Raw genomic sequence first — 137,253 nt, 5'->3', positions numbered from 1 at the left:
TGAATGGAACTCATACCCCAGAGATTTCGTGTCCATCCGTCTGAAGAAAAAGGTTTTGCTTTATTATCCTCTAAAAACCCTCATGTTGTGTACAAACTGTCAGTGTTTGTGTACAAAGCTTTCAAATGTTGTGACGACTTTATTAAGGAAGTTGAAACATAATTTGCTGATCTGTATCTTTTCTCCTTTCTCTTTTTCATTATTGTATTAGTTTTTTGTTGTTATGCTCTTATCTCTGAATACTTGTACTTCTATTTTTATGTCATGGGCTAAGACCTAAACACTTGCAATAAACCATATTATTATTATAGTCTACAAAAGAAAATTAAGAAGTAGATTGTAAAAAAACAAGATATGGGTTAATTAAAACTTTCATCCTTTTTAGGAACCGCCATTCACTGTAGATGTACCACTGGGTGTTATTTATAGAATTGAGAAAGTTGGTGGCTCAACAAGTCGAGGTGAAAACTCTTATGGGTTAGAGTTATATTGCAAGGTAAGTTTTGATTATTAAGACAAAAGAGTTTGTATTATATCCTTCAAGACATAGTGAAGCAATAGTATCCAAATGAAACCAATACACTGTATTCTACATATTGGAAGGTTAAACAAATCAAACTATCTAACCTTGACAGTTATGTAATTTTACTATGCTGATAGAGACATGCACTGATGCAAACACTGACACAAACATAGAGACATGCACTGACACAAACATAGAGACATGCACTGACACAAACAAGTACTACCTCTCACCTTCCTCCATCCCAGATTTTCTGTCAAAAGTCCCTCACATAAGAGATCTGGAACATTTTCCCAAGAAGTCGTGTAATATGTACCATGTTATTATTGTGTTTGATAGGACTTCCGTAATTTAAGGTTTGCCCACAAGCAAGAAAACCACTCCAGAAGACTTGTTTATGAGAAGCTCCAGACACATGCATTTCCTTTCTCCAACAAACTGGTAAGGTATCATGTGACTTGTCACATGACTAATGTGTCCAACTCTGACCTGTATGTAAATATGACGGATCACTGAATTGTGTTTACAAAATGACCCATTCTGTAGGATAGCAACAGCAGTAAATCTTCTTAATGGTGAAACACCTCCATAACCAGAATGTTGCTATGGAAACCCTTTAGCAACCAGATTGTTGCTTTTAGAGCTCTGTAATGACCAGCATTTTCACAATGAAACTCCACGGTAACCATATTTGTTACTCTTTAGCAACCAGAATGTTAACATGAGATCTCCTTAAAGTCACCGTAATGTTTTTATATTCCTTAGAAACCAAGTGATGATAGGAAAAACTCCCCAGTAACAAAAATGTGGATGTTACATGTAATACTCTTTACAAACCGTATTGTTGCCATCATAAGTCTTCTGTAACCAGAATGTTTCATCAAAACTCCTTAGTGATGAGAGTGTTGCCTTGAAAACTCCTTAGTAACCACACTGTTTTCTTCACAGCCACTATTTGCATTTGAATTCAAAGAAGACTTTGGTGAGAATGGTTGGTTAGTGTATGACCCAATGACAGAATACAAACGACAGGTAATAAAAGTACTATTTTGTTGTGACATGTGTCTGCTTGTATAAAATGTACATGTATGTACATGTGTATTGTATGTATTTTACATATTCACTACTCCTTATATTCTTAAGACACTGCCACAATGGAATACATGGCCTACCAAAGCTCCCTGTGCACCTGTTAGACAAACCTTCAAAACTGCACTGAATGCTATCAGTACCAGGGCTCCCTAACTCTTTGTTTAAGTGTTGCACCACACGTGACTTGATGTTTTTACATCAACAATACAGATATGGGTACGGCTATGGGTACAGGTACGGGTACAGGTATAGATACAGATACAGATACAAATACAGATACAGATAAAGGTACAGATATAGGTACAGATACAGATACAGATATAGGTACAGATATAGATACAGATACAGATATAGATATAGATATAGATACAGATATAGATATAGATACAGATATAGATACAGATACAGATACAGATATAGATATAGATATAGATACAGATACAGGTACATGTACAGATATAGATACAGATATAGATATAGATACAGATACAGATACAGATATAGATATAGATACAGATAAAGATACAGATACAGATATAGGTACAGATATAGATACAGATATAGATATAGATACAGATACAGATACAGATATAGGTACAGATATAGATACAGATATAGATACAGATACAGATATAGATACAGATATAGATACAGATATAGGTACAGATATAGATACAGATACAAGTACAGATACAGGTACAGATATAGATACAGATATAGATACAGATACAGATACAGATACAGATATAGATACAGATATAGATATAGATATAGATACAGGTATAGATACAGATACAGATATAGATACAGATACAGATATAGATATAGGTACAGATATAGATATAGATATAGATACAGATATAGATACAGATACAGATATAGATACAGATACAGATATAGATACAGATACAGATATAGATACAGATACAGATATAGGTACAGATACAGGTACAGATATAGATACAGATATAGATATAGATATAGATACAGATACAGATATAGATACAGATACAGATATAGGTACAGATACAGGTACAGATATAGATACAGATATAGATATAGATATAGATACAGATACAAATACAGATACAGATACAGATACAGGTACAGATATAGATACAGATACAGATATAGATACAGATACAGATATAGATATAGATACAGATATAGATACAGATACAGATACAGATACAGATATAGATACAGATACAGATACAGGTACAGATATAGATACAGATACAGATACAGATACAGGTACAGATACAGATACAGATACAGGTACAGATATAGATACAGATACAGATACAGATATAGATATAGATATAGATACAGATACAGATACAAATACAGATACAGATACAGGTACAGATATAGATACAGATACAGATACAGGTACAGATATAGATATAGATATAGATATAGATACAGGTACAGATACAGATACAGATACAGGTACAGATATAGATACAGATACAGATATAGATATAGATACAGGTACAGATACAGATACAGATACAGGTACAGATATAGATACAGATACAGATACAGATATAGATATAGATATAGATATAGATACAGATATAGATATAGATATAGATATAGATACAGGTACAGGTACAGATACAGATACCTAATATAGATACAGACACAGATACAGATACAGGTACAGGTACAGATACAGATGCAGGTATTATTGACAAGATGTGCCTTCAAACCAAAGGGTAATTATTCATTGGATATGTTGCCAACTTCAATAAAATCTCATGTCTGTAAAATGTCCATTAGATATTGTACCCCAATATTTTTTGTCCTTCAGCAGAGGAAAATATTAAACGAGTAACCTAAGGGAACCTTGTTATTACTGGTGCAGCAACTCGTAGTGACAAACCCTTGGGTCATGAGTATTTTCTGGGTGAATGAAATGAAATATTGGGAATTATATAAGTATACCTCCTCAAGTATAAATTATGAAAAATCAGGAAAAATTGATTTGGAGCGTTGGCTAATATTTCAACACAGGTTATCATGAGATAGAACAATCAGGGTATATAATCCATATTTTCTGTTCAAAGGCAATAACTTGGCTTGGATGTGGTATAATGAAAAGTATACCATTTTGGTTCACATAGCATGTCAACTAATGTTGAGTCAGGATAAATATGGCTTACTTTAGTAAGTCGAATAAAATATATCTTATTTCATATTTCATGTTTCATAAAAATGCCTCGGCAGATAACCAAAAGAAGAAAATGATTAATTCTACTGTTATTTTACAGGGTCTGCCTACAGAAAGTTGGAGAATAAGTAAAATAAATGAGAATTATGAATTCTGTGATACCTATCCAGCTCTGGTAAGTTGGTTATGGATTTTGAAAAGCTGTTCATTGCTTAGGAGAGTGTGGGGTGTCTCATCAGCTTTGAGGAGAGTGTGGGGTGTCTCATCAGCTTTGGGGAGAGTGTGGGGTGTCTCATCAGCTTTGTGGAGAGTGTGGGGTGTCTCATCAGCTTTGTGGAGAGTGTGGGGTGTCTCATCAGCTTTGAGGAGAGTGTAAACAGTATCAGTTTTATGGAGAGTATGAGGGATGTCATCTTTAAGGAGAGTGGAGGGTGACAACTTTGAGGAGAGAGTGAGGGGTCTTAGGTTTGAGGAGAGAGTGAGGGGTCTTAGCTTTGAGGAGAGAGTGAGGGGTCTCGGGTTTGAGGAGAGAGTGAGGGTCTCAGGTTTGAGGAGAGTGTGAGGGGTCTTAGCTTTGAGGAGACAGTGAGGGGTCTCCGGTTTGAGGAGAGTCTGTGGGTCTCAGCTTTGTGGAGAGAATGGGGAAATAAGTAAGGGAATGAATGGATGTTGTTTTCCTTGAAAGTAGACATCAATGTTAAATAAACTTTTGCCATAATAATTTAAAATAAATGAAATGAAATATACATTATTTCTGCATACAGCTTGCTGTACCTGCTGCCGCCGATGATGATGAACTAAGACGTGTTGCTGCATTCAGAAGCAGAAACAGAATTCCTGTAAGTATGTCATGTACATCGTACAAACATAAATTTAGATTTGTACATTGCAGTGTAATAGTGAGTTACTCACGTTTTGTATTAGTCTAGCAGCTAGACCTCAGGCTTTCTTCTCAACACTCTGAAAGGTGGCATACAATCGAGGGCATATGCTATCTCCCTCACTAGCAACCTTCAATCGCTTTCATAGTGAGCAGAATAGCCTGAGGGCAAGACTAGTTTTGTATATGTTGTTATTTCAAAATACAAAACTGTACAGGTGTGAGTAGCCCAATTGTTCTCTCATCCTATCTCCAAGATATTCACAGGTTTAGGTAGTCAAGTGTATTCAGTATGTAGTCTAGCTGCTAGACTGTTAGACTTTCTTCTGATATTAGATGACCAAAGGTGCGCATCCAGGGTGTTTATGCAGTACACCAAATGTACTGTCATCCTCAGCTTTTGTTTAGCAACCTTCCAAGCACAGATCTGAGGTCTTGTTATAAGAGTAGTTGAAATGATAATTAACAGGATTGTCGGTGGCCAGGTGGTTAAACCACTTGCCTCTTACCACTGCAGTCGGGGTTCAAACCCATTCAGGGTTGTCGGTGGCCGAGTGGTTAAACCACTTGCCTCTTACCACTGCGGTCGGGGTTCGAACCCCATTCAGGGTTTGATTAAGTTTACCACGCTGTAAGTAAGAAGAATGTTGTTCAGTTTGACTACTGAACAATGCAGGTTTTCCATGGGTACTCAGGTTTCCTCCTGCATTAACACTGAACCCATGAGGGATGGCACTCACTGGGCTTCTTGGGAGACAAGTGTTTATATACTTAAAGAACTATCCAGTATAAATAAAGATTTAAAAAAAATGTCTTTTGTATGTCAGGTGTTATCATGGATTCACCCTGAGAGTCAGGCTACTATTACACGATGCAGTCAACCTATGGTGGGTGTTGGTGGTAAGAGAAGTAAGGATGATGAGAAGTATATTCAGCATATCTTAGATGCCAATGCACAGTCACACAAGTTAGTTATTATGGATGCTAGACCCAGTGTCAATGCCATGGCAAATAAGGTAAGTTTATGTACAACACTTGACAAACCAACAATAATCCCTGGTGTTTTCAGTTATGCACTTGTGCACATAACACACAAACAGTAGCAATTCATAGTTTCTATTAACTATCACAAGACACATATTGGTAGGGAACCCTGGAAGAATGACAGGGGAACTTAGGTAGACTTTACCTACTTGCTGTTGTTAACAAAATCACTGGTAGAGGACCCTGGTAAACGACAGGGAACTCAGGTAGATTTTACCTACTTATCGCTGTTAACAGAATCACTGGTAGAGGACCCTGATAAAATGATAGGGGAACTCAGGTAGATTTTACCTACTTGCTGTCGTTAACAGAAACACTGTACACTCAAGTAGACTGTAATAAATCCTGAAACACGTTACTTGTTTTCTTTATCAGGCAAAAGGTGGTGGTTATGAGAGTGAAGAAACTTATCAAAATGCAGAAGTTGTCTTCTTAGACATCCATAATATACACGTAATGAGAGAAAGGTTTGTAGAAGAATTTCTTATTACTGTGATATGATACCGGTCTTGAAAAGTATGGATATCATATAAGTGTTTCACCCCCCACCCCCACCCCATCACCCCACTCCTCATCCTTTGCTCATTTGCCAACCCCCATCCCTGGCTTATTTGCCGGCTCCTCAACCAGTGGCTTATTAACCAACCTTCTACCCATGAATTATTCACTGTCGCCCCCCTCCCCACCCATCTATCATTTATGTTGTTTTGTCTGGCCCCTTCAACCATGGCTTATTTACAGAGTACCAGCTACTTTGGGGCAGGAATACAATGTCCATTACTTATATAACATTGATTTGTACTCATGGTATGCATGTCATCATGAGTTTCATCAACTTTCACACCTTTGTACCCTGAGATGATATCATTTCACTTTCACTCAGTGTATGATGTTTTAATGTTTTACAGTTTACGTAAACTGAAAGATATCTGTTATCCACAAATTGATGATAATCACTGGTTATCTAACATAGAGGCTACACATTGGTTGGAGCATATTAAGGTTAGTATTCAATCTTGTTTTCTTTACTTTAGTGTTTCCTATCCGAATGTCAACCCAGAATCAGTGAGTACGAACCATTTCCCGTCCAGTGTCCCTCCATTTAAGACTTATCATCAAAGGGAAAAAATAATTTTTTGCTTTGCAACATGCTCTTCTGTTCATATTGTGTTTGTTCACAACTCACTGGTTTGTCTATTGTTTTGTTGTAGTTGATATTAGCTGGAGCTGTACGGATAGCAGACAAGATAGAGAGTCAGAAGACATCAGTTGTACTGCATTGTAGTGATGGATGGGATAGAACAGCCCAGTTATCCTCCCTTGCAATGATTATGTTAGACCCTTTTTTCAGAACAATCAAGGGTTTTGAAATTCTTATAGAGAAGGAATGGATCGCGCATGGTCATAAATTCTCACAGGTGAGTCTGAATGGAATTCAGTATTTGTCAGTTAGTCTCACACTCATGGTCATAAATTCTCACAGGTGAGTCTGAATGGAATTCAGTATTTGTCAGTTAGTCTCACACTCATGGTCATAAATTCTCACAGGTGAGTCTGAATGGAATTCAGTATTTGTCAGTTAGTCTCACACCCATGGTCATAAATTCTCACAGGTGAATCTGAATGGAATTCAGTATTTGTCAGTTAGTCTCACACTCATGGTCATAAATTCTCACAGGTGAGGCTGAATGGAATTCAGTATTTGTCAGTTAGTCTCACACCCATGGTCATAAATTCTCACAGGTGAATCTGAATGGAATTCAGTATTTGTCAGTTAGTCTCACACCCATGGTCATAAATTCTCACAGGTGAATCTGAATGGAATTCAGTATTTGTCAGTTAGTCTCACACTCGTGGTCATAAATTCTCACAGGTGAGGCTGAATGGAATTCAGTATTTGTCAGTTAGTCTCACACCCATGGTCATAAATTCTCACAGGTGAATCTGAATGGAATTCAGTATTTGTCAGTTAGTCTCACACCCATGGTCATAAATTCTCACAGGTGAATCTGAATGGAATTCAGTATTTGTCAGTTAGTCTCACACTCATGGTCATAAATTCTCACAGGTGAATCTGAATGGAATTCAATATTTGTCAGTTGCTCTCACACTCATGGTCATAAATTCTCACAGGTGAGTCTGAATGGAATTCAGTATTTGTCAGTTAGTCTCACACTCATGGTCATAAATTCTCACAGGTGAATCTGAATGGAATTCAATATTTGTCAGTTGCTCTCACACTCATGGTCATAAATTCTCACAGGTGAGTCTGAATGGAATTCAGTATTTGTCAGTTAGTCTCACACTCATGGTCATAAATTCTCACAGGTGAGTCTGAATGGAATTCAGTATTTGTCAGTTAGTCTCACACTCATGGTCATAAATTCTCACAGGTGAATCTGAATGGAATTCAGTATTTGTCAGTTAGTCTCACACTCATGGTCATAAATTCTCACAGGTGAGGCTGAATGGAATTCAGTATTTGTCAGTTAGTCTCACACCCATGGTCATAAATTCTCACAGGTGAGTCTGAATGGAATTCAGTATTTGTCAGTAGTCTTACACTCATGGTCATAAATTCTCACAGGTGAGTCTGAATGGAATTCAGTATTTGTCAGTTAGTCTCACACTCATGGTTATAAATTCTCACAGGTGAATCTGAATGGAATTCAGTATTTGTCAGTTAGTCTTACACTCATGGTCATAAATTCTGACAGGTGAGTCTGAATGGAATTCAGTATTTGTCAGTTAGTCTCACACCCATGGTCATAAATTCTCACAGGTGAATCTGAATGGAATTCAGTATTTGTCAGTTAGTCTCACACTCATGGTCATAAATTCTCACAGGTGAGGCTGAATGGAATTCAGTATTTGTCAGTTAGTCTCACACTCATGGTCATAAATTCTCACAGGTGAGTCTGAATGGAATTCAGTATTTGTCAGTAGTCTTACACTCATGGTCATAAATTCTCACAGGTGAGTCTGAATGGAATTCAGTATTTGTCAGTTAGTCTCACACCCATGGTCATAAATTCTCACAGGTGAATCTGAATGGAATTCAGTATTTGTCAGTTAGTCTCACTCATGGTCATAAATTCTCACAGGTGAGTCTGAATGGAATTCAGTATTTGTCAGTTAGTCTCACACTCAGTTTTAATGCCATGCTTGAGTAAATTCTGATAAATAAAGAACATTCTCTTTGAATTTGTAGAGAGTTGGACATGGAGATAAAAATCATGCTGATGCCGATAGATCACCTATCTTTCCACAGTTTATGGATGCAGTATGGCAAATGACGAGACAGGTGAGGTTTATATAAATTAGGTAATTTTACTATTCTGTATAAAACTATAATCTGGTTGCTTTTCAAGATGATAAACTACCAGAATCATCATCACATTCTACTAGGGGAAGTCTGCCTGGTTCTTCATTCATCCCAATCATTTGCCAAGAAAAACTATGATAAATATTCACTTATTCGTCACCCTTACCAGTCTCAACATAACTGATCTGAGATTGATAGATCATGCTCTGCAGTATACTATTACAATGTATTACTATATGTAAATAAAGTCAGAAAAAGGGGATTTTGAGTATTTGATCAAAAAAAAAAAAAAGATAGAAATAATTATGATATTTTGTGTGTAGGTTGCTTATACATTCATAGACATTGCAGAATAAGGGAAAGGGAACTTAACTGGAATGTGTTACCGAGTAATCCCATTGAATTACAGGATAAGATGTGCATATGAACCAAGAATAACATGTATCTATGTGTTTAATTCCATAATACTTATCCCAAGAATAACATGTATCTCTGTGTTTTTAGTTCCCCAGTGCTTTTGAATTCAATGAGAATTTCGTGATCACTGTTCTGGACCATCTCTACAGTTGTTTGTTTGGTACTTTCCTCTTTAATTGTGAAAGAGAGAAGGCTAAGGAGGTAAGAATCAGCTTAAAAATTGTAGATAGCAATCTGTCTAGAATGCATTTGAAGTTAGAATGGTGACTGTTCATTACATTTTGGAACACTGCAAGCAAACTATGTAGTTTAAAGGGCAATGTTTCAATCCCTGGTCATCGCATTAGTGGTATCTAAAAAAAGGATTACATAGGATCATTTTTTGCTCTGGACCAACTTTTTCTATAGTTCTGTCAAACAACCCCTTTTCACATGTAGATTTTAATCGTAATCCCAAGTGGGCCTTTAACAGATATACTCCCTAGAATCCAATTTGTTGACAAACTTACTAAATCTTTGTTGACTGTTACTGATAAAGTTCTTACTGTACAGTACATGTATGACAGTAGCAAGAATAGTTGTGACAAGCAGCAGCTAAAACAGACTATTGACAGTTTTTATTGTGTCATGTGGTAGATTACTTGGTGATAGTGGTTTCTATGGTGATGTATTGTATATAATCACACTCTGATTGGGAGAATATAAACACTGGAACGCTACAAAATAGAATGCTGCCGGGATCTCCTATAGACTTACCATTCTTTTATGGCTGGTAGTTAGAGGGATTTTGAATTTGATGAGAGTTTACAGGTCTAAATACATGTAATAAGCTATTCATGACATGTCTTACCGTGATTGTAAATTCATTACAATTACATTGTAAGTGGTCATATCACCGTACATTGCATCAAGTCCATGATATTGAATAGTCTTTCAACTGTGGCAAAACTTCACATTGTACAATGGTTAACTTTGACTAACATGAAAACTGATTTCTTTGTCTCATATTAGGATGTGAAGGGCAAGACAATGTCTTTATGGTCATACATCAATAGTCAGATAGAAGATTTTACCAACCCACTGTATGCTGCCTACCTCAATCAACATGTACTCTTCCCTGTAGCTAGTATGAGAAGGATTGAATTGTGGACAAATTACTATGTCAGATGGAACCCAAAAATGAGACCACAGGTAAATCTTTTGCTGTACTTGTCTTCAGATTGGGGTCTGCTATCATTGACATACATTTATTCAAAATGGAAAATATCACAAAGAAATCAGTAATATGTTTATGTGTTTCATGATCATGTTCTAAATACATACAAGTTTCAGTCCAAGAGTATGTGCATATACGGATGCAAGTAATCATGGGTACATAATTATGTATTAATAAGAAGTAGAGGACAGTCGAACTGATATGGATGATCACAATTTTGTTTCCATAGGAACCTATTCATCAAAGGAACAGAGAATTGATAGAATTGAGAGCACAGTTACAGAGGAAAGTAGAAGAGCTGCAGAGAGAGATTGATGCAAGGGAAGCTAGGGAGTTAGGACTACAGACACCACCCACTGGTGCCAGTTCACCGACTAGAGTTGCTAGTCCTGTTAATGCTAGTTAGATCAAAGTGTACCTACTGATATGTATATAAAATTATTGACTGTTTTTGTTTCCCCATAGAATCATGATGGGATTGGTTTATTTAGACTTTATCACATTTATTGTGTCTTGTCAGGTGCACACAACAATCCATTACAACATCTATTTGAAGGATTTGTATTATCTTTTAAGTATTCAGCAACCAATCACAAAGTCTGTGACAAGTATGTGTGTCTTTAAAGTATTCAGCAATCAATCACAAAGTCTGTCACAAGAGTGTGTGTCTTTAAAGTATTCAACAACCAATCACAAAGTCTGTCACAAGAATGTGTGTCTTTAAAGTATTCAACAACCAATCACAAAGTCTGTCACAAGTGTAGCTCATTTAAAGGCCAGTAGCAATATATGTTGCAGATACTGTCTTGCCAAGTATTCAAGAACCAATCACAAAATTTGTAACAAGTACTGTGTCTGCATCTGGCCAAGTCAATATATCTGGGACAAGTAACCCATCACAATATTCTACTCCAGTGTCTAACCCTGTCTCAAAATCACCACAATGTCTGTCACACCACCACAATGCTCAACTAACACACAGTGAGGCTGTCACAAGTGTGCATTACTATGTCAACTTTGTTTACTGATAAAACCATCATAATGTCTATCACAAAAGCTCAACCAATCAGAGTCTGCCACAAACAGAACCTATTACATTGTCTGTCACAAATGTACAACCACTCACAGAGTCTGTCACAGATACACTGTGTATGACCTTGTCTTAAACCAGAATGTCAATCACAAATGGCCAATATTATATATAAGTAGAAGAGAGTGCAGTCTGACCAAATAGACACCATCAATGACTATTCTGTACTAGAACACAATAATATATATGAAATTCATGTAATAAAATAAGGAAGAATAGAATTAAATTATTGCAGCACTTTTGAAGTAATTGTCACTTAGGTTTAGAGTATGTAGAGAGAGTGAAAATATAACCAATGGATAGATAAAGACAGTCGGGGACAAAGTCATCTATCACATAAAGGACCATGTATGGATAAAGACAGTCGGGGACAAAGTCATCTATCACATGTATGGATAAAGACAGTCGGGGACAAAGTCATCTATCACATAAAGGACCATGTATGGATAAAGACAGTCGGGGACAAAGTCATCTATCACATATTAACCATGTATGGATAAAGACAGTCGGGGACAAAGTCATCTATCACATGTATGGATAAAGACAGTCGGGGACAAAGTCATCTATCACATATGGACCATGTATAGATAAAGACAGTCGGGGACAAAGTCATCTATCACATATGGACCATGTATAGATAAAGACAGTCGGGGACAAAGTCATCTATCACATATGGACCATGTATGGATAAAGACAGTCGGGGACAAAGTCATCTATCATATATTGACCCCATGTATGGATAAAGACAGTCGGGGACAAAGTCGTCTATCACATATTGACCATGCATGGATAAAGGCAGTCAGGGACAAAGTCATCTATCACATATGGACCATGTATGGATAAAGACAGTCGGGGACAAAGTCATCTATCACATATGGACCATGCATGGATAAAGACAGTCGGGGACAAAGTCATCTATCACATATTGACCATGCATGGATAAAGGCAGTCGGGGACAAAGTCATCTATCACATATGGACCATGTATGGATAAAGACAGTCGGGGACAAAGTCATCTATCACATATGGACCATGCATGGATAAAGACAGTCGGGGACAAAGTCATCTATCACATATGGACCATGCATGGATAAAGACAGTCAGGGACAAAGTCATCTATCACATATGGACCATGCATGGATAAAGACAGTCGGGGACAAAATCATCTATCACATAAAGGACCATGCATGGATAAAGACAGTCGGGGACAAAATCATCTATCACATAAAGGACCATGCATGGATAAAGACAGTCGGGGACAAAATCATCTATCACATAAAGGACCATGGATGGATGAAGACAGTCGGGGACAAAGTCATCTATCACATAAAGGACCATATATGGTCAACTATTATGAATGTAGACATCTACCAATAAGGCTCATACATGTATATGGTCAAATGTAGTGAACATAGACATCCATCAAGTAAAGCCCATATATGGTCAGCTATTACATGATCTAATAATTTATACAGGGGTATATTATATATATATTAACTTTGTACTACTAGTACTACGCTGCTGGGTAATATTGTTTTTACTCAGTACATGAATTTTTTGACATCTTTTTTATGTATCATAAGTTTGAATTTTAAAATTAACTTTGTTAGGGACCGTTATATTCTCTACTTTTAAGCTTTTGGCATTTATCGCATTATGTTACAAATATTTGATTGCCAAATGAAAGGTACCCTAAAAATATTAGCATGGTGATAATGGTAGAGTAAGACCGAGTGTTGTCAGATAGCAGGAAAATCATGCAACTCGTGTATAAAATGTTTGATGATAAACAAAAAATTCACAACTACAAATGTAATACTGATAAACAAAGATAAAACAAATAAAGATTTTTAAAAAGTTGCAATGTTTGTGTTCTTTTTTCATTTCTGATAGAAAGTAATTTCAGAATGTTTGGAAGACAGAATGGTGTTATTAGTGTATTTAGAGGATTAAAGGCTTGGGTCACTATTGCTCAGTTTCTTCTCCTTTCTTCCAACGTTTTCTTTGTAAGCCATTTCGTGAACACTGACACTTCATAGGCTTGTTTGGTATCACATGATCTGATGCAGCAAAACTTTGAATTGATACCCACAATTCACAAGTAAGATTGTAACCCCCCCCCCCACACACACAACCACACGCACAACCACACATACACACACACACACACACACACACACACACGCACAGACACACATACATACACATCCACAACTACAACCACGAAAACAGTTACATCCATCCTTTATACTTGCCCCATCCTTACTAGAAGAGATGAGAGAGAAAACAGTACTATATTTTCATTCACAACTTGCATGAAATCCTATAGTACATACTTTTGATGTTAGCTGAGGTAAAAAATATATGTAGGGGCTGTTTGTGTTAGATGAAATTCTAAAGGAAAAATAGTCTGTAAGGTACGCTGAGGGCGTAACAACACTCCATATCTTACAGTCTAAACATCTGGAGGTTTAGAATATCTCAACTGTAGGTAGGGAAAACAGAGAGCCAAATCCCAATGTGACTGGCTTCCAGACTATCATAGTGGTTTTGATGAAAAGTAGAGAAGGAAAGACAAAGTCAAAATATGTTGAAAGACAGCATGCAAACTGTAAGAATTCCATTGCCAGTCTAGTGTATCAATGTCAATTAAATTTCTTGTTTATATTCAAATCCAAACAAAATAAGTCCTGATTATCACTTTCGTTTGTCTGGATGCCAACGCGGTCTCCAAACCCGAGTGGATGTGTAAATCGTAACGATACCGTATATGAACTAGGCTACATTTTCGTTAGACAATACCACAATATGAACATGAAACTGCAAACTGATGTGAAATAACCTTTTTCTTCTTCATCTGTTTTCTTTTTTTTTTCTTTTTTCTTCTATTTTTCTTCATTTTTAAAAATCAAAATGGATTTGTGATATCATGAGCCGTACTACGGGTATCCTCTTGCCATAAACAAATCTGGATCGACCACTACCTAGGCTTAATTAGGCATACCGCAGAACAAACATGAATTTCCAGAAAAGAACAACAAATATTAGTTTGACCGAAATTTAAAAAAAATATCACAAATAGATATCTCATGAAGATATATGCATTGGTACATACATTTCTTATCAAAGAAAACTGACAATAGGCAGTTTAAAAAGAAAATATATCACTTATCAAACTATCACTGTTGACCAAAAATACTTAAGCTTATACATCATGTAAAAGTAGAAAATGGCACATATCATCTCCCCCTTGAACCGATCTGAATGTACTCAACATTAGTATACGCACTAAATGGGTATCAAGCAAACGTGTGTTTTGGTTGTTGTATTTTTACACCCCCCCCCCCCATCAAATGTGCTTCCCTTTTAATACCTGCATGGGTATATTGAAGTAAATTGACGAATTTATAGATATATTATTTTTAGCGGTGGGAGACCTCTTCTGCCTCCACCTGATGAAAAATTATTTCTAGATGAGTTCACACACCGAGTTCCCACAGTTTGTTTGTCGCCCTGTAGCTGCAATAATTGTAGCGTCTTGTTGCGGTTTTGTGGGTTTTTTCGTCTGTTTTTGTGACTTTTTAAGTTTTTGTGTTTAACCCGCACCTAACGCTTTAGGTGCGGGTTAAACACAAAAACTTAAAAAGTCACAAAAACAGACGAAAAAACCCACAAAACCGCAACAAGACGCTACAATTATTGCAGCTAGTCGCCCTGTAGCTGCGACGAACCCAATTTCGAATATTGTCCGGATCCCTTTCGATTCTGATTCCGAGGCTGTGAATCCGTTTACTTCCTATCTCGGGATGAGCAAGGAGATTCAAATGAATGGTGAAGTGTTTCCTGCGTAAGTTGAACTATCTGTGTCTTCACAACTCAGAAGCTACTACCAAAGAAACGTAAGTTGCTGTCATAGTCATGTTTAATCCACCACCATTGACGTAGTCATTGCTGATTTCAAGTTACATAGATACGTCGTTAAACGACAACGTACGTTACGTGACCGCGAAGTTCAAATCACAGTTTGAATGTTTGGCTGGATTTTTTTTCAATGTTGACATTTAAAATCAAGTTGTACACTTGCAATGGTATCAAGATGGCAGTACGTTATCTTTTTTCCATAAATTTCGTTACTGCAAGACGACGTAAATTTTTTACCGCCATTGGATATGGTTCTAAGTTGACATGTTGCTACACGATCCAAGTGTTATAATTATGTTGTTGTTATCATGTTATTGTAACGTTTGCCCTCAAATAGATTATCCTGTAGCATCTGTCACAGTGTGTGTAGAATGTGTCTGTGTACGATGTGATGTGTTCATTGTCGACAGAATTCAAACAAGATTTGTTTTGCGATATATAATTTTGACAGGCGTATAGATCGATCTAGGATTCCCAAGCCCAGCTGCTGTTTATTTTTGAGTTTACGACCGTTCGGCCAGGTAACACACCTCATACACAGATACATTACATGTACATTGTAAAACAGTATTTACGTTGCAACTAGTTTACAGGCCACGGAAATTTATGTTTCATATTTAGAAATTGAAGAGCCGTGTGTACATTTTCTGTATTTTATTTGAACCTGAATATGAGGAACACCTTGTGTATAATGATAATGATAATATTGTTATTATATTTCAGATCATAAATAAATTAGTTTGTAACAGAGTTGTATGTATCTAATATAATTATGTTCTACTACGTCATGCTTCTTATATCTTTTCTACAATAAATCTACTAAAATATTTGTTTATTTTGAGGCTTTGATGATTTGAAGGAGTAAGAATGATTTTTTCTGTTAATGAATCAGAAGAAATCAATATACACAAAACACATAATTTCTTACAGACAGTCAGTAAATATGACGTCTTCTGTGCACGAACCGATGGAAGTCAATTCTGATGATTTGAAAAAAAGACTGTTCCATTCTTTCAGAGAACAAGGCCATTTAGATTCTTTAAAGGTAAGTCACTCATCCATTTACTATCAAGAATAGAAATTATCATCTCTGTTACATTTCTCCAAGAATCTTAGTTTTAGCGATCGTTCAGTCTCCGCTGTCTGTGAGGTCACATGTTCTGAATAATGGGTCAATCAGTAGAAAAAGACTGAATTTTTCAGGCTTTGTCACCAGATTGACCCATTATTATGCAGAACATACTGTCTCATAAACATGTGTTTAGTACTATTAAAGTCTACAGATACTTGGTTTACAAAAATGCACAAAGTACATGAATACATTTGGTTTCACATCAATAACGTAACTTTATAATGTCTATAACTATAAGAAACAAACTACTTGTCATCACTTCATCAAGTGTTTTCATTTGTGTTTATTCTTTGTTTTGTTTGTTCTCTTGTGAAAGTCACAACTCAGGAAGAGGCTTGTCACAGAACTGTCACACACAAGGTTGATAGAGAAGTTTCCAGGACCTGTGAGCAAACTATCTGACAAAGAATCATTGACACTGAGAGCGTGTAATAGTCTGGTTGCTGATCACCTCAGAACATGTTGTTATGACTATTCCCTGTCAGTCTTTCTCCCTGAAAGTGGCATAGCAGAGGATAAGGTTAGTCTTGCTGCTAGACGTTCGGGCTTTCTTTCGATGCTATAACTATAAGCGAACGAAGTTCGCATGTGAGGGCCTGCCCGAACAGTCTAGCGAATGTCATTTTCAGACCGGACATTCCATTGAGATTACATTGAGCGGTGGGTTGGGCCATCTATGCATATATATACTTTAATATATTCAATAACCTATGACCTCGGGGAATCTCTGCATGCAAGTGTTGACAAACACATTTACGTCATTACTATGGCTTATCGGTTTATGGTAATTGTGAGTTTGATGAGTGTGTAGACGTTGTCATTCACACATTTCAGTTAACGCATTGGTGGTTATTTATACAAGCCCCTCCTTAAGATGAATATGCATGAAAATTTAGCTATTGTCCTCTGTTTGTGCTTGTCGCTAATACGGTTCTCTGATTGGCAGTTATTTATATCCTGATGACATTCGCTAGACCTCGGATGTTCCATCCTCGATAGCGTTGTTCGGCTGTGTGTCGTATTTTATCGGAAGAACATCCGAGGGCTAGCTGATAGACTAAGGATAAGGTATGATACATCTCACTATTCATTGTCACATATGCAAATTTATCAATATGCAAATTGATACTGTGAATTTACACATTGATGCTGGCATATATTTCTTATAAGTTATACAAATTGTTACCAAAGCTAGCAACAAATTCAAATTCAAATTCAAAACCTTTATTGTCTGCATATAAAAACACTGAATATTGTCTTCAGACTCGCCAGCAAATGTTACAAAGATACACATAAATCACAGCAATGAAAACAGAAATAGTATATTTACATAATGACATAAACGTTCACTTGAAGCTGTCACATTGTGTTCAAAATGGCCACTGCTGATGGTAAGAATGATTTTTTAAACAAGTTCTTTTTTTGCAAATGGAACCCTGTAACGACAGGTACAACCTTTGGCATTATTTCACCAACCAACATTTGTGGTTTGTTTGCTATAAAATTGTATACAAAACCAAAAAGGATATATCAATAATTTCACACAATCAAAACATTTTCTTAGAAGCAAATCTAAATTTTTGTTGACATCTCATCAGCATTGTTGATACTATGTACCCAGAGTCCATGAACATTCATTCTCATAAAACAGATATGCTTTACCTATAAGGAATATCTTTTTAGCAATTACTTGTCAAATATCCATCAATTTGAAGTCTCCTTTCCAATAAAAATACCTCACTTTGCTTTTGACAGTTATTTACAGTAAGAGACATAATGCAGCTACTACGTATCCACCCACAGTCCAATCTGTTCAAAGAAGTGGTAAGTATACGATCTCAGACACGTTTTCATTCTAAATAGGGTATTAGACCAAAGACGTGGTAAGTATACAATCTCAGACACGTTTTCATTCTAAGTAGGGTATTAGACCAAAGAAGTGGTAAGTATACAATCTCAGACATGTTTTCATTCTAAGTAGGGTATTAGACCAAAGAAGTGGTAAGTATACGATTTCAGACACGTTTTCATTCTAAGTAGGGTATTAGACCACCCAAAACTGGGGCAATCTTTCAAAGAATGACAGAGCATTGTCATTGTCACTATCAGTCTTAACATACTATGTACAAGGTGATGGTGGTATATACACTTTTCAACACTTGTATTGATAACTGAGTGATAGCAACGTCAGCTAACTGAGGCTATGTGTTGGTACGTGTGTGTGTGCATGCGTGCATATAGCCTTGAATGTGTACATTTTTTACACATTCAAAATTCCCAAATTTCTTCTTTCCTACTGACACATAAGAGAATGGATTTCAAGCTCCTGATTTTATCTTTATATCATTATCACTGATGTAAGATAATTTAAGCATTCTTGCATACCAGACTGATCAGGCTGATCAGGCTGATTCTTCCAAAGGAAGTTTACTCCAAGAGTCCAAGGCTGAAACCACTGTCAGCGAATGAAGTCTAGACTGTCGACAGTCATTTGTGCCTTTTTGCTACGTTTTACCTAAAACTAAAGTCGTTGCCTCGCTCCGATCCGGAGCAATACTATAACCACATACTGAGCAGTTCCTATCAGTACGCATTATCCAGTGCTACGGAGCGAGGTGACGACTTTGATTTCGAGGAAACATAGCAAAAAGGCATGAACAACTGTCAACAGTCTAAATGAAGTCATTCATCATCAATGGCATTGAGGGCACCTAATTTCATCAGAAGCAGCCCAAGGTCTGGTATGCAAGACTAAATCAATAATTATAAGTAACATTTCAATTGATTGTATGTCATGTACAAATAGTTTGTTTGTTTGTCTAACCTTCATTTTCCTTTCATAACTCCAAACTACAAGACTACCAGTTCGGGTCCAGGTTTTTTATGGCAGTTCCTGTCAGACTTATCATTAGAACACCACAGTGGAACAGAAGAGAAGTCCTGTCAGACAGAAGGATGTCCAGTCAAACTCACATTCTTAGGTATGGACATTATCTGTCTATATTACCAGTCACTATCAAAATAAGAAAGTACTACGGTAGTATGTATGGTGATGCAGCTATGAAAATAATAATAAACTACAAACTTTTGATGCCAGATCTAAAGAAAGGAAACAAAGGGCTAATCATAATATCTTATAAGTTATGTGCCCAATCTTTTTTTTTTGATAAATTTTTGTGCCGGAAATTGCTCCCAGTGATTTTCTGTTATGCAGACATTTCCACACAATCACAAATAATGCTACAGAGATCCATTCAGGTTTGGGACTACATGACAGGGCTATGTTGCACGCTCTGTATCACGCTGCTGTGGAACTGTCGGGGATTTCCCAGTCAGTCCACAGGCTATCACAGCACCTGCAGGCTCCGTGTGAGTAATAGTCCCCGACATTTCAAGACATTACTCCAGGAGTCCCCCCAAATTCACACTCATCTTGTGAGTGAGACACAGCTGAGTGATACAGCCTACCCATCGAGTCTGTAGAACACTCACCCTGGGTTTGGTTCAGTCACAGAAAAATCCTGTTTCCAGTGGGATTCAAACCCATGACCTCCTGACTGCTAATCCTGTGCACTAACCACTACACCACAAGGAGCCAGTATGTGCCCTGTCTGCACTGTCTGACCACAGCCTGTATTAGGAGATGATAACAACTGTGAAGTTACAAGTTATTGTATCTTGATGTATTACTAATATTTTACTGGGAGAATGTATGTAAATATGACTTGTAGACCACAGAATATAATATATGTAAACATGATAATGAATGAATTGACTATCGTATTATCATACAGGTGATAAGTTAGATTCAGTGGAGAAGGCCTACAATGCCAAGACAGAGGATCCCAAGTGGACAGAATCAATTGAAGACAGATTGTTGGTTCATGAGAGAACAATTGCAAGTAAAGCCAAATCTAGCCTGAATAATGAGGTGAGATTTACTCATTTTATTAAACTGTAAATGAAGAACTGTAATTGTGTCTGACTTTGTAACTTTGTCTTCAGTATGACAGTGGTCAGATATATTTGTATTACTTATAACCTTATTTCAGGGACAAGATCAAGTTATTTCTGTCTTTCATGGAGTTTGGTTGAATTTGATAGGAGGAATAGCTTTTAGTTTTGATAGCTTTCCTAAACAGTTTACATGACAATATGTGTGACCCTTTCTTTGTGTTTCTATTTTCAGATAGCAAGATTTAAAGCAAGTGAAATTGAAAAAGTGAGGTTACAAGAAAGGGAAAATTTGAGAAAAGAAATGAATATATTAAGAAAACAGGTAAGCTCATGGAGAACACCTCACATTCAACTATTACAAAGATCCCGACACCCTGACACAGTGTCAACTGACCTTTGAACCCTGACACATTTTGTAAACATGACCTTTGAACTCAGAAAAGCACACGACAGGTTTACATGTAAAACTTGTATACAAAACAAATATAATATTATATTATATTATATTAATCTCCAAGCACTTACATTGTCACAAAACTGAAAATTAATCAGTTTAAGTGATTATAAAGAGGATCCTTGTCCATTACTATGGCAACACAGAAGCAAACATTGATTAAAAATTTATCAAAAAATTCTTGAATTGTATTTTCCTTTTAGTTGGAGAGCCAATATCAAATTAAGATAGAGGCATTAGCAGAGAAGGAAAGACAGACTTCAGAGGGATTAGAGAAAGAAAGAGAGGTGAGTGGTGTATCATTACAGTCCAGATGTAGGTTTTACAACTTGTAACATTCAGCTAAAATGTTTGTGTGTTTTGAAACAGTCGACATCATTTACAACCATAACACCAAAGTAAAGTGTTTTGGGTAGGTACTACAATAGTTTATAGCATCCATATCAAGTACAACCCATAACACCAAAGTAAAGCGTTTTGGGTAGGTACTACAATCATTTATAAATTATAGCATCCATATCAAGTACAACCCATAACACCAAAGTAAAGCGTTTTGGGTAGGTACCACAATCGTTTATAGCATCCATATCAAGTGTAAAAGTAAACTGTTTCATTTACCAATTTGACCACATCAGAAAGGCCACATGCTCATATACTTTTACACTTGATATGAATGCTATAAATGAGTGTAGCACATAGAGAAAGTGCTTTACTTCAGTGTTACTCGCTGTATGGCATCCATACCAAGTCTGAAAGTATACTTTTAATCAACAACCCAGTATGTGGTGTCACTCAATGTAATCAATCTCTAAACAGTGTTAGAATTCAATGACTAGGGTGTAAACATAGATATTATAAGATACTGTCTGGATCTCACTTAGAGCTGTGACTGTTATCATTCACTGTGACCAATAGTTAGCAGAAAACACTCTTCACAAATTGACTACATTAGAAAGTCTGAAGCCATTGAAAGAGTATTCTGTTATGGAATGCTATAAATGAGTGTGATAAGTACAGAAAGTGCTTCACTTCAGTGTTAAGGGTTGTACATATCTGGATATCTTGCATCTTATAATACATTTCTCCCTTTCATATTGGTTTTAATATTTGTCAACAGATAACAAAAAAAGAAACTTTCCTTCAAAGACAAAAACTGCTGGAAGAATTGGATTCTTTGAGAATAAGAGAAGCTGAAGTCAGAAGAGAACGTGATCTCTATGCAAAGTATATTTTCCATTTTTTTAAAAATGTTTTATACATATTGCTATTGAAGTTTGATTCATAAATTGTTCAAATCATATGAGTGAACAAATAAATATGCCATAGCAACAGTAATCATGACTCCACCAACATATCAAAGTCAAATCTTAATTCCAAGCTGTGTCTGTAATTTTGTTAGGTTAACACGAAGCTTGCATACACAGCATATGTTCATGTTGCTTATTGGATGATGTAATCAAATCAAATTTAACATGTTACTGTGTGACAGTGACACCACACCTGTCATCCTGTGACAGTGACACCACATCTGTTGTCCTGTGACAGTGACACCTCACCTGTCATCTTGTCACAGTGACACCACACCTGTCGTCCTGTGACAGTGACACCTCACCTGTCGTTCTGTGACAGTGACACCACACCTGTCGTCCTGTGACAGTGACATCTCACCTGTTGTCCTGTGACAGTGACACCACTCCTGTCATCTTGTCACAGTGACACCACACCTGTCGTCCTGTGACAGTGACACCTCACCTGTCATCTTGTCACAGTGACACCACACCTGTCGTCCTGTGACAGTGACACCACACCTGTCATCCTGTGACAGTGACACCTCACCTGTTGTCCTGTAACAGTGACACCACTCCTGTCATCTTGTCACAGTGACACCACACCTGTCGTCCTGTGACAGTGACACCACTCCTGTCATCTTGTCACAGTGACACCACACCTGTCGTCCTGTGACAGTGACACCTCAACTGTCGTCCTGTGACAGTGACACCACTCCTGTCATTCTGTGACAGTGACATCTCACCTGTCATCCTGTGACAATGACACCTCACCTGTTGTCCTGTGACAGTGACACCACTCCTGTCATTCTGTGACAGTGACACCACTCCTGTCATTCTGTGACAATGACACATCACCTGTTCTGTTACAATGACACATCACCTGTCATTCTGTGACAGTTGTTAACAGCTCCAAGTATTTACACGAAGAAACTTTAAACCACAAATAGTCAAAATAAGTAAACATTTGTATCCATGGAAAAAAGACAGATGAAATAATTTGATGTAAACAAGAATGACTTAATAATATGACACTTTTTCTTTTGATTTGTGTATTTAGGACAGCCAAGGAAGAAGAAGAAAGACAACGAACCATTGGGGAAACTTTACGGAAAAGAGAAGCAGCCGTTGCTAGGGTAGAACAAACCTTAGAGATCAAACTGCAAGAACAAATGACATCGTAAGAACACAATTATATAAAAGTAGAATAACAATATGAATGAATATAAAATACTTTATTGATCACTGAGGGAAGTGTTATAGGTCTGGTCTAAAAGTACTCAGTAATAATAAATGAAAAGACACAACGCAGAAAGAAGAAACTATAAACCAGTGTCATACTACATGACCTTATACTCAATTCAATGTTTTATTGTAGATCTAAATTGCCACATAGACTAAGATACGTCATATCACTTTGCCCTCACTGGCCTCCTCTCTCTCTCTGTGTGAGAGGAGTTGATCGATGTGTGAGGGCGCCCTGTCACCTTGCAGACTATTCAACATCTTGACTGACTCTAGTATCATGCTCCTCACTGGCCTTCTCGCTCTCTCTCTGAGAGGGGTTGACTGATGTATGAGGGCGCCCTATCACAGCGTACCATACAGACTATTCTATATTGCTGATGGTAAATTTATGGTAATATCTGCTCTATGTCAAAGATTCATTGCATTCTAAAATGTCTTTCCCCTCAGTATATAGTATAAATGACATCAGGGTGTGTTTCCTTTTCATTATGTGAAACCCAATCTGTTATCTATTTGGTCAGTTATGACTATATTTTCTTATATTATTTTATGAATATTTTTCTTGAAATTAAAGTAATATTTTGTTTTGTTAATTTCTTGTAGATATGATATTGAACAGAAATCTAAATATATGTCAAGAATGCAAAATCTAGAAGTCCGTGAAGTAAGGAATCGAGGTAATTACTACTAGTAATATATCATGTTTTATTACATACATTGTAATACCAGTGATTACTTGTATTGGTGTAAACTGTCAACAATCGTCTTGACTTTTTTGTACTTAATCTTTAATACTATTTTTGTTGATGAAATGATAGACACTCCACCAGAGGAGGGTCTATGATGAAATAGAATTAAAACATGGTGTGCGATGTATGTTCGATGAAGTCAAGATGACTGTTGGTACAGACGTTAGATTATATTAATGTTCAAATGCTCAATGAATAGCATGCTGCCAGCTTTCTGTATAGAATGTGCACTGATTATATATCACATGTTATAGGTTATGTATGTGCTCACAATTAGTAATAAATAAACAATTATTTCAAAAGGTTTTTTAGGAATATGACAAAATATAATCCGTGTCTGAATACAGACTAGTATTGGTGTTGTGGACACTAATAATATTTGCACTGCTGTGCAATGCTGAGAACATTAATATACAGCTGAGTGTATGCAAATGATATGCAAATGAGTATGCCATTGTTGCTTGTACAGGAAATCATGTGATCACACAGTATAATTTTTACAAAACTTTGCTGTTTTAGACAAAATCATTATTGCATACCTATGTGTGTAAAAGTGCATTCCATGTACATGAAAATACTCAGTTCTTGATGATTAAAGGGTCTGTGTGTACATTGAAAATGATCAAAATGAAAAGAAGCAGACAGTCCACGAACGAACTCATGTATTATTCTTTGTATGTTCAGATTCATATTTTTGTAATGCATGTTTGTTTTCATTTTGTGTGTTAAATTTTCTGTTTTAGAAGAGACAAGACTTCTGCAAGAGGACAAAGCTAGAGTGGCACAAATGAAAAAAGAAATACACAATAAAACAGTAAAGGCTGCTGAAGTAGAAGTAAGTATGAATCAGATTGGTTGTATACCACTAATGCAAATCATATGATAGATGGTTGTTATAATGGCTTATGTTCACTGAGGTGTATATGGGCAGTTGTAATAGTGTTGCGTATTCACATGTGTGTGAACTCTGTAATAGACAGTGTACATGTGTGTGTGTGTGTGTGTGTGTGTGTGTGTGTGTGTGTGTGTGTGTGTGTGTGTGTGTGTGTGTGTGTGTGTGTGTGACCATCAGTAATTGTGTTACAAATTAATGTGTTTGTGATCTCTGTTATAATGTTACACTTTCAAGTGTGTGTGGGAATGTTCAATAGTATTACCTATTCATGTATAGGCATTTGTGATAGTATTACACATTCATGTGTTTGTGGGCTATCTGTGTTTGTGTTACACATTCATGTATTCGTGGGTTTGAATCCAAACTACAGTGGTAAGAGGCATACAGACTTGTCCATAAACACCCCCCCCCACCCTATGAAAGCACAAAATGTGTCATGAAGGTCCATGCCATCCACCATCAAGCACTCAAAGTTACAAACAATTACTGTAACATTACTCTTTCACTACTCTATTGCCAGCAAGAGTTAGACGATCTTAAAAAGACAATGTTGTCCATGACAAAAGAGAATGAAATCATGACAGAAAAGTTACAAGAAATGACTGACTACAGAGATATCAAAGAAGAAGTGGCAGTGCTGAGGAGAGAATTAGAAAACACGAAATTGTGAGTTTAACTGTAACGTAAATATTGGTTTTCCATTTATTTAGATTTGAAAGTTAAGATATTTGATAAAAACATTCATCTTTCATATAAATATGAGTCATAATATATATATATATATATGTATATAGGTGACACTACTACGCAACCACGACTCCATTCCATGTAACTGTGTGTGTGTATATATGTATATACTACTACACAATAACGACTCCATTCCATGTAACAACTGTATGTGTGTGCATGTGTATATATATATATATATATATATATATATATATATATATATATATATATATATACACACACACACACACACACACACACACACACACACACACACACACACACACATGTATATACTACTACACAATCACAACTCCATTCCATGTAACTGTTCAGCACTACCCTGTATCCCACTTTTAATGAACACTACTTCAGTGTGTACTTATTTTGTTAATTTGAATGATTTTACTTCTTCAGTGTGTACTAATTTTGCTAAGTAGTAACCATCATTACTGTATCTTACTTTGGCAGAGTTTTAGAAGAAGTCAAGTATGAGCAGAAAATAGAAAGAGCAAGTAAGTGATGTTTACTAACCCTTTCTTATTCATCTCATTTTGCCATCTTTTACTTGGTATGTTTTATCACCATTCTTATACCAGAAAAAAGTATGTGTCTTGTTATATGCCTGGAATTTCAACTTTTTTTTTTTAAAGTAACAGGCATGGAGTATTCCACCAGTGTATCTGTTTATGACGACTTGAAATTGCATTCATATTATCATTTATTTTAGTCACTAAATTGCCAGTAAGTGGTTCCCTTCACAAGAATGACATTCTTTGTAATTAGCATCAGTTTTATATAAGACATTTTTAGCAAAAGGATTTTGAGGCAGTAAGAGTAAACTTTAAGCTATATATATATTCAACCTTGGCACCAGAATACACTCAAGTACATCTACTTGTTTGGCTCCACTGTCTGCAACAGCTGAGTGGAGTTTACGGGTTAGGTTATTCCCTGCTTTCAGTTGTCAACCTTTTCTATTTTCATCTTCTTTTCTAAAAACAGCAGTTGAGGAATGCTTTGATATTTGCAGTGCAGTGCATGTGCCTTGGGGAAAGTCTATTCAGATTTGTGCATGTCAAGTAACTACTTGATACAAATCATTGTCTATTTTTATCAAATCTTTTGCATATTTTTTAGTCAAAATAAAACCATACCCATAGCAATAGTCAAATGACACATCTTTCTGAAATGACTGCAAAGTAGATAACTGAAATATGGCATATTGCAGAATATGAAGACCAGATAAAAGGACTGCAGGATAGATTAACAAAACCTACTCCTGAGATGGTAGCCTTACAGCTTGAATTAGCCAGAACAAAAGATCAAATGAAAGATGAAGAAAGTTTATTGAAGCAGAAAGAAGTTCACCTCAGAACAAAGCTCCATCAAGAGGTAACATGTCAATGTTTGTTATTTCTGCTCATATCTCATAGTGCAACTTGCCATTCAATAATAGCTCTCTTTCATCCAACAATATTATATAGGTATGTGAGAACGAATGTTCATGGACTTTGGTTTCTTAATTACCAATGAAAATTGTACTCATAGAGTCAAAAAATTTATTGGAAGCAAGTCCCAAGTTTTCACTGACATCTCATCATCCTCATCAGGGGTGTACTACAATGGGCTATTGTCATGTGTCTTCAAAGAGACATGTGATATGAGCTTGGAGCTTGAGAGAGACAGCTGGTATCTCAGTTTTTAGGCTCTGTGAGGAGAAGTTTTCATGAGTAAGTATTTATATATAAACCTGATACACCAAGGGATGGTCATAGCCCAGATCCCACAGCAAATTTTCTTAAAAAGACCAAAAGTTGATTAAGATGAACATGTCTTATTTGTTTATAACCATGTTGTCTTTTTTTTTTCTCAGCTTGATAAGAACAGAGATTTACAAAGACAGACAGATGAGCAAACACGGGAGATAAAACTTCTGAGTGATGAGTGCAGTAATTTAAGGACTACATTGAGTGACACCCAGAAAGCTCTCAGTAATGAAGTATATAGGAATCCTGCACAGTCAGTCACTGTCAAGTAAGTTGTCCACTTTCCAATTCTTCACAGTCAGTCACTGTCAAGTATGTTTTCCACTTTCCAATCTTTCACAGTCAGGCCCTGTGAAAAAAAGGGTAGCATTATGTATATAGTTCTGAATCAATATCTTTCAACCAGCCATGAGTTTGAGTTTCGAATATTTGGAATAAAATCCACAAGCTTAATGTACTACACCACGCCCACCCCCACTTCCACCCCCACCCCTGTAACTTCATATACTTATTTTCATATGTTGGATGTGTTTAGAATGTTACAGACAGTCAGTGAAGATGAGTCATCCTCAGAGATGGATCTGCTATACAATGAGACACCCACTATGATGAATATCAACCCCAGTATCCAAACAGATCCATTCAAATTTGACAATAGTGCTATACCGCAGAGAAGTACCTCACCAAATCTTGCTTTAGACAAGTTTCTTGCAGACACCAGAAGTAGATTTACAAATCTGGAAAAAGAAGCTGAGGTAGGTATCCTAAAATATGCTAGGAACAGTTTGATTTCTTAACCATACACTGCCTATGCATTCTCAAACTCACTCATTCATTACTGAATGTTATGTCATTGGAAAGAACATGGGCAGTCAAAACAAATGACAGGTAGGCAGAGAAGTAGGCAGACAGACAGACAGACAGACAGACAGACAGACAGACAGACAGACAGACAGACAGACAGACAGACAGATAGACAGACAATCATGAACTGCTAGCCAAATAAATGACTAGACCATAATATGGTGTGTTAAAGTATTCCATGATATACATGATGTGCCTAGTGGGAGAAAGGCATACAGAAATCACTACCTCTCAAAAAAACTATTTCATGTACTATCATAAGAAGTCCTTAGAATTAGTGATATCCTAAATATTGCTTCATCTAGAAATGAATTCTCGCAGTGAAGATTCACTTGAATGATGAATGATGAATGTACTTCAGCAATACCCTTATGAAAATGTCCTATAGGAATCCTTTAACATTCCTATGAGAATCCTATAGTAATTATTAAGTATTCCTAAAAGATGTCCCATAGGAATCCTAAAAGAAAGGGCCAAAATCTTTCTTATATAGGAATACTTTAAGAATCTTATAGGATTCCTATAAAGACTTTTTCCTATATGATCCTATAGGGATACTAGACCTGTACCGTGTCTTGGCCTGAAATATCTACCAAAGGACAATGTATTTACCAAGAATTTGATGTTTGTATTTTTCAGAGTTTAGATTACAATTTTTCAAACTATCACGAAAGACTTACAAACATAGATACATCACCAAAGGATAAACCACCATTATTAAAGCAGACATCATGGAGTAATTTTATCAATGCACCTCCAAGTTCAACATCATTCAAGCCACTACATCCACCCACAATTGACCTAATGAAATCACCCACAGTGGAACCAATGAAATCACCCACAGTGGAACCAATAAAATCACCCACAGTGGAACGAATGAAATCACCAACAGTGGACCTTACAGCAGATGTTCAAGGTGAGTAGTGAATAGAAATGATTTGAGCTGTGTATGTACATCATCGCAAACCATGGCCTCTTTTACGGCACCATCCAAAATGCACCGTCCAGAGGTTATTTCTCGGTATGGTGGAAGAAATAACAGTTATGGTTTGCGAGAATGTGTAAACTATGTATTAATAGTTCACATAAAGTCAAAGTTTATATCCCAGTGCTATCTCATTATTAGAACCATAAGGATTCCATAGAATCAGTCTTGTGTTCAGGACTAACAATTTCTCTAGCTCTGTCAGTCAAATCTAAATTTTAATCTGAATCCAAACTGGGCCTTTAAAAGCAAAGCTCTTGTCAATCTCACCAGAGCAGGTTTATCTATTATCTTGCTGATAGACCCCTTGGGTTATTCTGCTCACTGTGAAGCCAACTGAATGTTTGTCAGTGAGGTATAGCAGCTAGACTAGTTTATCTATTAGCCACCTAGGTTTTTTACAATTATAGCAATAATACATAGAATGCTGGATTTACTAGTACTTGGATACACACAATCACATACAGATCACACTTTGTGATAAATCTTTGTGATCTGTTCATTGATATGTGTTGTTGTTTTGACAATGAGATACAATCTCCTCTACATATTTTGATGATATACAATCTGTTGTGATTGGTAGCAGCAATGGAAAGTCAGTGATTTGTGTACATGTAGACTGTAAGATAAGTTGTGTCTTTCTGCCCAAGTGGTGAAATGGGTTGGCTGATGCATGGGGTACTCCAACATGGCATATCTTATGTGTTCATGTTGTTCTATACACAGAAATTTATACATATTGTAATGTTGTTACTTATTGACAGATTCTACACGTGATGATGGAGTACTATCTCCTGTGATTGGTAGCAGCAAAGTAAAATCAGTGAACATCAAACCCAGCATATCTATAATTTCACCAAGAAGACCACCTCCAAAGTCAACTAACAAATATGGTGTATCACCAAAGAAAGAGACACAAGATCCATTGTTAGTTGGTGACACATGGAAGTCTGCGTCCCTTAGTGAGAGTGATCAACCAACTCAAGACAGCTACACAGATGACAATTTTAGTGAAGAAGTTTCCCAATCTAAAGATGACTACAACTTTGAACAGGATATGCAGCCATCACCAGATACCAACTTTGAACCTAAACCTGCCAAGGAAGAGAGCATACCCATATCACTGGATTCAGCTTGGAAACCTGAAGTTGGCACAGAAAAAATTGCACCAGTATCACTGGATTCAGCTTGGAAACAAGATACAGTCACTGCAGCTGTTGATCAAGAGCCAGAAACACAGAAAATGTCTGAAGGTAGTTATCTAAGTTTAAGCAAGACAAATAAACAAATACCATGACAACACATGAACAAACAAACACCATGACAACACATGAACAAACAAACAAACATTGCAACAACACATGAACAAACAAACACCATGACAACATATGAACAAACAAACACCATGACAACATATGAACAAACAAACACCATGACAACACATGAACAAACAAACACCATGACAACACATGAACAAACAAACAAACATTGCAACAACACATGAACAAACAAACACCATGACAACATATGAACAAACAAACACCATGACAACATATGAACAAACAAACACCATGACAACACATGAACAAACAAACACCATGGCAACACATGAACAAACAAACAAACATTGCAACAACACATGAACAAACAAACACCATGACAACATATGAACAAACAAACACCATGACAACACATGAACAAACAAACACCATGACAACACATGAACAAACAAACATTGTGACAAGACATACATGTATGTATGTACACCATTTTGATTTATAAGGGATGTTATAAGGAATGTATTGACTTTTTGTGTAATTTCAGAACAAGATGAAGAAGAGGAAGAAAGATGGAAGGAGGAAAGAAAGAGACGAGAAGCTGAGAGGAGAAGACTTGAACAAGAAGCGTGGGAAAAAGAACAAAGAGAGTTACAAGGTCTTCTAGATCAACAGGTGTGTACAATTATTGTGGTTACCATTTTCTCTTTTTGTCAGCTGTCAACATGCACTTTTTAAAATTACACTGTGTTGGCAACAAAACCATGGTGTGATGTATGTTCAGTTCAAACTTCTTGAAAAAGCCCATGATGTGGGAAACGTTTCAAAGATTCAAGATGCTTTTGTACTCATTTACAGCTGAATTATTTCACATATGAAATTAAACCCATTATATTGGTGCACTGTATCTTTATATTGTAAAGTTATAATTTGGAGAATACTATAAACCATTAACCAAACAATTATCCACATTTCTTGTGAAGTTTAAATTTTTCAATTTCAAACACAACCCACTCTTGGAAAGCTGTACCCGAAGCTTTCGTCCTCTCACTAAGGACTTCATCAGCAAACTGAAGTAATTAATATGAACTAGGAACACAGGTGTTAATTACTATGTTGAGAATCAACACCACTTACTGGCTTAGTGAGTGGTGTTAACACCTGGTCCCATGTATATGAAAGATTAAAACGGCTCCCCATGAGAAGACGAAAGCTTCAGGTACAGCTTTCCAAGAGTTGGTTGTGTTGGAAATTTAAAAGTGTAAACTTCACAAGAAATGGCTAATACCAGTTTAACCTACATAGAATTCTCCACATTGTTTAAGGTGTGTTCTGACTGTGTTGTATTTTGTTGTATTTTGTACACAGTATGAAGAAGTCAAAGGATTGAAAGCAGACAGTAGTGAAAGCAAAGCAGAGAGTGACAAACAGGAAGTTGCAACGACAGTGGAAGAAGAAAAACCTAAGGATGAAGAGGATGCTAAAATAGATCCAGTTATGCAAAAATACATGCAAATGGTACAACAGAAGAAAGAGGAGGAAAAGGTAAGATGAAATTGTAAAATGATTGTAATAAAATCTGACAACAAAGATGATAGTACAAATGGTAAGTCTACTTTATCAAAGCAGTTTAGATAATTATCATTGGTTATTTCTGTCACTGCTGGCCAATCACCAGTGGCTATTTTTGTCACTGCTGTTCTATCACTATTGCTCATTTCTGTCAATGCTGACCAATCACTATTGGTTATTTCTGTTACTGCTGGCCAATCAACATCGTTTTTTTCTGTCAATGACAAGTACAGGTAGACAGCTTGAAGTGTTAAGATTGTGTCATCCCTAATGCTATGACCCATGAAAGCATTTCTTAGGCTGATCTAAATATCAGTAACTCCTTGTAATCTGAATGTTTGCTCTATTATAGAAACAAGATACCACAAAATCAGAGGAACACCATATATCCATTGAAGAAGAACTTGCCAGGTTGGTTTCTGTTTAATTCATTGTGTTGTTTTACTACCAATGTATGTATGTATGTATGTATGTATGTATGTGTGTGTGTGTGTGTGTGTGTATGTATGTTTGTATATATGTATGTATGTATGTATGTATGTATGTATGTATGTATGTATGTTTGTATATATGTATGTATGTATGTATGTATGTATGTGTGTGTGTGTGTGTGTGTGTGTGCGTGCGTGCGTGCGTGCGTGCATGCGTGTGTGCGTGCTTGCATGCATGCATGCATGCATGCGTGCATGTGTGTGTGTGCGTGCGTGCATGCATGCGAGCACGTGTGCGTGCATGTATGTATGTATGTATGTATGTATGTATGTATGTGTCTGTATGTATGTATGTATGTATGTTTGTCTGTCTGTCTGTCTGTCTGTCTGTCTGTATGTATGTATGTATGTATGTATGTGTATGTATGTATGTATGTATGTGTGTCTGTATGTATGTATGTATGTATGTATGTATGTATGTATGTATGTATGTATGTGTGTCTGTACGTACGTACGTACGTACGTATGTATGTATGTTTGTCTGTCTGTCTGTATGTATGTATGTATGTATGTATGTATGTATGTATGTATGTATGTATGTATGTATGTGTTTGTGTATGTATGTATATATGTATGTATGTATGTATGTATGTATGTATGTATGTATGTATGTATGTATGTATGTATGTATGGCTGTCTGTCTGACTGGCTGTCTGATTGCTAAGACAACTTTACATGTGGGTGTATACCTCTTCAGTCAAAATACACCTATTTTCTTCTCCTTCATTAGTTCATTATTTTACTATTCATATTTTTCAGTTTTGAAGGTGCATCAGATGATAATTTTGATGACTGGTGATTAAGTTGAATCTATCATCTGATTGGTGGAAAACATCTATAGTGATATGAATCTATCATCTGATTGGTGGAAAACATCTACAGTGATATGAATCTATCATCTGATTGGAGGAAAACATCTACAGTGATATGAATCTATCATCTGATTGGTGGAAAACATCTATAGTGATATGAATCTATCATCATCTTGTATATTGGATTCTACTTTGGTGTACTGTACAGTAGTAGAATGGTATGGATTTTAGACCAGGTACATGTATTAAAGCTGGACTAGATGTAATTGGATCAGATGATCAGACAACCAACAATATATTCACTAAAGATTGCTACAATACCAATAAGGACACATTGTACATGTTAATTAAACATTGATTTTATCCATAGGTAGTGTAGAAACAAGTTGAAAGCACTGATTTAAAAGTGGCAAGTCCCAAATCAATTGATTCGATTTTAATTGTACCATATTATAGGATAGAGCTGTACAAATTACCCACAATACTGTTCAGGATGTATGACATTATGAAATCATTCATCTCGAATTTGAAGAATACAGCTAGTCCAAATCTAGAAAAAAATAACCTCTTTATATCTTAGGAAACAGATTTTAAAAAAAAGTTGTAGTTTCAGCTACAGCAGCCTTAACAGATTTCTGGAATGTATATTTTACTTTTTGTTGGTATATTATAATAGTAAGGTAAATTGATAAAGTTATAAAGATTTCAAACAGAATTTGTAAACATTTCATTTCCATGGAGATTTAGCAAAGAACTTGTAATTTGAGGTTTTATTTATTTATTAACAATATGAAAAGTACTACTGTAATTACTTATCTACATTTTGATTTTGCCATTAAAGTTGATTTTTACAAAATAATAATCTGTATAAATTGTATTGTGAAAACTGTAAAAATGAATATAAAGACTGAGACTTTCAATTTTTAATATAAATGAAGAAGTTCTGTGCTGTTACCAAAATTAGTAATAAAAGCAATTTTTGATAAGTACAATATTGTGTGTGCTCTCTCTCTCTCTCTCTCTCTCTCTCTCTCTCTCTCTCTCTCTCTCTCTCTCACACACACACACACACACACACATACATACATACACATATTTGCACTTCTACAATGCATGCATGGAAAGAAAGGAAAAACATTTCAAGTGTAATACAGCATAAATCATCAATTAAATCTTCATTTGCTACATTGTTGATAAAAGTGTGCAGTGGACAGTCAAATAAAGGGAATGATTAATGAAGTTTGAGATCTGGACAAACAAATATCTGAAAAGTTTGTGAACTTTGTTTAAATAGTAATCTTTGAACTTTGGTTAAATAGCAATCTGATTAAAATCCGATGTAGATGTCGTCTAATCGTTCATTGCTATTTTACCTTCGTTATTTTGCCTGAATTGACCTTCGTGGTACATGTTTATGTTTTTATCCGATCCAATCCATTTTAATCAGATTGGTTAAATAGTAATCTTTGAACTTTGGTAAACAGAATGCTTGGATGATACAGTAGTTAATGGTAACCTGAGTATACCACCTGATCTTAACTGCCCTTACCAGGTATTTGTACTTACTGCCCTTACCAGGTATTTGTACTTACTGCCCTTACCAGGTATTTGTTCTTACTGCCCTTACCAGGTATTTGTACTTACTGCCCTTACCAGGTATTTGTACTTACTGCCCTTGCCAGGTATTTGTACTTACTGCCCTTACCAGGTATTTGTACTTACTGCCCTTACCAGGTATTTATAAGTCCACACACAGCAGCTACTGCTGACTGGTCCAGATTGATTGATATGAGTGATGTCGATGTATCACTGTAATTATTTATTATGCTTCCTCACAGGCAAATCCTAATTACACAATTAATAATTAAAGTAACATGTATGTAAGAATCGCAATGTGTCATGGGCTACCACTAGTCTATTCAGATGCAGATTATATTTTATTGTATACCTAAAAAACCTGAAATATGTGATGATGATGATGATGATGATGATGATGATGATGATGATGATGATGATGATGATGATGATGATGATGATGATGATGATGATGATGATGATGATGATGATGACGACGACGACGACGACGACGACGACGACGACGACGACGAGATGATGATATCAGGAAACTTTTACAAGTGACCAGATCAGGCAGAGTATACACAACATGGAAAGCACGTTTTAGATACTAACTAAATTGTGTATGATTATAAGAGAAAGGTAACTAGGCAGTCTTTTACTGTTTGTCACTTTATATGTAGAAATATTGCTTTCTAATACAGAGTCAAAATCATTTTAATTTGTATGTATACATGATTTCCTCCGCCCCCCGCCCCTTGTAAATGCTGAAGGCTCCCTTTACCAACCATTCAACTCATGCGTTGTTCATGTAATGACAGGGATTTCCTCAGATTTGTTGATACACACCAACAACTATCGTCCCTAATCTGTTTATGTATGCCGAGCGGCACAGCCGCGAGAAGAGAGGGACTTCTCGCGGCTTTCTCGCGGCTGCGAGACTACGAATGAGTGTGCTTCATAAATAGAGTAAATAGAATACAATATGTAACACTTCGTAGGAAACAAAAATTGCGTCCAAAAACCGTCTATTAAAACTCGGCCTGTGCCCCTCGTCAACTCCATCCTCCACCTCAAAGTTCCGTATACTTTACAACATCACTCCAGAAATGTATTCGAAATCTGTGTTTTGTTATTAGTGACTAGGTTTTTGTAGTGTATTTTAATTGTTTCATTTGTTCTTTGTTTCATCCTACTGGGATATACATGAATTACAATCAATTGTATCATGTATATGTGTGCCAGACATCGTAAATAAATACAGGTGTTGTGCATAGTGCTACAAATGTCACGTGATTAATATCACCTGATTATCACATGGTCTTAGCTGGCGTTTCCGGAAATCTGTACGTCTATTCAGTCACAGAGATACTCTGAGACTCAGTGAGAGATACTAACTATTAATTTGCGTCTTACACCGATAGCAGGTATGTATTAGCACAGATAGTGAAGAAGCATACTATGTAAATGGTCACGTTATGCAATGTACCTTTATATTTAATGTGGCAGTCCTGCAGACGGAGTACAACTTACAAGTCGGGACTCGACTCATGCTCATTATTAATATTGCAGACAATGTTCGTCTGCAACGCATGAGTCCCTCTGCAAGTATGCAGAACTTTCCGATAACCCGCGATGTATAACCTTGTATATTATGTGCCTGTGGTACTTGCATTTTGTTAGTTGTACACATTAGTTTGTGAGCTATTCGTAAGAATGATAAGATTCCAGGGTGCACGGTGTTCGTATGTAGCGCTGGAAGGGGTGGGGGTCCAGCTGAGTACAAACCAATCACATCAATAGGCATTTAGAAGCACAGGGACAAGTATATGTAGTATTGCTGAGATTTTTGTTTTCCTAAGTAAAATACAAACACAAATCCTGCTACTACAAATGTGTTGGGAAAATATATTTAAGTCAAACTGTTATTGTAGCGTATAGCCAAGGAAATTTTAAACAACAATCTAAGAAATACTATGTGTCCCTATGTCAGAAAGTACTGTCGCAGGTAACCATCAACATATTACTTATTAGTAATGTATGATGGTGATATCTGAATATTTGAAATAAATGACGTGAATGTTTTGAACTAGGACCATCCTTGAATCGAACCTTAGCTCACAAACGACTGTGCTTTACTAGTCCAGCTTACTACAGACAGAGTAAGTCGGGACCTTGGATTCTGAGATTGTCCTTGCTAGAGAGCCCTGACTTACTCCCAAGGTTTACTCCTTGGCAAGCAGGACTATGGACTCTGGTGATTGTGGTCATGAAACAAAGTATGAGAGTTGACACTGATTTATTCTAAATATGTATTTACCTTGCTTATCTTGTGCCACATAGCATGCTGAGTCTCTCTGTGATATTTCACCCTAGCTACAATATAGCTTGTGCAAGAATGTCAAATAGTTGGGTATTCATCACATGAGTTCTTTGCAACTTTGTGAGTTGAACTATCTGAACCCGAAGAAAGTGGATTCGTTTATTGCCGATTGTCTTCTTTTCTTTAAAAAAAAAAAAAAAAAATCAGTTTCATCCATCTGTATTTGTATCAGCCTTGTCAATATATTTCATCTTTTCTGTGTTATATTCCATCATTCTTTAGTATGTCTACATGATTGAATCTTAGTGACTAAACATGATCTCATCAACTGATAGCTATTATAGTACAGGTCCTAGCACATTTAGTGGTTTTAATAGGACACTTTTGTGTAACCATCTGTTATTTTGTCCACAGCAACATAACTGATGGTTACAAAAAATTGTACTACTATATAACAAAGTTATACTTCAAATTCCAGTTTTTAGGTTTTTCCCCAGAATTTCAACTCATAGACCCTACATGTGTCAACTTTATTATCTACAGCCTTGTTAAGTAACCATGCACTTCACCCATTATCATATTAATGAGCAAATTCACTCTAGAAAACCCATCCCACATATCTCGGCCAAAATCTCAGTGTCAAATCATTAACCTGGCAAGAACTCATACTTTAACAAAAGTTATAGTTCCAATTCGTACAGTTATTTCCATTTGACCTGCCAAGAATGTCAACATTATCTCCTGCAGCCCTGTTACATACCCTTTGGGCACATATGAGTTAAGTCACATGGACATTAATGATGAACAAATGGTCTTTAAAAAATAAAACTTTCTGCGCAAATCACATTGCAGAGAAGTGGTCACAGAGTGCATCGCTTTGCATACCTCACTCTGTGCTAGTGTAAGTTGAGTATATGAAAACTGATTAATTGATTGATTGGTTGGTTGATTGATTGATTGATTGATTGATTGATTGATTGATTGATTGATTGATTGATTGATTGATTGATTGATTGATTGATTGATTGATTGATTGATTGATTGATTGATTGATTGATTGATTGATTGGTTGGTTGGTTGGTTGATTGGCTGGTTGGTTGGTTGGTTGGTTGGTTGGTTGGTTGGTTGGTTGGTTGGTTGGTTGGTTGGTTGGTTGGTTGGTTGGTTGGTTGGTTGATTGATTGATTGATTGATTGATTGATTGATTGATTGATTGATTGATTGATTGATTGATTGATTGATTGATTGATTGATTGATTGATTGATTGATTGATTGATTGATTGATTGATTGATTGATTGATTGATTGGTTGGTTGGTTGGTTGATTGGTTGATTGGCTGGTTGGTTGGTTGGTTGATTGATTGATTGATTGATTGATTGATTGATTGATTGGTTGGTTGATTGGCTGGTTGGTTGGTTGGTTGGTTGGTTGATTGATTGATTGATTGATTGATTGATTGATTGAGAATGCCAGATGGTAATTTCATATACTAGCAGTCAAATTTGTGTCTTCAAGAGAGTACTTTATGTGTTTTTGTCTGTAGATGATCCAGACCATGAAGATACAACTGTTATCACTGCTACTATGTGCACATTGTGTTGTGTGCATGGATAATGGTCTTGCTAGGACACCACCTATGGGATGGATGGATTGGGAGAGATTTAGATGTAATACTGACTGTGCAAATGACCCAAACAATTGCATTGGGTAAGATCTTAACACTGTCATGTTACATTTAGAAGATGCCACTCAGAGATAGAATATGTCTGTCATTAGCCTAGAATGTAGTCGTAAATTGTAATCTAATTTTAGGTGACAGTTAGAGCAAAATACCAACTTAAAGGCAAGAGCCAAAATCTCCACATGACTGAATTCTAGTTTACTGAGTCTATCGTCAGTGCAGGGATAACAATGAACATGACATTCAAAGCACAATCATGACTATTAAAACAAAAGTCTGTAGCTTATAAATACTTCTCTGTTATTTAATGATTTAGTATCAATGTATGTCATTGATGTCAAATATTTAAAATTTTGAATTTTTTCTGGTTTAGAGAGAAATTATTCCGAGATATGGCTGATGAAATGGCAATAAATGGGTACAAAGATGTTGGATACGAGTATGTCTGTATTGATGACTGTTGGATGTCAATGCAAAGAGATTCCCATGGCAACCTTTATGCTAACACTACAAGATTTCCAAGTGGAATCAAAGCGTTAGCTGATTATGTAAGTATCTCCAATCCTACACTTTCTATTTGTACTGCTTCTCAAGGGCATCAAAGACCAAAGGAAATTCACTATGAAAACAGCTGACACATTACAATGTATGATTGGAATCTGGTCCGCAAAAGTTGCAGTTCTTCCTTTACTTTTTGAAGTGCGAAATGAACATGTATGACATCATCAGAGCACCATCACTTTGCCAGGTTTTTGTTACTGAAAGTACCATTGTACAGTTGTACAGTTGCCATGGCTACATTACATCTTTTTGATGACATGTTGGCAATTGCTGCTGAAAGAACGAGAGGAAACAACATTATTATTTTAAAAAATGGAAGGAAAACTAATGCAGAACAAGTTTCTCCTAAACTGAGATACTGAGATATTATTGACATCATCTTGTGTTTGTTTATTTGTTTGTAGATACACTCCAAAGGTCTGAAATTGGGTATATATGAAGATTATGGAACACATACATGTGGTGGATATCCTGGTAGTATTGATTATTTGCAACAAGATGCACAAACTTTTGCTGACTGGGGTGTAGACTACTTGAAATTCGATGGCTGCTATGCTCAACCCTCTAGCATGGATAAAGGTTATCCACAGATGACTCAAGCTTTGAACAGTACTGGCAGACCTATGGTCTTTTCATGCAGTTGGCCTGATTATCAAAGAGCACAGGGTATGAAGGTAAGTTGTCTGTCAAAACTCTTGATTTTCTCATAGAGCCATTCCAAATGGTTTTTTTTTGACACACAATCTTGTTAAAATCTGATGTAGGCGTACGGCTTCAAAGGGTGATCAACATTCTGAATGACAAAAATCAAAATCAAAGAACAATATGATAAAGCTGAATGAAGTAAATCTAGCCGTTATTACTACATCATAGTTTAATCAGATTGGCAAAGTCACACACAGATTTTGTCTTAATTCTCAAACCTACAATTAGAGGATTCTGAGACTATTAAAGACATCAGTGAAATACTACTACTTAGCTTTTTCAGCATAAATATAAAAGTGTCAAACTTGTCTGTTAATTGTCCACAGATATGTATCTCAAAAAATAGACATCCTTATAGATGGGGGTTATATAAACAGGGTGAATGAACTTTGTCAATGCAATGTGCAGTATGAGAATCATAGTGTGTTTGTTTGGTTTGGGTTAACCTCATTGTTATACTAACATACTGTGAAAACAAGGTCACTTAAAAAGGTCAGATATTGAAAAATCAATACATATGTTTTATTAGTTATCTTGACCAAATAAAACGATTGAAATGAATCTGACATATTTTGGACAAAGTATAACAAATGTAATAAAAACTCAAATGAAATACGGGTATTTTGATTGAAAAACACCAAAGTTTGGGCCAGTTTGTTTCCATAGCAATAAGCTCTCAAATTTGAACTAGAACAGATGTCATATATCCACTCACATACTTTGTACTTCAGAATATGTGTTAATTAAATTTACTTCTTTCTCCACTCAGTGCCAACTGTGTTTCTTCAGTCATGCAGACTTCTTTATTCTTTGTTTTTTATGCTTTAGTTCCTCAGAACCATTGTTTAGTATACTGTACATGTGTGTGTATGCGTGTGTGTGTGTGTGTGTGCGTGTGCGTGTGTGTGTGTGTGTGTGTGTGTGTGTGTGTGTGTGTGTGTGTGTGTGTGTCTGTGTGTCCATGTACATCTACACCATATCATGTACATCTACACCATATTCTGATGTGGCAATCAATGGAAAATATGATAATATTTGTCATTGTTTAAACCTTAACACTAGAGGGCGCAGTCATTGGGAAGTACGTAAACTACAAATTGGTCTATTTTCTTCAAATGACTGACTCTTATTGTGGCATGGAGGTTCAAAATTACCAAAATGAGACTTAGCGTACTGGTCATATAGTGACTAGATACTACAAACCCTATAATGCATTGCTAAGGTGATACAACGTGTCATGATTTGTGTTGCAGCCAAACTACACTCTGATTGGTGATAATTGTAATCTTTGGAGAAATTACGCAGATGTCCAGGATTCGTGGGATAGTGTCAGTGGTATTATCGATTATTACAAGAAAGAACAAAAAACTCTAGCAGCAGCACAAGGTCCAGGCAAATGGAATGATCCAGATATGGTAGGTGTTTAGCAAAAGTTGACCAACAAAATGGAGATTTAATTTTTATAAATCCATTAATTCAACTTCATATGATTTGAAAATCTAGTCAAATTATTACAGTATAAAACTGACTGGGTATTCATGTGGCTGACTGTTAGGTTTCAACGTATACCAACCTTGACTGGCTGGCTGTTAGGTTTCAACGTATACCAAACTTGACTGGCTGGCTGTTATGATGTTTTAACGTGTACCAGCCTTGACCACAATTTTGTAAATGTTTGTTCTTCATTTTAGCTTATCATTGGTGACTATGGGTTAAGTTATGATCAATCCAAAGTACAGATGGCAATGTGGGCCATGTTTTCAGCACCATTGATGATGTCAACTGATTTAAGAACAATAAGCAATGAATCCAGCGACATTCTACTTAACAAGGAAGTTATAGCAGTAAACCAGGATGCACTTGGTAAAATGGGAACACCAGTGACAGAGGTCAGTAACTGTTTTCGTACACATTGTAGTATTCCAGCACTTTACATGCCAAACAGTATTGGGACTTCTGTGCAATCAATCATCCAATCAAAAACACTCTTAGCACCTGAATCCAATAAACAGTAATGTTCAAAGGTGCCAAAGTAGGGGTATTTAAAATGGTCTTGCAAAAAGAGGAGTCTTAATATCTTCCCTGAATTTATCAAGAGTGGGTGGTGACTGACTAGATATGTAGTTCCATATTAAATGGGCACACATGAAATACAGTAATTCAATATTACTGGGGCAGCACATGAAAAATACATGTCCATCGTACAATTTAATTAAGTTTACATTGAGGGATGTGTAATCCTTCATCACTGGAATGCAGTGGAGATTTATCTGCTTGATATTCACTAATTGCTATCACTAAATTCTGCTGTATTATCTGTATTTCAATCACTTAGTCTATTCAAATGGACTAATACTGGTATGCCACATTGACTAAATAGCGCAACTTTTTCTACATTGTAAATTTTTTCAACAAGTATCACAAGAAATATATTCCTTTTCTATTCCGTCTTCATATGATAAGTATATACTAGTAGTTAAATAATGCTTGCTGACAATGAAAATACATTGTGAAAACTAGTAATATTTCTCTTTTTGCTCTTTCTTTGAGGAAAGAGATGGATGATTTTTCTAATTTATTTTTGTTCTATATGGATGTAGTAATGTAATAATATACTTTAGGAGCAATAGCCATGGATTACAGCAAAGAACATACCACACAAATTTATGAATATGACATTTGTCTAAAATTGCTGATATACAAAATGATTTCAGATCTTGCCTGACTTTGTTATTTACAGATCGATGGAGTTGAGGTCTGGGTTAAGGAAATGATGTATGATGGGAGAGCAGTGGTGTTTATGAATCGACACACTGACGGTACTCCACGCCACATCACTGTTAAGTTGAAAGACTTAGGGTTTGATTATATGATGGGATATGAAGTAAGAGATATCTTTGACCACATAGAGATGGGTCATATTGATGTATGGGATGTACTGAAATTCACCATCAATCCTACTGGAGTTGTCATGATCTATGCATATCCAAGTGAATAACAAGAACAGCTTCAAAGGAAACATTTTCATACAGTTTTTACAAATTTTTTACTCTGTTCAAGGCATATAATGTTTTGGACTTTTCAAAGAGATTATAATTACTTTCATCACTCAAGTGGTACAGTTTCACATTACAATGTAAATCATTCTATTATGCATTACTTTCAGCAAAATAATTAGATATTTTATACCCCCAACATTTTTCTTTATTCAGCCAAGAAAATATGAGTGACTTAGGGGGCCTTGTCACTGTGATTCATAGTTTGAGCACTACAGAACCGTATAATCACACATTGCCACGAAGAAAAATGAGCAGGGTATATAAATTCCATATTTTTTGTTCAAGCACATTCAATACTTGGCTTGTGTGAGGTGTAATAATTAAAATGATATACTAGTAGTAGTGAATAGGCCAAGCTTGCCCATCTCCACTGAACTAGGGTGACCATCTCATCTAAAGTGCCCATCTCAACTGAGCTAGGGTGACAATTTAAAGTAATATTTTTTTAATCATATACTGGGCTGAACTGTCGAATCTGGCACCATTTATGGGAGACATAAAATCACAATTTGTAAGGTAAAAAATATTCACATTGTGTTTATCATTCAGTTGTGTTTCTATTTTGTTCACAATGGATGGATGGATGGATGGATGGATGGAATGGAATGGATGGTTGGGTGAATGTTTGGTTGGTTGGAATGGATGAGTGGATGGTTGGGTGGATGGTTGGATGAATTGAAGTAAATAATTCTAAATTTGTGCTGATGTGTAGTACATCCCTGAAAATGTTGACAGGATGTCAGCAAAAATTTGGATTTGCTTCCAAATTTGTTTTGACTCTGTGAGTAGAATTTTTCATTTGAAATTATTATCATGTATTATAAATGATATGAAATTCTTTGAGGTAACAAAGAGAAAACACAACACTGACTGTAAGATGAAGAGACATTTTTATTAGCATCAATAATTTGACATAGTTGACCTGACATAGTGTACCTGACAATACTGGAATAAGTTAATATCGGATGATATAAGAAATAAATCAATCAAAATATACAAATAAATAGCATCACCAAATGGTGCAATAAATAGATCGTAAAATACATGAAGAATGTAAGACATAGATCAGATTATATCATTACAATGTAATGTGATAGTAGATATACAGTGGCAGCTAGTACAGCACTAACATACGACTCTATAGGGATTCATACACCATTCTAATCTAATCTAATCTAATCTAATCTAATCATCTAAAAGATCTAATATGTTGTTACAACCATTTGTTTCCTATGTGCAAGAATTGTCACAGTTTTAGTATGGCAATGTGACAACCAATGAAATGGCAGTGTTTTGTGAAAATACAGAATTGATCACTGCAAAGTAACTTCTAAATGTACTTGTGTAGAGATGTCAATATACAATTCAAGTATGTGATATAACATCTAACGTTACAGGATTTCTATCACTTTTAATATAGCAGCTCAACAACCAATTGCATAAAATGTTTTGTGAAAATACATATTGTTCACTGCAAAGTAACTTACCAGTGTACCTCTATGGAGGTGTCAGTACATAGTAAAGCATGTAACATTGAATCTTTAAGAATTACTGTCTTATAGTATATTGTGAAGGTAAGATTATGTACATGCACTTACATAGCAGTACCTTGTAATGCTATGAAATGACCATGCTCCGGCCATTATACGGTTATATAAGAATTTGGAATTTGCTGAAAATTTGTACAGTAAAACTTGAAAACAACCTCTTTGTAAAATCATGAAAATAATATTTTTGGTTATACTCCACGCCTATAGTAGGTATTGACAATGGGGTTTGCTGAGATCGGTTTCTTCAATATATTTCAAATGTTGGCCAATCAAGAAAATAAAGTTCTTTCGGTCACACTGGCCTATGTTAGGTATTGACATTGGGTTTGATGAAATTACACTTTCCTGAAAATATTCCAGATGTTGACCCATTTTCCACAGTGTACCACTGGGATATTGAGTGACTTGTAAAACAATCACCATAGTTCAATAACAGCCATTTTGAATTTACACACACTGCATTTGTCTATGGTTTATTTCAGTATGTGTTTGGTGTGCATGTGTTATATGTGTATGCATGTGTGTGCATCTCAACACGTGTGTGTATACAGATGTGTGTGCATGCATTTCCCCCATGTGTGTTGTATATACATTTCCCCATGTAATGTGTATGTGCATGTCACCGTGTGTATAGTGATGTGTGTGCACCAGTGCATGTATACTTGTACTGTATCGATGTTTGTATAAGTGTTTGGGTCTTTTATTCCAACTTAGTAACAATTCCCCTGATATAGATCTGAGTCCTTGTAGAATGTAAAGTATTACACCAACAATAAAACAGCACACTCCATGAAATTACTTAATTGTAGTAACCAGAGTACTTGTTACCAAACTACAACAATTCACATAGCTCAATAGTTTGGCTAGGAGTTAGCACTATCATTAGAATCTGCATTAACTTTACTGATAATTTATGTAAAAAACTCATCTGATTTTAATAAAGTGGCCATATGGATGAGGATTGGGTATTTAATTTGGATTTTTAATTCATTATTTTATTTTCAAAGTAATGAGTTACAAACAAGGACTTGGCATATGTTGTTTCAGATTGATTTTACAAGAAGGAAGCCATGATAAATTTGTTTTATAAATTAAAAATCCAAAATAAATACCCAATCCTCATCCATAATGTTAAATACTCTGGTTTATTAGCCTAATGAAAAAGTTTAAAATTGAAAGAATTCATGTAATTTGAAGACAGAACTTTTAGTGCAGTATATATGAAATAACACATACTTATAATGTACTATTTACTCAAACATGGCATTGAATACACAGTGCAGATGATATGTTTAAGAATGCATCAGAATGAAGTCAAAGAGTCGATCACCTCTTATCTTGTCCTGTCTTGTTTTATCTAAAATTTTGATAAAATAAAATATTAATCAAATATTTGATTCTTTAACAAAAAAACAATGAATACATTTTGCTAGCCAGATGCATTCACCTACTAGGAACATTTCATTGCATTGTAACCAGACTCCCTAAGTTGGTGAGATTGGTTATATATCTTGTATTCCTGAAGCTGATTGTTGATTTGGTTGTCGAGTGGCTTCAACTACCATATCTTTTGGCAAGATATCTGGACATAAATACTTTGATAGCTGTGTCTCGTCATTGATGAATATTACTTTACTTGCAGTGTAGTCATGTAACCTGAAAAAACAGATTATACAATAGTAGTAGTTTAACAAAATTATTTGAGGCACAACTGCTTGGGTACGATTGGGAGCATCCTTTATCATACCTCTTTCTGCTCCTGTTACTATTGACTTTTAATGTTCACCATTTTGTATAAGTGAAGTAGTCTCATTAGTGATTCGGAATGATTTCCTTTGAAAATCTCTGCAAGTATCTAACAATGTCTGCAGATACATCAACCTCATCATCATCGGTAGATGACTTCACACCCTCTCCACTGTTGCACCGGAACAGAAGCCTATAAATGTACTTAATTGTATGTGTTCATACTGCAAAATGCCAGTGAGGGGACAATTTCACTGTTTCGATGTTAGTGATCTCCGTAGAATTGGATCAATTAGAAAATACATTACAAACAAAGCCTGTCAAACACTTATCCATGCTATCTTGTCAGCCAAGCTGGATTATGGAAATGCACTCCTTTATGGTCTCCCTGACGACTGAAACATCACATGTTTATGCGAGCATTGTGTAAATTGAACACCATCTAGCGCCTTTGAACAATTTAACTTTTTGGAATTTGGCGCTATATAAATTTTTATAATGATGATATGATGATGATGATGATGATCACTTTTACTTATTTCCACCACAAAAAATTCAATTTCGTCCTGCGCTTGTATTGTCCAATTTTTTTTTGTGTGAAACAAGCAAAGCGTAACTTGTCAAACTGCTAAATTTTGATAAGTTATTACACTTACCATGGTCGTATGACTTGCCAACATCCCCAGAACATCATAGGGGCATTGATTATTAGACACACTCCTAGACGTTCTGGATAGTATTTAGTTAACAACCAGATGAGGTTTTTCACATACTGATAGTCCATGTTAGACATACTAAAATCCTTCAAATCAAATATCACACATAAATTATCTATCACGTCTTCATTGCATTTTTTAGATGCAGTTTCCTACAAGAGATAAATGTAGCCATTATACATCTTTGTATTATCAAGTATACTACAATAACATCTACAATATTTTGTCAAATTATTCAAACCACAGTTATAAAGTTTTCTCTTCACTCATCCTCACAAGTCAGAGTATTTTCTAATGACGCAACAAGAAATAATATCTGCAAGGGGCATCTACATTCTCACAAGCCAGCTGCACTGCTAGCTACTGCATATGATTTCTGCTGAAGCAACGAAATATGAAGACCTCAGTCTGGCAGGTAGGTTTTGGACAGTGCCATAATGAGGCCTGTGATTTAGGATGGTGAAGTGTCAATGTAAAGAGTCGATTAGCTTTATGACCACTGTGATTACCATAATATTATATTACTCACTGTTGCAGGGGAAGAGGAGAGGGTGATCAAGATTTAAACAATTAGCTTTAAACTACTACATAGGGCAGATTGGTCTGAAATTTAGTGGACATGTTTCTAGGAATGTGTAATGTAGATGAAGATATATTGATGACATGACGACCTCTGATTGTTGATACGTGCAATTGGATTTAAAATGGGATTTTCTGTCAGAACATAGAATCAGAAAGAACTGGGTCAAGTAGATATAAATTTTGTAGGGATGGGATGCTAGGTGGCTAGAATATCAAGTTTTTAAATTATATATGTACAATCCCTGCTGTCTCTATATATGTAACCACATAGGTTTAAAATCCTTCACACTGCAGCCTCTGACCTACCTGGTCCCCATTTGTACATCTTAGATGACAGAAATCCCTTAAAAGTACAGTATTCAGATGAGTTTGTTCGTTTTTTGTTAATTCATTCATTCATTCATCTATAATTTTATGGTTTGGTAACCATGGAAACGGGTGATATAAGAAGCCACAGTGTATGTGACACTTACCAATAGGTAGACCGTATATTTTGTTATAGCATCTATCTCTCTGTCGTATGCATTATGTAATTTAGCTGTTATCAATATTATTGGTCTGCAAAGAAATAAGTACAGGACTTTAATTATTTAATAAAACCAATTAACCCAAATGCCTTTTCAAAGATTGATACAAATGTACTTCTAAATGAATAAATGGAAAAGATACAGAATATTCTATGTTCAATGAATTGTTTGACTTTTTATGCTCAGTACAGAAACAATAGTTTGGTAGAATGCAAGTTGCTAGGCTCAATTGAGTGAGTTACAAAAAAAAAACTTCAACGTTTCTGTCTTACACACATTCGCCTAACTTCAAACATTGGAGCAATCAACAACAACAAAGTGCAATTTATGTAACTGTGGCCAAACAGAAGCAATATTTAGAAATTAAGAATACATAGTACAATCTTTGATGTAGAATAAAAACAAAGATCTTTATTGACCTCCTTCTGTCATATGTTATATATGACAGCATTCAGAATGCTTTCTTCTAAATCAACAAGTTATCATTGAAGACAAACAAGATGGCAGGTAAGAGTACGCTCACTAATCTTACACTTTGATTGATGCTAAAATTCAAAGTATAGGTCAAATGAATCCATCGTAGCTTAAATCTGTATTTTGACCTACCGTCCTTCTATATCTCTGTGTGGTAGTATCTTACACGTTCCTAAGGCAGTCTGGGCTTTGATTTCTTCATTGTCGTCTTTTAGATTCTCAACTCCATATTCCCGTCTCCATTTGTTACATTTGAGAACAGCATTAAAGGTGTCATTGATAGTGAGGAAGGCTCTGAGAAATCTCCTGAGAGAGGCATCTGTATGATACTGAGATGAAGAGGATAATATAATACAATGTAATTAGAATTAAATAGTTTAAATATCAATATTATCTGTATTCAAGAACAAGCTAAACTAGAGGGAAATGTGCCAAATACTGTTTTAAAATATTAGCAAATACCACTGAATTTAAACTAAACATAGAATACACTACTACAAAATATTAAAGTACCATACACCAGACTTCTAGTTCACACACATAGACATATACAATACTGACCAGGGGCTATAGAGATGGGCATTGTTTGATGACATTTCATCTGTTCTGGTCACATAGAAAATCCTATTCTAACCCACTTTAGATAGAAAGAGATAACATTTCATTTAGTCTCCATGGTAACCCTCCCATTCATAAGATTGGAGATTTATGACAGAATGAAAAGCGTTGCCATATTTGATATGAGCATATAAAACAAATTGTGCCTTTGTGTGTTAGGTTATTCATCATCATTTTTTTTCTCATAACCAAAAGACTAGCCTTAGAACCTTGATATTAAAATTATACAACATGTAATTGGGGAAAATAATAGAATGAAATCACATTAGTCTGAACAGAAAGTAGTTTATTCTGTAATAATATTGGTATAGGCAATTGAATCAAGTAATGTAAATGAAGCAGTTTTAATGGCTGCCATCATGCCATGTCTGATAACATTACACCAAAATGTATATGGCATATATATATACATGTAACATGTATGTCACCTTTATACAATGTATGAAAACAAATTGGTCATTTCTTTAGTTTTTAAGTATGGTTAATTTTTGACCTTGAAAGTCAAGGTCAAGGTCGATTTTTGGGCCTTGACAGTCAAGGTCATGGTCAGTTTGCATTCTAAGTTTCAACAATGTGTCCAGTAATATAAGATAATTGGATTGGTGGAGTCATGCGTTCCATATACAAAATGTAGTGTCTATGACATTTGTGAAAATTATGGATTGGATTTTAATTATGAAAAGTAGTTCTACTCTCATCAGGTCAATGAAAAAGAGATGTGCCCAGCTGACTATCTCATATCTAAAACATAATGCTATAAAGCCATAGCAACAGTTATTAATATTACACGTCAGCTGTGAACACACATGCTGGCAGGGCTGCATGCTGGCATAGAATGGTACATGCTGCAGTGACTATTTAACTCAATTCAATTTATCTGTTAGTATTTCTATTCACTACATGCACTAAATTTTATTGTTTTGAGGTTATGACAAAGTACACAGCTGTGGCTCTAATCTAATCAATCTAAAAAACAAAACACATGCACACACATACACTGCCAACTCAATTATGTACACTAGTTTTCTTTCATTTATATGACTCATTAAGCAATTATTGCATAAATAACTAGGAACATGTCTTTATAAGACACTCAGATTCTGTTAGGTAAAATGCATAGTACAAGAGGACTAGACACTTGAATGAACTGTTAACATTATAGAATATTATGAAAAAAAAATGGTCACCCTTGACCAGCTGGGTTATAGAACAAATTGACAGGAATGTGTAAAAATAAGTGTCCCAAAAGTTTGCTAGAAACAAGACTATTACCATGTATATATTATAGTGTTATCAGCCAGAAATGGCCTCTAATAAAGCTTAGACTTTGAAAACCAAGTTCAATCATATTTACAAAAGAATGCTTAATTACATTTACAAAGACTAGATTTGATTATTTAATTTATGCATAACTCTTATGAATTTTAATATTTTTAAATTTATTACATAATTAATGGAGTAAATATAAATTGTGTGCAAATAAAATTGAATACATTACCTGAGCTGGATCAGCATCAAAGATAAGCTACAAAAAATTGAAAGAAAAAAAAGAAGAAAAAAATGTATGTCAGTAAGGAATTAATCTATTTAGAGTTGTTGTGTTCTGAAATGTCCATTGAATGTTCCAGGCCATGACAGCAGTACCAAATTATTATTATTACTAATGTTATCTACTATTAAGTGTACAGAAATTTGGGTAGTGTTCTGAAAACTGAAAACATAGCACTATAGGTAACACATGGAGAATTCAGGTTTTGCCATCACTACAGCCTACAGGTAAGTTTTGTCCAATGACTGTATGTAACATATACATTTACATTCAGAGTTGATCATTTTGCAAGTTTAGGTGTTTTATTTCACATTTACTACAAAACACATCATAATCATTATTGAGGAAAGTTTCAAACCGTGAATAAACATAAATGAAAATTGCTATTCATTCACAATCCTACTATTGGCATTGATTATTTAATGTCTATGTTATACAGTCTTCTGACCAATTCTTACTGTTTTAGCTGTAAATAGAGATTCATTCTTACTGCAATATTATCTACTTATATCAACATTTGTTATATATTTGGTATGTTTGTTTGTTTGTGTATTTGTTTGTTTGTTTGTTTGTTTTACAACACACACTGGGTTATTATCCTATCAATGCCAAAGTATTTTATTGGCATTCTTACAGTACAATTTATTTATCAATGTTTGTACATATTTGGTATTATTACATTTATTCACCAATTTTGTATATTTCTGGCATTATTATTATTAAACTTATTTATATATTTTTGTAGACTTTTCGGCATTTAATATTATTCTTCAAATTATTGTATACTTTTGATATCATTATATCTCACACTATTTATCATTTTTTGTACATTTTTGCCAGAAGGCCATTAGTATGGAATAAACAAATGTAATGTATTTCTTGTCTGTAAAACTAAGTCAATAGAAATGTTCATTATTATAATGCTTTGAATAATTAAGCCATTTTATATAATTATATACATTGTTAGTATAATGACAACAACATATCTGTACAATAGAGCATTTAGGACATGCATATACACGTCTCATTTTATCTATTGATTGTGGCCGTATTGTCATTATTTCTATGGACCTTGCATACATTTTTGTACCTCACAAAGATCTGTTTGTCATTTGGATATTGTAGATGGTAAAAATGACGATTCGTCATTGGAACCAACACTGGAATGTTCTCAGTATTCACTATGGATTGGTTTACTGAAAATAATTTCTAAGTAAAGTAAGAATATGTTAAAAAATAATATATATAAAAAAAGCTAGCAGGGATATTTATAGTCAAACTTGGTTTTATTTAGCATCCATAATTCTAGTCATAATGTCAGTAAAACTGAACATCAATTAGTTTTCATTATTTTAAAAAAAAAATAAGCAGGTTCTTATACAGTTGTAATAACTTCATCATCTGTTTTCATTTTGGGTTGGTTTTGTTCTAATTTTTTTTAAACTATTTTTCATTTCCGGTTTAAATGCAACCCTGAACGAAAACAAAACAAAACAAAAAACAATAAACAAACAAACTAAAAATCAAAACTAATCCTACAATTACTGCAGCTAGCTCTAGCAACTGGCTAGCTATATATACTATATCTCATATCAAGTATAGTAATATTAATACACACTATCATACAGACACACGCTCATACATACATACATACATACATACATACACACACACATACATACACACATACATATATACATACATACATACACACACACACACACACACGCACGCACACATACACACCTACACACACATACACACATACACACGCACGCATACCTACACCTACAACATTGTCAAATTACATTGTTCAGTTATAACATAAAAATAGCAGTTGTTTACTCTGTCTTTTTGGAAATATGATGGTTGTAGAAAATCTATAAATAAATATGACTGTTATCACAATAAATTTACAATTCTGATCAAAAAGCACATGATGGTCCTCATTTCGTTGTTTCTACATTCTATCAATTAGATTCTGATCTCCCAGCATTATACAAACTTTGAAGTTGTGAATATCCCACAAGAATGGCAATTCAGTTGTCATGTGATATTGATCTCACTCTGACAAGTTAACGATCCAATGAGATTCTCCAACAAATTCAACATGGTGAAATTCTCCTGAAAATGACCATAAGGCTACACATACTATATTTTATGTGATCACAGAATATCACATGTTTTTAAAACAAAAAGCATTTTTAATTTCATGATACGAATTTAATATCAAATGATGGTTTTCATTGGTAGTTTAAAGAAGTCTTCATAATAATATAAGCTTAGTTTTCATTTTTTCTCAACATTTCTAGATATTTACGAATCATAAAATGTATTGTTATAAAAACAAAAACCATTATTGCTATGTTTTCAGTCATGTGCAGAATTAGTAGATTCAAAACTTAAAGAGAATGCTTCCAATATATATATATTGTATATAGTATGTAATATAGTATGTAAGTATGTAATACTTGGAGGGTACTAAAACTTTTGATAATTGCTTTCCTGGTTCTAGCTGGTATAGAGGGGTGATCCTAGAGGGAGTTACCTTTTATAAGTTCTCACAATGTATAGAATAACAGAATTTATTGTATTTCCAATAACACTTTTACATAAATGTTTTAGGATGATAACTACAATGTAAATTTTGTTTGTCAGTATTAGTAGCATAAATTAATCAACTAGCCTGCTGGTGTAAAGGAAATTTGACCTTCACTAGATAATTACATTTAAAACAGTGGAAGGTATTGAAAGTGGATGTAGTCATTAATTGTCTCACGTGTCTGTGGTGACTTGCGTAAAAAGCCTATCCTCTTAAATATGAAACGTATACATACCTGGCAACGACTTTTTAGTTCCTGGAAGTCGGCTTCTTTAATTTCTGTTGGTCTTGATGCCATGATAGTGTTACAATTATAGAGTAATAGCACAGAATTGTATGTACACGTACGAGATATAGCTGTATCGATGTGCGGGATGTACTGAACAGTGAACCACTTTCACACTTACACGGATAGTCGCAATCGGAAAGATGCTACTTTCGTCGATGGTTTGACAAACATATATATTAATATTTCTTTGTCATAAAAAAACCGAAATTATCCTTCTATTTGCAAGTTTTTTTTCTGTACGTTGATACTTGTCTGAGATAATGGTTATTTGTGGCTTAGTGTAGTTCATACGCAAATGACTGTACTTAGGTGCTTACAATATAACACATCCGCAATGATAGAAGTCGGAGCATAAATTACGCTTCACACAATAGACCCTGTTTTAAGTCACCGCTGACAACAAACAGGTTTAGAATGTAAACAATGAAATATAATTAGTTTAAACCGATTATACTTTCCGTGATCGATCATTTACCTCTCCGTGATCGATTTTTGTATCGAGGATGCGCGGATGAAATACCCTAGAAATCGATGATTATAATGCTAAACATATCACGTGACATGGACACTTGCTACTTTACGCATGTTACGATACGCGAAAGCGATTGACCTTTATCCCGGAAGTAAAATATGCAGAAGTCGGAATACGTGTGGGATGATCCTCGGTGAGAATGGCGTCGATGGAGTATTCGATGTCTGAAAGTCGTCAAGATGAAGTGTTAATAGGTAGGAGAAAGTTTGACATGTCATGAAGTGAAGTACTTAGAGTCTAATGGGGCAAACAATACACAGTAATCCTTACGGTTTTCAGTTTGTCTGTGGGTTTGTCCTTGGAGTGTAACATACTGACAGTATAATTACTCCAAGGTTTGTCTTAGCTGCAATAATTGTAGCTTTGTTTTTATTTACAATACATGTCCATTTCGTAGGTGTCCGTATATAGAAATGCCTGACATTGTCAGAATGGAGTCCCGTACTCCGTCTGCATGCAGGACTATTGCCACTGAATGTTTCGTACTATTAGGTAGATGATCAATTCGAATATCTTGACAAAAATTACACAATCATGTATAATGATCCTCTTTTTCACCCAAATTGTATTTGAATCAGCATTTCGTTGTCTGTGGATGACCTTATTAACAGTCTGTTTACTCTGTTTTATTCTATTAGCGCAGTTTACCAATGGTAGACTAAATGTTGGAAAAAAATTACAGAGCTCCACCAAGTTTGGTTACTATGGCAGCACCAATAATGAAAGTGTTCGACACAAGAATAAAAGGGTTTTGGTAAGTACAAGCATGGAAGTATCACCCACTTCCATGGTAAGTACAAGCATGGAAGTATCACCCACAGTCACTTCCATGGTAAGAACAAGCATGAAAGTATCACCCACTTCCATGGTAAGTACAAGGGTTACTATGTTGGGTTACTATGGCAGCATCAATAAAGAAAGTGTTCGAAAGAAGAATAAAAATGCTATTGGTAATTACAAGGGTTGTGAAGAGTTACAAGTCTTGGGTTGGTTGAAAAGTGAACATGTCATATGAACTGTATTTGGTTTTACACTATTGACAGGTTGCTGAAACTGGTTCAATGCAATATGTGGGTTATAATCATGGAACCAAGTCATCCCCAAGTAACTACATGTCAAAGTAAGTGATAACTCAATACTTTTTTTTGTATTGGAAGGGAACACAAACTTATAAAAGTAACTCCTAAACAAATCAAGCTGATTTAGGGTTTATTGAAAAATCAGTATTGGAAAAGTAGCACAAGATTTTACAACAATGGTCAACCAATATGCATAACAATACCAGTCAATAATGGCCTCGGAGACAATAGGCTGGACTATCTGACTATTTTTTGTAAGTATAGTTCCATCAACGTCAGAGTTGGGATGATATTTGTGTACACAGGGGCGTGTATTATTGCTTAGATTTCCGTTTTCTTAGGAAAATATCATACGAATCTTGCTGCTACAAATGTATCGATCTATAGTACTACGTATACTATAAATATGAGCTCTCTTTCCCTATACAGGTAGGAATATATATTCAAAAGGTTGTTATATTTAGTCTGTAGACCTGGAAAACAACAATCTATGCAATATTACACGCCCCTGTGTTTGTGTATACTAGTAATATATTCATTTGACATGTTTTGTAATTGTTTTTTAGGGATTCACTCTCTCTCTCAGCTGATAACCTTTCACAAGGTTGTATTCAACATAGACATGAAGTTAGAAGAAGTAGTCTTAAAGTTTATAATTGTGGAAATATCATTGCAGACTTTTATAATTATGTTCTAGGTTTATGGTTGGAATCTTAAATAAAGATACAGGAAAGATGCAGGTATGCGATGCACAGTATTTTATAATGAGACCTCAAATAGAAGACGAAGAAGATGATGCTAAAGACACAAGGGAACTGTCATTTGTAGAAAAGGTGAGTCTAGATAAACTGCATGACATGAAGGTCTTTAAAAAATGGATATTAAGATCGGTTTAACTTGGAATGCATTTTGTGTATTAAAATGCTGTGGAAATTTCTTTAGGTTCAATTGGACAATTTGATCTTTTTTTATAAAATGTTCCTCATTCTGTTACTTCTCTGAAGTTGTATTAATCAGTTAAACAATTTGTACATCGCCAAAATCTAATGTAATGTAATGTTCTATTGGTGCTGAACAGGAACAATAGTAGATCATTGTAAAAAGTTTGAAAGCTCTTGCAAACAGATGTGTCTTGATATCCTTCTTGAATTTATCGACAGTTGATGAAGAACGAAGTTCAAATGGTGTGCTGTTCCATAAGAGGGGCACGTGAGAATGCATGCTCACCGTATGACGTTGTATCACAATGAAGGAGACTTTTGTTGTTTGAGCGAAGTGAATGGCTTGAACACTGTTCTGACAGAACATGTATACTTGTAATCTGAGTTATGCATATTGTTATGCTAATTAGTGTCTTGGTTGATCAACAGAGTGACAAGTTGACCAAAGCATTTAGTAGTACCAGAAGACAGCGTGCCGTGCAATCCAGACTTCGCAATAAATTAAGTAAGGAAGAATTGGAAAAAGATGTAGGTACTGCTGTCCAAAGTGTTCAATTACAACCACAAACACCACAACCAAATAGTAAGTATGTATGTAGTCTTTTACTTTGTTCTTGTGAGAGAACCTTTTCATGCAACCATTTCTGCTTTGACCTATGACCTTTTGACTTAGATAATGTCACTCAATCAACCAAACTTATGCACTCTCAGAGGTCATGTTACACATGATTTGTGCATATTTGATGCCATGTTTGACACTTAAGATACTATTTCAGGGTACCTGCATCCCTTAAGATGTGTAATTAGCAGAGAAGAAATGGGGATGCACTCTGAAACTTCTTTCAATTTCAGGATGTTTGTATCAAAATCAGGAATATAGTTTACCACCATAACTTTTCATTAGCTTGAATCCTGTACAAGGTTTACTTTGTGGGTAATGTCTGTTTTGGTTTTACAACAATGTTTGACCAACTGTATCTCTTAGTCTGTCTCAAGCTGTGCTAAAACTACCTACTAGCAGCAAGTTTCTCTATTGATCACAGTGAAATCTTTCACTCCCTGATGTTTAATTAGTGTACATTTCACCTGTGGAGTTTTAGAGTCTTCAGGATTGTCCTGGTCTTATTAAACATCAGGGAGTGAAAGATTTCACCGTGATCAATAGAGAAACTTGCTGCTAGTAGGTAGTTTTAGCACAGCTTGAAACAGACTAAGTGATACAGTTGGTTGAACATCATTGTATATATGTGTAAAGTATGTGCATAGCAGTAACTATAACGTCTCATTGTTCTGGTTTGATTTGTTTGTTTATTGTTTTAAGTAGACTATAGTCTTTTCCTAATAATTGGTCATGTGAATATGTACAAAATGTATACTATTCACTCTGTCTCATTCCCCAATGACTTGGAAGTATGGGCACAGGATCAGAACATGTCTTAGATAGCAGTTGATATTTGATGGCAATAATTATGATATCACTAATTCATGTTTTCAGATGAGGACAGTGCAGATGGTTTATTTGTACCATATGATAAAAATGCCACCAGACCTGAAGAGGTATATAAGCTGAATGACTGTATCCTTAAAATATCTTTACTATTTGATATTATAACACATTGTTTTCATATAGCCTTCAGTGATTGGCCAAGATTGTGTCATGTGGTGACCTCAATTTGCATAGACAGAGGTGCTAGTCATGTTCTATTTTCCCTAGGGCAATAGTCATGTAGCATAGGATATTTTCAGTGATTTGCCTTGACTATGAAACTTGAATATGTACATGAGAATGTAATGTGTGTTATAAAACACTTATTGCCAGGCCTTATTCGGGCACTAGTAGATATTATATTACCCTTCATGCTGTTATGTAGTAAATATTTAGCCTTGGGAAATAGCTGCTGTATAACAACCCTCAAGGTAATAGATGTCTACTAATGACCTCATAGCCAGGCAATAAGTGTATATTATTCCAAGGGGTTTTGTCATTACAAGTTGAGGACAACTACCGGTAGTGACAAACCATTACTTAGGTCAAAAGTAATTTCTGTTTGGCTCAAGGAAAATATTGGAAAATAAATATAATTATACCCGTGCAAGCATGATTTATAAAAAAAAAAGATTTAAAAATAATATTTTGAATGTTTTTAGTGACATTTTGAATACCACAGAAACAGTGACAAAGGTGCATTATCATGGTACAGAACAATCGGGTTATAAATCCAGTATTTCTGTTCAAACTCATTAAATGTACCCTGCACATGGTATAATTTCATTTGAACCATGGGACATACTGTTTAGTGGCTGTCAACTTCATCTGCATTTCTTAACTTCCAACCAGTAATATCTGCAACACACATACAGATGCTGAAGGAACCTTGTCAACAGTTAATTGAAGTTAGTGAAGAACAGTTAGAGGAATGGAGGTCCAAGTCACGGTAAGTTAAATAAAGTAGAAGCTCAGTTGCTCACTAAAGTAAAGGTTCTGATTGAATGTACTTCAAATAAAGTCATGTGTTCTGTGTCTCAATGTATATCTCTCTCTCTCTCTCTCTCTCTCTCTCTCTCTCTCTCTCTCTCTCTCTCTCTCTCTCTCTCTCTCTCTCTCTCTCTCTCTCTCTCTCTCTCTCTCTCTCTCTCTCTCTCTCTCTCTCTCTCTCTCTCTCTCTCTCTCTCTCTCTCTCTCTCTCTCTCTCTCTGTGTGTGTGTGTGTGTTGTGTGTGTGTGTGTGTGTGTGTGTGTAAATCTCCATCCATCCACAGTGGGGTCTGTCTGTATGTCCATCTGGGTGAGTGTGGGTGCATGCACATGTCCATCCATCTTTACTGTGTTCTTTCTTTATGTCCATCAGCCTGTGTGTAGACGTGTATGTATGTCCATTCAATCACCTTGTTAAAATGGTATATACACTGGAACCAAGCATTTTGAGTAGGGAGTGATATAGGCCATTTTATACATCTTTAGTGTGCATACCATCTTTTAAAACAGCGACAGTGTACAATACAAGCTTTCAGGCACATAACCCTTTCACATATCCTTAAGGTCACGTGTTGTGAATAGTGGGTCATCCTGTTGACAAAGACTGAAGTGCTCAGTCAAACATTTCAGGCACTATAGTGTTCTCCTGTTTGGAACAAAAGATTTCAAGAACACTGGTCATGAAGGCTGCTGACAGATTTGTATGTCTTTTCCATATAACACCAGTGAGTTGTATGAACTATATTTCAGATTACAATGAACAACACATTTGCATTGGGGTCTACTTCTAAGTGGATTGAATGCTTGAAGTAACTAATTATGTAATGAGTCTTAATACAACCAAAACTAATTTTACCAACAGCTTCATATTGTTTATTGTTTATCATTGACATATAATTCAGTTTGTTGACAAACAACCATAATGGCGGTACTTCCATTGCAGATACCCGGTCTACATCTTAAATCATCTCAGAGTCCTTCCTAGCCAAAAGGAGCATCAAGAACAGAAGGCTGCTTGTCTTCTTTATCTTCATTATCTTTTTACACTGTTTCACTTGAAAGTCAGAGATTTACATCGTGAAAGTAAGTTGTTACCATTCTTCATTGGACACTAATGTTGTTGCTAGGGACCGCTGTGTCATTGCTAGGGACACTAGTGTCATTGGTGGGGACAGTTGTGTCATTGCTGGGGACACTAGTATCATTGCTGAGGACAGTTGTGTCATTGCTAGGGGCCGCTGTGTCATTGCTGGGGACAGTTGTGTCATTGCTAGGGGACAGTTATGTCATTGCTAGGGGCCACTGTGTCATTGCTGGGGACAGTTGTGTCATTGCTAGGGGCTGCTGTGTCATTGCTGGGGACAGTTGTGTCGTTGCTAGGGGCTGCTGTGTCATTGCTAGGGGCTGCTGTGTCATTGCTTGGGACAGCTGTGTCATTGCTAGGGACAGTTGTATCATTGCTGGGGACACTAGTGTCATTGCTGGGGACAGTAGTGTCGTTGCTAGGGACAATAGTGTCATTGCTAGGGACAGTTGTGTCATTGCTGGTGACAATAGTGTCATTGCTGGGGACAGTCGTGTCGTTGCTAGGGACAGTAGTTTCATTGCTAGGGACAGTAGTGTCATTGCTAGGGACAGTAGTGTCATTGCTAGGGACAGTAGTGTCATTGCTAGGGACAGTATCGTTGCTAGGGACAGAAGTGTCATTGCTTGGGACAGTTGTGTCATTGCTGGGACAGTTGTGTCATTGCTAGGGACAGTAGTGTCGTTGCTAGGGACAGTAGTGTCATTGCAGTGGCTAGTATTGTCAACTAAATATATTCAAAGAATTACTCTTTCTTTGTATGTAAGAATACACACATTTCATAACAACTGTGTGACAAATGTCTTTGTAATTATAATACTACCTCACATTATTTGCATGATTTTGTCTAGTACCGTTTCCAGCAGACATCCCTGATGATATCAAGATATCGCTACTCAAGACCTTTACAGTAACAAGTATAGCTCCTTCAACAAATAAACCATTGAGGTATGAATCTCTTCAGTAATCTTTACTTAAGTGGATTTTTGTTGGAGATATTTCTAGTGAAGTCTGATATTAAAAAGTTGGATCTTTTGTATGTAAATATATATAGTCACTGTCTAATATTCACAGTACACCTATCATCATAGCAATCTTATTATTCTGCGTGTATTATCAGTTTGTTTCAATCATAAATTTTGTTTGAATTGTAGATTACGACCACCAAGACTCAGGGATAAATTATTGTCATATATAATATTAATATCTCTGCATATTGATGAGTTTGAACTGCACCTAAACCAGCTGCACAGTGATTTGAAGATTGGTTTACAAAAGTAGGTATTATAACATTTGTGTTTAATACTAAGGGTAAAAGACGTACCCTGACTTTGTAAGATTTACTAACAGCTGACTTAGCTACTTATGAATTCTGACCAACAACACCTAAACTGGGGAACTATGAGTTCTGACTGACAACACCCAGAATGGGACTATGAGGTCTAACTGACAACACCCAGAATGGGGAACTGTAAGGTCTAACTGACACACCCAGAATGGGGACTATGAGGTCTGACTGACAACACCCAGAATGGGGACTATGAGGTCTAACTGACACACCCAGAATGGGGAACTGTAAGGTCTAACTGACACACCCAGAATGGGGACTATGAGGTCTGACTGACAACACCCAGAATGGGACTATGAGGTCTAACTGACAACACCCAGAATGGGGAACTGTAAGGTCTAACTGACACACCCAGAATGGGGACTATGAGGTCTGACTGACAACTCCCAGAATGGTGAACTGTGAGTTCTGACTGACAACACCCAGAATGGGACTATGAGGTCTAACTGACAACACCCAGAATGGTGAACTGTAAGGTCTAACTGACACACCCAGAATGGGACTATGAGGTCTAACTGACAACACCCAGAATGGGGAACTGTAAGGTCTAACTGACACACCCAGAATGGGGACTATGAGGTCTGACTGACAACACCCAGAATGGTGAACTGTGAGTTCTGACTGACAACACCCAGAATGGGGAACTGTATGGTCTAACTGACACACCCAGAATGGGGACTATGAGGTCTGACTGACAACACCCAGAATGGGGACTATGAGGTCTAACTGACACACCCAGAATGGGGACTATGAGGTCTGACTGACAACACCCAGAATGGTGAACTGTGAGTTCTGACTGACAACACCCAGAATGGGGAACTATGAGGTCTGACTGACAACACCCAGAATGGGACTATGAGGTCTGACTGACAACACCCAGAATGGGGAACTGTAAGGTCTAACTGACACACCCAGAATGGGGACTATGAGGTCTGACTGACAACACCCAGAATGGGGAACTATGAGGTCTGACTGACAACACTTTCACTCGTTTTGTTCATGATAATTAATTCAGCATTGTTACATTTGTTAGCACAGTAATTTATTTGGGTTTGTTTTCAGAATCTTGTCACATGTGCGTAATATTGGATGTAAAATTACCACAAAGAAATCATTGCGTGGTTCTGAAGAAGGAATCCAGAGAATAGCAACACTACCTTTACCATTGAAGTTACCTGATAAACCAAAAATGAAAAGAAAAAAGTAGAATTTCCCATACAGTCATTATTCAAGTTTTTTCATCTGTTCCATGGTGTTTGGTCAACATATTAGATTCACATGTTACTTGCATAATAATGGCAGCTTTGTTTAATGTTGCAGCCATGATATAGCATTGCCTATGTTCAGTCTCAATGTTTTTTGAAATAAAAGTGACAATACAGAACACAAGATTCAGTAATACCATGGTTGTGACAAAGTGTCAGTGTAGTTGTGCTTGTTTGTTTGTTTGTTTGTTTGTTTGTTTGTTTGTTTGTTTGTTTGTTTGTTTGTTTGTTTGTTTTGTCTGTGTCTGTGGGTCTAGCTGTATGGCTCTCTATTTTTGTGACTGTGTCTCTTCTGTGGGTCTGGCTGTATGGTTGTCTGTGCACGACTTAAAATCAAAAGCTGCTCAGGCATATTTAGTTGTCTAATTATCAGATAAAAAGAAATTGTAAAATCCATATTATTATCCAAACACAAACAAACTCAAATTGTAAGTTACAAAACATTTTATTCGCTCTTGCCATGTTAACAGAGCAATATCTCTGGAACTGTAATGCATCCATAATGGGGGGGGGGGGGGAGAAGTTGCTTTAAGGATGAACAAGGATGTACTGCTGAAATGGGTTACTTTTTCCCCTAAAAACTCAAACTTCAAAATGGGTCTATTTTGTTTGTACAATGGCCAGTATATAAGACATAAGACAGATAAAGACATGTATCTCTTCAATGTCTCCATTCCTAGAGTAAAAACTTATACAAATCATGCCCCCCCCCCCCCCCATGTTTTTGTGTACCATAATGTGCACTAGCTGCAACTGGAACGTGTTTTTAAAAAAATGTTTGTTAGGTACGAAACTTGTTTGTAATATATACACTGTGAACAGTATGGCATCACCATGTAGATATGGATACACATATTTTTGAAGCTGTATACACAATAGATCTAATCAATTTATTTTTGGTCCGCACCCAAAAATCAGCGCCCTCAACTACAATCACAATTTCAACATTTTTCTGTACGACGTATGGATAATATTGACCACATGTGGATGTTTAATTATTGTAATTATTGGTATTTTAATAACATTTTCAGTGAATATATTAGTTGTCTGATTGAAGACTGTTACACAGTACAATTTTAACTCGGTAACATTCAAAACCAAACTTTCGTTCAAAATTTAAACTTGCCACTGCACTACCTACAGCTAATATTGACCACTAATTAACAGATACGATGTCTTTTTGATAAATAATTGACCATTTTTTTAGTGAATATATTTCGGGTTATTTATATTTAAAAAAATATATCCCAGTTGCAGGTTTAAATAATTATGGATCTTCGATAATTGTGAACAGCTCTCCTAGTGGCCAAACTACAAATTTCCCTCTTTCTGATAACTGGCCATATTCATAATATGCTACAGATCTGTTGCTCAAGTACAAAAGTTTCTACCCTAAACATCAGAACCAGTTATTGGAACATCATCAGCATTCATGCTATTATTTTGTACTGTGTTTGCAGTATATATAAACAAAATTGTGAATGTAAATTTTGAACATATAAAGGTGAAAGTGTGTTGAAAATATACATTTATTTTTCTTTGAATGCTTTAGAGGGCCAAAAGTTAGATCAATCGTTTTAATAATAACTGTGTTTCACTGTAAGATGTGTTGACTCTGATTCACTCCTGGGTCTATATATATCAATTCGATATTCCAACTTTCTACTGTTCATGTTTTTATTGAATAGGCCCCTCTGAGAGGGCGCTGTTTTATTGCAGGGAGCCCTCCACGATATCTATTGATTAGGCATTATGGCGTCCAGCCAAGGCCAGCCGTACCACTTTTCTAGAGAAGATGGCAGAGATTTTCAAGTGGAAAATATTATCGGTAGTCCACCAACAAGAGGTAATATAAAGCACACGGCATCCATTTTCAAGTTTTGAAATTCAGAGTAGTTTGTAGAGGCTGATAGAAAAATATTTGAAACCTCTTCCTCGTCACTTGTGGGCTTGGATCATCGTCGATAGAATCACACACTCACAGACACTTGTGACCTCAGATATGTTTGAGAATACAATAAATTATCGATTTAATTGCCGTATTTGGTGATAGTATTGACTTATTTGGTCGATGATATGTGAAGTTGATAAAAAATCGGGTTTCTAGGACCGCATGACTGGTTTTGTACAATGACACGTTAAATAAACACGTCCCTGGAATAGTGTACATGTACTTGTATGTAGAGTAAGTCGTGTAAACTGTGAATGTATTACATGCAGGGGGTGTACGGTTTTGTACCCTAGATTTGGTTTGCGATGGTTCGAAAAGGTGACAAATACAGCAATGAAATATATTAAAGGAAAGAATATGGAGGGTCACACCATAGGTAATACATATGTACTTCTAAACCAATTGCCCAAGCTACTAGGCATAATATTATGATTTCATAAAATGATTTGATCTTGACTTGAATGATAATTCTGAGTCAAAAAAACTGACGAGTAAATTTGACTGTTGGTAATGATATTCCAAGGTGTATCTAGATTTTGTCATATTCAAGGGAAGATTAGCTGGTCAATGTTGTCATGGGCAAGTTAGACTGCAAACTTATAGTTGCATCATGTGACCCATGGCATTGTTAGCCACCTCAACACCCACCACCCCCACCCCCATGGAGGGGGCTATTACAAGAGACTGCATCCATCTATGTGTCCATCAGTAATACATCATTTCTCTGACATGCAGTATCCAATTTCAATCAAACTTGGTATAAAGGTTACATATCATATGGGAAATATGCATGTCAGTTTGTTTTATGGCATATCCCTATTTTTTTAACAATGAGTATTTATTGCGTAACTCAAAATCTTTAATACATCCTCCATTCAAGTGTCTACCCCCATATTGTTGGGTGCAAGCTTTCTTTTGAGACTTTCACCATTGAGTCACCCTGAAGTTCAGGGTGACTGGGTCAGTTATCAAAATCAAACTATTTCGTACATATCACAGACACTTGTACCTATTTATAGCCAATTTCTTATAAATCATGTATGCAGGTAATACAGAAGAGGAGTGTACTTTAACATTATATTGTATTTGGTGTTCATACCATTTGTTACTGAATGGCAGCCATATTTGTAGTGCTAAATCAGATTTTCTAGCTAGTACCTATATGTGGTGTTTGCACTGGTACTTAGCTGCGTTTTCTTCATTTTTGACTTGTATGTTTTTTACATCAGGGCTTGACGGTCTACAGTACTGAGATGTGTTAGTTGTGTCTGTTTTGATGCATGCACTTCCTTCATGAGTACATGATTGTACCTAGCTATACATGAATTCAATTGCTCCACAAGTACCATGCATTATTGTATCTCTTATTTGATGTACTTTCTTCACAAGTACATGCATGCACTATATATATGCATCAATACATCAGTGCACCACTATCAGCAGTGTATATACCTGCATGTACTGTGTGCATCAGTACAGCAGTGTACCACTATCAGCAGTGTTTATACCTGCATGTACTTTGTGCATCAGTACAGCAGTGTACCACTATCAGCAGTGTATATACCTGCATGACTTTGTGCATCAGTACAGCAGTGTACCACTATCAGCAGTGTATATACCTGCATGTACTTTAATGTGCTACATTTATTTTCAACAGTCCATACTTGTGGTCAGAGAAACCACTAGTCTTTATACAATCATTCCCCAAGTTTTCTTCATTCAGCTCAGAAAAATAGGAATGACATCAGGCACTTTGTCAGCATGAGTTGAAAACGACTAGTTACAAAACTTTTACTTCACAAGTATTTTCTCGGAGAATAATAAAGTTATTTCAGTGAGAGCTTTATGGTGGTTCTGAATAGTTTGACTCATGTGTTGAGTACTGCAGAACCAATGTGGCGTAGTTGTCAAGGTAAACCCATATTCTCTGTGTGAATGTGTACACCTTAGCATGCACATGATGTAATGACCAAATGTCATGATGACTGACATTTGCTATTCCATTGATTAATTTCAGGTCCAAAGCCAATTCACACCAACATTGCTTTGGAGAGAGGTAACATTGGGAGGTCTGTTGAGGAGAAAGTAGATGCTAATACTGTCAGAAGGTTTGAGAAAATGAAAAGTGTTTTGCAAAATAGTGAAGTTGAAGCCAAACCAAGCAGTAGTAAACAAGAAAAGGATGTTGCAGGCAGAGGTTTGGCGCAAAATCTGGGCAAACAGTTACTGGGTATGATGATACATAATAATCAATCACAGCAACCACCTTGCCCCAGCCAGGTAGATGAGCTCTTAAAAATATTACAACCACAGCAGCAGCAATATCAAGGGCAACAATGTAAAACAGGAAGTGGTAAATTTGGTTCTCATCAACAGATGGAGGCACAACCACCACTGCCGCCACCACTACCATTTGCACCTCCACCACTGCCATTGGCACCACCACCATGCCTACCACCACCACCGCCACCTCCGCCACCTGATACAGGACCACAAACTCCCTTTTATGGTTCCGAACCAATACAATTTAGATTAAAAACTGGTGCACAGAAAAGTATGCCATCATCTGCTGCACCACCACCACCTTTGCCTCCACTGCCACCACCCCCTCCACCTCCACCGCCGCCACCCCCACCACCACCACCCCAGTCATTGCTAGATGATATGAACATGCAGAACAGATCTCTAAAGAAGTTTGAAAAACAAGGAGGGCAAAAGATAGACACTCCAAAACCAGAGACGGGGAACATTCATCCTGATTTGGTGAAAATAGAATCAGACATGGAGCAGAAAATGGACAGTTCAAAAAAAGTTGTTTTTGATGTTATTCAGCAACAACTTCTCATACCTCCACAACAATTATCAAAGTCTGCTGAAGAGGAACGTATAAAAACCATTCAAGAAATGAAGAAATTGATTGAAATTCAACTGTCTGCAGGTAAAATCAACTCAGCTACAATAGAACACTGTCAACAACTCCACTCTGAAATATGTAAGGCGCTAAAGAGATCTAATGATTTTGTCACACAAACTGACAGTTCAAAAACCCCAAACAAATTCACTAAAAGAGGAACTTCAGGCAGTGAAGGTCAGCATGGTGAGTCTGTGAAATACTCACCACATCTCAATATGGGAGACTCCGAATGTGAATCTATGAAATCTCCATCAGATATAAAATTGGGCCGTGGAGGCCGAGACTTTGTAAAGGGTCAGACACATGCAAATGTTGCACAGAGTGAGGAAGACTTTGTGAAGAATCCATTGCATATCGATCATACACCGACTGATGTGAACATTGTTGACAATCCAGTGGATACTGAAAATGCACAATCTGACCAGATCTTGATTGAGCAGATAGCAGAAGTCAGTAAACTCCACACACTGGTCGGATTCAAAATCTCTGCAGGAGACATGGACGAAACAAAGACAGCTCAGTATCAGGAAATACATCAAAAACTGACTTTTCAGTTGAGGGCAATGCAGAATCAACTCAAACAAAGTCATTCAATGAGAACTCAGTGTTGCTTGGACATTAAAGCTCACAACGAACCAAAACAAAGCAATGTCGTTCAACAAAGTGAAATTGGCACAGTAATGAATGTGTCCACTGCAAACAAGATTGAAAACATCACACAAGGTCATTCCAAGACCTCAACATATAGCAAGACAGACCTCCAGAATGTTTCAATAAACAGACCTGCTGAGAATAGGTTGGATAATCTGGAAGTACCAGACCCACTATTCAAAGACAAGACTGGAGCTAAGGATGTAATTATGCCAAGTAAAGAAAATTATTCAGCTTGGAACAATCCCGCCGACTGCTCCCAGTTGATATCATTTCTTCAAAAACTGTCTCAGTTGCAAGCTGATAAATCATACCAACAACCACAGAGTTCATCAGATAATCCTGACAGAGCTGCTGCTGGAATGACATTGAAAGATGATTCAGCATGGAACAATCCCGCCGATTGCTCCCAGTTGATATCATTTCTTCAAAAGCTGTCTCGATCACAAACTGATAAATCGTTCAAACAATCTAAGAGTTTATTAAATAATTCTGACAGAGATGCAACCGAGATGACATTGAAAGAAGACAAACATCAAGTGCACACACAGAGTGCAAGCAGTACTGCTTTTCAGAAACGATTAACCTTTGATTTGTACAGAGCATTAAAGAGAAAGGCTGGTGGAGAAGAGTTCCACTCACCCTCTCACAGTTCTGATGAATTTCTTCATAAAAATAGTGGACCAGCAGCAAAAAAACACAAATCAGTTCTGGTATGAACATCCTTATGGAATCATTTTTTTTTTTTTAAATACAAATACGAACTGATTATTTACATGTATATATATGTATCTATATTAAACATGTATATGCATGTAAATATCTAGTATATGTACTATGTCATTTTGTTTGTAGTTTTGTGCTGTAATATGACATTACAGACAAGAGTTAGTGCTTTACACAGCCATGTAGGCAGCATTCTTCCTGCTTTGCATGTATGCAAGTAGAATTTAATCCCATACTGTAGTTTTACATCTACTGGTTGGCTGCAAAGCGTAGGAGGTAACATAATGGCATTGGCTGTTTGTCTGTGTTGGTCTGTTTGACCATGTCTCGTATGTCAATTATTGTTTATGTAAATATCTACATGTATGTATAGTTGATGTCTGTGTAATGGGTTCACTTTGTGTTTTGAGGAGACATTGCTGTGTATGATGTTATGAACTAGCATAGTTAATTGTAGAACTATATATTAGACACTAATTAACAGTGCATTACAAGTGTGATTGTGCATGCAGTGTGGGGAAAGGGGATATGACATTGTCTGCCTTAGAATGAATGTTCTCTGCATGTAGGTGTCAAATGGTAATTTTACATTGATAGTTGTGTTTTTTACAATTGTTCGGTAAAATAAACTTAGTTTGGCTCAGAGGTAATCAGCTATTAAGTATAGATAATTTGATTTGTAGTTTGTCACCCATCAGTGAAATACTGTCTGGTAACAAAATGGCACATTGGTTGTGGAACAAATTGTTTTCAATAAGTAGTTTATGTGCCTTTATTGTTACATTCAGTAAATGTCATTCATTAGTACATTTAACAAATGCCATTCATTGCATTCAAGTGCCATTCATTGCATTTAACAAATGCCATTCATTGCATTCAACAAATGCCATTCTTTGCATTCAACAAGTGCCATTCTTTGCATTCAACAAGGGCTATTTATTCAATAAGTGCCATTTATTACATTCAATGAGGCCATGCATTGAAGTGTGGCATTCTTTGTATTCAACAGGTGACATTCACTATTAAATTTAACAGGTGTCATTCATTGCATTCAAGGAGTGCCATATATTATTACATTCAACGAGTGACATTCTTTGCATTCAATAATGGCATTCAATAGGTATCATTCATTACATTCAACAATCGCCATTCATTACGTTCAACTGATGCCATTCAATATTACATTCAACTGAGGCCATTTATCATTACATTCATCAAGTGTCATTCACTGTACCATGGCCAGTCATGCCATTCATTATTACATTCATTAAGTACCATTCATTGCATTCAACAAGTGTCGTTCATTGCATTCAACAAGTGTCATGTATTATTACATTTCCAAGACTCAACAGGAAAGATTTTGATGATATTTTATAATATTGAATATTTCCAGGCCACTGCAAGAGAGGAATCTGATCATGATGTGAATTGGCATCCCAGAGATAAGGATATAAAGAAAGGTAAAAGGGACAACAAAATGGATGACACATCAAACATTGACCACTACTCTCAGCAAGAGACAGGGAAAAAAGATGACCCAGACAGAAAGAGAGAAATGTGGAGGAAGCGAGGAAAGTCTCCCTGTGAACAGGATGACAGTCAGGCTGTAACAAAAAGAATGAGACAATGGCCAGAAGGTAATGAGAAGAGAAGTCCAGAGAATACCAACAAAACAGCAAAAGAGCCAACTCAAAGTGGGGATCATGTTGGACCATTGCATCATGGGAAAACAGAGCATCAAAAGTTGCATCGTGGGAGAAACGATGATGGAAGAGAAAGTGGGCGATTTCAGCATACAGGTGATGTGAGGCAGTCAGAGAGAGATGGTGAACAACTTAAAAACAAACCAAAAACCTATAACTGTAGTGCCTGCAAGATGTTTTTGGCTGGTGTTACGGTAAGTTTTACATGGACTTTTACTTGTGTATTGTTAATCTCCTATGTGTTAAGAAGTTATGGTATAGAAAAGATCATAAAATAATTGTGATAGTTGTTATTGATTTCAAAAACTTGAGCTTATACATAAACACATTGTCATGTATTCAAGGTGTCATTCATTGCATACAAAATCGTTTGATCGCACGGTATGATTTTTACAAAAATTTGGTATTTCTGATAAACATTTACATGATGTATGTAGTAAGAACAGAACCTCCATTCTGTGTGAGTTCCAGTGTCGGTAACTCAAAGATATTAACACCTGTGATTGCAGTATTTCCTTCTACTTTCACTTACTATGCTTGTACAAGTATGGTCACAGAGAACATGACAAGCACTCTTGCAAATAACCAGAGTACGCCACACTTGCAATCATTCAACATGGGGTTCCAGGGCTTGAAATTAACTTTTTTCTTTTGTAGTCCTAGTAGGCTACCAATTTCAGAAATAGGTAGCCCAAAGATTGTGACCTGTAGTCCCATATTCCTGAACTGAAAACAGATTTCGTCTATTGGAAATATGTGTGTTATTAAAATACTATCATGTTCATAAATTTCCATCCTTTAAATCATCACATAATCAGTGGTAGCCTGAGAAGGCTACCAGCTGCAAATTATGGTAGCCGAATGACAAGAATTGGTAGTCTGTGGGCATGGGACTACTGTTAATTTCCAAGCCCTGGGTTCTTTCATATTATTCTGAATGTTTGATAAATTTACACAAGGAATGAGGCAATTTCATATTTTACAAATAAAACACCATTTTTTGATAATATACAATCTGTGAACATTGTTGTAATAATCTATTTCATTTTTATCTTACTGACCTTTAGGCTTATAAAGAACATATTTTACTTAAAGTACATGAACTTCAATATAATCATCTAAGGATGGGTAGACGAAATCCTGTAAGTCTTCATTTATTATACTTAATATATATTCCAGTAAGGATTATTTCTACCTTTTGTACATTTGTATTGGTTGTCTTCACACTCTCTGGATAATCTTGAATAATCAAGGCTTTACAAATGGTGCAATAACTATCTCTCCATCACCTGCCATGATGAACATCATTGAGACTCATATTGTTAGATCGCCCTCAAGTGGTCAGAACATGTCATTATCCAGCAGCACACACTAGTGAGGTCTAGTATGAAGCATTATGGGAAATGAGGAAAGTAGGAGCTTCTCACACCTTGCAATAATGGCCTCAGTAGTGGTGTCAGCTGTAAGAACAAAAAGAAACTTATAGTATGTACACATGTGTATCACCTATTGCAACAACTTGTTATACCTTCACTATATAACCAGTAACAGACAAGTATTTACAAGCAGAACTTGTTACAAATAGGGAAAGTAAATAAACTGAATTGGGTTAATAACACTTTGCACAGCATGTTGGAACTACACTTTGTGTGGTTCTATTGCTGCTTGTAAATGTGTGCCTGTCGCTGGTTGTGTTTTCCTTGTGTGTTGGTATTGTAATTCATACTTCAGCAATTACTCAAGCCTTTTGATATTTCATATTTTGATAACTCTATCAACAGTACGGTTATCAGCGATGATAATTCTTATTATGAAAACTGTATCAAACCCAATATTTTTTTTGATATTTTGGCGTGATTTAGAAGTAATCCGAGTTTGATAATACTATGTATACACTGATTGTATGCATGTATGTATATTTCATTCACCTACACAACTCCAGGTAACAGCAAAGGAGAAGTTAGCTGTAGAGGGCTACAAAGTTCGTGATGGTTTATGGCTTTGTTCTATATGTGATGTCAAACGCCCAACCTCCAAGGTGAGATTGTAGTAAGGCACTTTCATGTAGTTGTCCAACATGTCAAATACCCAACCTCCAAGGTGAGATTGTAGTAAGGCACTTTCATGTAGTTGCCAAATGTTTATTCTCTGAAGAAAATCACAGGGACAAGAGTTGTGTACACGAGGAGTTGTACACGACAAATTGATATGCAAATTAGGTCTAAAATGTGATTTTAAATCAAAAGTCTTGAATTTCAAATGTAATGGGCACATTACATGAAAAATAATTTGAAATAAACACACAATCATATAGTTGGTGGGAATATAAAATGTAATTGTAGACATGAATTTAAAAGTATTGACATAAGATGATCTACAGCTCTGCTCAGTGTACCGGTACGTATGACCGTAAGGTAAACACTATCTCAGAAACAATTTGTCTTTGATTTACTTGCTCTATGCCATGACCCTGATGGCAGTAATTCAAAAATATTATATAAAAGGTGTACTTTATCACTGATTATTTATTTCAATGTCCTTGTGTTGGACAGTTGGAGTCAATACAGATGGACTGATGGCATAACTTTCCCATTGTTGATATGCAAATAAGATCAAAAAGATATTTTAGTTATCAAACATTTTTAAGACAGCAAATACTGACAAGTGAATTTGATAGTTGGTAGTGATGTTCCGAAGCAAGGGTGTCTAGATAATAATACATTTCTCAAAATTATGTGATCATTTTGATTGTTTGCAATTTACATATAGACTGTATACTGAGTAAACATGAATTAAAATGTAATCATTTGTGTTGCAATACCATTGGTGCTATTTTATTTTTATTTATCCTTTTTGTCTTTCTTTCATCTCTTCAGAAATTAATGTATCATTTTGAAAGTGCACCACACAGGATTCAAAAACAAAAACTGATGCTTCAAGTAGGTAAAAGCCAGACCGAGGTGATTCAGCAAATGTATCAAGGCTCAATCAAACCCTTGGATGGCAAAGATGTAAGTATTAAATGTTGTTATATTTTCATTTCTACTCTTCACCGTGACTGATATGAGATTGCAAGCTAACTATATTTACATCACCTTGTGATTTTTCAGAAAATGATGGTTGAAGAGAGACTTAAAACTGTAGGAACAACATTAAATGATGGTGGTTTTGACTGTGTCATATGTTTGACTAAATATGATCCTACCCAAGTAAGTAGTAAATATTATGACATACATACAAATGATGACTTGCACTGGTACCCTGCATACTGCTAGTATGTGTACTGCAGTGCAGTACTGAAAATATTATTGCATACTTGCTTGCAAAAGAGGACATGATAATTCTTTGCACACAAAATTGCTTGATCGCACAGTAGATTTTTTTTTGAATTTTGCTGTTTCGGTTAAACATATGCAATAATAACAGAACCCCATGCCACGTGAATAGCTGTATGGGTATTCTGAGGTATTTGCACTAGGCCATCAGTGTTTTCAACTGCACTTTCACAAGCGTAACTGCAGAGAACACTGCAAATGCTCATACAAATGCCCCACATATGCCACACCTGTACTTGCACATTATAGCATTTTGTTGGAGTTCTTGTCTTACTAAGTGATGCTAACCCATCAAGTAGTAAACAGTGCAGTTGTGTAATACGTTAATGTTGTATTATACCATAGGTGATTATTTTCTTATCCTATTTTCAGACACGTGCCCAACATTTATCAAACAGGACACATCATGATGCTCTGGCCTACCTACGGAGAATTGCTAAGTTGAAAAATCTCATCGTTGATCTCTCCAAGCAAAATAACAGCAATGCATTGAAGGCTGCAGTAAGTACAAAGTTTTTCATTGTATAAATTCCTACCTAGTTTGACTATGGTCACTGATTTTTCTCACCACCGTCTTAAACATACTGACCAACTCATAACCGCAGTACATTGTAGGTTGGAGTCAGTACAAAGTTTTTTCATTGTATAAGCCCATATTAGCACCACAAATAACCGCAATGCGTTGTAGGCTGTAGTAAGTACAAACTGTCATAAACCCTACACCCTACACCATGTATACACAAAAACAAAGTGTGTGCGTTGATGGTCAATCTTGTCATTGTATTTGTATTTATCTCTTTCATAAGGGGTCAATTGAACACAAAATCAAATCTGAAAGCAGTGCTGATGATGGCTGTTACTGTGCTCTATGTGATAAGAACTTTGCAAGCAAAGATGTAAGTACTGTAAGTTTATATGAACACACAGGAATAGGTATGATCTCTAGCTTTTTGCATATATTAATAGAATCCCGCACACCAATGGGCTGAGATGGAATATCTCGCAGGGAATTTTTGTCTCGTATGAGTCATAGGTGAGTATGAGACAAAACATTTTCTAAGTGTGAGATATGCCATCTAAGACCATTGGTGGTGGGATTATTTGTCTTGTGTCCTCTTTATTATGGCAAAAAAACAAAATGTAACAGGTGCACCAAATACATACTGTGGGATGAAATCCATTCCAACATTTGTTGTGCCACTCTCTCAGTCTGTCAGGAGTTGTTATTCTCTGACATCTCAAGCTTTGTCTAAACTCAATTCTAACATAATATCTAGTAATTTCATTCTGATATATCATTTTGTATGACAACAAACATTATAGTTTGACACGCAGTGTTCTCCACAGGATAGATTGCAAGGATGGCGGATAATTTGCATATTAATTTACATAAAAATAGCATGGTAATTTACATATTAATTTACATAAAAATAGCATGGTAATTTACATATTAATTTACATAAAAATGTGATAATTTGCATATTAATTTACATAAAAATAACATGGTAATTTGCATATTAATTTACGTAAAAATAGCATGATAATTTGCGTATTGGTTTGTATAGTGATCAGCATATAATATGCATGTCTTCAACACTGGACCAAACTTTGACATGTTTATTTTAACACATACATACATGTACATTGAGGATCAGCCATTTCTCTTCAAGTGAAAGTATTATTACGATTTTGTCATTCAAAGATTACTAAAACTCGAGGATGATGCTAGAATGCTTTTGAAGCGCGGTAGTAACTAGCTCTTGATGTATGCGCTACGATGTTCGACACGTCTTTCCGTCTTCTGGAAAGACGTGTCGAACATCGTAGCGCATCCATCCAGAGCTAGGTAGTAACCTGCCAAGCATGGCAGCCTAGATGGCAAGGACGGTACTTGCACCATGCTTTCTCTATAGTGGGGAGAACATGGAGTTTGAGAGGGTTCACCGTTGGTTCTGGTCTTGAATTCAATGAATACAATACTTACATGTATGCCATCCTTTTCACCAGGAATATTCTGATCACAGATGGCACAATTTCAACCAACATGAAGGAATCAAACATATGTTACATGTTATCATCACTGTTAAGAAGGCTATTGAACAAAATCAAAGAGATACAATTCAATCATTGGTGAAGGTACGTCATTTAGACCATACGTTACCGTAGTAACAATGTAATCTCTAGGAGGACCTTGTTTTTGCTATACACACATAAACTAATTGTTCACAAAGCACATAAGAGAAGTATGCTCTCAGTATGTGTATATAAAGCATGTAGATGTATTTTAAAACTCTTTCAACATTTGCATACAGGTATGCAGTGAATATACCCCAAGTATGCACTTGCACCAGGGCAAGTAATCTCTGATACATATGTAATAATACCACTTGTATGCACACACACCAGTGCAAGTAATCTCTGGTACATACGTATTAATACCACTAGTATGCACACACACCAGTGCAAGTAATCTCTGGTACATATGTAATAATACCACTAGTATGCACACACACCAGTGCAAGTAATCTCTGGTACATACGTAATAATACCACTAGTATGCACACACACCAGTGCAAGTAATCTCTGGTACATACATAATAATACCACTAGTATGCACACACACCAGTGCAAGTAATCTCTGGTACATACATAATAATACCACTAGTATGCACACACACACCAGTGCAAGTAATCTCTGGTACATGTGTAATAATATCACTAGTATGCACACACACCGGTGTAAGTAATCTCTGGTACATATGTAATAATACCACTAGTATGCACCCACACCGGTGTAAGTAATCTCTGGTACATATGTAATAATACCACTAGTATGCACCCACACCGGTGTAAGTAATCTCTGGTACATAGATAATACTATAACTTTGTTGGTTTGATATTCTTGTAGGATCATGATGACAGACTGAACATCACACCTTGTGGTCTAAATCAGTTTTTCTGTGGGATATGTGAGACAGTCCAGCAAAAAATTAAAGTGAGTATCATATGCATTCTTAGTTTACACTTACAGTATTTTGAAAGTGTACTTGAACCTGAAAAGTATTTATATTTGAATTGTAGTCATAAATTTATTTTGGCACGTTTCAAATGTTCTTCTTTGTCTTTGGCCATAGAGCACGGACAGCATCATGGTATTAATTCTCATAATAGATTATGTACTACTTGTAACTTAGGGGATGTCGTAGATGAGTACCACTTTCTTTTAATTTGTCCAGTATATGATCACCTTAGAAACCAACTCATCCCAATCAGTATTCACAACCAACCCAATAAGTTTAAAATTCTAATGAGTACTGCTAATTCTGATATCTTGCTCAAACTATGTAAATATGTATACAAAGCTATTTAGAGATAAGAATTTCCAAAGTAAATACTATATGATATATTTTTCTCACTTTTGCTATCTGTATGACATAAATGTATTTTTCACCATTAGTCAACTTTGTATATGGGCCGGTGACCTAAAAACGTAATAAACATTTTATATTATTGTATTTCAAATGTATTTTACTCTTCATTCAAGGTTCATGAACTTCATTTGAAAAAACACGGACACAGAATTAAAAGAATTTACTTTGAAGAAACTGGTACTGCTCTACAACATTTCAAGACACAAAGTGGAAACAAGAAGAGCAATCCTGGAGAAAGAAGCAAAGATAGTGAACAGAGTATGGCCAGGTCAAGTCAGGAGATACCTATGAGAACAACTTGTGTTGCAGAAGGTGGCACTCCAAAGAAATCTGAATCTGGTGTAATTGAACAAAGTCGAACCTATGCACCAGAAAAGTCTATTAAAAATATGCTGTCAAGGATTGAAGCATCCAGGAACAAACATAATGAACATGTAGCAGCAAGTGCTGGAAAAACTGCAAGAAGCAAGAGAGAGACAATGGAAAAATATGAGAGACTTCAAAATAAACACAAGGCCCAAAAACGAGATGACTTTATGAAGTCTTCAGAGATGAAATCTGTAGTTGAGACTGAAAAGGACAAAGCTAGGACTCAGCATAAAACAACTATGAAAAGAGATATTAACCAATTACATGGAAAAGATAGAGTGGTAGGAAACAAAACAGATTTCAAAGGAAATACTGACAAACATAGAGATAAGAAAAATGATCACAAGCATAGACAAGAAGAGGAAGATGACGGATATAGAAAGAAGAACGAGAAACACAAATATAAAGATGAAAATAGAGACAGAAAGACTGGACACAAACATAAATTACAAGAAGGTGCACAAAAAGTTGCTGGTAGTTGTACAAAAGATAACAATAGTGATGTCCATACTGTTGTAAAGAAAACCACAGAAGGCAGTGAAGAAAGTTGTGTTGTAATTGACAAGAATGAAACTGAAGGAGGGAATGATGTATGTAGAATTGAAACAAACAGAGGTGGGACAGATTCAACCAATACTATCAATGATAAACCCAGCAAGGATGCTGATAAACCCATTAAGGATGTTGATGAAGCCTACAAGGATACTGATAAAGCCAGCAAGGATGCTGATAAACCCTGCAAGGATGCTGATAATGCTAGCATGGATGCTGATAAACCCAGCAAGGATGCTGATAATGCTAGCAAGGATACTGATAAAGCCAGCAAGAATGCTGATAATGCCAGCAAGGATGCTGATAATGCCAGCATGGATGCTGATAAAGCCAGCAAGGATACTGATAAACCCTGCAAAGATACTGATAAACCCTGCAAGGATGCTGATAAACCCTGCAAGGATGCTGATAAACCCTGCAAGGATGCTGATAATGCCAGCATGGATGTTGATAAACCTGACAAGGGTGTTGATAAAGCCGACAAGGATGCTGATAAACCCAGCAAGGATGCTGATAAACCTGGCAAGGATGTGGTGAATGATGGTGATACTGGTGACATAGTAAACAGAGAAACCTTATCACCAGCTGTCACAGATAAACATAAGGAAGAAGAATCAGACAGCACAAGGGAGGAGGCTACTGACACACTGATGGGGAAGTCTACCAAGAAAAGACCAGAGTTTGATAAACTTTTACGAAACATGAAAGAAGTAAGAATTGTGTTGGTGGATTGTATGGCAACCAAATCAAAGACCTGTAAAGTTGTCACTGAAAAAACAACACAATCGCAATCCCCAAAATGTCAATTTGATGAAAGTGTAGCCTCAACTGAAATTAAGATAGCAGTGAGGGACAAGACTAGCAAATATGAAAAAAGTAAAACGTCAGCCATGACTAGTGATTTCACCATTGCAGAAAAACAAAAGGACAACTATGCCAGAGAAACACCAATTAAAGAAAAGGACACCACACAAATAGCTAAAGAAAAGGACACCACGCAGATAGCTAAAGATAAGGACACCACACAAATAGCTAAAGAAAAGAACACCACACAAATAGCTACAGAAAAGGACACCACACAAATAGCTACAGAAAAGGATACCACACAAATAACTAAAGAAAAGGACACCGCACAAATAGCTACAGAAAAGGACACCACACAAATAGCTAAAGATAAGGACACTTCACAAATAACTAAAGAAAAGGACACCGCACAAATAGCTACAGAAAAGGACACCACACAAATAGCTAAAGAAAAGGATAACACACAAATAGCTAAAGAAAAGGATAACACACAAATAGCTAAAGAAAAGGACACTTCACAAATAGCTAAAGATAAGGACACCACACAAAAAGCTAAAGAAAAGAACACCACACAAATAGCTAAAGAAAAGGACACCACACAAATAGCTAAAGATAAGGACACCACACAAATAGCTACAGAAAAGGACATCACACAAATAGCTACAGAAAAGGTCAAGACACAAATAGCTACAGAAAAGGTCAAGACACAAATAGCTACAGAAAAGGTCAAGACACAAATAGCTAAAGAAAAGGTCAAGACACAAATAGCTACAGAAAAGGTCAAGACACAAATAGCTACAGAAAAGGTCAAGACACAAATAGCTACAGAAAAGGTCAAGACACAAATAGCTACAGAAAAGGTCAAGACACAAATAGCTACAGAAAAGGTCAAGACACAAATAGCTACAGAAAAGGTCAAGACACAAATAGCTACAGAAAAGGTCAAGACACAAATAGCTACAGAAAAGGTCAAGACACAAATAGCTACAGAAAAGGTCAAGACACAGGGCAAAGTGGTGAAAAGTGAGAGGGGTAAAATTGAAAAAGATTCTGAAGAGACAAGGAAGCCATCAAAGAAAAGTCCGTGTGTTAGGAAAGTTCTAAGAGTAATTTTACATGACATTTACAAGTCACCAAAGAAAAATGATGGACAACCAGTAGCCAAGCCCTCTGCTGGACAACCAGTAGCCAAGCCCTCTGCTGGACAACCAGTTGTTATTTCAGATAAAAACACAGAGATATCAGATAAGATTGAGGACAACACTCCAGCTGCTACAAATGAGATAATGGAAAGCTGTAAAGATACAGACAAGAAGAGGAAATGTGAAGATACAACAGACAAGAAGAGGAAATGTGAAGATACAGCTAAGTGTTCGGCCATTAAAGTGAAACAGGAGACATTGGTGAAGGGAAATAAGCTAAAGAAAGATGACACTGAAGATTTCTTGAAAACTACATGTCTGAAATAGTTGGTGAGTGACTGTATACAGTATTAATTGGATATTTTCATATCATAGCTAATGTTGTAACCAAACATTGTCTGCACTCTGTGGTTGAGCTCTTTTCAAACAGAGTGCTCTGAAGTACTGCACAGACAGTAAAATACAGTGACTTTGGAACAGGAAATTGGAAATGAATGTGAAACTTGAACCTGCCAATCACAGACAGTAAAATACAGTGACTTTGGAACAGTAAATTGGAAATGAATGTGAAACTTGTACCTGTAAATCACAGACAGTAAAATACAGTGACTTTGTACAGACCTTGATCACATTATTCAGCTGGTGAAATGATATGTCCATGATGAACAAAGACCAACAATATCCAACTACCAGTACCATCAATTTATGGACATATTATTCTGTCAGGTTCAATTTATGGACATATTATTCTGTCAGGTTCTAAAAATAAATGAAATCATTGCATGATCAAGGTCTGTAGATTGAAACCTCACACTAGTTTCAAACTTACCATTCCAAAATAAGTATTTGTTTACTGTCTTCTTTATTCTTGGAACCATGAACAATATATTCTCCTTTGTAAATCTTGCTTTGCTTGTTTTAGCCTTACAAGGTCAACTTCAGATTAGGAATAAAATTTAGACATTGAAAAAGTTGTCTGTCAAAGCTATAGAAGATTCAGAAGTCCAGCACAAAAGAATAATCCCGTGTAATGTTATGGCTCTACTGATAAAAGACGATTTCCATCCAGCACATAATTTACTCCAACTTATGCGCTCAGGCGAGCAATACCGTTCAATCAAATCAGGTTCTAATCGCACATTGTTTAGCTTTTATCCAACTGCAGTCCGCACTCTTAATGAATCAATTTAAGTTCTCTGTTAACACATCAATCTTGTGTTAGGAGTCCTCTACAGAATATTGTTTTTGTAAATTTTTCATTACACGCAAAATCAATGCACATTTCAATATATATGTATCAGTATATATATGACAATAAAACACATATCATATCATATCATATCATATCATATCATATCATAAGGTAAAACTAATGCAATGACCTGGATTGAAACATAGTCATTTACAATGTAACATGTACAGTCAATGTTCAAAAGTTAATTTAACATTCTTGTTTCCAATTACATTTCAGAACTGTAAAACAAAAGAGGAAAGACAACTAGAAGAGTACATAGAATGTATTGGAGTCTATCAACAAGTACACTGTAGGAACTAGTGTTAGCGAGATGAACCATTTTGACCAGTGAATTCTAACTTGAAAACTTAATGACAACAGTTTACTTTCTGATTCTGATACTATTTTTTGGTTGTCCAATAATTTGGTTACAATTTTTATTGTGATCTCCAGGCCTCAGAGAGGTATACAACGCGATCATGTCTATACCTCTCATATACATATCTGCAGCCATTTTGATAAAAATACACAGTTTGACTTTATTCAAACCTAGCACAAAGATCAGATACTTTAAATTGAGATGATATGCACTTGAAAATGTGTAATTGCCAATATATCTATTGTTTGTACAGAAGTACAGATGACAACCAGATTTCAAAGATTTTTGACACAGATAAATATGTGATTCTGCATAGACACTTATCATGCAGCATCCTCAAGTATTTAATGCTGAATTCTATGTAGATATCTTGTACGTGTGTCAAATATGTGTTATGTATACTAACCCAAGTATATGTATATGTATAGCAAGCTATGTTACAAGATAACTAGGGCTCTTTTAGTCCATGTAATAATAAAAAATAATGTTTACTTCAAGAATTCGTGATTATTTATAGTATACACATATTGCCTGGCTTTATTTGGGCACTAGTCATATTATCCCTCATAATGAATGTGCCATTATGAAGTAACTATTTCCCTCAGCCTTGGGAAAGAATTGCTTCATAACGGCATGAGGAATAATCGTCCACTAGTGCCCAAATAAGGCCAGGCAATAAGTATTTTATAACACATCCTATCCCCATGCACATATTCGTTCAATAGTCCAAGCAAATGACCTAAAAGACTCCAATGCTACATGACTATTGCCCTAGGTGCAATAGAAGATAACCAGTGCCTTGCTCTATGCAGTTTGAGGTTACTATGGGTTATTAGTCCATACCATGTGACACAGTCTAAGCCAATCACTGAAGGCTGTATGAAAATGATATGTTATTATAACATCGATTTCAAACAACATTATTTTAATAGTTACCAGTAGCTACTCGTAGCTCTGCGTACCTACGAGTAACTCCGAGTAATATGCAGAGTGGAGTGCATATTACTAGGAGTTACTTGCAGCTCAGCATACCAACGAGTAACTCCTAGTAATATGTAGAATGGAGTGCATATTACTAGGAGTTACTTGCAGCTCAGCATACCTACGAGTAACTCCTAGTAATATGTAGAATGGAGTGCATATTCATGAGAGTAAACAAAAACAACAGAATAGAAATACTCTCATTAGAAGAAATAGTTCTACGTAAACTAAAGAGAGCTCTCATGGATTTAAGCTTTACAGTGTGTAAGTTATTGAAGTTTGTTTACATTTATCACTAGAAATAATGATAGCAAGATGTGTCAAAAGTAATAGTATCAAAATAAGATTTGACTGCCTTAATTAATTGCTTTGCTTTATTGTACCATGCCATGTATACAGAAAATACTGTTGCCAAAGGTGATTCAATACTGTCCCAGTGTACGATGTTACAAGTCAGTTAGTTTAAAATTCCAGTCGGAGTTTGTTCAGCTTTCATGTATTCAGTGGTGTGTTCGTTTGTGATTCTCGACACTTTCAAACAATGTTTATTGAGGTTCATGTCTTATAGACGTGATTTTATTGTTATCCATGCATATAATGATTGGTAGGGAAAACCCATTTTCTGACAAGTTGCATGGGGGGTTCTATTCTGTTTTCCAAATTTTTGTTTTCCTGGACTGACTTTCCAATACTGTAAAAAAAAGAAAGAAAGAAAGAAAAAAGATCAATATATATATATAACTTGGTGAGTATCAATCTGCTAAGACAGTGCTCTATACCGCAGTGGCAGAGCGTATATATATATATATATATATATATATATATATATATATATATATATATATAGTTTTTTCATGTTTTTTAACACAACAGATGTGGGTTTTATTTCTTTTAAAAACCAATGACATCATATTTCCTGGCAACCAAAAATCAAACTCAATAGATGAAATGCTATCTATTTTCAATATCATCAGTATTCAATATAATGTGAGTACTGCCCTCTACGAGCTGTTTGGCCATATTGACAATCATTAACAGCTACCCACCTGTTACAAGTGAAACCACTGCCTAAGCATAAGTTACACTATCTTGTCAAAACAAGTTGACATTACACTAGCCTTACAGTCGACTAAAATTCATCCAGATTTAAAGGAATGGCAGCTAAGTTAGTGAAACCAAACGAGAAGCGACGTGAAATGGTATCTAGGATACACCAACTAGAAGAAATCGCTCAGAATCTAGATCCCAAGGTTGAACAGCGTGAAGAATGGACGATGAAAGTTATAAAGCATTCGCAGCAGTTTCTGGCAACACTTGATACGACCGTATCACAGGCATATCGTCAAAGTGAAGCTAAAGGCAAAGGTCTTTACGAAAGTCCAATAGAAGAACAAGGCACTGCAATCGGTAAGAACCTCTTATATATGGTCTATACATCTCATTGTTTTATATTTTTTTTAGTGGAAATGCTGGAAGACCTTTTTCATTTTTGTATTTATTTATTTAATATTTATTTATTTATCTGTCCATTTATATATTTATTTACAAGTTTATGTTGTGTTAGTTGTCCGCAATTTTCTGTTCAGTTACTCATTTTTTCAATCGATCAAACATTCATAGATACAATATTGACTTTTATTCATAATCGTTGTTTTTATTGTCTATATATGTATGAGATGTCAGTCCCTAAATGTATACAGGCAAGTACCATCATTTTGTACTTAATACCTTCATTGTATCAGACCGAGCCCATATATGTATATATATATATGTATGTATGTATAACAGATGTGTTAACTATGCTTGATTGACCAGCATCGTGTTGAATTTCATGGTTGTTTTTGTTCACACTCTAAAAACACTATACAGATAAGATTTTAGGAAGTATATGATATATTAGGAAAGAAAGTCAAGCTAAGTTTGCGATTTCAAGTTAAAGCTAAAAAAACAGCAATCCAAGAGCTCTAAGACTTTTAATATGTCCATTAGATTTTTCAAAAAACTATTCTTCGTAGGATTTAACATATTAAAGTATTAGATTTAGGTCGTATGAAGCAGAAGATAATTGTCGAATGTTTTCAACCTTTGTCAATGTACATTTCGAGAATCGCACATTTTCCATTAAAGTCGGGGAGGGGGGGGGGTGGCATAATAGTAAATTTTATCGTGTTAAAATATGACAGCAAATTAGAAACCGTTCAAATGAGCAAGTCTTGGACAACAAATGGCAGATGTTTATCTTAATATAACACAATAACACATTTGCACAGCTATTTTTGGTTTTTATTTTGTCATTCTTTATTTCTGGAGAAAATTGAAGAATGAAGTAAAATTCGTTACTTAAACGATAGAAATTGGAGAGACGACGTATATACTTACATAATATCGTAAAGCAAACAGTTAAAGTGTTGGTCCAAACATAGTGAATATTTTAATAGCAATTAGGTTTCCCTGTTTGCTTGAAATATGTGTTAAGGTGTTTGTCATATGTTTCTCTATTCTTACACGTATCAAATGTTGTTGTTATAGAGAAATCCAATAAGTTAGTATGATAGCCATCTGCACTTTCCAGCTTTCAAATAAATATTCAGTTGTGTAACTTGGTACCATATTTTTTTTGTAACGCTGTAGTAATACCATTAGATTATTGCTGCATGCTTGTAATTATTTTTACCGGATATTTTTTTAATTAGGCTATTTTTACTCTTTTGTCTTTTTTTTCATTTTGGACGGTACCAAAATTGATGATTTGATAGCACGCGCACTGTCAAATAATACTTACTATGTTTTAAGAGTTTTTTTGTCAATGGGTTTGTTTAAAAACATATTAGACTATAGTCTTAACAATTGAACTGACATACCACAGGACATGTACACTCACAAACATCAGTCTATTTTTTTTCAGACGATGTCCTGGAGTTATTTGAAGCTAACATCGAGAAGTGCGGGCTAGTAGAATCTCATGGTGGACATATGGCGTATATAAATAGTGGTGGAATTTATCCCTCTGCTCTTGCTGATTACCTGACAGACGTTGTTAATCCTTACTCTGGTAAGGTAACGTGTATAGATTACGGCATGGTGGCAGGAAGAGAAAACGGAGAGGGGAGGGGAGGGGTGGCACGAAAATGTATTATGGGTTTCAGTCGACCTTTAATCTGTTGGACACGTAAAGAGTGGGCTTCCAAATTTGCATAGTCTGTAGGGCAAAGCAACGATATTTAATTTCAACATTAAATATAACATTATTTATTAATTCAAACCAGAACAATGATCAATAACACCAAAATTTACTGACATGGAAGTCAATGATTTGTGTTCTAATTATCAGTCCGTTGATATGGCCAACAGTTTGTGAGATGGCAAAAAATTTGTTTTTTAAGTTAGTTCGTTCACCGTTACTTATTTATATTTGTCTTGTATTCCTTCACCAGCCATTTTCCATGACAGTCCGGGAAGTGTTCGATTGGAAAATATGATAATTAAATGGATAAAGAATACTTTTAATTACCCAGAAACAGCTGCCGGTAATTTAAGTTCAGGAGGGTCAATGTCAACGATCTTGGCGTTGGCTGCTGCAAGAGATAGTAAGAATTTGAAGGCTAAAGACTTTGATAGGTACGTAACAAATAATCAATTAGAGCTCGTAATATCCGTTTACTCATAGAGTAATGGTATATGAATTGATTAGAAATTTGGACCCTTGCTTGTTACCTAGTTCTCATAATATGTCCCAACATTAATGACGTAACTAGTCACACTTTCACATTATTGTCATCAAGTCGCCACTCCACATCCTCATGATTTCGCAAAACCATAGGCCGCTTTACGGCACCATCTGAGATTTCGTTGCGTCAGCAGTAAAACATGCACAAGTACAGTCCCTCTTTGATAGATGGACTGTGACAAGACTCAAGCGTGCGAAAATGCCACCTCATGCCTCTCTCGCCGAACAACACATAATTACATAAAAAGTTTGTTGAACTTCATCCTTACATTCATGTATATAATTCACAGGAGTCAGGGAGTGGAGGGCGATACTCTGTATCACATTAGTTATCTATCTTGACCACAGGGGTTGGGGAGTGGACAGCAATACTCTGTATCACACTATTTATCTATCTTGACCACAGGGGTCGGGGAGTGGACAGCAATACTCTGTATCACACTATTTATCTATCTTGACCACAGGCGTCGGGGAGTGGACAACAATACTCTGTATCACACTATTTATCTATCTTGACCACAGGGGTTGGGGAGTGGACAGCAATACTCTGTATCACACTATTTATCGATCTTGACCACAGGGGTCGGGGAGTGGACAACAATACTCTGTATCACACTATTTATCTATCTTCACCACAGGGGAGTGGACAACAATACTCTGTATCACACTATTTACCTATCCTTACCAAGGGATCGGGAAGTGGACAATGATACTCTGTATCACACTATTTATCTATCTTCACCACAGGGGTCGGGAAGTGGACAGCAATACTCTGTATCACACTATTTACCTATCGTTACCACAGGGGAGTGGACAGCAATACTCTGTATCACACTATTTACCTATCCTTACCAAGGGATCGGGGAGTGGACAGCAATACTCTGTATCACACTATTTACCTATCCTTACCACAGGGGTCGGGGAGTGGACAGCAATACTCTGTATCACACTATTTATCTATCTTGACCACAGGGGTCGGGGAGTGGACAGCAATACTCTGTATCACACTATTTACCTATCCTTACCAAGGGATCGGGAAGTGGACAGCAATACTCTGTATCACACTATTTACCTATCCTTACCAAGGGATCGGGGAGTGGACAGCAATACTCTGTATCACACTATTTACCTATCCTTACCACAGGGGTCGGGGAGTGGACAACAATACTCTGTATCACACTATTTACCTATCCTTACCACAGGGGTCGGGGAGTGGACAACAATACTCTGTATCACACTATTTACCTATCCTTACCACAGGGGTCGGGGAGTGGACAGCAATACTCTGTATCACACTATTTACCTATCCTTACCAAGGGATCGGGGAGTGGACAGCAATACTCTGTATCACACTATTTACCTATCGTTACCACAGGGGTCGGGGAGTGGACAGCAATACTCTGTATCACACTATTTACCTATCGTTACCACAGGGGTCGGGGAGTGGACAACAATACTCTGTATCACACTATTTACCTATCCTTACCAAGGGATCGGGGAGTGGACAGCAATACTCTGTATCACACTATTTACCTATCCTTACCACAGGGGTCGGGAGTGGACAGCAATACTCTGTATCACACTATTTACCTATCCTTACCAAGGGATCGGGAAGTGGACAGCAATACTCTGTATCACACTATTTACCTATCCTTACCAAGGGATCGGGGAGTGGACAGCAATACTCTGTATCACACTATTTACCTATCCTTACCACAGGGGTCGGGGAGTGGACAGCAATACTCTGTATCACACTATTTACCTATCGTTACCACAGGGGTCGGGGAGTGGACAACAATACTCTGTATCACACTATTTACCTATCCTTACCAAGGGATCGGGAAGTGGACAGCAATACTCTGTATCACACTATTTACCTATCCTTACCAAGGGATCGGGAAGTGGACAGCAATACTCTGTATCACACTATTTACCTATCCTTACCAAGGGATCGGGAAGTGGACAGCAATACTCTGTATCACACTATTTACCTATCCTTACCAAGGGATCGGGAAGTGGACAGCAATACTCTGTATCACACTATTTACCTATCCTTACCAAGGGATCGGGAAGTGGACATTGATTGTTTCACTCTATCTTTATGTTTTGCGATTTTTATTTCTATGTCTATGTGATGTTATTACTGACCACTCGAACTGCTTCGTTAGAATGTCAGTACATGATAATAGTGTCCATTGTACAGTGTCTTCCGACTCATAAGCCGTATAACACAATTTCCTAAGTTTCTCGGACAACATTCATTCAAATATTTGCCTATTTATCATATGATTATTTCACTTTACTCTTCAGGTGTGTAGTATACACAACTGTGATATCTCATTTCTGTGTGGACAAAGCTCTGAATACAATTGGCATGAGAGAAGCTATTCGTCACACAGTGACCACTGATAGCAGTTATCGAATGGATGTTACTAATCTGAAGACTATGGTTGAAAACGACATTGAGGTTTTTATATTATCATATTTTGATTGTAATTACTTTATTTACATTTTGACACATGAAAATGAGCAACATCATCTGATTGTATTTTTTTTATCGCAAATCTGGAGGGGAAAAAAGCCATTTTCCATTCATTATTCGTCAGTCTTTCTCTTAATATAAAGAATAAATGAAAATGTTATTTGTTGATCAGTATGTTGTTTGTTTTAGGCAACGAGCAGAATTATGGTGTGTGTAGGGAGGGGGGGGGGGGCTGAACGACTACTCGGTTTAATTTGGTTCAAATGATGAGCAAAATATTTCGTGTACCCCCCACCCCAGCATTTTAAAAGCCCCCATCGCGCCTCAACTTTGTTCGTGCTCCTCTCCCCATTTTCTCCTTTGAACCCCCCCCCCCCGGTCGTAAATTCTGCTCGTTCCCTTATTCCACAATGAAATATCATGAGATTCGAATTCAATGTGACCTAACAAATATATAAGCTTTGATCGATATAGTATTTATTATTTATTAGTGTCAATAGTAGAATAGTAGTAAATTCACTATATAGTATGCCTTTAAGGGTATTTAGTTTTCAATAATATACCATTCTTGTTTCTGTGTTTTACGTATTTTTTAACCAACAAATTATAGAAACTAAGTGACTTCTTCGTTATTTTAGAGTATTTGCTATCTTTGCAGGATGGTCTTATTCCATTTGTAATTTATTCCACGGCTGGCACCACAGACCTTGGGTCAGTTGATCAAGTTGATGAAATCGCTAAGGTAGCAGGGGAGTTTAAAATATGGCTTCATGTCGATGCTTGCTACGGTGGTTTTTTTATCCTTGCCGAAGAAACGAGAGATCTATTTCGGGGAATTGAAAAGAGTGATTCATTTGCTGTTGACCCTCACAAAGGTATGCAAGTTGAATCAGTTCAAACAATAAATGCTAGTATAGCATGCTAGTATATAGAGAGTTAATTTTAGTAGAATCTAGGATCTACGCAGTGCATATTAGTGAGCACAGTTCTGTCAAAACGCAACACCTTCATCTGCATGTAATGAATAAATATATTGTTTTGAACATGTCATAACATGTATGGTAGAGCATACAAAAATAACACATAAATTATGTGAATAAAATCCTTTAGCCGACTGCTGGAGGACTGTAAGAGGAAGTTTATCTTCTGAAGTCAAAATATGCCAAATATGCAAAAATTGACATTTGTCATCTAAGGAATGACAATTTGAATTATTTAATGACAAAGAAGAAAAAAGTGCATCTCTCATTTGTGTGATGAGAACAAAGAATTAAATGATGAAATTCATCTTCTACCATATTTTGACAAAATTTACATAATCTTTCATCGACAGGAATCTTAGGAGTACACCGTCTGAATATTACAATCCGAAATTCTGAATTTAGTTACTAGTTTTCTCCAGGCAGGATTTTTAATTTGCAGAAGATATTTCTCAAAACCGTTCAGGCCACAAAACCAAAAACTGTTTCGAGCAAACTGTAATTTCTCAGTTTGTTTTATCAGTACTATTTCTTTTAAGGTCATTATGTAATTCCCCTGTACCAAGATTTACAGATTTGTTTACATAAATTATCATGAACCTTCTTGCAAAGATTTGACCACATTCTGTTCTCACTATATTTATCGAAGTAAATTTCTTATATAAATGCCCCATTTTGAATAACGCATAGAAGACATGTAGGCAACTCTCAATAAACTATCTCCATCAACAATTAATCTATACCAAAATCCTTTAACATCAGTTTAATTACAGTGAAATTAACAGGAAATCAACCTAATTCGTTTTAAATAAACAAAATTCAAACCCTCGAAATGCTGTGCATATGATAGCATGCTACAAGTCTATACTTTGATTCTATACAGATCGTTTACGGCAACACATCCTTAGCTTGTGTAACACTCAGTTCAAGAATTTCGCGATGCACGCCACATAAAGTGAATTTCCATGGTTCTCAAATTCGTTTGGTTTCTCGAAATGTAAAAAAATAAAACTGGACAAAAACTCATCAATATATAGTTCAATATATGTACCATTTAGTACAAGCAACCAGACTTTGAATGGTCTAGAACGAAGCCAATCAGCGTCGGAAGATTGGGAAAATTTTGACAATCACTGTGTACAGTACAGATCTAGAGCCAAAGTAACGAACGGGTTTTTCGATTTACTCTTTTCATTGGCATATGTAAATGAATGCGCTGCGTTCTGACTGGGCTCGCGAAATTCATGTTCTTTCGATAGATAGCTAGATAGATAGCTAGCTAGATAGATAGATAGATAGATAGATAGATAGATAGATAGATAGATAGATAGATAGATAGATAGATAGATAGATAGATAGATAGATAGATAGATAGATAGATAGATAGATAGATAGATAGATAGATAGATAGATAGATAGATAGATAGATAGATAGATAGATAGATAGATAGATAGATAGATAGATAGATAGATAGATAGATAGATAGATAGATAGATAGATAGATAGATAGATAGATAGATAGATAGAGAGATAGATAGAGAGATAGAGAGATAGAGAGTTCAAAGTCAAGTGATGTAAACTTGATAACTGCATAGTAGGTGAATCAAGCACTAATATGATAATACTAGACAGAAAAGATATAAGACAAAACATAGTACCATTACAAACAATGGCGGAATAAATCTCTTAATATTTCCTCTCAAACCAAACTTTGTTACTCCTTTTTATCAGTTTACTGACAACCGAATTATAAAGGAGATGCCATCTAAAACTTTTGTCACCGACATTTACTTGGTTCTTTAATTTAAGGAAAATGTAATTTGTCGTTGGGAAAGGTTTATTTGGTATTGTAAACTAATTCACTTTAAATGTTTATCATCTTATACCATTTCTTTTATAAAGGTTTATTCATTCCTTATGGATGTGGTATTGTCATGGTAAAGAATGGCAGTACACTCAAATACAGTAATGCTTTGAAACGGCCAGCGTTTTATTTAGACGACTCATTTCAAGATAAGTGCGAAGAAGAAACCTCACCATGCGATGTGTCGTTTGAACTCAGTCGTCACTTCAGGTACATATTAATAATAGGCGGGGAAAGGAAGTGTCTTTTAATCTAGAAAAAATACCTCATATATACATACAGTCACGTAAACAAATTCTCGAAAGGCTGTTTTATTTGAGCGTATAAACGTCTATCATTTTGTGAGGACGAAGTTTATGGTTCGAGTTGAAAAACTGTTTGTTATCTATCAAGTGACGACGTTTCAAGATTTGAAATTATTTTAATTTTTATGTAATATTCTTGACGTAAGACGAGTATTTTACTTCTTTCAGAGGAATGCGAATTTGGATGCCACTGAAACTGTTTGGAGTGCAACCATTCCGAGCGGCTCTTAGTGAGAAGGTTATGCTGGCACGGTATTTCTATGATAGTCTGTCAGGTAATAAAAAAACATGAATTATACTAAACAGACGAGTTTATCATCGATTATTGATTTATCACACATGAAAGTGATCCAGAAGAAAATACCTAGTCACTTCAGCTGGGTTGATAAAGTCAACACAAATGGCGAACTCCAAATGATAGTACCCAGTCAACTTAAAATGATGCCTTGAACAGGAGTGAACTGTGGTTGTTATATTTACTCCGACTTAAAATGGAGTCATGTAGCCCTCAGTCGATTTCCAATGACGGCATGACGTGAACGCAGGTTGATAGCCGACTTCTAGTACAATGACGTCACGGCGTGAATGCTGGTTGATAGTTCTTAGTTTACTTGCAATGACGTCACGGAGTAAAGTCTGATTGATAGTAGTAAGTCCAGGTTATGACTTTTTATTGCATTAGTAATTATGCCTTCGTGTTATCATAAGTAAACAAGGTGAAACTAATATCGTGTTTTCTCTTTTTAGATCTAGATGGATTCCAACTTGGTCCGTATCCTCAACTTTCGGCCGTCATCTTTCGTTATGTTAAGTGTCCAAATGGGAAAGAGAAATTTAACAAGAAGTTGTTGGATGCTTTAATGGCAGATGGTCGTATTGCCTTAGCCTCGACTCGCATACGGGGTATTTACTATCTGAGGATCTGTATTCTTTGTTTTCGAACCCATCTGAAAGAAGTGGACTTACTGTTACAACTCCTCCCACAACATGTCGATGAAATGTTGAAAACCGTTTTTGTAAAACCGTGGGATAAACAACAAGATTATGTCAGAGGTTAACCCTTGACCCAATAAGTTTGTGTGTTTTGAGAAAGAGTATGGGTTACTTCAACATTTATGTTCACTGTATATGTCTTTTGTTAGAACATTGTGGAATGATTTACCTCTTTTTTGACATATATATATAACACGAAATTAAGAAACTCAACACTGTTAAGTTCTTATGGTTCTGTACTCTGGAATTCCTTACCAGCAGACCGAAATCCAGCAATAGCTTTAACTGGCATGGTATATTTTCTATCAGATCACCAACAATATATTCACTGGAAATCGTTAAAATACCGATAATTAGACATTTTATATGTAAATTTGAGATCCACAAATAGCACAATACAAGTTAAATTGCATGAGTTTCATTGGATTGTATTTCTTGTACCATATTATGTCTACAGCTATACATACATTTACCCACAGTACAGGTGATTCACTCATGTTCAGCGTCTACCATGTTATAATTAAGTCATTCAATTCAACAAAACAATTTAAAAGAAAATCCAGGTGCAGCTGTAAAAAACATTGGTTCCTTTCATAAGATAATTGTTCCAATATTGTTCCGATACCTGAAGTTGTAATTTTTCTTTCACATCATTTTATTAAATATGCATGTATCATTTATATGATCAGTATGAATAGTTGAGTTGTGTACAAATTATGTTTTTAGACATATTTGATTGAATATTTTGTTTTTCATTTAAATCACTATATTGAGATCATATTTATTCACGAGGCAGGACTAGACTTCGCATTACAGTCTGTAACTCAGTTCGAATTTTGTAGTGTATCTCTCTTGTGTATGTACTGTACATTAATATTTACATCGTGGTGAAAATAAAGGAATACACAACAATGTATTGTAGAATGATGTATTGTATGATGCCTGTTCTGTCATTGGTGCCTCTATATACAGACCAATGTGTCACTGTTCTACCCATGTAATAAATTTATTAAAGTCTTGCCCTCTGAGAAGAATCGATTTTACGTATCAAAAATAAACAAAATAAGTAATGAAATAAATAAATATTAAAGAAGGCGTACACAAAATCCCTGAAATACAGACAAAAAGTCAGAGACAAAAGGAAAAAGATTATCTTGTATATGACCATCATATGATGCCAAGGTCAGCAAGATGTATTGTAGAAGAGTGTCAAATTCATATTGAGGAATTCGAATCTGATGTATATCGACTATTCTGTGATGACACTATCTATGGACTGCTGTACATGTTTATCAACAATTTCGTGTTTTAGTGGCACGATATACAGGTCAATGTATTGTAATGGTTAAATGAAGTCGGGCTATAGTGCAGATATTGTACCAACCGAGTGTGTAGCGCAGCCGAGCAGCAATCACATGTTTCAAAACTCGTTATTAAAGATAGCATTTCTCGGCCAAAAATCGTTAAAAGCAGCTGAAAACACCATAAAAAAGCTAAATCTTCACACATCTATAAGTGTTTGGAAGAATATTCTTCTGGATGGATGGACAGCAAAAACACCTGCGTGTGGTCACAAATTGGCCAATCGGGTTTGAGGATGTGTTCACAGACGAGCAAGTCATTACGTGCAACAGGCCAGTGATTGGCCAATTCATTTTAACCACATTGCACTTGAGGAACACGTGTTTCCGTCAATTTTGTCACTGAGAGTTTTAGTTTTAATGAAAGGCACATGTCGTCGGTTGGTACTGTTCAGTACCTTCACATGTCTTTCTACAAGACTAGTCATGTTTCGCCGTTTGGGAAGATTTTAATCTAGTTTGGCTTCTTCACGATTTCGGGACTCGTGACAGACTGGTGAGTAAAATTCGTTTTTGACCTCTAAATGTTTACACCTTGTAAAATGTTTGTTTTAGTCCACAAGACCCGAAATCAGCTCTGCGTGTCTCAACATCCTATGTGATTTCACTAATCATTGAACTCTCACTACAGCAATCGCCCCTCTGCTATGTCAGTCTGATAGTTAGTGATGATCTAGTTTAGTTCCTATACAGTATCGTTACGATTTATACCTTGTGTTGTGGTTAAACCATAGTCTGGTCATCCAGACTAGCGATGATCTTACTAACAGGACATTTTGCGTCATTTCATGAACAATCAGTGCAAGTGTGGTACTATATATAAAACCAGTATCGCACTCGCATTTTATCTGATAGAATGTTCTCTTCATTTATCAACTTCTCAAATCGTCAAAACCTAATAAAATTATCAGCAAGTTAGATACATCAATTCCGCTATTCTCACCCTTATGTTTTAGTATACAACCATCGTGTGATTGACAAGTCGATTAATAACTTTGGCGTTAAAGTTATTCGACCTGCAAAATGACCCGGATCTACTTTTGAATTAACAAGTGTACAGTTTGATATTAATTACAATAATTGTACCGTTCCTTTTTATTTTTGAATTCTCATTTATGAGCTTATTGTTCCTGAGTTTGCATTAAAGCTGGTTTTCAGTGCACACTCCGGAAGAATAAAAAGTTCAAAAATGACAAATAAAAGGTAAAAACGAAAACTAATGCTACACGTATTTGCATTTATATTTGAGACATAATACTTAAAACCAAACTAACATATGTCACATTCCGTGCGTTATGCAATCATTTTTCTATTGTAGATCTTTGTTTTGATAGTGCATCGTATTGTCCAGTGTAATAATACTAATATACTACACAAAGTCGATGCAATCGTGTAAATAACGTACTCGTGAAACAAAGGGTTTACACATGTGAAGTGGTTTAAGGACTGTTCAGTCATTAGTGGCACTATACAGATCAATGTCTATGGACTTCTGTCGTTGGTATACAGTGTTGTCTGTAGGATACGTCGTGACGTTTCGCCCTCATCGGCCTCCTCTGTTAGGGGTTGCCTGATGTTTGAGGGCGCCCCGTCACGGCGTACCTTACAGACAACACTGTATACAGACCAATGTATTTGGCCTCTTCTGTCGTTGGTAGTCTCGCTGCCAGACTCGTGACTATCGTCCCTTAGCTTTATAAGGCGAAGTGAGGGACTTTAGTCCCGGGGACTAGTCCCTCTCTACAAAGATTACGATACCCACGAGTCTGGGAGCGAGACTATGTCGTTGGTGGCAGTGTATACAGACCAATTTATATGGACTGTTCTGTCGTTGGTGGCAGTGTATACAGACCAATTTATATGGACTGTTGTGTCATCGGTGGCACTACGTATGTCATCACTCAGATCACGACCACCTTAATATACAAATAAAAAAACCACCACGCTTTAAGGGAACGTTAAGACGGAAAGTGGGCCTATTTAGGACTCTTTCATGAAAAAGTAACCCACTTTGGTGAATCGCTTCATCATGTCCAGTCTGTATTGAAATATCGGTGACCATGTATTAATACTTTGATTATTGTTGTCTTCACTTGTGATTCCATGTAAGTACCCATCTTTACCAACTTTCTTTATATACCACTTCCTGTACATACAATAACAAACGTTTAACACATGTTATTTTTATCTTCGCAATTTATTTCGTTACAAACACGCACAGGTACGATCTATGTTGTTTCACACAAGCACCTTCAGTAACATCAAGGTGGTGGGACACAGTAGCAAAAATAGTTACAGTCATTGATACTACAAAATAGTTACAGTCACTGATACTACAAAATAGTTACAGTTACTGATACTACAAGTTCAGTATATGACGTCACCCCAGAGAAAATTACTCAGGACTCTCTTATTGGTGTTAGATTTTAATGATAAATAAATAAATGAATGAATGAATGAATGAAAATAAACGCACATCAAATGGAGTAATTTATTCTTTCACAAAGTTTTATGCCAAAGATCATAGAACATACATAGTTACACTAATACAAGCAGACAAGCACAGAGTTTGGTATGTTCCCCATTATAATGCCTTTTGTAATCATCTGACATTGAAGTAAGAATACCTTTACCATTCAATGTGTGAAACTCGTTCGCTATCATGTACTTAAATTCAAAACTGTCATGATATTCTGAAGCATAATGTATTATAATTCACTAGATTCAGATTGCATACCCTGGGATGTCAACTCTGTTCTTATTACTACCAATAAATGTCTCAAAATATTCCATTTCAAATGAACATATTGCGTAGACGCCTGGGGAACGCCAGTGGTTAAATTTACTGATATGTAAATTAGCTATTCCAATATTGACCCCTAGTCAATAGTGACCTTTCATGTGACCTTATAGTAAATGTTGACCCCTCGTCAAGCTGCAGTTTTAACTATTGATGCTAAGTTGCAGTAATCTGAATAGAGATACCAATTGCTAATAAAAAAATTAAAGGCTGGTCACATACTCCCGATGCAGGTTGCCCTCACTTAACAGTGTTTGTGTTATGCCGATACATCAAAGACTCCTTCGTAAAAAACACGTTGTAAGCTCTTTAATATGACATAAGTTGCAGTCCATTTTACATGTAAACGTTTTTAATAACGCAATATCTCCCTAATTTGTTTGTATTATTTGTAAGTGAAGTTGGCGCTAACAGACTCGGTAGAAACACATTTATTATGAATGTTATAAAGAGGTACTGCACACCATTGTTTCCCGGCACTGTTGCGAGTATGGTGTACTTTTATGTACAGTCTTACATGTATGTACACTATGGCGGTGCATGTATCTTATAAATTGAAGAGTCCCTGGGCAGTTGAACCCAAGTCTATGTATATGAGATTCTTGCAAAAATAGATGTATGAAACGAAGACAAAGATTTCTAAACGACTACTGTTTTAGGGAATGGAAGCTAGTTGTCCCGTACAAAGTTCTGAGTTAATCAGTAGAACACGTTTTTGAACAATAAGAGTATAATATTTGATAGGAAATCTAACCTACAGTGTTGTGAATAATTTGATAGATTATAATTATTCGTATTATTTAACAAAGATACACTAGCTGTAACTGGAGTAGAATTTATTTCGATCTGATAACCAACAATATAGCTAATTGAAATTGTCAAACTATCAATCGCTAGACATTGCACATCTCAGCTAGAAGTTGATTTTATGCATAATTAATTAATTAATTAATTAATTAATTAGTATAGTGTAACAGGTTTACAACATGGTCGTGTTGGGTGTGCCGATTTTAGTGTGTAGACCCATAGATCATTTTGACCGGATTTATTGTATCATACTATATATACAGTTGCACATTGTCAAATATATTTACGATTCATGTTGTTCGATATTACTAGTAAACCGTTGTATCTAACAAAACAGTTTCAAAATCTATTCCAGTTACAACGAGTACAGTTTTAAACAATTCACCCGTCCTTGTCAACTTTTGATATCTACTTTCTAGTGTTCATCATCCATCCCATTCCTCTCAGTCAAACTCTTTTGGGCGAATCTTCCGATTTGTTATTGTAATTCTTGGTAGCCTTCTGCGTCTTCCTTCTTTCTTTGCTGCAAATTCAACCACCAAGTGACAACGGCAACTAAGCCTGAACTGAAAAGGACTAAAGCTGCACCAGCAATTTCCCAGCTAGTTGGGGTTCCATGAACAACAAAGTATTCCAAGAAGTAGGCAGATACCACTTCGATGTTAAATAAAAGTGCAGAAACCGCGGCTGATTGCAGCTGAAGACATCGATAGGATGCCCACTGTGCAAAAGCTGTGGAAACAGCAACACCGACGAATTTAGCCATTATATGTTTTTCCATGTCCCAATCTGGTTCTTCAATTGCATACAACACAGTTACTGATATTACGGATGCAATAATAGCATCATAGAACAGTGATGTTAATACATGTACTCTCTCACCAAGTCCTCGTGCGACTACATACGCCGCTCCAAACCCAACAGCACTGATAGCAGCCATGATGTTACCTAGTAACGTGTCTTTTCTGTCATCGTCATCGTCGTCACTGTACTCCGCATCGCTACCGTCACCGAACAAGAATGACGGTTGAGTAATCATGAGAACACCACTAACATTTAAAACAATTGTTACGCCATCAAGTGGTCGCAGCATCTCTTTAATGAAAATGCATGCAAACACCGCGGTGAACACAGGAAGGAGGCCATTCGTTATTGCCGTAACGTTTCCAGGTGATACTAATGTCAGTGCCACTACATCCCCGAGCATTCCAACAGTGTAGCCGACACCTTTACCGATGATCAACAACACGTCTTTCACACTATCCAATTTTATTCGGACGCGTTTGAATAACATAACCGGTACAACTAGCACACCAATGGCGAAAACACTGATGAAATTAATCTGGAGAGCAGCAACATCATGTCCAATAAGATGAATAAATATTGAACATGAGGCGAATGACAGACCAGAAAGAAGTCCTAATGCAACACCATAAGCTGATTGCAGACAGCGTTGACTTGATTGCCAACATGTTTCTTCATGGCCATATTTCTCTATACCATTTGGTTGTTTCTCAAGTTTAGAGGCACCATTTATAAGTTGTCGTTTATCATCGGCCATATTAATCCAATAATTCTAGAAATAAACGTTCATGGAAATTAATGGAGTCTTTTCAACCGCAATTGTATTATTTGCGAAAATAGCCATATACGTGTCATTACATTGAAATAACTAACATCTACCACATGGCATAGTATAACAGTTATTCAGAGCAAGAATATAGAGACATTAGATTTAGTTATTTAAGAATATACATGCAATCAATGTCTATATTATATTTGTAATGTGTTTAAGGTTTTTGTTTCGAATTTCCTGGTATAATTCATTTAGCGCCTTATGTACTGTTGCTGTTAGGTGATAATTATTTTTACAGTCGGCTGGCCGATATCTATAGATATCTTCTTCTCTATATTTAACTGTGTGAAAACTATGAACATTTTGTGTAAAAATGATAATTTCTAAAGACATACCTTGCAGCTGGTTTTCTAATTCCAGTATCAATACTGTGAATAAAGCTATAGAGTATATATACATACACAGCTGGCTTACACCGGTCTCACTCAATGACAGAGTACTAATAGCATCAATCTGAATACTGAACATGTTTCCTTTTGCCCTTATGTTTTCTAAATTTGGATAATATGACGAAATTGCCAAAAATAAGACAGCGACAGATGGCCGAAGACTATTTGCTGGTGATCCTATATATCAAGTTTGTGAATGGTACCTATAGGTCTTATAGAGTTTTACATTGATATAATACATACCGAGGTCTTAGAGTCTTACCTTGATACATGGGGTCATGATTGGCAAATGGTTAGAATGGGCAGCTTGGTATCAACAGGTTGCAGGTTCGAGCCCATCAATGCCGTTTGTTTCTGAAGTCCTTGGGCAAGTTTTGAACCATAACTGTGCCTTAGTCAACCCAGCTGTATAATTGGGGACCTGGTAGGATAGAGGTTGCGATGTGAATGCTTTAATCCTATGTGCTTGTAAAGGCTGCAATGGGTTGTATGCTTGACAGAGAGTTGAGGAAGTATAAAGGGCCGTTGTTGTGTAGTAATAATTGTAAAGCGCTTTGAGCACCAAGACTGGGTGGGAAAGCGCTATGTAAGAACCAACATTATTATTATTATAATAATAATAACAGCCAATTGTGAATGGTACCGATGTCTTAGACTCTGATACAGTACAGTTGACAGAGATTAGTCGTAATGACGGATACAATGAATCATCTCATGGATAATTTGACATTTTGTGGTCTGAACTGAATACCTGCCTGGTAGGAAATAAAGATGCCAGTTAAGGCCTCATTGACAGTATTTCTACATCAACTGTTCAATACTATCATGCATTGCGTAAAAGTGTTGAGTATTCGTCAAGATGCTATAGTTATAATGTTTATATTCACATACCAAAACGATCAGTTGACACCTAATTGATAGTATTTCAAAATATCTGTTTCCGATAGTCATATATGGTAAAAATTTGTGAATTACAATTACTCGTCTCGTTGCTGTTATCCATTATGGTACCTTTAATTGAATCCAGTCACTGTCGTGGTATAAATGACCACAGGAACTCGAAAAGGGCCTTTGTATTTGTTAACTTTCCTTTTTAAAAAAAAGTACTTCCCTACAAGGTGCCATGTAATATAAAGTAATGATTTGAAAAGCTAGGTTGTTGTTTTTTCAATCAAGTGTATCTGCTTAATATCGACCTCTTATTAACATATTCAATGTCTCATTATTGTTATTCTATTTTTAACAATTTCCAGTGAATATATTGTGGTCGTCTGATTGAAAAATGTTTTAACATGGTGACACATTCAAAACCAAGCTTTCACTCAAGATTTAAAGTTGTCACTACACTACCCATAATATTGACCACTAATTAACAGATACGATGTCTTTTTTTAATAAGTAATTGCCCATTTATAGTGAATATATCTTTGGTTATTTGATAGAAAATATGTTGCAGTTGCAGTTAGAGCAGGTTTAAAAAGAGGAGCAGTGACATTGTTTGATTTTCTTGTACATCGATATAAAGGAGATTGGATAAAGAGCAGGTTAATTTCCACCGACATATATTATGTAAATTCCCATGGAAGTAAATCACACGTAGTGTTTCTCCAAAGATACTTACAAAAATAAACAACCATCAAACTGTCATTGACACGAGGACGCTCGCAATATGCCACACAAACAAATTATTACCGTGATATTTTAGCTGGTACAATAGTTTTGAGTTTCTCGACATTCGACATACGTATACGTTCGTGTACAATGTCTCGTTTATTCAACATAGACTGTGCCCCCCCCCCCTCCTCCAAAGAACAACAAACCAACCAACCGACAAAGAGAGAGAGAGAGAAAGAAAGAAAGAAAGAAAGACAGTAAGTAAAAGAAATCTTTCCATTTAATAAACAAAATAAAATAACGCTATGTCGGCGCAAACCACCATTTTCAGATATTAACATTTTTGTTCTGTAGACTTTAATAACATAAATATTATTAGATTTATCTACCATAATAATAACGCTGTCCTTTCTCTAAATTAAACTCGCCTGAACTGTACTGTATCCTCCAGTTCGGGTTCAAGTTCATCTGTTCAGGCACAGTTGACCAAAATTTTCATGATCTGACCGTGACCAGTTGGTCCGTCAAATACTTGCGAGGCCACAGCGCTGTTTGAGTCAGATTGTGTGAATACCTTATTTCCGGTCAGTGAATTTTGCGTAGTACCCTTAACATTAACTGCCAGCCATAACGGGTACATGCCATATGGTTACATATCGATGGTTTGTGAGATGGCGGCATTCACTGATGTAGCATGGTTAGTTTGGTACAGGTGCCGTGTTATTGTCTGAAATAAAGATACTTTAACTTTATATAGCACACACTTTACAGATTTTAGTGTGAAAAATACTCACACAAAATATACATGGTCTTAAACTTGTGTGCATTTTTTGTCATTTACATTTTGTAAAATAAAAAGTTACGTACGTTTTACTACTCACTGAGTGGGCGTTCCATTTCTTACACTGTTCCTTCAATTTGGAACAATCTGTCCACACAATCTTCATCACTCGCACTTCAAGTCTCCTTTTAGGGTGTTTCAATTTAGATAGTACAGTATAGTTGAGTTTATTATAGTGACATGCAGATTTTAAAATAAATTCCAATAAATATACGAAAGATATACATCAGCCAAGCCCCTTTCGGACTTCTAAGTCACCCTTTTGCAAAACAAATTAATAAACAAACAAACAAACAAACAAACAGACAGACAGACAGACAGAAAATCTATAAACTTACGTACAATATGTAAACATATTAGAAAAAATACAAAGAACAGATCTATGGCAATATTTATCTAAACAAAAATGTTTTCCTTCTCTCGAAAGCATTACACACACACACACACACACACACACACACACACACACACACACATAGCTATACGACGTGAACATCGTACGTTAGATAAGAGGAGAGGAATATACAATATGTCTTTATTAAATAAGTAAAGGGAGACTTACATATAGATATAGGTGAAAGAGAAAACTAGCCAGGAAAAGAAGTTTTATATCACCACAAAAATCCATCAGTCAATTAATAAATATCACACAAAAATATGTTTTATTTCATCATACAAATCAATAATTAAATCAATTAATCATTCGACCAAATAATCAATCAATAGCTAGCTCGTTCGATCAATCAAACCAATCAATCAATCAATCAATCAATCAATCACACGCTCTCTGTCCCCTGTGGACTACCTCCAACCTTGTCCCATTCTCACCTCAGAGGGATCAGAGAAAGAGAGCCATCAGCGGTGAGAATGGGACAGGGAAAGTGTGTGGCATATGGCCGGCTGTTGTGGCAGTGGTGTCTGCTGCCCTCTACGATGACCTAACACTGCTTTCATGTAATGTCTTCCTTACTTGTATTATCTTAGTCCCTGCACACTCACAAAAGTTCTTGTTAACGTGTAACTTTTTTGCATCTCATTCACTACAAACAATTTTTTAAATACCATGTCATTGCCCAAGAAACTTATTCAGTGTGTGATACATCGTGGAAGAAACAATTCCAGCATCACTCGCTTCCCTCTATTGATCAACTTTCCGTTTTCAAGATCAAGTTTATTGTTGGTTTGCGTATTATCCAGACATACATTACATGTAAAGTCATACGTAGGCAAAATTAGGTTGTTGTATCTACTTTTGAAGGTCTATTTTTATCATTTGAAAACTTTTTGATCAAATTCATAAATTAATTACAAATTTTACTTTGACATTAAAAAGACCGCAATAGGTAGGCTGTAATGCTGTCCAGTCCAGGCTTATCAGCCAGAAATTTTGAGAAAGGGAGATGAGACTGCACCCACAAAAGCTTATCTGTCAAGTCTACTCAATAGGAGGCCTTGTGTAAGGAAATGACATACCAGGCTAAGTAGTCCAGTTTTCCACTTCGTCATTCAGAGACACTTGCACACACACATTTACACACATATGCAGACAAGGGCTCACACATTCACACACACACACATGCTTACACTATGTGATACTTATAGCAATACTTCAGTCACACATACATACATACATACATACATGCACACACACACTACATACATACATACATACATACATACATACTTGCAGAGCACTTTGTGATATCAAAAGCAACTTTGGTCACACACACATACACAGAGTTGTAATTGGTAATGTCTATAGCAATACTTCGGTCTCACAAAACCACAGACACATGCAGACTTGCACCTGGTAGTTCTTTTAGCAATAGTCAATACTTTAGTCAAATGTGACTTAAGTTGCAGCAATAAAATACAAAATATTCAGTCCATGAAATTGTCTAAGTTTATTAAAATATGTTGATTTACAGGTAGCAAAACACAAAGGCTGTTGTAGCAAGCTTATCAGATATTTACAAACCATTGTTTTTAGACTCTATTTCTATTAAGTGTTCAGCTTGATTCATTATTTTCAAACTGTGAATAAAGACAGGGACAAGAAAAATGGAAAAAGTAGCATCCTATGCTGGCATTGCAAACAACATACACAACAATAGCAACTATGGCAAATTTGTATTGCTTCAAATTTGAAACTAGTTAAAAGGGTAACTGTTTTTTTTTTAAACTTAATATATGCAGGGGTCTTTAACGATCATTTGAAATGACTATGTTAACCATCTCTGCTTGTCTTTTACTGGAAGCACATATTGTATACAAAGTCAGCTACAATCATGTGACATTTAAATATTTGTATATACAAATTGGATTATTTCTTATGTCATAAAATTACAGAGCTTGAAGCAAATTACATGGATTGAGGAAATGAAGAACTAAATTTAAAAACATGTTATTTCTACATGAAAGAACAATGAAGTCAAAGTCAGGCAAAAATTTATTACTGTTGCGTAAACATTTCCATGCTTATGGAAGGCTTTCTGGTTATCTCATCATTGGCCTTACTTTGAAATCAAGAAAAATATATAATATCTTTAAATCTATGAGGCGGAACAAAGTAAAATAACACAAATTATATATTTCACAAACAATAACAACAACAACAACAGGATGTCTGACTCTTTGTCTTTTTATGTACATGGTGAACATTTTATGGAATAAAACGGAAGTCTAAATTATACTAAAGTTAGAAACTCAGAATTCTGGTATGAATTTGTCTCTAAGTAGTAGGAAATGCAGGTTACGATGTGGATAATTCATTTCTTGAAAAATAGGAAACTTACTGAATGAACATGATGGTTACATACACTGGCAGTTCATTGAATTGATATGGGTTTGGTGAGTCCAAATGGTCACTATATATATTAGTCAAATACGTCAATAAATCACAAAAATATATGTTAACTATAGGAAATAAAACACTACAATCCATGGTCTCCTACCAATCTGACTTGTCAAGCCCTTCCTTAGGTATTTGTTTAAAAAGAAAGAAAAGAAACCCTATGGTTTTAGTGTGAATAGAAAGTCAGGCAATAAAAACATGTGCAGTAGTTTATTTTTGTCTCAGTTTTCAACTTTTTGACAAATTTGAATGTCCCTGACATTAACATATTGGCTGAAGGTTAATAAGGAAAGTAACAAAAAATGAATATTCAAACAAACTAACATGCATACATCCATTCACACGATAACGCATCAACATCTAAAAATGCAGCAGTTTAGAAAATATGTATTTCACACTCTTTAGTTTTATCAAACATGTCACTCCTTTGCATTGTTCTTCAGGATACCATACACTAACTCTGTTCTTGAAGTACTGACTTGAAATATCAATAATTAATATATGTATGTACTTCAATTTTAACATTTCAGTCTCACAAGTTGTGGTTCTGTTCGCTGTGGCTGTCTTTTTTTTTCTGTTGATGGTTAGTTCAATGATACCAAGGTTGTATTGACTATGTGTAATGTAGTGGTAAACACATGAAACGTAACCAGCACAATGCTACTCTCTTAATCTCTTCCTCATTGCTGGAGTCATTGTATGGATTTGTTTCCAGTACTGAAAGGATTCATCACACAAACACAAAAAGATTGAAACTAAAACTGGTTCTAGCTGCAGTCAATATCCACAATATTTTTTGGAATTTCACAGAACCTGTACACAAGTCGCTGTCCATCAACCTTTGACAGTATTCCCCTTTGATAATAATATCTGTAATTATAACAAGAAGGAATGTCAGTAAAAACTCAATACATTTAGGACACACACACACACACACACACATACACATACATACACACATACATACATATACACACATACATGATACATATCCATACATACACACATACATACATACACACATACATACACACACACATACATACATACACACATACATACATACATACATACATACATACATACATACATACACACACATATACATACATACATACATACATACATACATACATACATACATACATATATACATACATACATCCACACATACATGATACATATAAAGGACTATACATGACTGACAATGCTGTGTTAATCAGGGTTATGTAAACCTAATCTCATTTTTATATATACACACCATGGGAGTATACATAACACTGGTTAGTAAGATATGCCATGTCAGAGTGCCCTCAGGCACCCCCCCCCCCCTGTAAGAGTGGAACAATATAAAATGGATCTAACAACAGTCTACATTACATTGTGAAAGACAATCATACATCTAGCACTGATACTATCAAAGTAGTTGTCTATACAGCCAGTACACTAGCACTGATACTATCAAAGTAGTTGTCTATACAGCCAGTACACTAGCACTGATACTATCAAAGTAGTTGTCTATACAGCCAGTACACTAGCACTGATACTATCATAGTAGTTGTCTATACAGTCAGTACACTAGCACTGATACTATCAAAGTAGTTGTCTATACAGCCAGTACACTAGCACTGATACTATCATAGTAGTTGTCTATACAGCCAGTACACTAGCACTGATACTATCAAAGTAGTTGTCTATACAGCCAGTACACTAGCACTGATACTATCATAGTAGTTGTCTATACAGTCAGTACACTAGCACTGATACTATCATAGTAGTTGTCTATACAGTCAGTACACTAGCACTGATACTATCAAAGTAGTTGTCTATACAGCCAGTACACTAGCACTGATACTATCAAAGTAGTTGTCTATACAGTCAGTACACTAGCACAGATACTATCATAGTAGTTGTCTATACAGTCAGTACACTAGCACTGATACTATCAAAGTAGTTGTCTATACAGCCAGTACACTAGCACTGATACTATCAAAGTAGTTGTCTATACAGCCAGTACACTAGCACTGATACTATCAAAGTAGTTGTCTATACAGCCAGTACACTCACCTCAAAGCTCTGCCCATTGTTTCATAATTCATGTCGGGTTTATTTTTGTGTTTACCCCAGAGCCTTGATACTGCCTTGGAGTCTACCAGCTTAAAAATGCCTTTTTCTCTCTGTGTCCATTTGATATACCTTGGGCAAGTATCTTTGTTTTGAAGTAATTCCAGTAAGAATTCCCACAAATAGGTTGTGTGACCTGCTCAAAGGAAAACAAAGGATGTCTGATTAGGCTTGTTCAATGTGTGTATGCACAAAGACTATGAAGAAAGAACAGATGACAACACTTCACATCGTGTTGACTGATTTATGGAGTAGTATCTACCAATATAAGATATGACATCCTTGTACTATGCATAGCTTTGATCATAATTTGACATGGGCCAACTTGAGTTGTTATTCTATGTGGTCAATAATGACTGACATGAACCTTATCTAGTATCATGGTAGTTTGGTTGACATGTGTACTGATATAAGAGTAACAACTCTATTATAGCTTTGGTCCGTTTAGGTATCAGGGCTCAAAAATTAACAGTAGTCATGTGTCCACAGACTACCAATTCTTGTCATGGGGGCTACCATAATTTGCAGCTGGTAGCCCACTAAGGCTTTCACTGATTATGTGATGATTTAAAGGATGGAAGATTTATGGACATTATTTTTAGAACACACATATTTCCAATAGAGGAACTCAGTTTTCAGTTCAGGAATATGGGACTACTGGTAACCATCCTTGGGCTACCACTTTTTGAAAGTGATGACCCACTAAGACTACCACAGAAAAAAGTTAATGTTGAGTCCTGGATAGGAACATTTATCATGTCAGGCAATTTCTGGTAGCACCCAATAATTACATCATAACATTATTCACTTTGTTTTGTCTACATGTAACTGATATGTCACAGACATCATAGTTACTATTACTTACTTAACATACTCAGTTAGTAGAACAGCAAGTTTAACTCTTCAGATGAAACAATCAAAAAACATTTGGATCTTGTCCATGTCAATCTAAAACATTAATTCTTGAAGTGTAAGAATCAGTAACCTATATTATCCCTGTCCAACATCATTGGGGAATTCTTGTTGATATTATTCCAATATGAAAAATGTGCATGATCCCTTCATAGATTTTACAGGCACTAAGGGGCAACATCAAAAGTTCAATATAATATATCTAACTTAATTGCTTAAATTAGGTCTCAGACACCGACCCCACCCCGCCCCCAATCTAACTTAACTAACCTAAAATTGAAAATCATTCCAAACTCGTACTATATACTTCCTGTTTCCGATATACTCCTGAATTATAAATAAAAACAGAAAACCATTTTAACCGTGTACTGCTGATAAATCGGACCGAGTGTACACAGTGTTATAGGTAAAAGCAGCTTTGAAATCGTACTAAATTTGCCAAGTGTGACGTGAAATCGTTTTTGACGGTTGAAAAATTAATTTGGCCAACCCCCCCCCCCCCCCCCCAAACTTAAGCAATTAAGTTAGATATATTATATTGAACTTTAGATGTTGCCCCTAAACAGTGTAGTTATGTAATGATTTTAGCAACTCACTTTCTTTGCTTTTTCGACCTATCCTGACTGTTGGTGTGTCTATTGGAGATTCTGGTCTTGCTTTTGGTTTCCGTCCTGAAATACAGACATTACATTGATACCATTGTAAATACAGACAGGCAGCTACAATAGGTAGAGATATATCATGATTTTTAATGACAAATATGGCTGATATTTTTTCTCATATTGGATACTAAAGTAACATGCATATGACCCCTATAGTATGTCACTTTGTATTAGGTTTGAATGTCAGAGATATGGTTATGCTAATATGCAGAGATTAACCATTGAATATCAGAGACATGGTTGTGCAAGACAGAAACAATTGTATAACAGTTATACTCATTTCACATACCTCTTTTACTGCCCCCCTTCTTTAATTTTGCATGTGGCATAGGGTGCTCCATTGAGGAATTATTATTTGTACTACTTGTCACTGGCACTTCTTCTGTTGCAGGGTCCAAGTGAATTACATGAACACTGGGTGTATCTATCATATGATGAACCTGAATGACCCGATCTGTCAATAAAACACACATACAGTAAGTTAATAACAAAGAACAAACATCAAAACAAAAGCCAGCTCAGATATGGCAATTTAACACACACAGCAAGTTAATAACAGAGAACAAAGGTTAAACAAATCTTTGCACATTGTGACTTCAGTGTGATTTTGTCAATAAATACACACACACATACACATACAAACATCAACACACATAAACACACACATGCATGCACACACACATATGCACACACACACACACACACACACACACACACACACACACACAGTAGTTATAAGTTACTTACCAGGTCTCATGGCAACTTGTGGGGTTGCACAAGGTGGGACAAATGGTACATTTGTCAGTGCTGCTGTAATGTACAAAACAAAGCAAAAATTAATCACCTCTAAATAATGAAAAAAGAGACATATACAGTTAAGTTGGTAGGTGTGTTCTAACTTCAAACACATTAGTTGAGGCAGCAAGTAGCATTCACATCGTCATAGTAACTGCACACATTTTGAAACAATTTTGTGTTCAGACTTGAAAGTTTAATTATTCCGTCTCAAAAGATCAAATTTTGTTATTCTTATACTGTCCATTGAAACAGAATCTCAAATTTTCTAAAATGAAACCAGTTTGATATTCTGACAGACTTTAAAGATGACCAGGTGAAATTGTAGCTCTAATCTAGTTTGTGTCTAAACTAAGATTCTATCATTACTATACTTTCACTACTTACAGCATAAAGTGCTGTTGTTTGACTATTACAAGAAACTAATGAGGACTAACTCTACAAAGTATGGAGACTTTGATATGAGACAAGGTCAGACTGATTTGACAACAGCTTTTATCTAATACTATTTTTTGATATGGATACTTGAATGGTGCCTTAATGAATACACTTCCATAATTCATAGTGCACTACTACAATTTTGTTGTAAAATCTATGGTAAAGGTCAAAGGGTCAGTTTATATACACACAGCCTGAGAGACCTGGAGCACTACAGTACCCAGTTGTTAGTTAAATTAGCTGCCACACTTCACACTTTTGACAAACCATTTTAATAATACTTACAATGTATTCTTAAGTCATCTGTATGATGAATTACAACTGTGGTTGAATCCTCTGTTGCTATTCCACTATCTGGACTTGATGCAGCAGAACCTACATGTACATAATGTGAACAGAAAACAGTCAGAATATATCTATAATTCTATACAAATCAATGCCAGACAACAGTCGGCAAAACCTACATGTACATAATTTTAACAGAAAACAGAATATTTCTATAATTCTACACAGATCAATGGTAGACAACAGTCAGCAGAACCTGCATGCACATAATTATAATAGAAAACAGTCAGAATATATCTATAATTCTACACAAATCAATGCCAGACAACAGTCGGCAAAACCTACATGTACATAATTTTAACAGAAAACAGAATATTTCTATAATTCTACACAAATCAATGCCAGACAACAGCCAGCAGAACCTACATGTACATAATGTTAACAGAAAACAGTCAGAATATATCTATAATTCTATACAGATCAATGCCAGACAACAGTCGGCAGAACCTACATGTACATAATGTTAACAGAAAACAGTCAGAATATATCTATAATTCTATACAGATCAATGCCAGACAACAGTCGGCAGAACCTACATGTACATAATTATAAAAGAAAAGTCAGAATATATCTATAATTATACACATATCAATGCCAGATAGCTAGATACTTCATCCATCACAGTATTCTACCATTTCAGTCGTCAAAACAACAGATTGTTAGTCAAGTTAACTTATATTGTGGTTTTGAAATACAAACAAAAATAATAAATGAATGTTCAAATGCAAATAAAATTGTTAGCTTCAGGCTAATACATGCATATTTATTCTATGAAATATTCAAAGTGGGTTTAAACTATTGGATGTTAGCCTATCAATGAGAAGTGGTGAAAAAAGTGCCACAGTTATTTGTAACATAACTGACTATATACTGAAAATAATCAAGTTCATCAACAGATACTCATTTGATTTTAGAATTGTCTTGATACACTGTACGACCCATTTGACCATTTAATTCTACTATTAAGAATCTACATACTTTTATCTATCAAATTATTTCTTTCTGTATCTACACAATATTACAACATACCTTGGCTCGGAGGGAACACTTTTTCTTCACCATTAGTGGTTGGTGATATATCAAGCAGTGCTTGTGCTGCTAATATAGTACCACACTTCTCATTATTATTTTCAGAAATGTCTACATCACGTTGGATGTCTTTGCCTTCACAAGCAGATGCTGGAAATAAAACGGAAACCACACATGACATAATCCACCTTCAAAAATAAAATTACAAAAACCCTAACCTGACATGAACCCCCATTTTTATAGCTTGAAGAGAAATCTTGTATCTGTTGCCCAGTCAATCTATAGTTTTAAGACATTGACATTCTATAGTCACACTGAGGCTTTCAGAGTCACAACAAAATATCAGTTTAAGCAGTGTTAATGGCTTTAATGGGTATAGGACTTTGTATATCATATACTTTGGGGACTACACAATTATTACAAAATGTAGAGGAAGGAGTGTGACCTTTAACCTTAAACCTTGAAACTTTACAATAGATTTCCTACTTTAGTCCATTCATACTTCCTGAATGACACTGATTAATAATAAGAGAAACTCAGGAAGTGTAAAAAGCAATAGGACATTACATGGGTCTTCGACCTCAAAGATCAATAAATATACCCTTTTTACTATTCTACTGGTAAATGTTACTGCCAATGGCAGGTGCAACCATGACAACAAGCAGAACCTCAAGGTTCATAGCTGGGTGTAGGATGCAAGAGTGTATTTGGAAGGGTACTGTATTGAGTAACACAGTCAATAACTGAGGTACAAGAAATGCCATTTCAATTATTATACATATTTAGAATGACATAGGACTGCCTACAGCTGTCAGCTATGTATGTTCATATAATATTACAAATTGGAGAATTCCATTCAAGCGTGTAGTGTATGTACCATTGAACATGGAGCTCATACAGACACCTTACTATAATATACAGGTACTGTACAGTACAAGTATGAGAAACAGGTTAAAATGAGTCACATGCACCATTGAGTAAATCAAACAGTCTGGGGTTTTTTTCAGTACAACTTACAAGTCATTTTTTTCATCTATACTCGCTTTATTCGGGACTAACTTTGTGTTAATTAGTGATATCAACAAAGTTTTATACAGCTTGATCAGTGTTTTGTTATGGGCAGTAAGCAGGTAAAATCTACCCAAGTACCCCTGTCATTTTACTGGGGTGCCCTACCAAACTTATGGTATAATGTATAATGTATTGTTAACTATGCCAACTTTATTCCTTTCCCCCTTTTTGTTACTGGGGTTCCCCAACACAACCTTAGCAAAAAACACTGGATCAATTACCACAGCTGCATGACTCTATTTCTGAGAAGAATCCTGAAGGGCTTTCATTGATTTTTTTTTACAATTACTCTGCTAATTTGCATATTTGCTGCCAAATTATCTTGACTACAAAACTCAAATTATGTTATGAACATGTGAGTAAACTTAGTTCATTCCATGGGTATTGACAGTTTTGAATATCTCAGAGTACAATCCAACCTCAAGGACTGATAAGTAAGGGTTTGCATCTTTGAGGGTGCAAGACAAAACTAAAACAGTATAACATGAAAACAAGCACTAGATTGGCATTGTATTGAGTTGTGAAATGAAATGAAAGTTAAAAGTACAATATATTTTATGAACTACTATAAAAACTTATGATATATTTGACAAGTACAACCATTTTTTGTGGAAAAATCAAATCTGAGGTTAATTTCCATATACTTATTAAATTAAGCTGTGGACTTTTACATAATGTGCATCCCATTCCTGTCAGAAAAGCTTTAAATGTGAGTAACAGTGCAGCAGGCAGGAGCAGCAGTTTGACCTTTCAGTAACATTTTGTCAAGAAAATATTTATCAATTTCAATACTGTTAGTATGGATATTGTGTATACATTTTTCCACCATTCACTGCACTTTTTCATGAGATATGATCTGCAGAGATCTTTGCTTGATATCACTGCATACAAGAATCTAAGTTTAAAACCCTTGTATCCCTTGGTAAGGGTGTACAGCTAACTCTATACATTGTGTTAACATGTTTACCCCCCCCCCCCATAAAAATAAAAATAAATAAAACAAAGGCAACCACCCATGTTTTATACCAAATAAAATAACATGTATTTTTTTAAGTATCAAATTTAGCTCCAATTTGGCTATGAAGCACCCTATCATTATCCTGGAAAAAACTAAAGTAAATGCAACAAGGTATAGACCAATCAAGTTAGTGCATTTTGACTGCATTGTTCACATAATTTAGCATACACATACACAATTTGAACCCTTGCTTATTTTCAAGTTGTGCTAAAACACTTGATTTCTAACATTGCAAGAAAATTAGTGATTTCATAATTTGGAATACTGTAACATAAAATGGTAATCTGGTAGTTTTTGAAAAGGTGTGTAACTTGTAAGGTTTTAGTCTGTAAAAGCTCATATTGTTTTTTTCTCTCCCTTTTTTGGACAAAAAAGATAACTATTTTTTTGCTGGATTACTGGCCACATACACAAATTATTTGTCAAATATATTTCACGTTAAGAAAATCATCCGAGGATATAATTATAGTTAATATGGGTTCTGTAATATTTGTGGAATTGTGGCCCTTCTAGAGGTATTTTGTTGATGTCAAACGATCACACAAACGGCCGTATAAATATACCGGCGACCGCCGCGTCTTGAGCTACAGTAGCATATCAATATCACTTGAACTTTATCTTGATTCGAAGTTCAACCCAATTATGAACAAAATTGATAAGGATGATCGCAACAGCGGTCGATATAATATTAAATGTAAGCCGTACAAGAATTGTCCCTTTGACGTAAGTTAGACTATAACAGCACACTAGCCGAATGTCATCGCTCTGTGCTCTTCCGGTATTTCTCGTCGATTCGTCTGTTGTTTTTGTGAAAACGCATCAGGTATGCCAGAACGAGTACACACGGTGAACGTACCAAATTACATATGTAAAAAGCTCTATGAAAATCACCACCCCATGATCGATATATCTACCTTATTTATACTTTTGATAACAGACATATCGGAATGACGCCATCTCCAGGAAAATGCTGTCACTTTTCAAATGAAAACATTCGACTTAAAGCGCGGGTTCAGCATGAAAATATACAGGAAGACCCACTTCCTGGTTCGATACTTCGGCGATTTTTTGTCAAAAATAAAAACGGGGATCAAGTAAAATAAGTCATCCTTACGATAAGCAATTAACCTACAAAATAATCTACCCCAGTCCTTCTAAGAAAAGTCAGAAAGTTCAAGAGAAATTTGCTGTCGGATAATCAGGAAGCTGAGCACATGGACAATGTATCCGCGCCTGCAAAAAAACACTTCCTGGTTTCAAGTTTGACGCGAATATTTCAGGCGATCTCCTCAACACAAATTTTAGATACAGTACATATATACAGCATAATACCCGCTTGATCAAACTGTGCCCTTTGATACTCAAATTATTACACGTACCGGCTTGGAGAAGCAAATCCAAACTCTTTTTACCAGTCTCAGGACTCGAAGCCATCTTTCCTCCTGGAAACTTGGTAGCACTGTATTACACCGCAGTGATAAAGCCGGAAATAATTAGCATTTTCACGTTCAAGCTAGTAAGCCCTCTTGTGATTGGCGCTTTCGATAAACCCCGTTCGTTCGTTATATACTCAACAAACTTAACCCTCCGGTCGATTTAGCAAGTAATCACTATACATCTACAAGAAAGACTACAATATCTCCGAGACTACATAATTTTTATCGAATTTGCAACCAAAAAAGACGAAATGGAAATAAATAACCGTTTATTGACAAACCAATTACAGCTGCGGTTACGTGATGCTGCACAGGTGAAGCTATACCTTACTTCCTGAATGTAGTCCTACGCTATTCAGGTAGTTTTTCTTCTTTTTTCGATCGGAAAATGAAAATTATTTCATTTTAAGGCAAAATTGTTACATACTTGCAAATTGATATCAAAATTCGCACAATTGCACTTGTAAAACAACAATCACATTGCGTTACAGCGAGGTATCTCGGAATGATACAATTGTTGTGTGGTAGTAACACTGCCGTTGTACGGTTCACATCAGGTCGAAATAAATTACGGTCAAGTTCAAGATACGTGGGAAAATGCGAAGTTCGTGATGACATCGTACATGTACAAACCAGTAATGCAATAGGTTTCAAATGGGGGGAAAAGTCGCATATTTATTTAGTTTATAAGTCTGCAGTGTTAACTCATTGTGAAAGACCTTTTACATTAATAATTTCATAAATACTTTTCATATTTGAAAGTTTTATTTTTTCACTGTCTTTACAGATTGCTATACCTCTGTGTCTATCCATTCACTGTAAAGTCACTGCAGTTGGTGAATGCTCAAAAATAAAACCAAAACAAATGCTATAAGTCCTTGTATGTTACACAAAACATTGCAGGGTATCCTGGTTTTGAGCAAGATGCTTGGGAAAGATACTGTTTGTGACGATCAGATCTAAATTTTCTTTGGGAGAAAAATTGCAGTTCTTTATTTTTGTTCCTTAAGTTAATTGGCTTTGTTTTAAGTCAATCCTTAAGGCAGTGACTTTGTAGATATTAAATATTCATTTCTTTATATAGCTATGGAGTCAACCATAATTATAGTTTTTCATACATTGTATTGACAGCATCAAAACTTGTCACTCAGGGCCTATACATAGTATAAAACAGCACCTGGACTATCACTGGAAGAACCTAGATATCATGGCAAAAGCAGAGCAGAATACACTGAAGTAAAGTAAACCTAAGTATATAATAGTTTGATATGCAACAGTGTTGCAAACATGAATTGTTGCCAGGCCAGTTTGGCAGTGGCAGAGCTCAAGAAAGTATTTAACTTTAATTAAAATAATCATTTCAATAAAACAAAATTGCAAATGACATGGAAAGGTTGCCATTTCAACTTGTAATTACGGCGTAATTGTATAAAACAAAAACAAAACAAACAAACTGATACTAGTATTTCGATAAATCAACTGTGGGACCCGGACAGCTGTTGCTGTACATATGTACAAATATAAAGACTTTGAGATGGAGAAGACCATCCTTAAAAAAATACTGCCAATGGCACTGTAGAACAACTGATAATACTGAAATTAATGCACTTTGCTAGTGTAAGATATTAAAACCCAGGTTATACTTGAAATGGCAGTTATCACAGTTGATAAGGGAATTCAGAAATTGGCATTAATGATTCAATAATGTATCTTAGGAAGAACCAACTACTTAATTACCAGTAGTTATACAGTCAGCTGTTAAGCAATAAAAGTAATATTTATCAAGTAAACAACAATTTCACCTAACCAAATTATTGTGTGTTACAATCTCAACTAGCCAAATTATTGGTCATTAATGTGTATGTTAATTACCATCTCAGCTAGCCAAATTACTGCCTTTGAGCATATATATAATCTTGCAACAATTGTTTCCTTTTTGCACTGTAATTGTACTTGTATGTGTACATGTAGAATCCTGTAGCTGTCGGTGTATATGTGACAACCTCTGATATGACAACAACAGTGAATTGCTTTGTTATCAATTGTTAACCCCACTCACCTACTTCCTGTACAATAAACATATATAATATATATAAGTATATAACATATTCACTTGATATACTACAAACAATAAATTAGAACTGAACTGTTTACGTTTCAATCCTGACATGTTATATATTATACTTACAACAGTGATCAAACAGTGAATAGTGAAACAATTGCGTAAAAGAAAAAAATACCACAAGTCTTTTCAGTTATGTCACAAATTACAAGTAAGTAAGTAAGTTTAACAGATGTGGACATACATGGCTTTCCAAATTTGTTCACGAATTGTAAAGTTAATGAAAATATTGACTGCCATTACTGGCATCTTACGGTTATGTTGTACAGAAGTTGTATGAAGCACTATAGTAATTCTATGTTTACATGTAACTGTAAACCAAACCATAAAGTTCTAAGTTGCACAGTTTCAATGACAGCTATCAAAAGCCCAAGTTATCAAAGATTCTTGCAATAGACCATACCAACTACTAGTACTTCCTATAGACCATACCAACTACTTCCTTGCTTAGAAACTGTCACCTAATTTAATGTATACTATGTATTTCAAAATGTCTGTGTCATATATGGTGTATCACTCCTACACAATAAATATCATTTTTATGTTGCCATGACAATGCCTAAATTGTTACATTATCACAAGCCAGAGCAAATTTTTCTGCAGAACACAACAAAACATCATTCATACTTATTGATGAGTTTCTAGGGTGCCATAAAGAGATTTGTGAAGGCATCTTGTCACTGCATATCACAACTTTAATAGCAAATACTTTACTACTTCCCCTGTATTGTTATCTAGTTACATAAATGATGTCTAAACAAAGCATAAAAGTGACAAATACATTTATGAGATATATATATATATGTTTGGATGTATCTACTCAAAACATAATATTGACAAACAACATCAACTACTCTATCTATATGCTGAGTGTGTTGCATGGCATTGTGGGTAATCAAATGCCATGTTTGTTGCTTTGCATTGTGGGTAATCACTATAGAAAGACATGCAACAGTTCATCAATCAATCAAGCAATGTCATATGGGATAGCAAAATGTCATGTCATGTTCTATAAGAATAACATGTAATGTCCTGTAAGAATGGCATGTCATAATGTACATGAATGTCACAATATAACGTCATGTGAAAGCATGTCATGTCATGTCATGTCATGCAAGAATGGTATATGTCATGTCATGTAAGAATGGTATATGTCATGTCATATAAGAATGGCAATATGTCATGTCATATAAGAATGACGTAATGTCATGTCACATAAGAATGGCAATATGTCATGTCATGTCATATAAGAATGGCATACGTCATGCCATATAAGAATGGCATACGTCATGTCATGTCATATATTAGATAGCATAATACCATGTTGTAATGTAAGAATACATGTAGCTATTGTGTGGCTATAAATAAGCAGTGATATCTATGAATGAGACCCATGAATCTGCCAATGCTGGAAATATACTGGCTGAAACAACAATCTTTAAACAAAGTCCTGAAAATGTAGCCAGTAAAAACATACATTACAAAGTAGCCAGGTTGTTTTTGTTAGCTTTCCTGCTTATCTACATCCCTTACACCACAGTATGTCATGTCGTCATATGAAATGGCATAATGTTATGTCATAGAATGATGGCATTATGTTATGCTGTCACATCAGAATGGCATAAATGTCATATTTCTTGTTATAAGAGAATATCATGTCACATAGTCATTTTATCACATAAATATGTGTAAATCTTCACATGTGTGACATCAAACAGGATAGATCAAAAACCTCAATCACCCCTGTTTACTGAGTTTTTTTCTTTCAACTGTCCAGTACGACTTATTCCTGCCATTCTACAATCACATTTTTGCAAAACCATGCACTTTAACTAATAAATATACATAATACTTTACATATATCCTTTGGTGGTATGGGTCTGATATGCATAGGTACAGGTGCTTTAATTTGTATTGAATTATATTGCCAAAATGTCAATGATTGAAGATTAATTTGTATGTGTAGCAGTCCCCAGCTTACTTCCAAACTTGAGAATCCCAGAATGTAGTGAATGTAAATGCAAAACAAATGTCGCCATATTCAAACATGTTTTATTTACATTTTAAAACTAAATTTGATGTTATATCACAACACTACATCCGACAACTTTGACTGAGAAACCACAGTACTAGAATCTAACCCATCGATCATAGGCTGGGATCATAAGTTAACCTTGCAAAAGGTGAAAGTAAACGATTACGTAATTTGCATAGCCATCAGATGCCATTTTTAATATGTGATGAGAATATAGTGAGATGAAATGTTATAGTATTCATAACATTTTATTCAAAATTGTAGAAAACTTATACGGATTTTCTTAATTATGTGATAAATATATAATCTCACAAAATCAACATTAGTTTTATGTCATATGCTTCTTGTATGATTACGCAGACTTCATACTGGGAGCATTATGATGTAAAAACTAACATTGATTTCACAGGATTACTACCCTGGTATAATATAAATAACAATTGTAATATGTCACGGTGTCATGATATGAGAACGGTATAATGTCATATGTTCATTTTGCTTTGACCAATTGTTCAACTCAAAAGATATTAAATACAGAGATTGAATACCATCAGGACAGACATTGGAAAGCTTGGTTTTGTCGAGATTCTTTTAATTAAGCTGTTTATATTTTCATGTTTGTAAAATAAGTGATTAGTGGCCTTTATGTTTGGAGCAATAAACATAATTATTATTTTGTTGACATCTTCTTCTTCTGTAAACAGACTGTACCAAGTGTCTTTGCAAACATTAAAGCTTCTCCAATTTTAACAAGCAAGAGGTTACAATACTGCATATTGGGGTAGAAGTTCTTACCAGTCTTTCTGGAATCAGTTTCTATCTTATCATTGTCATCTGCTGTTACTTCAACTTCTTGTGCTACTTCTACATAATCTGGAATGTCGTCATGATGATTGAGGTCTGAAAACGGCACAGAGGGAGTGACTTCTACGATAACTGCAGGGCCTTTCTCCTATAGTAAAACCAAGGTTAATATCATAAAATATCACAAATTTGTTTTACACTCCTTGCACTTCACAGTCATATCTTTATTTCTTTCACATTTTCATTTTTTTGGAACATAACATAGTTTTAAAACTATGTTAAATAATTAATTATTCATTTTCGTGTTTTTTTCATTCCTATTTTCATTTTGAAAATTTGAAGAGATGTTATTCATTACTGTTCTGCTGGTACAATTTTTGAGTGTTGCTATGGAGCCATGTTATTAATCAATGAAAAAAGAAATATTGTAAATGGCTATGTAGAACAACAGATTATGGTGACATTTTTTAAAGCAAAAAATATTAAATATGTGTGTGTATATAATGTTGATGGTTTCAATTCATACTCATACTTTTAACAGACTCAATGATTTTACCATAAATGCAAATTGAAATGAAAAAGGACATTACTGTGAATCACTTGACGTATCAAAAGTCCTGAAATTCTGTAATAAATGATAATTTCCCGCCAGATGCTTCTGTGGTATTATCATCTTGCAACTAATATCTTGTCATACATACCTTTTGACCACTGAGGACATAGTGTGTTTTGTAAGATCTAAGAAATATAGGATCAGTTGGGTCTTGAGAAACAGAAAATTTGTTGAAGACATATCCCAAACTATTTTACATGGGGGAACAGTCAGTATTTATGGCTAGGAAGGTGGAACTGTCAAGGAACTGTTGATAAAATGAGTCCCCCCCTCCTCCCAGCCCCTTCGCCTTCTAGTAAAACTGTTTTGAGTACTAGCTTGTACATGTGAGAGGTATAATGGCTGGCCATAACCTATTCCTGTCAAGACATCAACATGGCAATCATATTTGACTGAGCATAAGCAGTGACTTTAATACACAGATTCAGCTTTTTTCCCAAGAAAACTAAAAGATTGGAATTAACTTTCCAACTACATATAGGTATATCATAGAACTTCAAATATTGGAACATTTCAAGGAGATCATGTGATCAAAATAGTGTGTTTGCATCACTATGTGCTGTGTGAATATCCATTAAACCTTACATGTAACAGTAGATTGTCAGTTGGAGATGTACAATGTCAGTATCACCCTTTGCTCAGCTGCTGAATAGGCTTATAAGCTCTGCACACAGACACAGACACATACAAACCTTACTTACACATAGAAACAGAGAATCAGACAGACAGACAGACAGACAGACAGACAGACACAGACACAGACACAGACACAGTCAGACAGACAGACACATACAACCTTACAGAAATCCCGACAAACAGATGGACAGACAGATAATATGCTTTGCCTTCTCAGCTTACCTGTGACTCCTGGTGGGTCATGTTGTCTGTTTATTTCTATGGTAACATATGGATGGTCTATTAGGTGAACAAAATCCAAACATGGGATGAAATCCAAAAGTTTAAAACTTTCTCAAGCTCTCTTTTAAAAAAAATCCTATATCCCGTGATTGGTCTACTGCCAATGTCTACATTCCAGACTGTATCTATGGAAATAAAAAAGACATAAAAGTTACAACAATGGACCTTTAATAAACCACAGTAACACTGTGTCTTGCATCACTAGTCAAACACAACAGCAGATATTTGTAATCTATATGAGTAATATTGTTAAGACTGTAATTAGTCAAATTGACCCAACCTCTTCTCCTTTCCATATAATTATACCTGCATACCTGTTTATGGCGGGAGAGTATGGTAGTTACAACACTTTCTACTCTCTGTTATTCCTGGTTTTCAAACTTTACAAAACCATTTATACTACCATATGATGTATAGACTATCTTCTTCCACTCTATATGTAAACACTGTCTATTATGGACAAAGATACGAAGATGCAATACCTAGCGGTACTACAATACAACATCCACAATACCTAGGAGTACTACAATACAACATCCACAATACCTAGGAGTACTACAATACAACATCCAGAATACCTAGGAGTACTGAGCTATAACAATACCTAGGAGTACTACAATACAACATCCACAATACCTAGGAGTACTACAATACAACATCCACAATACCTAGCGGTACTACAATACAACATCCACAATACCTAGGGGTACTGAGCTATAACAACAATACCTAGGAGTACTACAATACAACAACCACAATACCTAGGGATACTGGTAATATAATACACAACCATCACAATAGTTTGAGATAATATTCTGTACAAAGTTAACTTCACACTTATACTGTCTAGTCACGCCCGTGACTCAAGACGTTAATGTGGTTTAACCCCATCATGAGCGAAGCGCAAATGGCACATGTCAGTAGTAATCCATCACATATTGACAGACAGGCTGTCATCATATCTCATTAATATTCATTTGATACAGCTATTTTGACTATGTCCAATGTCCAATCAGGACTCCACCTCTGCCACCTCCAGTCTGTTTAAACTAAAATCACATGGGGACATGATGATGTCATCATGTTTATAGGAACACTGTAAGTGAGACCGCAGAATTCTGTGCGAGTCACAGGCTTGACTAGATGATTATAAGTGTCAAGTTAATGTAGTATGAATACAGTCCATCAGGAACTAGACTAGATAAACAGTCAATCTTACATGGAATTTATGAACATGATTAGTTGCAACCAAATTTTAGTTCCAGTGGAGAGACTTCTATGATTCCATGGTTACGACCAAACTGTAACAAACATTTGGTTTCCATGAAGGCATTCATACAATGTATGAATGGTTACAACCAAATTTTGGTTGCACTGCTGAAATTCCCAGGAAAGGGTGCAACCAAATTTGGGTTGTAGTGGATTGATTCCCCGGAAATATTCCAACCAAATTTGGCTGGGTTGTATGTGATTCCCGGGAAAGGTTCCAACAAAATTTGGGTTTTAGTGGAGAGAAGTTGAATCAAATGTGGTTGCAGTGCATGAACTGAAATAGGATCAGTGCCACCTATAGGTTCAACTGTATTTGACCTCGTCTTGCTTATAAAGCCTAAACCACTTCCACTAACTTTAAATGTTACCTCCTCGGCTTTTGTTCAGCAACATGGACACAAATAAGAGACTAATTTATTTTACCACATCATTAAAATTCCATTATAGTGTAAAGAAGCCTATCAAGGTTTGAATATTTACGCTTCATATATTATCAGGGCTCACAAACATGAATAAAGACACATGCATGAATAGCACAGCTTTGATGGGATACACACTGGTGACCCAATGCTATTACATCATTTGCATATTATTTGACCTAATGTGACCTCAAGAACAAGCTTTGTATAGATACTTCTATTTGTGCTCACCATTGTTGTGTTTCTAGGAAAAATAAAGGCCATTTGAACAACGTACTTAAGTTTCACAATGTCTCACAATTTCAATCATTGACATACGCAAGACTTTTCATGAAGAGTTTCTGAGTTTTAAATTCACATTTTATATGTACCACCAACCTTGGAAATATGGTAATAGTTGTACTAGACCTGTTAAGTTGTACTGTACTAGCAAAGTTACATTACATTACATAGCTGATAATACATGTCATAACCAAACCCCCAATGAATGAGTTACTAGAGTTACCAAGTGGGTGTTAATGGATGGTAACAAAGTCACATGACTTGACCAGTCTGAACATACCTCCACTACTGGCATTCTGTACACACCTGTACAACAAAACATACTAAATCAAAGTCTGACCTCAAACTCCATAGAGGATGTAAGTCCAAATAATCAGTTACAAGTAAAACCACCATTGGTCTATTCAACATACACATTAGCAATACAGTTATAGCTTAACAACTCTTGTATGTATAAACTGACACATAACATGCAACCTAGTCTAGTTCCTCCTATACAGTATCATTATGATTTATACCTTTATTCACAGTTGGCATCCAGACTACATGCAACCAAACCTTGTGAAACTACACCATGGCACATAACGCTGTACAAGGCCATTATAACACAAACACCATAACTATAGAGACTTGACAGATTGGGTATAACCTTGGTTGATTACTAAAGCTATACCTGACTTGATATTGTGTTTATATGGATTAAACGGGGACAATATTTGTAAATGCTTAATGAGATGAATATTTTGTACTAGGAACATCTTTGAATACTCTGGATGTCAATGTGGTTTCTAACTAAACCACATCTGGTCAATGTCCCCAAATCAGCACATTCATGATCAATCTGTGAACCCCAACTGCTATAGTGCCATAAGTAAACTGTGTATAAGTAGCATCCTGAGCTGACAAATATACCATATTTTGGCATTACATAACTGCCCCCAATAAACACTAACTTTTTGAAGGACTGTGTTATTAGTTAGAATTTTGTGATTGATTTTTAACAAAGACATGAAGTTAGTGACTATGTGGGTGGCTGTGGATGAATTTTAAATTGCATCTCATGCATCTCAGGACTTCTAGAGTAAGGACTTTGACTATAATGTGAGTGGAGGTGTAAATGGTAATGATACTGTATAGGAACTATACTAATCCTTGAATTGAACAGTTTTATTTGTCACATTCTCCAATCTTGCACCTTGATCCTCGCTAGTTGTTGAAGCAAATGCAGATATCTCAGGTACTGTTTTTCACAACAAAAAAACAGTATTTTTTGTTTATGACCTGTGTCCCTTGTAAACTAATAAACAAAGTTTCAAGAAACCAAACTGAGTGCATAGAGTATGAAATCAACACTATTATACTGAAAGTGAAATCTATGACATTGGGTAGAAAATAATGATGACCTACACAAACTGCCAACTTTTTGGAGTTTCTCTAGTTTTATAAAATATTGATAACATTGCAGTACTTGCTAAATCAAGGCAGCAATGAGCAATACTTTTAGTCACACTTAATGTGGATTTAATACAAAAGTCCATATTAATGTATATATATTTGATTGTGATGAAAGGCTCATTGTAAAACATGTACCTATATACCAGTAGTGACTGTATGTGATATTAAAAAGTGAATGAAAACATTATGTAAAGTAATACGAGTAAATAAAATATAGTATGAACTCTGTGACCTTAGTTGTATAAACAATCAAGTCATGGCAACCCTGTCAATGCAGTGTTTTCAATTGTTGAACATTTATACCATGGATTCTAAGCAATTTGAGGTTTCACTAATTAAACGAATGTTTGTGACAATCAAATTTAAACAAATACAGGTGCACAAAACATGTTATTTCACAATAATCTTACATATTTTTATTTGGTCATAATTATTTATCACCACCATTAACAGTCCAAAACTGGACCTCACAACTGAAGCAAAACATTTGATGGTATTTGGTAAACACCAGATATACATTATAAAGATGGAACTATCATTTAGTAAATGAGAAATGTTTGATATACATGTACAATGAGAGGTGTTTTACAATATTATGCCAGGGCTAAATTTATGTAGTATGGCAAGGGATGTTACATATATATAATTCATTTCCACAATTCTGACTAAATACCAAATATTATCCCTTCATCAGAGCTGACCAATGATACAGGTATCCCTACATCTTATATGCTAGTTAGTACAATCAATTGATCATGATCAATCAATCAATCAATCAATCAACTAATTGATCAATCAATCAATCAATCAATCCAAAACAGTACAAAGTACTCGAATCTAGTTTAAGGTAATATTTCAAGGTGCTGAATGAGAAATCCTGTAGAGGTTTTTAAAGTGTTCTTGAAAAGGACAAGTCTTAATATCCTAGTTCAACATGTAGATTGTTCCAATAATAGGCAGCACATGAAAATGCAATATTAGTGGGGCAGCATATGAAAAGGGCAACATGAAAATGTAATATTAGTGGGGCAACATATGAAAATGCAATATTAGTGGGGCAACATGAAAATGTAATATTAGTGGGGCAGCATATGAAAATGCAATATTAGTGGGGCAGCATATGAACATGTAATATTAGTGGGGCAACATGAAAATGCAATATTAGTGGGGCAGCATATGAAAATGCAATATTAGTGGGGCAGCATATGAAAATGCAATATTAGTGGGGCAACATGAAAATGTAATATTAGTGGGGCAACATATGAAAATGTAATATTAGTGGGGCAACATGAAAATGTAATATTAGTGGGGCAGCATATGAAAATGTAATATTAGTGGGGCAACATGAAAATGTAATATTAGTGGGGCAGCACATGAAAATGTAATATTAGTGGGGCAGCATATGAAAATGCAATATTAGTGGGGCAGCATATGAAAATGTAATATTAGTGGGGCAGCATATGAAAATGCAATATTAGTGGGGCAGCATATGAAAATGTAATATTAGTGGGGCAGCATATGAAAATGTAATATTAGTGGGGCAGCATATGAAAATGTAATATTAGTGGGGCAGCATATGAAAATGCAATATTAGTGGGGCAGCATATGAAAATGTAATATTAGTGGGGCAGCATATGAAAATGCAATATTAGCGGGGCAACATGAAAATGTAATATTAGTGGGGCAACATGAAAATGTAATATTAGTGGGGCAGCATATGAAAATGCAATATTAGTGGGGCAACATATGAAAATGTAATATTAGTGGGGCAACATGAAAATGCAATATTAGTGGGGCAGCACATGAAAATACATATTTGCAATACAATTTACAGTTTACATTGAGGAGTGTGATCAAGTTTGGGTGATAATAGTTTGATATCGTCTACTAAAACACAGCTTTCCTTTCATGGAATTATCTGCTAACTTTAGCTGGTGATTTGCATACCTGTATGACAGGTCAGTATCCTATTCTCCTATATGCCAAGTTAATAATTACAATATATGTGTAAATGCTATATAACCTAATCAAATTATGCAGTCTATCCATAAACAACAATAGTGGCATTATATACATGTATTATCTGAAACTTTCGGTCACCAATGGTGTCAAGTGATTTATGGGTAATTTCGACATGTTCTCAGTTACTTGATCAAATACACTGAACTCTAAGTTAAGTAATAATGGTGGAATGGGTACTGTGCCTTTGTTCTTAAATTTGTGTTGTATATCTATAATGACAATTAGTATTGTGGTTGATGATTATCCCTGTTTATCTGGATATTTGGTCAACGTAAACGCTTCACCTGGTGATAACAACAACTGATTGAAGTAGCATTCATTTGAAAACATACATGGCAGATATATTGATTGATGACCTATAAAACAATATACAATGGGATCAGCAATTTACCTTCAACATTTGTATTCTAATAATCCACAGTCTAGGGACATGTTTTCATTTTGTAACATTAACATTGACATTCAGGTATGGTTTAAAATTTGATACAGTATGTTGGTGTGTTTGCCGTCACACTACTTTAAAAACATGGTGTTTTAATAATAGGCATGATGTCGACAAAAAACACCAATGACAACACAGCAAACATTTTGGATGTGAAAATCTACAATAGTACAAGGTCACAAGTTTATTAGCGCCTCAGAAAGTTTGGGTCCCCTAGAGATACTTCGAGAGGATCAAGAGGGGAGAAACCAGGGGGAGGGCAGATGTTGAAAGGATAAAAAAAATCATAAATATTTGTTGAGTGGCGTTTGACATCGCCCACTGACGAGTGTGAACACATCAGGTATATACACTACGTATCAGCTGTGAAAACTTCAGACGTGGGTGGGGTCGTGGACGCACCACGCCAAGAGTTAACCAACTAAACTTATGTTAGCGATGGCGGGTCATACAACATATGAACAGTTTCACTTCTGCAAACGAGTTCAGTTGCACAATCACTCTAGTGTGATTAGATACTCAAAATCGGTAGAAATGGGTCACTAAAGGACGTTTTTCTAAAGTTGGGACACCATAGCCTCCCGAGCACTTCCAGTGTAGGGAACTTCAAACTCACAGAAGCCAACAACTACTTCGTATTCCCCATGTTGTTCATTTCACTTCGATTCATTTGGCCCTAAGGGTAACAAAATGGGTGTTACTGAGGGTAAACAAAGTCAAACTCACCTGTAACAGGTTCACCACACGACGATCAGCTGCCTTGAGACGTTACTTAGCGTGAACTTGCCATTACACGGGGGCGTCCCAATTCTGACTAACCAATCAAGAAGCCTGACACATATGAGACATACATTCAATTGTTTTGGTGAACGCGTACTCAGTACATTGTCACAAATTTTGCATGTTGTATGTACACTAAAGCGATCACATGTCTGTGTATTTGTAAGCTTTTCATTGGTCGCCTTTGGCACTATAGCCTTATATGGCACAGTCATAACACTCATAACATTTCTCTGAAGAGGTGTGTTCATTTCAGTGAATTTTGATAATTAGACATGCGTCGAGAGTGAAAGTGATATAATGTGTAAACTTCGTTAGAAACATTTTAAAACATGAATGGGTCTTTCAGCACTGATGGCCGAGAAAAGAAAACTAATTCATTTGTATAACAGATATTACATTTATAAAGCTTGCATACACCGCCCTCTATCGAATGGGGTCCCATGGTGTAATGGTTAGCACTCTGGACTCTGAATCCAGCGATCCGAGTTCAAATCTCGGTGGGACCTTTAATTTTTCCCCCGCACAATATCTATCCAACTAAACTGATAAGGATGCAAGTTGATTTGATACGCTTTTTTTGCAGCATGAATTTTGATGTATGTTAAAACACAGATAACTAACATATGTTAGTTAAAAGATAAACGTTTTATTCTAATTTGCTGAATCATGATGAGCTGATATGATCTGTCAAGTATCGTATAAAGTTGGGTGTATGTTTGATGGAAATATTTTAATATTTCTCATGGCCTTGAGCACGATATAGTGTATAATAAGTAAAAAAAACCTCTTTACATGATTGTGATGCCCAATTGTTTCAATATTTTAAAAACTCCTTATATTTATCTGAATTCAATTTGTAAGATTAACCTTTTTTTTTTAATTCTAAAACATATCTTGGTGTATTTGTTTTTATTATGGATAACATTGACATGACGAGCAAAAGGCGTCTACTTTATATACTTATATATTTTCTTTCCAGGGATTTTCTTTTTCAGTGTAAATCAAAATCAAGCAAAGGTTATGTTATTTGTCTTTTTGTTAAATTTAATATGACTCACTGTAACCATTTGTGGGCGAATTTTATAAAACAACAACAACAACAACAACAACAACAACAACAACAACAACAACAACAACAAAGTCCTTGTCGCATACCGTTTGTTTTAGACTCGCACGACTTTTTAACTTGTCCAGGTGTTAATGTATTATTTAATAATTCGATGTCTTTTGGTGAGCATAAATGTGTTTATAATTTGAAAACAGTTGAGTTGCAATGTCTTAAATGTTGTGTGACGTGTATTGGTTATGGTAACTCTCTCCAATGCAGATAGGCTGTGGACAGTCATTTTATATTAGCTTTCTGTCTGTAATTTTTGTAACTGTCGTCTGTGACGGTTTTTTGTATTTGCATATTATAGTTACATTTCCCCCTATAATATGTCTGCCTGGGGCCTGAGTTACATGTAAACAATAAATAAAAAAAATAAAAAAATAAATTTACATATAAGCACCACTTGTTGCTGGCAGAATAGAACTCAAACCTGGTTTATTTTAGTACTAATATGACCGATTCGATGACATACTAGTATATAATTTGCCATATATATACTACATGTACTACACTGTTGACGAAACCACTATCATGCTATCAAGTATATGCTAACATGGTTAGATAAAATCTGTCATGATGATATAAGGTACGTCGTGATGGGGCGCCCTCACACATTGGCCAGGTCGGCCGCGGAACGTCACGACGTATCCTTAACAGATCATAGTCGACGTTATAGTAACATTACATTAGTATAGATCAGTATTATAGGTTTATGTAAGTGTACAAATGGATTGGTTACAAAATCTTGTTTGAAATGCGTGGTTTAAAATGTTTTCCCAGTACTTTTTGTGAATTGGTGTGTGTATGTTCATGAATTATTCAGATTTTCATTCGACATGACTTATTTCTATTGCCGTTGTTGAGAGTTTTGGTAATTGGTAAAACAAATATTTTAATTCTGAGATAAAACAAATTTTGTTGTTGTGATTCTATATATATAGACCCATACAAAAACAACATTACAATATTTTTTTTTATAATATAGTACGTAGGGATATTGTAAAATAATTCACTTACCGAACTCAGTGAACTTGCGCGATCACAGAAACAAGTGTAATTTTACCCCTTTCATATACAGTTTGCTAAATACGTCAATATTATCGATATTATCGACATTTTATTGTATTCTGATAGAAATGTTCTGATACATATCTCGGGAAACAAGTGCCTGTGGTTTTGACTAGCTAGGAACGCACCTTAGCTACTTCCTTTCGAGCTCAACATTTTTTTGTACAATAAATGCATTTTTAGACCTACACCATGTATTTGTTGCACACAGAAAATGTCATAAATATTAACAATTCTTAACTTATATCTGACCAACACATCCCTCTAAACATCCCAACAAAATTTCAAACAAAAGTGTGCTCAGTAGTTCCATTCTAGTTGAATGTCTTAGAGCTTGACTTCAATACTAGACCTATAATATCATATTTGATGAAAATGAACACTTATAGCGATTTTAGTATTGCCTGGGTTGTACAAATACTGAAAGACAATAGACTTTCATAAACTCCATCTGATTCCAGTACGGTTCCCGATTTTCTTCTGTCAGTGTCAACGCTTGGGAACAATCTGATTAAAATCCGATGTAGATGTCGGCTAATCGTTCATTGCTATTTTACCTTCGTTATTTTGCCTGAATTGACCTTCTTGGTACATGTTTACATTTTTTAGCCTGATCGCCTGTAGAGGAGGCGATCAGGCTAAAAATTGTAAACATGTACCAAGAAGGTCAATTCAGGCAAAATAACGAAGGTAAAATAGCAATGAACGATTAGCCGACATCTACATCGGATTTTAATCAGATTGCGCTTGGGAAGTCACTTCATGAAAAGTTAGTGGCGCCCTCTACGTACAAGACATAATAACTGTCAATTTGGCAGCTGTAGGCTGTAGCTAGCTAGCTGTACATACCGGCGACAGATAGACAGACCACGTTGATCAGACAATATGGCCGATAAGGAACAGCTACAGAAGGCAATCCAAGAACAAGGAAAAGTTGTAAGACAACTCAAACAGGAGCAAGCCAGTAAGGATAAGGTGAGAGTGTATGGTTAGCTTCTCGTGTGATCTGGGGAGTAAATATAGCGAAATGAGGCTTAATCGCCCAGTTCATTTTACTTCACACACGTACCACTGCACTGCCCCAGCCTGTAATATTACTCGTGAACATCCGGAATCATGTAATGTGGCACGAAAAGACAACAATTTTGTTATTTCCGTCAGTTTTGTCACCTCATATTAAAGAACTTTATGAAAGAATATACGTAAATCGACTGTTTGGTTTAACATAGGCTACACGATAGAACAAGCATAGTGGGGAGGGACGAGACTAGTAGATATATCATAATAGTTTAATATGTAAAAAACAAAAGATGGAAAGTATCATCAGGCTTAGGTCGTCGCGTCGTTCATGTCACAATATTTAAATAAACCTCAGTGACCGATATGTATGATGATGCAATATTATTGAAATCAGTTGCTTAGGACAAAAACGACGAAGGTCGTCAATGGTTGAACACATGGTGCATTCAGTGTATGCAAATGAGGGTCATAGCAGGGGTAAATGATGCAATCTACTTGGCCAAGATATATTTGTAAATCAGAATTGGTTTATACCAGTAACCGTACAGCAGTCAGTGACAGAGGTTCTCCATCGTTCTGTGATCGGATAAATTATTTTTCTACTTTTGTAAGTTATTTCGTCATAAAATTGCCAAAATGCCAGCTGGGACAGTGCGGTCTCCAAGAGACTTAATTACCTATAAACATATACTGGATATCGGTGAAAACATAAGACAGTTGAAAGTTGACAGACCATTGAAATATAAAGACAAGGTTAGTACTGTTATCTTTGTTAGGTCATGGTGAAAACCAAAGTTTTCAATTCTTCAATGCCACGATCACACTAAAAAAGTATAGCTATATCTGTTGCATATAAATTTCTGTTTTGTTACAGTTAGTTTCAAGTATTCTATCAAAGTTATTTAACTTTAATAGATCATTCACATTTGTATTTCCCTCACTTTCCTACTCTTTGTTTAGTGTAAAGACCTTGAGAGAGTTTCCACTTTGAACTAAAGAATTCAAAAGATATGTTAAAATTACTAACTTTTTTTCACGCTGTAAAGTTGATAACCATACAGCTCAGGTACAGTAGAAAGGATGTACAATACTTACTGTATTGAAATAAACAACCTTGGGAAAGTGATTGCATCATCTGCTCTGTGTGCTGCTAGTAGAAATTTCAATTTTGACCTGACCTGATATGACCTGTGTAATTTACATATTGTAAACTTGCTGATGAAATGAGCAGAATATCTGTATGAAATATATATTCAGAACATTATACATCATCTACTAGTAACTTAGTGTACACTATAAATGGTATCATACAACTCATGGCTAAAGAGGTAAACAGTGCAAGTATTCATTTAGATCTTACATGTATTAAACAAACCCTATCTCGACACTAGTAAAGGGAATCCCCTTCAATATACAGATATTTAAAAAAAAAAATTGTTGTAACACTGACAGTGAGTGATGTGTTTTATAGTACACAGATCTATCAAAGAGATGTTTACTCACACATTCACTGACGAACATTATGGTATACACCTTACAAGCAAACCTTTGCTTCAGTTGTGCCACAAATTGAAATCCTTTATGCAGCCTTTATATTATAACTTAATCTAAGTTTTTGTTCCCTTTCTTTGCATACACACACACACACACACACACACACACACACACACACACACACACACACACACACACACACACACACACACACACATACACACACACACACACACACACACACACACACACACACATACAAATGCATACACACATATACACATACACACTTAAATGTTAAAGGAAGTTATTTTGGGTTATTGCTGGTTTACTTTTTGAGAGTTGTTACTTTAGGTAGTGACAAAAAATTTTTAAGTCTTGATGTGTAAATAAAGTTGATGACATCAACAATAATTAAAATCCACAAGGTTAGAAAAAAGAGATGAAATATTTGGTACCAATACTGACTTATTTCCCTCCTCCAATTATTTCCCAAATTTAAATTGGAATACAACAGAGTTGCTGACTGACTGACTGACTGACCGTGGTTTTCTCTACTTTCCTATATATCTCAATTGGTAACTGACTGTGTGGCTATAAACATCTATCAACACTATTCTTGACATATATTACTGGATGTGGCTGGATAAATCATCTACCTATAAATATCACCATATACATCACTTGATGTGGTTATAAACATCTAACACCAATCCTGACTAAATTCTACATGAAAAATGCTGGCATTACATTGGACCAAACTCAACTATTTTCATCGTGTAACTCATCACATGGCTGCTATATCTCGTCTTATGTCATGCAATCAACAGGTAAGTCATTTTAAATTGTGTTAATTTTCTATACTTCTATATTTGTGTAGTTTTAGTGATATTTTTGCTGAAAAAGTTGAACCACGTTAAGTTGCTTACCCATTATTATTACCAGTGAAAACAGTGCCATTGTACTATGGTAGGGGACAATTTCTTTATTCTTCAGTGACAGGACATTTATACACCACTGTATAGGCAACCCATATACTTAATATGAAATTAATTGTTACTCAGTGTCTAAACATTACATTTGTTATACCAGTGATTCCTTTCGCTGATGTACATGCATTCTCATGGTATTTGCACTGCAGTGCAATACTGAAAGCATTATTGCATCTGTCAATGCAAATGAGTGTGATTGTTCCTTGTAAGTGAAATTGCATGATCGCTCAGTATGATTTTTCCAGAATTTTGCTGTTTCAGATAAACATATGTAATAATAACAGAATCCCATGATGCCTGAGTTACAGTGTTGATACTAAGGGATATTAGCATTCATGCATGCAGTTTTCTGCTGCACTTTCACTCACTATGCTTGTCAAAGTACAGAGAACACCATGAGGTCTTGTACAAATAACTCAAGTGCACACCACCGGCACTCACATATCATAATACAGAAAAGTGTTGTGAAGCATTGACCCACTCTATCAATGAAAGTATCATTTGCATCTGTTGTAATGTAAGGATAGTTAATAAATACTTTTTTTGAGTTCTACCAAGTAGTTTTCTGTAACGGTAGTATTGTTTTTTTTATCAGATTGGTGAAGAAGTTGCCAAATTATTGGAACTGAAAGCTCAGCTTGGAGAGCCTGCTCCTCAGAAATTTATATTAAAATGCCCCAAGGTATGTATTCCTTAGTACATCCTAAACAAGCAAAAACAAGTGAAACTCAAAGTTAATGGCACTAACAATATTTATCACATGGATGACAAACAGCTATTTAGTTTGCATATTTAATTTATAAAAAAACTTAGTTTTCCGATTTAAAATCAACAAGAAACATCATATACTTGCAGACCAAGTCTGTTCATAACCACAGACAAGGAAGAAATCATTCACAGTATATGGCCACTTTAATTTGTATGATATGGCTGTTTGTGGACCAGATAACAATGTTTTATTAGTACAATACCCAATTGTCATCCATATGGCCATTTTAATTAAACCATGAATTGTATGATATGGCTGTTTGTGGACCAGATAACAATGTTTTATTTGTACAATACCCAATTGTCATCCATATGTCCATTTTAATTAAACCATGAATTGTATGATATGGCTGTTTGTGGACCAGATAACAATGTTTCATTAGTACAATACCCAATTGTCATCCATATGTCCATTTTAATTAAACCATGAATTGTATGATATGGCTGTTTTGGGACCAGATAACAATGTTTTATTAGTACAATACCCAATTGTCATCCATATGTCCATTTTAATTAAACCATGAATTGTATGATATGGCTGTTTGTGGACCAGATAACAATGTTTTATTAGTACAATACCCAATTGTCATCCATATGTCCATTTTAATTAAACCATGAATTGTATGATATGGCTGTTTGTGGACCAGATAACAATGTTTTATTAGTACAATACCCAATTGTCATCCATATGTCCATTTTAATTAAACCATGAATTGTATGATATGGCTGTTTGTGGACCAGATAACAATGTTTTATTAGTACAATACCCAATTGTCATCCATATGTCCATTTTAATTAAACCATGAATTGTATGATATGGCTGTTTGTGGACCAGATAACAATGTTTTATTAGTACAATACCCAATTGTCATCCATATGGCCATTTTAATTAAACCATGAATTGTATGATATGGCTGTTTGTGGACCAGATAACAATGTTTTATTAGTACAATACCCAATTGTCATCCATATGTCCATGTTAATTAAACCATGAATTGTATGATATGGCTGTTTGTGGACCAGATAACAATGTTTTATTAGTACAATACCCAATTGTCATCCATATGTCCATTTTAATTAAACCATGAATTGTATGATATGGCTGTTTGTGGACCAGATAACAATGTTTTATTAGTACAATACCCAATTGTCATCCATATGTCCATTTTAATTAAACCATGAATTGTATGATATGGCTGTTTGTGGACCAGATAACAATGTTTTATTAGTACAATACCCAATTGTCTTCCATATGTCCATTTTAATTAAACCATGAATTGTATGATATGGCTGTTTTGGGACCAGATAACAATGTTTTATTAGTACAATACCCAATTGTCATCCATATGGGCATTTTAATTAAACCATGAATTGTATGATATGGCTGTTTGTGGACCAGATAACAATGTTTTATTAGTACAATACCCAATTGTCATCCATATGGGCATTTTAATTAAACTATTACAAATTGTTTAATATGGCTGGAAGTGAGAAGATAATGGTGTGTTAATAGCCTTGCCAAAACAAGTCCATTGTATTTATACTAGTTGTGAAGATAAAAACCCATATGTCAAGACTGAACCTCAGATCATAAAACACTTTATTAGTTTTTGTTTGTTTTAATGTGTTATGAATTGATATAAATGTAGTAATTTAATTACTTGATGTGTGTTTGTTTGTAATTTCATTGTCGTAGGGTACAAGGGACTTTGATCCAAGGCAGATGGCTATCCGTGAAGGGGTTTTTAAAACCATCACCGATTGCTTCAAACGCCATGGAGCTGAAACACTC

At 35.6% G+C, this 137,253-nt stretch overlaps 10 protein-coding genes and 1 non-coding gene across 12 annotated transcripts in view; 8 read left to right on the top strand and 3 right to left on the bottom strand.

The window, feature by feature from the left end:
- LOC144439544 (phosphatidylinositol-3,5-bisphosphate 3-phosphatase MTMR2-like) overlaps nt 1-13,595 on the top strand; it is an 18,006-nt gene extending 4,411 nt beyond the window's left edge. The window contains exons 4-16 of the mRNA XM_078128852.1: nt 386-496; nt 863-964; nt 1,472-1,555; nt 3,892-3,966; nt 4,556-4,630; nt 5,499-5,687; nt 6,091-6,182; nt 6,624-6,717; nt 6,927-7,133; nt 8,927-9,019; nt 9,545-9,658; nt 10,469-10,648; nt 10,903-13,595. Coding sequence (XP_077984978.1) covers nt 386-496; nt 863-964; nt 1,472-1,555; nt 3,892-3,966; nt 4,556-4,630; nt 5,499-5,687; nt 6,091-6,182; nt 6,624-6,717; nt 6,927-7,133; nt 8,927-9,019; nt 9,545-9,658; nt 10,469-10,648; nt 10,903-11,079 — 1,593 coding nt within the window. The 3' untranslated portion in view covers nt 11,080-13,595. The remainder of the gene's footprint in view (nt 1-385; nt 497-862; nt 965-1,471; nt 1,556-3,891; nt 3,967-4,555; nt 4,631-5,498; nt 5,688-6,090; nt 6,183-6,623; nt 6,718-6,926; nt 7,134-8,926; nt 9,020-9,544; nt 9,659-10,468; nt 10,649-10,902) is intronic.
- Nucleotides 13,596-15,561: 1,966 nt separating this feature from the next.
- Nucleotides 15,562-34,557, top strand: LOC144438921 (centriole and centriolar satellite protein OFD1-like). Its single transcript, XM_078128147.1, has 23 exons — nt 15,562-15,661; nt 16,614-16,728; nt 17,132-17,335; nt 18,571-18,639; nt 19,673-19,796; nt 20,610-20,746; nt 21,005-21,094; nt 21,430-21,513; nt 22,344-22,450; nt 23,573-23,692; nt 24,364-24,437; nt 25,253-25,344; nt 25,925-26,070; nt 26,605-26,648; nt 27,365-27,528; nt 28,010-28,170; nt 28,438-28,657; nt 29,406-29,682; nt 30,516-31,004; nt 31,576-31,703; nt 32,397-32,573; nt 32,953-33,011; nt 33,851-34,557. Exons 1-23 carry the CDS (start codon nt 15,591-15,593, stop codon nt 33,888-33,890), a joined length of 3,192 nt encoding a protein of 1,063 aa, XP_077984273.1. The 5' UTR covers nt 15,562-15,590; the 3' UTR covers nt 33,891-34,557.
- Nucleotides 34,558-36,815: 2,258 nt separating this feature from the next.
- On the top strand, nt 36,816-45,792 carry LOC144438462 (alpha-N-acetylgalactosaminidase-like). Its single transcript, XM_078127491.1, has 7 exons — nt 36,816-36,905; nt 39,346-39,509; nt 39,857-40,031; nt 40,449-40,718; nt 42,003-42,164; nt 42,441-42,638; nt 43,490-45,792. Exons 2-7 carry the CDS (start codon nt 39,346-39,348, stop codon nt 43,745-43,747), a joined length of 1,227 nt encoding a protein of 408 aa, XP_077983617.1. The 5' UTR covers nt 36,816-36,905; the 3' UTR covers nt 43,748-45,792.
- Nucleotides 45,793-46,503: 711 nt separating this feature from the next.
- Nucleotides 46,504-54,946, bottom strand: LOC144439126 (uncharacterized). The gene is made up of 6 exons (XM_078128393.1): nt 54,408-54,946; nt 51,520-51,546; nt 49,536-49,732; nt 48,876-48,960; nt 47,761-47,972; nt 46,504-47,014 (listed from the first exon to the last, which is right to left on the bottom strand). The coding sequence occupies exons 1-6, from the start codon at nt 54,468-54,470 to the stop codon at nt 46,861-46,863; spliced, it is 738 nt and encodes a 245-aa protein (XP_077984519.1). The 5' UTR covers nt 54,471-54,946; the 3' UTR covers nt 46,504-46,860.
- A 138-nt stretch (nt 54,947-55,084) lies between these two features.
- Nucleotides 55,085-63,298, top strand: LOC144439104 (DNA-directed RNA polymerase I subunit RPA49-like). The gene is made up of 11 exons (XM_078128367.1): nt 55,085-55,187; nt 55,632-55,747; nt 56,037-56,113; nt 56,770-56,905; nt 57,443-57,596; nt 58,509-58,589; nt 59,352-59,448; nt 60,432-60,571; nt 61,424-61,520; nt 61,727-61,849; nt 62,983-63,298. The coding sequence occupies exons 1-11, from the start codon at nt 55,133-55,135 to the stop codon at nt 63,125-63,127; spliced, it is 1,221 nt and encodes a 406-aa protein (XP_077984493.1). The 5' UTR covers nt 55,085-55,132; the 3' UTR covers nt 63,128-63,298.
- Nucleotides 63,299-67,254: 3,956 nt separating this feature from the next.
- Nucleotides 67,255-82,777, top strand: LOC144439428 (uncharacterized). The gene is made up of 12 exons (XM_078128716.1): nt 67,255-69,414; nt 70,821-71,324; nt 72,198-72,272; nt 73,073-73,168; nt 74,007-74,141; nt 74,241-74,339; nt 74,838-74,966; nt 75,272-75,361; nt 76,473-76,601; nt 77,374-77,460; nt 78,010-81,093; nt 82,235-82,777. The coding sequence occupies exons 1-11, from the start codon at nt 67,255-67,257 to the stop codon at nt 81,088-81,090; spliced, it is 6,585 nt and encodes a 2,194-aa protein (XP_077984842.1). The 3' UTR covers nt 81,091-81,093; nt 82,235-82,777.
- A 1,659-nt stretch (nt 82,778-84,436) lies between these two features.
- On the top strand, nt 84,437-93,805 carry LOC144439486 (aromatic-L-amino-acid decarboxylase-like). Its single transcript, XM_078128775.1, has 8 exons — nt 84,437-84,764; nt 86,263-86,409; nt 86,792-86,975; nt 89,395-89,551; nt 90,225-90,441; nt 92,450-92,621; nt 92,885-92,991; nt 93,464-93,805. Exons 1-8 carry the CDS (start codon nt 84,512-84,514, stop codon nt 93,772-93,774), a joined length of 1,548 nt encoding a protein of 515 aa, XP_077984901.1. The 5' UTR covers nt 84,437-84,511; the 3' UTR covers nt 93,775-93,805.
- A 5,350-nt stretch (nt 93,806-99,155) lies between these two features.
- Nucleotides 99,156-100,238, bottom strand: LOC144439427 (solute carrier family 35 member G1-like). The gene has a single exon (XM_078128715.1). The coding sequence runs from the start codon at nt 100,236-100,238 to the stop codon at nt 99,156-99,158; it is 1,083 nt and encodes a 360-aa protein (XP_077984841.1).
- Nucleotides 100,239-105,050: 4,812 nt separating this feature from the next.
- Nucleotides 105,051-129,113, bottom strand: LOC144438568 (ETS-related transcription factor Elf-2-like). 2 transcript variants are annotated; one of them, XM_078127652.1, is made up of 10 exons: nt 128,952-129,113; nt 122,274-122,458; nt 120,794-120,950; nt 112,317-112,466; nt 111,228-111,317; nt 110,457-110,519; nt 109,999-110,163; nt 109,644-109,718; nt 108,079-108,271; nt 105,051-106,881 (listed from the first exon to the last, which is right to left on the bottom strand). In XM_078127652.1, exons 2-10 carry the CDS (start codon nt 122,292-122,294, stop codon nt 106,779-106,781), a joined length of 1,017 nt encoding a protein of 338 aa, XP_077983778.1. In that variant the 5' UTR covers nt 122,295-122,458; nt 128,952-129,113; the 3' UTR covers nt 105,051-106,778. The 2 variants fall into 2 exon arrangements, with proteins under 2 accessions (XP_077983778.1, XP_077983779.1); XM_078127653.1 differs by lacking the exons at nt 120,794-120,950; nt 122,274-122,458; nt 128,952-129,113 and adding an exon at nt 115,785-115,855.
- A 329-nt stretch (nt 129,114-129,442) lies between these two features.
- On the top strand, nt 129,443-129,514 carry Trnaq-cug (transfer RNA glutamine (anticodon CUG)). Its single transcript has one exon. It is a non-coding gene; the product is annotated as a tRNA-Gln (tRNA).
- Nucleotides 129,515-132,722: 3,208 nt separating this feature from the next.
- Nucleotides 132,723-137,253, top strand: part of LOC144439488 (histidine--tRNA ligase, cytoplasmic-like) — a 13,642-nt gene continuing 9,111 nt past the window's right edge. The window contains exons 1-3 of the mRNA XM_078128777.1: nt 132,723-132,960; nt 135,289-135,375; nt 137,158-137,253. The exon at nt 137,158-137,253 is cut by the window's right edge and continues 24 nt beyond it. Of these exons, the coding sequence (XP_077984903.1) occupies nt 132,844-132,960; nt 135,289-135,375; nt 137,158-137,253 (300 nt within the window). The 5' untranslated portion in view covers nt 132,723-132,843. The remainder of the gene's footprint in view (nt 132,961-135,288; nt 135,376-137,157) is intronic.

The sequence above is a fragment of the Glandiceps talaboti genome, chromosome 8, assembly GCF_964340395.1.
Source record: "Glandiceps talaboti chromosome 8, keGlaTala1.1, whole genome shotgun sequence".
Lineage (NCBI taxonomy): Eukaryota > Metazoa > Hemichordata > Enteropneusta > Spengelidae > Glandiceps > Glandiceps talaboti.
The sequence above is the reverse complement of the archived record's forward strand: the minus strand, read 5'-3'. Positions and strand labels throughout refer to the sequence as shown.

Bases quoted from the DNA above. Each gene is read 5' to 3' on its own strand.
- LOC144438921 (XM_078128147.1), top strand. From the start codon at position 15,591: ATGGTGAAGTGTTTCCTGCGTAAGTTGAACTATCTGTGTCTTCACAAC. The intron at 26,649-27,364 runs GTAAGTGATGTT...GGCATATTGCAG, and splicing joins GCAGAAAATAGAAAGAGCAA to AATATGAAGACCAGATAAAA. The intron at 32,574-32,952 runs GTAAGATGAAAT...GCTCTATTATAG, and splicing joins AGAAGAAAGAGGAGGAAAAG to AAACAAGATACCACAAAATC.
- LOC144439126 (XM_078128393.1), bottom strand. From the start codon at position 54,470: ATGGCATCAAGACCAACAGAAATTAAAGAAGCCGACTTCCAGGAACTA. The intron at 51,547-54,407 runs GTATGTATACGT...AATTTTTTGTAG, and splicing joins AACTAAAAAGTCGTTGCCAG to CTTATCTTTGATGCTGATCC. The intron at 49,733-51,519 runs GTAATGTATTCA...TCTTCATCTCAG, and splicing joins TTGATGCTGATCCAGCTCAG to TATCATACAGATGCCTCTCT.
- LOC144438568 (XM_078127652.1), bottom strand. From the start codon at position 122,294: ATGACCCACCAGGAGTCACAG. The intron at 120,951-122,273 runs GTAAGCTGAGAA...GTTTTACTATAG, and splicing joins TGACCCACCAGGAGTCACAG to GAGAAAGGCCCTGCAGTTAT. The intron at 110,520-111,227 runs GTAAGTATTATT...TGTACATTACAG, and splicing joins AGATGACTTAAGAATACATT to CAGCACTGACAAATGTACCA.
- LOC144439486 (XM_078128775.1), top strand. From the start codon at position 84,512: ATGGCAGCTAAGTTAGTGAAACCAAACGAGAAGCGACGTGAAATGGTA. The intron at 86,976-89,394 runs GTACGTAACAAA...TTTACTCTTCAG, and splicing joins AAGGCTAAAGACTTTGATAG to GTGTGTAGTATACACAACTG. The intron at 92,622-92,884 runs GTACATATTAAT...TACTTCTTTCAG, and splicing joins GAACTCAGTCGTCACTTCAG to AGGAATGCGAATTTGGATGC.
- LOC144438462 (XM_078127491.1), top strand. From the start codon at position 39,346: ATGATCCAGACCATGAAGATACAACTGTTATCACTGCTACTATGTGCA. The intron at 40,032-40,448 runs GTAAGTATCTCC...ATTTGTTTGTAG, and splicing joins TCAAAGCGTTAGCTGATTAT to ATACACTCCAAAGGTCTGAA. The intron at 42,639-43,489 runs GTCAGTAACTGT...TGTTATTTACAG, and splicing joins TGGGAACACCAGTGACAGAG to ATCGATGGAGTTGAGGTCTG.
- LOC144439104 (XM_078128367.1), top strand. From the start codon at position 55,133: ATGGCGTCGATGGAGTATTCGATGTCTGAAAGTCGTCAAGATGAAGTG. The intron at 56,114-56,769 runs GTAAGTGATAAC...ATTATGTTCTAG, and splicing joins CCAAGTAACTACATGTCAAA to GTTTATGGTTGGAATCTTAA. The intron at 57,597-58,508 runs GTAAGTATGTAT...TCATGTTTTCAG, and splicing joins ACAAACACCACAACCAAATA to ATGAGGACAGTGCAGATGGT.
- LOC144439427 (XM_078128715.1), bottom strand. From the start codon at position 100,238: ATGGCCGATGATAAACGACAACTTATAAATGGTGCCTCTAAACTTGAG.
- LOC144439428 (XM_078128716.1), top strand. From the start codon at position 67,255: ATGAAAAGTGTTTTGCAAAATAGTGAAGTTGAAGCCAAACCAAGCAGT. The intron at 75,362-76,472 runs GTAAGTACTGTA...CCTTTTCACCAG, and splicing joins AGAACTTTGCAAGCAAAGAT to GAATATTCTGATCACAGATG. The intron at 77,461-78,009 runs GTGAGTATCATA...TCTTCATTCAAG, and splicing joins CAGTCCAGCAAAAAATTAAA to GTTCATGAACTTCATTTGAA.